Consider the following 139662-nt stretch of genomic DNA (forward strand, 5'->3'; position numbering starts at 1 on the left):
TTATTTATTCATTTATTCATTCATTTACTCATTCATTTATTTATTTTTTCATTCATTTGTTCATTTGTTCATTCATTTATACATTAATTCATTCAATCATTTGTTCATTTATTCATTTATTCATTTATTCATTTATTCATTTGTTCATTCATTCATTCGTTCATTTGTTCATTCATTTAATCATGAGTTTATTCATTCATTTATTTATCATTTGTTTATTTATTCATTCATTTATTCATTCATTCATTTTTTCATTTATGCATTCATTCATTTATGTTTTCATTCATTTGTTCATTCATTTATTCAACAATTCATTCATTCATTCCTTTATTCAGTCATTCATTCATTTATTCATTTGTTCATTTGTTCATTTATTCATTTGTTCTTAAATTCATTTATTCATTCATTCATTCAATCATTTATTCACTCGTTCATTTATTAATGTTCATATATTCATTTATCCATTCATTCATTCATGTATTCATTTATTCAATCATTGATCATTCATTCATTTATACATTAATTCATTCAATCATTTGTTCATTTATTCATTCATTCATTCGTTCAATTTGTTCATTCATTTAATCATTAATTTATTCATTTATTTATTCATTTATTTGTTTATTCGTTCATTCATTTATTTATTCATTTGTTTATTTATTCTCTCATTTATTCATTCATTCATTTATTCATTCATTCATTTATTTTTTCATTCATTTGTTTATTTGTTCATTAATTTATTCATATATTCATTTATCCATTCAATCATTCATTTATTCAATCATTTATCCATATATTCATTGATACATTAATTCATTCAATCATTTGTTCATTTATTCATTTATTAATTTGTTCATTCATTCATTCGTTTATTTGTTTATTCATTTAATCATTAGTTTATTCATTCATTTATTTATTCATTCATTTATTCATTTGTTTATTCATTCTCTCATTTATTCATTTATTTATTCATTCATTCATTCATTCATTCATTTATTCATTCATTCATTTATTCATTCATTTATTCTTTCATTCATTCATTCATTCATTCATTTATTCATTCGTTCATTTATTCATTCATTTATTCATTCGTTCATTCATTCATTTATTCATTCATTAATTGATTCAATCATTCGTTTATTAATTTTATTTATTCATTCATTCATTTATTCCTTCATTCATTTATTCATTCATTTATTCATTCTTTCATTTATTCATTCATTCATTCATTCGTTCGTTCATTTATTCATTCATTCATTTATTCATTCATTTATTCATTCATTCATTCATTCATTTATTCATTCATTTATTCATTCATTCATTCATTCATTCATTCATTTTTTCATTCATTCATTCATTTATTCATTCGTTCATTTTATTCATTCATTCATTGATTCCTTTGTTTATTCATTAATTCATTGATTCATTCATTCATTCATTCATTTTTTCATTCATTCATTTATTCATTCGTTCATTTATTCATTCATTTGTTTATTCAGTCATTCATTTATTCATTCATTCATTTATTCATTCATTCGTTTGCTCATTAGTATTCTTACTAATTTTTTTGTTCATTAGACTCTATGTGTTTGTAAACTTTAAATAAACTGATAATGGACTCAAACATGTAAACTGACAGATGTTTTTGTTGATCAGAATTCTAAAGTTCATGAAACACGTCCAAAGTCGGACCTTTGATAATCATGTTAGATTGCTGTCTAATTTTTAGGATCCCATGCACTTCTAACAAAAAACTATGTTAGACTTTTTTATTTTTACTCCCCAATTATTTTTCTGAAGAATACTTTGCCTGCCCACACTAATACATCTGCTGTATGTGGTCTAAAATGGCAAATGCACAATATCAAGTTTATATTCAACGCCTGTAAAAGGTTCCTTTACTTTTTCTTTTTTTGCTTATTCTTATTGAACTAAGTTTTACTGTCCTTTAAACTTTATTCAATATCAGGTTTAGCAGACAATTACTAAGGAAAGCATTTAATTTACCAAACATGGTCCTGAAAGCATTTTCTTTGTGTCATGACAGAATGTAGGCAGTGATATCTATGCCAACACGTTGACACAAAACTTTCTAAGTTGCAAATGAAAATATTTAATATCTGCTTTCACATTTTGTTTGCTTTCAAATTTATTTTTTGTTTGCTTTAAAAAACTTTTTTACACTTTTTTTTTAGCTTTCAAATTTAATTTTCTTTTTTGAAAAATTTCCTTGCGTTTGATGGCAGCTTTGACACAGTAAAATGAACCAAATAAGCAAAATATAAGACAAAATGCATGCAAAAAAACTGTTTTGCAAACAGAAAAGTATTGTTTGAAAAAAAAAATTGAGAGCAAAAAAAAATTTGAAAGCAAAAAAAGGTTAAAAGATAGATTTCTTGAAATAAAAAAAAACCTGAAAGCCGACAAAAAATTGAAAGCAAAAAGTAAATTTTTTTGAAAGCAGATATTTAATACTTTCATTTGCAACTGAGAACGTTTTGTGTGCAACATGGTGGCATAAATATCACTCCATAAGGAAGCAGCTCCAGAAAACGTTCAGCTGGAAAATTGATGGGCTCCCTCTTGTGGCGTTTTAAGGGATTACATAAACATTCGACCATTTGAATGAGCTTCATCCGCCTTTAGGGAACAGAGTGGTGTCTGTCATTCATCTATTATCTATATTTAAATTTAAAAAAAAGAGTTGAATGAAAATGAAGACATGTGCAGACGTGTGAGCTTTCTGTCACAATTGTCTGATCATCTGGTTTTCAATTTTGTTTGGTAGGTCATGAATCAACGGACACTATTTTATTCCCAGAATTGAACAGAACTGACTTGGTTCCTGAGTTCAGTTTGCTCTTTGCCGTTGTGTTGCTCTGCCTGCATGAGTGAAGGGCCTCTGACGCTTCTCCCTGCCAAACTGACAGGCGGGCCCCTGAGAGGTTAGGGGTTAAAGAGACAACGTGTGAAGAAGCTGATCCGGATGAATCCAGCAAATGAAACAGGCAGCTTGCAGCCCCACTTTGGGTTTGTGATGCTCTTTGCTCCCTCATGTCAGAGTTGGATGTTTTTAGGTGGGTCTGAGGAAGCTAACCAGAGGATTTCTGTTTTTGGATTATTTTTCCTGTCATCCTTTTTGAATTTTAGTCAAGTAGAGAAAATGTGAGAAAGTAACATTTATAAACTTATAGATTTACTGTAAAGGAATATTACTCGTAACACAAAACATTATTGAAGATGTCTACTCTTACTTTATAAGAATATTGAGTAATATTTCATTTTTCCCTTTTAACATTACCATTTGACAATTGGTTGTATTTTTTTTTTTATCTACACTCATCTGAAAGGCCTCCAGTGATTTTATTGATCCATAGCATCAAAATCTGCTGTCTATACACTTATAAAGACTTATAAAGTTTTTCCCTTTTTTAAACAACTCATATTAAATTATAAACCAGAACTAAGAAGGTTTTTGTTGTGTGATACTTTAAATAAAAATGTCGTTCACGTTGGTAAATGCAGATATTGTCATGTGAGGGGGGAGGCTCGAGAGCCGCTTGGACCCAGAAGCAGAGGCGGGAGGCAAACAGTTCCAAGGCCAGGGGGTTTAATAAACAATCAAACAAAAGGCGCTGCAGAGCAGGATGACAAAACAAAAACCCAGTGGCGTGGCATGAAACATGGCATGAACGGACGAAGACACATGAAGACGTTAAACACACGACCAGAAGTTAATGGACCAGCACAAGAGGAAGGCAGAGACAAGACAGGTGAACACGATCAGGGCAGATGGGGACCAAAGGAAGTAAAGCACAAGTAACAAGACAGGAAACCTTTCAAAATAAAACAGGAAACAGAACCAAACAAGACAGAACAAGAACTAAAAGGAAAAAACACGACACAACAAACTCAAACCATGACAGATATTCCCTGATAAACCATCTTTGGACAGGGGAAAACATTTGGATGCATTTTCTGCTCAACACTTGCTTCAGAAAAGTGAGTAAAAAACAAAAATGGAGTGAAAGATATCAGAGATGGGAAGAACGGAGACATACATGACTTGAGAAAGTGCTAAGCTTGGACCGGGCTCAATTATTGTTGACAAAAAGCAAATGTTGGACATTGCAAATTTCCTGCCAATCTGGTTCTCTTTGACCCAAACGGGTTACAGCGGATGAGTTTGGTTCTGCTTTTTGGCAGAAGTTGGGGTACATCCTGGACAGGTAGCCTGTTTGTCACAACATTCACATCTAGGTTCTATTTAGAGTCATCCATTAACCCACGAAGCATGTTTTTGAACTGTGGGGGTGGAACTGGAGAAAACTCCCACATGCACAAGGAGATTCCACCCGGGATTTGAACGAGGGCCATTTGCTGTGAGGCAAGCGTGCTAACCACTACACCACCATGCAGCTCAGCTATGAAAAAAATCATAATTAAATTGTGGTCTTCACCGTTTTTTTCTCTCATTGAAATGTTTTGATATAAATATTGATGGGACAGTATTGTGTCGATACTTTATGTGTAAATTGCATTTCATTGCTGTATTTTAAGTGCAGCTTGTGTTAATTTGTTGTTATTTATTTATTTCCTTGCTAACAGTCAAATGAGTGTGTTAAAAAAAATAGGAATAAAAAAAGAAAAGACTGTAAATGACAGACATTACAGTAGAGTAGAATTCACTCAGACTGCTTTTCCAGTTCTTGTTCAATGGTGTGACACAAATTAGCCACGTGGTGGCGCCACTGCTCTAAATGGGATTACATTGTGTAATTTGACTTTAAAAGCACACGTGTGTGTGTGAGCGTTTGTGTGTCTGCGACGGCAATAGGAAATAAAAAAATAGTCTAACACAACAAAGATTCAAAAAGAGAATCTCGAGTTGCAAATTCGAAAAGTGAGGCCGCTTCTTTTCTTGGAATGACATATCCTTCCGCCAGCTGAGGAGGTCCCTGTGACGTAGCCGGTCGGGGGCGGAGCTTCGCCCTCAAGCAGGCTACCTGCTGATCGGGCGCTTCAGTCTGCGGCGCCGCAACAGCTGACACGTTTCGACGGAGCGGCCCGCTTTGGAACTTTATGTTCGGTTCCGTTGACCCGTCTCGCAGGTTTTAGAGGAGTTAGCGGAAGAGCTCGCGGAGGAATGCTCTTTGAGAGCACGTGCGTCCCGTCGTGAAGAGCGGAGAGCCTCAGCATGGACGAGCCGATCTCCGCCGCCGGCCGGTCTCCGGCGTCTGCCGGGACAGTCCCACCGTCCCCGGGGAAGAAACAAGCCGTGAAGAGACACCACCACAAACATAACCTGAAGCACCGGTACGAGTTTCTGGAGACGCTGGGCAAAGGAACCTACGGAAAAGTCAAGAAAGCCAAGGAGAGATCGGGACGCCTGGTAAGGACTCGATCACCGGTGTGCAGCACCGGGTCACCGTCCGGTAACGGCCACCTGTCGTTAAAGACACCGGGCTATTTTTAGAAGACACACAATCTGCCACATCACAGTTTGAACAAACGAATTAAAGGTTTGTCTGACAAATAGACCCAATAAAATGCGTGCTGAGTTCAATGAACGTCTTTTTGCCCGGATTTCTCGCTCTTTTTCTTGAACCTTTTCGCCTGTCTGCAGTCCAGAAAAAGCGGCGGTTTCAGATCTGACCGAGATTGGGCCGAATTTAGCATCACTTTACGGAAAACGTCATGAAGTTGCACAAACATTTGGAGATAAGCATCTCGTCTCGGGTCAAACAGGAAGTTTTGCATCAACAACTTTAATTTGGTGTGCACATGCGCAGAGGGAAAAGGGATTTATTTTTATTTGAACCCCTGATTTATACAATTTCACAGCAACAGTCTTAAACATCAAAATCAACCAAGAAAAGACAAAAAAAAATGACAACCTTAAATAAAACAAAAACTAGGAGTAGAAGGTATTCTTCTTGCATTTTTATCTTTCATAAATTTAAGTGCAGTAAAATGTATTCATAAATCTGCTTATGAAATAAATTAACAAGTAGTTTGATTAAAAAAATGTTTTTGTGATTTAAAATGTATTAAGTAGTAATACCCATTATTCCATTATTATGAGATTATTCCAAGAAGTATTTGCTTCTTTCCTAATTTTGTATAACAGGAAATTATGAGCAACACCAACATTAGCTGTCTTCCCCAAAACTATTGACGATGCATTTATAAAATAAAATGTTATGGAGAAAAGTTGTCTGTATATTAAAGATACACTCCAATAAAAAAAGTGTTTTTTAACATGTTCTTTTATCACGTTGGAGGACGTATGTAAAGGAAATGAAGGTCAAAATTGCATCTCCGAGTATTTCTTTATTCAAATCGTTGTGAATCAGGAGCAGATGAAAAAATGCAGTTGGAAAAAGCATGCAATGAATCAGGGAAGTTGGGTAGTTTTTGCTCTCGGCGTCCCGGAAACGAACCTGTCGGGTAAAATCCTGTTCCACGTGACCCAAGAGAAAATGGAAAGTATATAAAACAGACCGGAGAGAGATGGCCTTGATAGAAACTAAATAGCCTTTAGAAAAAACCCCTGAAATCTTTCACTTTTAAACCTGAAATCTTCAGGAAGAGACTTCATAGAAGTTGATTATAGTCAAACCGGGACAAACTTTGAATGTGTTGCAGAACAACACTTTTAACACTTCCAAGTAAAGTTACTTTATTTTTTCCCGACAATATCAACAATTTACATCAAAATCTAAGACCCAACAGTCGCCATTTAAAGGAAGTTCGTTGATTGAAAGTGTTGTCTGGAACAGAAAGGAGGGAAAGTGGCTGTTGGAGCTGGGAATTCCCCCCGCGGAGCTGCATGAGGCATGCAGGCCTACAGGTTGGGTCATGCTCTGCCTTTTCTCCGTCACCCATGAGCACTGCTTTAACAAGACATGACTTAGAGTCTGAGACTGCCTCTGTGAACGCCCTGTTGTCCCAGCGGCTCTCAACGACACACAGAAACGCCGCAGACGTCCATGCACAGGTGCAGAGAAGGACGCAGGTGTGTGCTCCTTTGTCTGCATCAGCGTGGTGGGAGGGGCTCAGCGCCATGGCTGTGATTCTGCGTCAGTTTTGTGTTGTGTAGTGTGTTATTTTGTGTTGTGACCCTTCTGGGCCACGTACTCTTCGGTGATCTGACACCCCTCCTACACAGCCGTGTTGGTGGGGAACTTCTTAACTTGTGCTAAGTTTGGGAAAAATCCTGCGGCGATGACCATTTAGGGGAGAGAAATCAATCACAAAAACCTGCATCTTAACAAATCCAATGTTGTTGTTTTTTTCACCTATTCAGCATAGATGTCTAAAGAAAGTGATGAACAGCCTTGACTAATGTGTTACACGTTGCACACAGAGCTTCACTGTCACAGGTTTGGTTTCTGTTTTGGTCTAAAGTGTGTCAGTGTTTATGGACTCCTTAGAATCGGAAACTCTTATCTGTAAACAGCGTCTGGACTTGAGGAAAAAATAGTGACTTACGAAAGCTCATTGGCGGTGAAAGCTGGTGTGAATGGGCTCTTATCGTCAGGACATTTTTGGATAAGAAAAACCTCGTATGAGTCATGGATTTGTATTCTTTTTAAAATGTTTTTAACTAAATCTGCTCTTCTCATACAGGCCAGTGTTAGTATATTTACTATTTTGGGAAAAGCTAAAAGTAAATGTATAGTTTTTTAATCCTAAATACAGAAAACATCTTTTGTCACGGACATTTCTTGTGGGTATCTTCATGTTCTGCTGTCTGCGTTCAACCACACAGAGGAAAAGTAGGCTCAGCAGGATTTAGCCGGTCTGTAGTGTTTGACCATAGGAACAGGGTTATTTATCAAGAAAATCCATGAACCCCAAATATTTGCATAGAAAGTCAGTGTGAAATACTAACATTTTACCCTCTGGGTGGCGATTACGTCTGTCGACCGTAGGATACGAAGAGCACTTGCACTCAGGGAATCCCACACGGGTGTGAAATCCCCCTGACTGAGACCTGACCTGAACCTGTCTGGCAACAAACGCAGGAAACCTCGCCTCCCAGAACCAGGAAGTGGGTCTGTACGGTGTGACCACGGCACTGACCCCGGAGGAGGATACACGTCAGGCGTTGACTCACTGCAGAAGACAAAAATGATACGGCTTCACTCATGTCCCCGTCTGTGTCCAAAGCCGTGAGGGCCTCAGACACACCAGGAAAGGAGGACGGCTCACAGGCCGGGCCATCTGCCGCCTCATGACTCCCTCCGTCTCGGGGGAGACTGATGACGCACTCGGCGCACAGAGGAATCCCAGGCATCCAAGGTCCAGATAGACACCCACGGCTTAAAAACACAAGCCTTGGTGAATGTAGAGCAAGCGGCCGTTATCTAGGTTGACGTGTTCCTCTGTGGGCCTTGAAGAGTCTGTGGCAGACAATAGAGGGTTTTTTTTGTATTTTGAAGCTGGCATAGCTCGACCTGGAGTCCCCGCTGCCATGTTGGAAACAGAAAAGCAGTTTTCGCTCCAGCGCCCTTCACAGTTGGTCAGCGTTTAGAAAGACGGGCCTTTTTGTTCCATGGGGGCTTATTTGTAGATGTTTACAGCCTGTTGAGCTGAACACACAGGCTTAAATTAGCATGTGTTTGTTTTTCTTCACCAAAATAAATGTCCAGTTTTCTGACTTTTGTTGAAACGCACCTCATCTGCAGCATAAACATGGCTGATATCAGACTTCAGTGGTTTAGAGATTTGGTTTACCGGTAGGAAGCCCATTGAGACAGCAGTTGCTGTGATTTTGGGCTAAATAAATCAAATTGAATTGAATTAAAGACCCAGTCCAAAGAAAATTGTGTTTTTAAAATGATTTTGGGGCATTTTTCTCATGGTGGAGGAAATGTATAAAGAAAATTAAGATCAAAGTTGCATTTCTGAGTATTTCTTCATTCAATTCGTTGTGAATTGAGGAGCAGACAAAAAAAAGGCTGTTTGAAAACGATTGGATTTGTGACAGAAAATACGATGGGCAGGCCTGGAGCTCCATTCTGATGCCTTCACTGTCAGACAAACAGATCCATGAACGTCTTTGTTTTCCTCGTCTGAGCTGGAATCTGGACGGCTGGATGGCTCTGCTATGGCTGCCATTTTTGTTGCACTGCTAATGCTAGGTTTGGGGGGGGGGGGGGGGGGGGGCTGTAAGCTAGCAGGAGAGAGTGTAAGCAAAGGGATGATGGGAAAGAAGGTCAGACTTACTCCCCACCAAATGTCCCACCCACAATTCAGAGGCGAATTTCGAATGAACTCCTGCCGCTCTGCAGAAACTATGTCCCAGGAGGCTAAAACCAGCATAATCATAAATAAAAGAGCACTGGGAACACTTTGACAATAAATCAAAAGATGATCATATTTGGTTTTTAAGAATTCTTTCTGTTGTGCATTTTCCATAATGAATCCCAAAGAAGTCAATTATGTTTATAAATTGAATTTCCTTTGTGTCTCTCTCGTCTTTTGAAGGTTGCTGTGAAATCCATCAGGAAGGAAAAGATCAAAGATGAGCAGGATCTGGTCCACATCCGCAGAGAAATTGAGATCATGTCCTCCATGTGTCACCCGCACATCATCAGCATATATGAAGGTGCGTGTTCAGGAACGCTCGGGTCTCATGGTTTCATGGCTGGGCGTCACATCCTGCGTTGCGCGCCGGAACCTGATGCCCGCTAAAGGAAAACCATCTTCCTGTCACGGCCTGAGTGTGGTCACGCAGCTCTTTGTGCTGAAGATGGTGCTTGGTTACGTAAGCGCAGACACGCCGCTGAGCGCTGGGAGATAATGCGTGGCTTCATGTCCGCCAGCAGCGGCTCTCACGCTTGATGAGAAGGCCATTATCGGTGCTTCTGCATCACAGCTACACGATTATCAGCCAGCCGTGTTGTGAGATTTGCTTAGAAGGTTTGTGGAACAAACACTCAAATGGACGTTTTCTCTGCTTTTTTTTCCTTTCAGTGTTTGAAAACAAAGACAAAATAGTGATTGTGATGGAGTACGCCAGCCGAGGAGATCTGTACGACTACATTTGTGAAAAGAGGAGACTCTCTGAACGAGAGGCCCGGCATTTCTTCAGGCAGATCGTTTCCGCTGTTCACTACTGCCATCAGGTGAGGAGGGGGTTCCTGGTTGGCATCTGGACGCACCGCCCCCACATGCACATACATACACGCACACAGGCACCTCACATGCACATACATACACGCACACGGGCGTGCATACAGGGCCCGCCATGCTGCTGCCATGAGGGGCGGAGCTTGTAACCAACCGTCTATGGGGGGCTGCAGGAGGAGCGAAAGGCCAACCGGACTCGGCGCACGCATGGTCTCACAGTTTAATGAGGGTGTGAAGGAACAGACCCCCCCTCCCCACAGGACACACAAACACACAACAGCCAGTTGTTCTTCAGACCTAAGCTGCAGCATGGCTGTTCAGCACTTTTTGCAGCATTCCAACTGTTTGCTCGAGCATATTTGCTGAGTGAATGGCCCTGTGCATCTACCATCTGTGGTGTTTCACTTTTATGGATGGCTAAAGTCTTTTCTGGTGTTTTGTTCATTTGTTCACCTCATTTTATCGCTTTTCTACTCTGCTTTCTTTTCGATTCCAACTCCTGACCAAAAGAGCAAAACCAACAAGAATTTTTTTTTTAAGACACGGCCGACTTTAATTCTTGAGAAAAGTCATTGCAAACTCGTTTGAGGCCAAGAAATGCCCCCCTGCAGCGCAGAGGACAATGAAGCATAACTGACGTTGACATTTGCAAAGAATGTGCCCTCGCTCTGTTAAAAACTAATCCTGTCTGGTAGCTTCCTGAAACCAACGTTTAGAGCTCCAGGAGAGGGAAATGTATGCAACTTAAGGCCAATCTCCTTATTTTTTCTTTCTAGAATGGAATAGTGCACAGAGATCTGAAACTGGAGAATATTTTGCTAGACGACAGGGGAAATGTAAAGGTAAGCACAATGATTTTCTGTTTTTATAGAGCATCCTCTGTGGGAAACAAAACAAAAACTACGTTTTAATGATTGAAAAAGTGAAATAGTCTTTTCTGTCTGAGAGTGACATGTTGGAAACGTTTGCTCCCTTGTCTTGAGCAGATTGCAGACTTCGGCCTGTCAAACCTCTTCTACGGCGACGAGTTTCTACAGACGTTTTGCGGGAGCCCTCTGTATGCCTCCCCAGAGATCGTCAACGGACGGCCATACCGCGGCCCAGAGGTGGACACCTGGTCGCTCGGCGTGCTTCTGTACACATTGGTTCATGGAAATATGCCTTTTGATGGAAACAACCACAAAACTCTGGTCCAGCAGATCAGCACTGGAAACTATCGCAAACCTAACAACCCCTCTGGTGAGTTTTAGGGTTGGAAACGTACAACTTGCACGCACGGCCAAAGTTAAACACAACATTAACCCGGTTTTCTGCTGTCTGTTCCGTCAGATGCCTGCGGACTCATCCGTTGGATGTTAATGGTGAACCCTGAGCGCAGAGCCACAATAGAAGAAATTGCTGGGCATTGGTGGCTCAACTGGGGCTACCAGCAGCCATTACTGTGTGAAACAAAGAACGGTGTGGTTGATCAGAGCGTCACGCCGCCACCTCCACCAACAACACATTCCACAGGCCTGACTAGTGTTGCTACGTGGCTGCGACGCACTTCTCGACCTTTACTGGAGAATGGTTCCAAAATGCGCTGTCTGCTCCGCTCGCAGGCTGGCGGCGGGGATGTGGTCCGACAGAGATCCCTGCGAAGGTCTCGTAAGGAGAATAACGTCTCCCAGACGGTGCACGATGGAAACACAGACTCCAGGCCCTACAAGGGCATCCTAAAGAGACGAAACAGCATCAAACAGAAGGCAGGGAGTGAAAGCACCGCTGCTTCAGTGGAACCTCAGAGCACTTCGGGTGCCTCTGCTCAGGGTCACGGCCCTTCAACAGCATTGTTGCCCCGTAAAGGCATCCTAAAGAAGTCCGCAGAGCAGGAGTCGGGGTACTACTCCTCTTCTCCTGAAAGCAGTGATTCTGGCGTGTTACTACAAACTAAACAGTGTCCTTCCGCACCAACTCACAGAAAGGGCATCCTGAAGCGTAATGGGAAGTTCTCTTCTGGTGGCTTCCAAGAGTTTGGCTCTCTAGATCAATTGGCGGCCTCTTTACCCCGACGAGGCCCAAGGTCCCGACCAAGCATGGCCATTAGTGACGACAGTATTCTGTCTTCTGAGTCCTTCGACCAGCTCGATCTACCCGACCCGGTGGGGCCCTCCATGGAAATGAACAGATCAGCCAAGGCGGGCATGAGGGGCTGCGTCTCTGCAGACAACCTGCTGGACATAGCTGACAGTGGGATTGTTGCCGACGGCTTGATGAGGCCGTGGAACTGCTACGAATCTGGAGTGGCTGACAGTGCCTTTTCTATCACTGACTGTGATAATGTCACAGAGGCTTACAAACAGGCCATGGTCATACGGGGACCTGCAGCCAGCTGAAGGACAGCCGACGTCAAAGCCGGACTTTTATTAAGACCAAAAACGGGTCATAGCGAATCCGGAAATGCTCGTTCTTTGTGTCACTTTGGAAAACCTAAGGAAGTGCATAACACCAAAACAAAGGGAGTTCCAGTTAAACATCTGAATGTGTTTTAATGACTGTTTAGGGAGAAAACCCTTTAATTTCATTTTCAGTTTGAGAGTTTCTTCCCTGGTGTGTACTTACTTAATCATTTCCTCTAAGCACAGGCCATCAGGAAAACCATTGGAAAGTGGCTCTTCCTGTATTTTCTCTCAGCCGTTTTTACTTAGATTTGGGGAGTTTGGGGAATTTTATAAACCAAAGGGGGAACTTTGTGAAAGTGCCATGTTGATGTATGTTTGTAACTGGAACCTCAGCTCTTGAAGAGCTTTCACTTAATTTATTTCCTGAAATGACTTGCTTTCATTATGGATAATGACTTGAATTATAATAAATCGTGACTCATGACAGACTGGACAAGTCCAACCGGCTTTTGCTTCCAGGCCTACGCCGATTACAAAAGCGCACCACCTCAGGCCATCTGCTCTGTTTTCAGGTAGCAGGTTTAGAAAGAAAAAGGGTGGTGCTTAGGAGTGTCATTCTTGGGGAAACTGAAACAGGTCTGTTTATTTACAGTAGTTTGTTTTTGAAATTACTGAGTTTTGAGCCTGAATCATGAGGTCCAGATGATTGATTGATTATATGACCCAAGTGATTCAACCTTCCGTGTAACTGTCAATGTCGGAAAGCAAGGGAAGTGCAGACGATCAGTATAATTGACCAGATCCTGACATAACGCTGAATTCATGTTTGACAAACTACAGTGAGTCAGTGTGTTGAACTGACCTTTCAAAGCTGTTGAAATTAAACTGCTGAAAATTCTGTTTAGAAAAGATACATCAGGAACAGTTTTTGTACATTTAATCAGGAAATCACTTGCAATCATTTATCTTTTTTCCAAAAGAAACAATGAAATGCAGATTTAGGCTCATTCTTTGTAGTCAAAGAAGGAAAAACGTACAACTGCGACAAACGTACATATCGTTGAAGTCATTTAATGTTTCATGTATTTGGCATGGCACCAATCCTTTACAATCTTAAACTCCTGACAGAAGTTGGTTCAGTTCGGCGCCTGTTTGTCACTGTTACTGGCTTGTCTTTAACAGTTGGGACTAAGATGAGCAAACCAATAAAGACAAAAACGAAAAATCAATGGCTTCCTAATGTGTGTGTCATACATAAACTTGTTGTTTACCAGGATTGGTTTGTCATCAGTACCAATAGTAATGGAGTAAACTACCAGAAGATATAGTTGAACTGAAAATGGAGCAAATTGCAAACAGGTCAGTGTAGTTTACAGAAGTTAATGATTACAACCAAACTTGGTACGAGAAAAAAAAATCAATCTTGCAGCAACACTACAGATTTAAAAAAATAAATAAAAAGAAAGTTCATCATCATCACATTTAATAAAGATCATTTTTTGGGTTTCCCGCCTTCAGACATTTCATTTCCTTCAACCCTCTGGGTTAGGTTCTCTAATGAGGGGCAGTTGGTGTCCTTGGCATCAGCAGAGATGCACCTGAACCCTGAACTGTTTGTGTTTGACCTGCCAACACCACCCTGGAAACACGGAGGCAGGCTGACGTCCAACACGCTGGCCAGCAGTTTATGGCAGCCCATAACCGAGCTCTGTTCAGAGCAAACAACAGAATCCATCAGCAGAGACATGGACAACTGCTTCAACGTGAGAGAAAAAAAAGCATGCATTTTTAAAGTTACTGTTAATTCTGAGACCGATCAAATAAATGAAAGACATAAGAGAAGGCCCTAAAAACTGACGTGTCAATGTTGAGAGGCCAAAGTCACAGCGATAACTGAAAATGTTAGTCAAACATTAAACTCACCAAATCTGCCGCCAACAGGTCGGACAAAAGCTTCATCACAGAATCTGGAGAGTTGCCGGCTGCCAATGTTTGCACAGCGGCGGTGACACAAGCGCACGCAAGAGTGGAGGGCAAGAAGGCCGAGAACCTGCAGTCTAAGGAAACAAAACCCTTCTTCACAATAAACATCTAGTGAAGGAAAAGGAAAGAGGAGAAGCAGCATTTCCCAAAAACGGAAAATCTGATATCCTCATTGTTTCTAGCAGGAAAAGGGACACTTGATCCTCATTTCAAGGCTTTGTTCAAACTCTTTGGGCAAAGATCTGTCTTGAGTTTTTGGCTGCAATGTGATAAGAGCACTGACGTTGTGGTGGTGACCTGTTGCTGCTGGCATCATCACAGAGATTCGTGTGAAATGAGCCCGATGAATCGCCTAACAGGGGTTTTTTCACAGAAAACAATGGAGGATTACACAAACTAAGCTCTCTGTCTCCAAAATGAACTGCTGACACATCACAGTGACGGCCGCTGTGAGCCAACACCTCATTTGCTTAGAAAGTCATCTAATTTCACTGTTAAATTCAATGATCATCCATAGATACAGACATCATTCAACACTTTTTCCTGCAATAAATGGAGATTTGTCTTCAACTTACCCATGGCTGCCAGGGCAATGTAGGAGTGAACATGTCTGCGCATGTTCTGAATGTTGAGGGGGTGAACAAAGGGGAGAGCTTGAAGAATTGGCTCCAAAAAGTCCGAAGGAACCACGGAGGCCAGACACCACCCTAACCTGGACACCACCATCACCTCCCACTGCTGCAACACACACATTCCTCTTCAGATAATCCAGCCACAGAAGCAGGAATTCAACCCCCACGCTGCAGTATCTGTGAAGGAGCTGAACCTTATTAGGAAGGTCTGTGTGGGAACACAAATAATAATACAGATAAGTGGAATTCCAAAACTCTCACAATAAGATGATCCAGCAGTCAACAAAAACCATTTGGGGCAGTTTATGTTCACACTGCCATTTTGAGAGGGGACCAAACTGCCTGCTAACTGTCCACAGCTGCTTGTTTTAGGGTCTAGACTCCAAATTCATCTGGGTGCTATTAGTCCTGGTGGGAAGTGAACATGTCCAGCTGCGTCTCTACTTGTTTACATATGCAAATATACTGAAACTTCCAAAGGTTGAGGTTAGGATTATGAGGACAGCTCGCTTCCCTTTTTCCAAAAACAATATTGGTCTAACAGGTTACTGCAGACTTTTGCAATAGTTTCAGCCACCAACCACCCTCTAATCAAATATGAAAAGCAACCACAATGAAGAAGCCAAGACGGATCCACATGTTTCACAAGCATGGACCAGACCAGCCCCCTACTGGCGGAAAGGCACAATTACCTTTATCAACATAGCTATCAAATTAGGATGTTTTATGTTTTAGTAAATGCAAAAGAAAAATCTTCCAAGTTTAGAAAAGCATGCTAGTTGATTGAGTTTTATTAATTATGATTGTTATAAACCAATTCAATCCAGATAATTCCAATAAAGCCAAAAAACTCTGATTGGCCTAATTGTTTTGATTCCCTGTATCGTCAAGAAAAAGTGACAGAGAAGAGGAAACATCCCCATTTTAGGAAGAAATCTTCAGCAGAAAAAAAACTCTCCGGTGTCAGGACAACAAATAGACGAAAACAAAAAATGCCAGGACATCTGCAGGACATTTAGGTTAGTACCTGCAACAATGAGAGGAGTAGACTAACAAACAAAAACTAACTGGAACATCTCCTTTAGGATCAGTAAAGTAGTGTTATGGACAGTACAAGGTCAGAAAGGACACTAAAACAAAGTCACAGAACATCTGCCATCGATAAATGTCTACTTCGTGGCACTTCAGGGAGCACTTTGTTTTTTTATTCAAACACTTTTTAACCACAAAATACCTAAACTTCTTCAAAATAAAGATTATTTTTTTTTGGTCAAGCCGGTCTTTTTCGTCCTAAATCCCAAATAAAAACTTTGGACATTTTATGGGGGCAGTTGTCAAATACCAACATTCTGACAACCTGAACATTGGAATCATGATTAGTTGATTGAAATCATGATTAGTTGATCTTTATGACACTGTGGTGGCCTCAGTGGTCCTTTATGGAGTTGTATACTGGGTGGGGGGCAGTACAGACAGAGACATGAGGAGGCTTTACAAGCTGGTTAAGAAGGTCAGGTCTGTCCTGGGCTGGACATTACAGGTGGCGGAGTGCTACCGCAGGTCATTCCTCCCCACAACCATCAGACTGTACAACACCGTGCTGAAGAAACACACTATGGACCAACGGGTGTTTTTCATACAATCATCTATTGACTTATTGTTGCAGTTTTTATTTTCAGTAATTTTTTTGTTCTTACAACGGTTGTTTTTGTGTGTACTTTTACTTATCTATTTACTTTGTCTAATTTTAATTTTACCTTGTCGTGCAGGTTGCAGATGTCATTCTGTTCATTTATAACGTTTGAACTCTTAATCCTGAAAAATACTGGTCACTTTACTAATCACTTTACTTTACTAGTCACTTTACTTTACTAGTCACTTTACTTTACTGGTCACTTTACTTTACTGGTCACTTTACTTCTTTGAATGTCACCTTTGCTGTTTTTGGATGCCGCAGACAAAAAGAATTTCCCTCTTGTGGGATTAATAAAGTCTATCTAATCTACTCTAATCTAATCTAAACAAAATGCAGTTTAATACAGGTCAGATTGGTCATGTAGAAAACACACTAGGTAAGCCATGAGCTCTGTAGGATTTACAATTGGTGGGCCTCAAGCTCCCTGCTCCATTCAAAACTGTACAGCTGGATGGTTCCAATGCCTGTCACCGTTTTCTTATTTGTGCTACTGTTAGCTTGAAGTTGTGAGGTGCTAATAGTAGTACATATAGATGGGGGGGGGGGTTCCTCGCACCAACAGACATTTCTAAGGAACTAATGCTGCAGTGCAGAAGCCTAGAAAACAACACAAGTTTTAAGATTTCAGCTAAAACGGAACAGTCATTGTTAGAAGACCACTGGGAACGCGTTTTAAAACGGATCCAAAGAGGATCGGAGTGGGACTTTAAGAAGTTCATTAGATTTACGTGACGTTTCAGTCAGACAACTCATGCAGTAAAGAAGATTTATATCCATATTTCTTTTGGTTTGGCATAAGACTCCGTTCAGATACATAAAACTTTGGGTATTAAACTACCCCTAACAGACCTCACAGGTGGAAGCCGGGGAGGAGGGTGGGGTGATGATCGCAGAGCTCGCGGAAATGGAGAAGAGGGATTGGACCGCACACCTGGAAATAAGTAGGACGCTGAACAGGTGAGTTAATTAGACGGAACCACCATCAGGGAGGAGTAACCAGGTAAACGCACTGCTCGAGTTGCCTGCCCGAAATACTCTCAAGGTCGTTCATTTTTGGTGCAGTGCCTTAAGTGATTTTATGCCTTTCCCCTTTTTTCAAAGTCTTGTTTGTTGTATTGTTTGCATGCTTCAAATGTGTCTCAGTCTGTGAACTATAGACCAGTGGTCCCAAACCCCCGGGCCGCGGGCCGGTACCGGTCCGTGGGTCATTTGGTACCAGGCCGCACAGAAAAAATAAAAGAACTTACATGACTTCAGTTTTATTTATTTCGAAATCTGAAAGATGTTTGATTTTGAAAAAATGCCAGATTCTCTGTTACATCCGTCTATGTTACCTTTTGATGCAGGCCAATTCGCTCGTCTCGGTCATGTGAGAGGATACCGCTAAAATAAAACCCAGGAACTAGCAAAATGACTAAAAAACAAATGCCTTGGAAAGTTTCTTTGCCAAGTGGAAAAGGCCCAGCCAGAAGACAGAAGAGGAGCCTTTCACTTGCAAAAAAATAAAGCTACATTTAATAGACAGTATCAGAAGTCCTACTTAAAATACGGATTTATCCCAACGGGAGATTCCCTAGAACCATTCAGCATCGTGGTGAGTTGGATTTTCCATGCACTTATTTTGAAAGTATGTTTAAATGTTTCTAATAATAGCGACCAGGGAGTGTTGCGGGCAGAGAGGACGTTGCTTATGTCATAATTCGTGTTTATTGTTATGTTTAGAAAATACCACATGCAAGTCATATTATTTTGTTGTACTGTAGTATCGGTCACGTGCATGTTTGGTCTGCGGTCGGAGTTCCGCAGGCTGCAGGGGTTACTGTCGGAGCTGGCATCACAGGGAATGAAATCAATCCCCTTTGCCTGCTTTGGTCAAAATAGGGTTGAGCACGGGTGTTTGTTTTTGCCTACGGGTCCTTTCATCTGGGAGTTGTGTTGTTTCACCCTTAGTTATTTCTTCCTGTTGTGTTTACTTCTTTTTAGCACCATGAGTGTGGGAAGGCGAGAGGATGAAGACACCTGTGCGATGTTCAATGTTTTAGTGTGTCAAAATAAAAGTGCAGGGTACATCTTATCACGTGTCTCTGCCTTTATTAGAGCGTTGCTGCAGCGTGTGTCCGCCACATATAACAAACTGGTCTGTGAGAATTTTGCCAGACATCAAACCGGTCTGTGGCGCAATGAAGGTTGGGGACCTCTGCTATAGACTATAGTAATAAAGCTGACATATGCTAATCAAAATGTATTTGACATTATTGGAGAAGATGCTGAAGAACTGTTGGAAACATCACTCTGTTGTAGTTTTTGCTGAAGGTCTAAGGTCATGACCTCTGCCGCAGGTGGAGCTTTACCAGGATGTCTGCAGTGGAGATGGAGTTATCAGTGTAGATGGCGAGCTTGCTGGCTGTGAGGGGGACCGTCTCTCTCATTTTGGAGGCCACAAACATGCAGACTGTTCCCAGGAGCTGCAGGCTGGACTTCTCTATGCAGAAACGTTTGAGGTAGGAGTCCAGATAATGTACCGCCAGGGGGAACACCTCCTGCTCACAGAGCTGCTCCTCACACACCTGCCAGACAGCGCGTGCGGGGACGTGAGGAGCAGTGACTTTCTCCTGAACAATTCTCTAAGTTTCCAACCTTAAACATCCACACGGTGAGGATCCTCCTCATGTAGGGCTGGATATCTCTTTGCTCGGAAGCGCAGCGGGAGTCCGGGCTCGCCCCTTCCAGGGCTCGAAGGTTGAGGAGGACTCGGAGGTCTCCGGTGACGGTTGGGTCGGTCCCCGCCCGAATTACCACCACAGTCCGCATTTTTGGAGTATTTTCTGCATCTAAACCCGGAACGAAACCCTCCATCATCGCCGAAAACCCCCCAACTGCGCAACAGCTAGCTTAGTGAGCTAGCAGCATTAGCTAGTCTGGGTCCAAAAATGGCGCAAAAGTACAAAAAAATTTAAAAAAAACGCTTAAACACCTGGATATAAAAAAACTACTTTTTAAAAGTAATTTCTGATGAATAAAAAGGCGAAAAAGAAAAAAGAATACTCTTTAGCTTTAAATTGTAAAATGTTTTGAATTATTTAAATTTCACCCTTTGTGCAATTTTTCGGTGCCCTTCATAAAAATCGCAAGCTTGAATTTTTTTAAATTAAGTTTCCTTGAGCTGGCTATAAATATAGCAAGTAGGGGTGTAATGATTCATTTTAACAAGTTTGATTCATATCCTATTTTGTAGTTGGCAATTCGATTTCGGTTCATTTTGAACTGATTTTATCCAATTTACTGACATAAAATGGATCCAGGACGTCCTTAACCAAAACTTCCATGTAGTTGAAGTTTTCCAGATTTCTTTGAGAGAATCAAGTGTAAATTAAATATGTGTACAAAAAAGTAAACAAGAATGAATGTCAAATCCGTGCACATTTTAGTTTCCTAAAGTTCAGCCCACTGTTGTTTTTCCACATCCAAGTAATCCAAAGGGAACAATATTGGAACTTTCTAGCATACTGGATGGTCACTTGTCTTTGCTAAATTCAAAGTGTTTCCTCTCATTGGACAGGAATGATGGCTTGATGATTTTTGTCATCTGTCATCACACCTGTGGTCTGCTGTGATGGCACTTGGTCGATACGGTAAAGTAAATTAACCTACCATATCTCAATCCAAAATTGATTAATGGTAGGCTGTATATCAACTCGATTAACAACTTGCCTCAACAAGACAGATCGGTTGGATCATAGGAATAGAAATCGATTCATCACTACACCGCTAGTAGCAAGTATACTACACCATGTATGCATAGTTCAGGAAGTATAATAACTGAATATGTGAACATTTTAAGTTGACAATATATAGATAGTGTATAAAAAGTTAACTTTTAGACTAAGGATACTTGTAGACTAGTATTTGCTAAAGGTACTCACAAATTCAGCCTGTGGATCCAGTTATTTCACCAAACTGTAATAACATTTTACATGTTTCTACATGAACTTGGTTTCCAGGAACAGCTTTTTTGGGGTTTTCTTGTTTCATTTGGGATTTTTATGATTCCAGACATGGATTTTGGACTTGCAGGGCTACCTACAGTCACCTTTCAGGCCAAAACTGGTTGTTGGTTTTGCGCTCAGGACCAAAAATCCTCTTATCATGCCTTTGTGAAAAACAGGGTTGAACAAAAATACTTTAAATCAAATCAAGGTTTATTTATATAGCACTTTTAAAACTCAGGTCACTCAAAGTGCTTTGCATAAAAATATAATCAAATTTAAAAAAAAAAAAGGACATTGTATTGATCTAATCAATTCATCAAATTGATGGCTCTCTATTCCTTTCAGGCTATTTCTTGTATTATGGGGAGCAAAAAAAACACACTTTTCTGTTAGTTTTTTTTTTAACATTAATAGGAGTTACATATCTGTTTTGAAACATTTAGCAGGGGGAAAATTATTTTTCATGAAATAACTAACATTTTTCTCCATCTGCTCTTCTCACAGTTCGGGCCACAAGTATTCAAAATTAGTTTTGGTAAAGTTTAAAAAAAAAACAGTTTAATCTCATGAAATTTAATCATATCGTCAGCATGTGAGTCAGAATCAAATTGAGTATTTTGGCAGTGACAGTGCTGGTGAAAGATCTTCCTCAAACAGTTTCAGCAAACTTAGTATTTGGACATTTATTTCGACGTAAATCTTTAATCGGCCTTGAGAACCTGATGGGTTCCCATCAGGTGTTACCATTAAAATCAGAGAAACTGTTGGGACATTTGTTTGGCAGATGGTTGCTAAATTCTGGGCCAGAGCGGTCATCGAATCTCCTCTGGTTTTGTACAATACTACCTGATGAGAGTTGCTGTTTAAAAACATGTTCATTTTACTGCAACATGCAAACAACTAAATTTCATGATCTGTCGTCATGAGGTTAGAATCCTGTTACAGCAACGTGCAATCAATTCAACACTTTGGCTCTATTACCCAAGTAATTTAGGTCCTTGTTAGATCCTTTACATGTTCTATCATTGTGTGTCCGAATTCCTTCTCTACCCAATACATAGTGCACTAAATAATGCATTCGCCATTTTGTAGTGCTGCCCGAATCTACATTTCCAAAATCCAGTGCCCTAGAAATTTCCAAGAGGTCTCTGCAAAATTCCAGTGTGCATCGATGCTCACTAGATCAACGAATATAGACCACAATGCATTGCGTCGGAACAATTTTTGCCAAAAAAATGTATTAAATTGTATGTTTTTTAATAAACAATCAACGTTTTCGTTATCTTCTGAAGACAGTGGACTCATAAATGATCATCGCAAAACACTAATTTTAAGAAGATTTTAACTTTGTGAAATCGATGATTTCATATTCGCTATTTAAAAATAAAAAAGTAGTCAGCATGGTGTCGAATTACTTTAAAATTCAGGGCACTACATAGTGCCGCACTATATAATTTTTTAGTAGTTGGGGGTTAGGGTGGGAATTCAGACACAGCCTTAGTATTAATGTAGATTCGTTTCCAGCTAATCAGCAGTTTTCTCCTCAATTAGTGTCCCTGAATGATGTAAGATGTAAAGAAATAAATCAACTTTTACAAATTAGGTTTTTATTTTTATTCCAAATAGTTTCCTTAAAGAAACAAAAATTTTACCAAACTCTTAAACTGATGTAAGGACAGTTATGGGCACAAACCGGTTCATATTGTTCCTGGCGTTCTCTAGGGAGGCACAGAGTTTTGAAACCCTCTCCGTGTTACAACAAGAAGTTTGATTTACTGGAAGATCTATAATCATAAAGAAATGTGAGAAGAATGATCAACTTTCCTAGCATGAATCAGTGCATTTCTACAGTAACAGGAAGCCCAATTTCAATGTCCCTGGACTCTGAGTTTTGTAACTCCCTACGAATTTCTGCAGAAATGGGAGGGTGTGTTTGAAGCTTGAGTAGCTCCAGCAGAGCCGTTTTCTGTTCAGAGGCCAGGTCAGCCTTGTAGCGCTGTGCCAGGGTGAGCAGACTCTGATGCCACAGCACAGGAAGAACACGTTTTTCACTACGGAAAGACAGGAAGTGGGCCACCAAGGCATCCAGGACACGGAAAGGCAGGGCGTACTTCTTGTCGAGCAGCAGACGCAGGAAAATGCTGTTGGCGCCGTTATACTCCATCTCTGCCAACTTCAGCATTGCAGCGCTGAAAGGCAAAATCAAACCTCTTATGTAATGTTGGGCTTGCCACAGTAGAAAGTATTACAAAGCTGGTTTTATCAAACAATAACATCTGGACATCAGGGTGCAGAGGCCTCACCTGGAATGCAGCACAGGGATCGAACACTTTGTGAGAATGCTGCCAATGATGATGGCTTCTCTGAGAGTGCATGTCCCAGATTCACACAGAGGAATCAGTATACCTGTTTAACAATAAAAAATAAACCAGGTGAAGACCATAGGGAGTAAATGCTCCACAGGGTAAATTTCCATAAAAATAAAAAATAAACGGGTTCTATATGAATTATTGAATTCGTCTAACATGTTACATTTTGGACAACTGTTAGCTTGTGGGCAGCTTTATAGACATTTGCATGATAGGTTTTATTGTTCATTTCATTCAGACTCTTGTAAAATGCTTAAATGCAGTTTTGTTTAGGACAAACGTTCAGCTTGTATGCAGACGATGCAGTCTTTTACATACATTAGGGCCGGCCAGCTCATTCCTGGTCCTGGAGATCTACCACCCTGCCTGTTTTCCAGCTCTTCCTGCAATCCTTCCTGCTGATCACCTGGATGGAACAGGTGTGTTCATTCAATCATTATGTGGAGATATCTGACTGAGCTAATCAGGACCCAGGAGAGCTTGGAGATCTGGGAAACAGTCAGGGTGGTAGATCCCGAGGACCAGGAACGAGCTGGCCTACATTATGGAAACACTTTAAACGGTTTCTAAAACGGTGACAAATCTTTCTGCTTACCCATCTAAAAACAGCTTGAATGTTGTTTACTAAAGCTAACAACTTGAAAGGTGTTCTTAATATATATACATCACGCAATGTAGAGAAGATTGAAAGTTTTAGGTGTTCACTTAGACCAGGGGGGTCAAACTCATTTACATTGAGGGCCACATCAGCATAGTGGTTGTCCTCAAAGGGCCAGATATAACTTATACATGTAACTTAATGTAAAGAAAAATAAATGTAACTACTCCTTAATGTTAGATTACTCATTTGTTTATTTATTATAACTTTTTAAAGTGACAATTACAGTTGCATAGAAACATATGTTTTCTTCTTACTTTAGCATAAATCCTTTTACATTTGATTCTGTCAGGTTAGGTTATATGGACAGTGTTTAAGTCCTAATGTATAGTTGCCCAATCTGATATTTCAAGTCCGATTCCCCCTAGATATGAATAAATACACACCAATTTTTATTTTAAGAAATTAAAAACCTTTATGCTCTCGCAGGCCACATAGAATTTTGCCCCGCGGGCCTTGAGTTTGACACGTGTGACTTAGACCAAACATTTCGTCAATTACACAAGTAGCATTAATGATGTGGCTAAAAGCCTCCAAAAAGAACCATTTCTAATTCTAAATAATAAACATTTAGCCCATGTGCTATCTTGTGGGGTCCAGATGACCCCCACCCTTACATTGACGTGTTCTCCCTACCATGACAAAGGTGGATAAAGGTGAAAGATTTCATGTAATCCATGGACACCAGTGAAGATCACAAATCATTGAAGAAAAAAGGTTCAGAGCACTGCCTCCAAGAGACAAACTACGTGCCTCCAAGGCACGTTAATGTTGGGAGTGGGGTCATCTGGACCCCACCAGACAGCACAAAGGATAAAAAAAAAAAACTTTTTAGCATAAAATATTATTAGTTTTGTTACCCTTATCAGGTATGAATGTATGATAAAAAAAAATTGCTCCACAACCCTAAAAAATTGTTCAACATAGTCTACAGCAGAAAACTAATAAGTGGAAGCAAATGGATAGAATACCAGTTTAATCTCCATAAGATCCTCTCCCTTTTTGCACCAAGACATTAGAAAAAAGACGTCCAGATACGTCACAAATACGGGCCTTCAATAGTCGCTTATTAAACTTATCTGTGTTTCGTTTGCACTCATTTAATTTCATTTTTCTCTATTGTAAATGTAACTTTATAATGTTTTAGTAGTTTGCCCCCCCACACACGCACCTGTCCAGGTAATGTGTGACTCTGAGGTCAGAGATAGTTTAGCTCAGTAGGAAGTATCTGCTACTGCTAATAAATATAAATACAGTTCTGTTTTATATTATGATTAAAGCTTTAATTATCATTACTCATCTTGAGAGGATAATACTTGTATCAATGGTTATGGAAGCTTAGGTATTAAAGACAAAAGATGATGTTGCTGCACTGGAGAGAAGCACTGCCACCTAGTGGTGACACTTGGAGGGGATGTTATGTTTTAAAGTAGGTCATAGTTTGGTTTGGAACAATGGTCTTCTTAAACTGAAACCCTTTTTAAACATGAACAGCAACAGCATTAAGGGATAGAATATCTTTATATAATAAAGTTGTAGGTATTGAAACTATTTGACTCAGTTTAGTACATATGAATTATTATCCTCCCAGAACCAACAAAGTCATCTGGCCTGCAGACATTTAGTAATCTTTGATCATATTTTTTTTTTTACAATCAAGTATACATACTACAGTCATTTAATCTGTGACACATTCCAATGAAAATAGATTCCATGATTTGCAAAAAGCTGCTAAATCCTTGCATTTATTTCCAAATTTGTTTTTGCTTTGACATGTTTTCTTGGTGCTAGTTTTGTTGATGATGAGGTGTGCTCCTGACCATTTGGCCAGGTTGCCCTTGCAAAAGAGATCTTAATCTCAGTGGGTTATCAGGTTAAATCAATTAAAAGGGAATTAAATCACTGACTTCTTTCATCAATGGCTAAAGCCGCAGGGATTGGAAAACCTGACTGTTCCTCTCAACTCTGCAGATTACTGACTTCTCTTTAAAGAAAAGAAGAGCAAAGATCTTTTTATACTCCAACTCAGGTGAGTCAAAAAGACACTAAAAAAACTGCCAATATAGAACTTTGACAGCTGCTTAACGGTATGTTTTTTAAAATCTTGGGTCTCTGAAGTGATATCAGCTTGTATTTTTTAATATTCCATTTGTCACCAAACTCAAAGATCAAAATTGTTTGCAGACATTAAAAAACCAACGTTCTCCCTCCACATCTGAAGCAGCGGTACCTTTAAACCATGCTCCCGGTTTGAAGAGGGCCTTCTTCAGAGCGCTGTAGAGATGGAAGTTCAGCCGCTTGTACTCTGCAATGTCATCCCTGACCCGCGGCAGCAGCACCAGGTTGTAAAATCGCTGAGCCATTCGTTCCTTGAGATTTGAAGAGAAAATTCTGCGACAGAAACATTTAAAATGCTGTTTATGAATGTTGAACATCTGACGGGTCCATCTGCGGTCCTTGTTTATAAAATCACCTGGTTGCTTGGTACATGGCAGCTGCACTCCAGCTCTCAGGCTCAGTCAAATACAGGACCTGCTCCCAGTTTGCCAGCGCAGGAATGATCTTAAAAGCCTTTGGCAGTTTACCGCTGCGATATTTGGACAGAACCTGAACCAAGAAACAAACAAAGAAATCAGAACTCCTCAAACAATGCAGAAAATAAGATATTGAATATTTATGTGTTCAAGTTTTTCAACGAGATCCCCCCTTGATCAGTTTAAATGACTAAAATGTATGGACATATATGAAACGTCATCAAAAAATACATTTAAGGGGGATCACCTATACTCTAAATCAGTGTTTTTCAACCAGTGTCCGCGGCACACTAGTGTGCCGTGGGAGATGGTCAAGTGTGCCGTGGGAAATTGCCCTCATTAATCATTCACTGATCTAAAAACATTTCCCATCTCCAGGATTTCAGCTCTGTGTTCATCCAAACAGGCCCTGATAAAACACTGAGGAGTTAGGAATATGAACGATCTTAAAATTACTATTTCTTTGTGTTTATTTAATTCTATTAAAGACATTTTGATAAGAATGACGTTACCGCGATTTACCTGCAGCTATGACAGTTTGTGGAAAAGTCCCGTCCCTTTAACTGTCTCCACCAATCATTCTTGAAGGCTTAATCACATGTCATCAGTCTGACCAATCAGAAGTGCTTAAAGTCTTCACTTCCTTGTTCTTAATTCTGCTGATAAAGTCGCTCAGTTCTAACAAAAATACCAGCTAGAGCTCGTCTTTAGCGGTGTAGCTTTCCACAGAGTCCGGTGTCAGACCGTGAAACAAGTGGACAATACAATGAAGCTCAGAGACGCGAGTCTTTCTGCAAGTTTTCGGCACTTTTCACACCACACCTCCCATGATGCATTGGCTTAAAGGGCCAGTGTCCCAGCGCACAATGAGTTGTCCTTGCGAAATTTTTGGGTTGTACAAAAACAATCGATATAATTTAAAAAAGCGCTGTTTTAGGTGAGACCGATGTGACGAAAGAAAAAAATTCATTGGCGGATTTTTAAAGAATTTTCTTGGTGCACAAAAAAGGCGTTTAGCTCCAAAAAACAAGCAAGAATTCAGTCCAGACTGTTACTTCTACTGTAACCCTTGTGCTATCCTAGGCACTCTAACGTAGGGAGTTGGGTCATCTAGACCAGTGTTTTTCAACCAGTGTGCCGCGGCACACTAGTGTGCCGTGGGAGATGGTCAAGTGTGCCGTGGGAAATCACCCTCATTAACTGATATAAAAACATTTCCCATCTCCGGGATTTCAGCTCTCTGTTCATCAAAATAGGCCCTGATAAAACACTGAGTAGTTAGGAATATAAAAGATCGTAAAATACTTTTTCTTTGCGTTTATTTTATTTTATTAAAGACATTTTGATAAGAATGATGGTACCGCGATTCAGCTGCAGCTCCGGCTGTATTTAGGAAAAGTCCCGCCCCTTTACCTGTCTCCACCAATCATTCTTGAAGGCTTAATCACATGTCATCAGTCTGACCAATCAGAAGTGGTTAAAGTCTTCACTTCCTTGTCCCGATTTAGCTCGTAAAATCGCTCAGTTCTAACAAAAATACCAGCTAAATCTCGTCTTTATCGGTGCAGCTTTCCACAGAATCCGGTATCAGACCGTGGAACAAGTGAACAAAACAATGAAGCTCAGAGACGCGATCTCCGCCGGCCGTTTTTTGCACTACATCTCCCATGATGCATTGGGTTGTGAGAGTGAAAGCGCACAAGGAGATCTGTTGTTAAACGTCTTGAAACCAACGAACACACATCAAACTGTTTTTAAATCTTCTAACTTAACTTTTATTGCAACTTTTAGAAAAAAAACAGCTGCAGTTTCCAGCTTTTTCTGCAACAATTATCTCAAAAATGCATGCGAGATTGTGGAGGGGCTGTAGATCAATACATACTGAGTTTCTCCGTTTTTTTTTTTTAATTTTTGGATCCTGGTGTGCCGCGGGATTTTTTTTAAGGTTAAAGTGTGCCGTGGCTCAGAAAAGGTTGAAAAACACTGATATAGACCCACTAGACAGTGCTCTGAACCTTTTTTCTTCAATGATTTGTGATCTTCACTGGTGTCCATGGATTACATGAAATCTTTCCACCTTTATCCACCTTTGTCATGGTAGGGAGAACACGTCAATGGAAGGGGGGGGGGTCATCTAAGATAGCACAAGGGTTAAGTAGTTCTTCTATTCTCCACTCGTCACCTGTATTAAATGCCACCTGGTTTTTTTTTTGTTTTTTCTATTGGTTATCAGTATTAAAAACCACCTGTCAGTATGGAGTTAATTCAGTCTCAATAATCAGAAATTGCACACAACCTGTAACACAAATACACACGCTCTGATTCACAACTGTACTTTTACGCAAACGTGCAATATTAATTTGGAAATCCACACGTTGTGTTTGACAAATGCACACCCTGTGTTTCACAAACACACACGTTGTGTTTCACACATGCACAAAAAGTTTTCTCACAAATGTACATGCTGTGTTTCACAAAAACACAATTTTCAGAAATGCACAATAGATCCTTCACAAACATCATTTTAGGTACACTTGTGATATGAATTCACAGATCATGAAAATGTTAGAATGTGATTCACAAACCCGCTCTCATTTGTGAATCTCCCCACATTTGTGAGAGATTATTCTACGGTGAATATTGAGACTCCCTTCATGCAGCAGGTCAACTAATGTCACCGATGAATCTGTCAATCAAACTCATCAGCAAAGCAGGCGTGCTGGCTTTCAGCCAATCCAATGGCCCCATTGACTTTCTCCAGCTTTTACACTGATGTCGGAACTGAAGGTGCACGGCACACAAGCATGGCGGAAAAGTTTTAAAGTCCGAAGGTGCAAAGTCCTCTAGTTAGTAACAAAATCAAATCATCCATTATCATTATAGTCAGTCTAGTAACTCTGTTCTAACTTTAGAGGTAACGCAACAGGACAGTTGGAGGCTGACTCCACTCTCAGCCCTGATTTGAAGAATGAAAAAAAAAACAAAGGTGTGTGTGGGGGTATTGACCTGTGGGGTTTACTTTGAGGTAATGTAGTCACGCTGCATCTTTAATATGGAGAGTGGTACAAAGTGATGCCAGTTTCTCCACAGAACTTTTTTTGGAAGCTGAGAATTTTTCTCCTCCACCTTCTCATGATCCAGACTGAAGAGTCCAAGGTGTCTGAGTGCTAAAAGGTCGCTAGTATCATAGCTAATAAGGATAAAGTATTAGCAAACTATGCTGAGTGAAACATTCATTGAAATCTCATCACCAGGGGACAGTTCTCTGGATTCAATTCCAACTGCATTCAACAACTGTTGCCTTGCTTCCAAATCCACTGGAAATGTTGAATGTTTGCGTAAAAATACAGTTGTGAATCAGAGCGTGTGTATTTGTGATACAGGTTGTGTGCAATTTCTGATTATTGAGACTGAAATAACTCCATATGTCTGCACCCTTAAAGAGTTAAACTGCAACCTCTCCAATATGAACAAAGAGCTGTCAAAGGACACCAGGGACAACATGAACAGAGCGATGTATGGTGAGATCAGTGAGAGCATTGAGGATGAAACACATCTGTACCATCCACCAAGAACACATCGTCCAGGAAAACAAAGGACCGGCTCTGATGAAAACACTTTGTGGTTCTGGAGTGTTCTAGTCTGTCTCTGGACTTCAAACCAATACAGAATCTTGGATGGAGTTGCTGTGTCCGGATTCCCTCACTACTCCGTAACCCCTGAAATACTGAACTATCATGTGTTCTTAATTTAATGCAATTCAGACACGTACTCACTACATTTCACATCATCAATTTTCCAAAATAATAACCTAAAAATGTTGAGCAGTTGAGCAGAAGACTATTTATTTATCCGGTACTAGGTTAGTACTGGATCAAAGATCGACCAGAGACCTTTGCTTTTTGGCTCAGCTCTCTCTCCGATCTTCCCTCACTCGTGAACACCTGGGGCAGGAGTACTCTACCCACCCAGAGATGGCAAACTACCTTTCTCCGGTCAAGAATCATGACCTCAGATTGCTTACCCTCATCCCAGTCGCTTCACACTCGGCTCCAAACCGCCCCAATGCACGCCAGAGGTCCCGGCTGGATGAAGCCAACAGGACAAAATCATCTTCAAAGAGCAGAGAGGAAACGCTGTGGTCCCCAAACCAGACCCCCTCCGGCCTCTGGCTGCGCCTAGAAATTCTATCCATAAAAACTATGAACAGAACCGGTGATAAAGGGCAGCCCTGCTGGGGTCCAACATGCACCAACAGGTCTGACTTACTGCCGGCTGTGCAAACCAAGCTCTTGCTCTTGCCATACAGAGTACAGACCGCCCTCGGTAAGGCTCCCCGGACCCCATACTCCCAGAGCACCCTCCACAGGATACCATGAGGGACAAATCCACGAAACCTACTGCAGATTTTGACACCCCTTTCCTTATGGGGGGGTACAGGGGGGGCTTTTAGCTGCGCTAACGAAAAGAAACAACTCATTTGGGATAGAAAATAAAACACCTAATAGACAGAGTGAAAATGCCAAAAGGAGAGAGCAAAGACTGATTAGAAATCTGAGTCACTTTAAACATTTGTTTTTGATCTGCCATTATCTCTCTTTGCATTCAACATAACATTTGGTTTAAATAGAAACTGTAGTTTTTCTTTGTAAAATAATGGAATAATTTGTCCGGTAAAAATGTGCCCAACCGGTAGATTTTTCCATCTATCTGCCAACTTGGCTAGTAAAAAATTAAATGTGACCACTGGAGTTGTGACTTCAAACTTGAAGCAGCAAAATCTGTCTGAAGGTTGTAACTGCCAAAAGTGGGAGTATGACAAATTTGTTTCAACGCCTGAAACAGACACTCTGTAGAGAGCGAGAAGCGTTTCTCTTTATGAGATGCTCAAGCCAACAGTAGCTCACAAAACATCTGCTGCGTTGATCTACAAATGTTTTTACAGCTCCCATTTAGTAGAACTTTGAGTTGGAGCGTATTTCCAAAGGAGATGTTAAAATCAAGGTTTTGGAAAAATATTCTGTCATTTGTCATTTTTGTTAAAGAAAGTTAAAGGGGGGAGAAGAAATAGATTAGAATCAAAATCGAATTTGGTGTGAAAAAATCTGAGATTTTATTTTTTTGGCTCAGTTCTACAGCATCCCTTACCACCGGATTTGGGGGTTGCCGCCACAACAGGCACCTTGCGACCACAGCGTCAAAGAGCAGCAGACACACTGTGCCACATTGCAGCCAGTAACATATAAAGAAGCGGATTGCTGTGCTTTTTACCAGGCGGCCTCAGATACGAACGAGTGAAGCACTGCAGTTGCGCCGCGGCTAATGCACGAAGCATTAGCCAAAATGCTATTGACAAAGAGGGTCAAAGTTCTGCAGAACCTCCACGCAATAGATTCGAGTTCAGCAACCTGATGGATCCGAGTCATGTGTACAACGTCGAGGCAATGAGCGGTGAAATCCGTGTTTACCGCGTGTGAGAAAATGGCGCTGCAGAGCAGACTGTCATGGAAACAAAGCATCTTCGCTACATTAAAGCAACTTTCCTTCATCCTGTCACGCTGCCTCATCATCACACTTTGCTGTTTCTGGAAAGAAATGTTGTTTTGTTTTGTTTTTTCCCCTTTTTTTTGAAGCACAATTCAGGCTCCTGAACCGTTTAAAAGTTCTAGAGAAGCTATGTTAAGTTATATTGAAAATAAGCAGCACTTTATTTCCCTAATCATACTTTTAGAACATTATTGGTTAAGGCACATTCATTCCATTTTTTTCTTATACTGAAAACTATTTTGATGTGGAAATCAGAAAATGTTGTTCATATTTAATATGAGCCTCAGACTGGAGAAGGTACCAGTCCTCTGGAGGACTTCCTGCCTGGTTCCGGCTCCAAAAGTACCTCGTCCTACGGAACCGAACCACTTCAGACCTGTTGCCTTAACCTCCCACCTGATGAAGACTATGGAGAGGATCATCCTCAGCCATCTCTGCACTCAGGTGAGCTCAGCACTGGACCCGCTGCAGTTTGCATATCGACCAGGCATTGGGGTGGATGACGCCATCATCTACCTGCAGCACCTAACCCTCTCACCTGGAGTCCCCTGGGAGCCCTGTGAGAGTCATGTTTTTTTGATTTCTCCAGTGCTTTCAACACCATCCAGCCATCACTGCTGAGGAGGAAGCTGGAGGTTGCAGGTGTGGACCAACATCTGGTTGCTTGGACCATCAACTACCTCACAAACAGACCACAGTTTGTGAGGCTGTGTGTCTGATGTGGTGGTCTGCAGCACGGGGGCACCTCAAGGGACTGTGCTCTCCCCACACCTGTTCACCCTGTACACATCGGACTTCACCTACAACTCCCACCACTGTCACCTGCAGAAGTTCTCAGAGGACAGTGCCATTGTGGGCTGTGTTTGTTAAGCTAAGCTAACATCCATCATGGATAACCCCTCCCACCCCCTGCACCAAACTGTAGAAGCGCTGACCAGCTCCTTCAGCATCAGACTGTTGCACCCTCAGTGTAAGAAGGAGCGCTACCGCAGGTCATTCCTCCCCACAGCCATCAGACTGTACAACACCGTGTTATAGTAGCTGTGTTTACATGGGCAAAAGTAATTGGAAAGAACACCTGAATCGGAAGGAAAATGTGTCATGTAAACACACCGTTCAGAATACTCTGCCCTGATCAGACTCGTTTGGATCAAAATGTCTTTCCGATCGAGATAGGTGGGTTATGCCGATTGTTGATCCAATCGTGTTACATGTAAACAGTTCATTCCGATCGTGTCACTACTGCTCTGGTTTAACGTCACGCATAGACGGTGTATCGCTCCAGAGAAAGCTTTGGAGCGCAAACAGGACCAACCGGCTGCTCTGCGGAGGACCGGTGAGAACCGCCGCTCTGCTCTCGCCCTGCTGGCTCTTCACCTCTCCCCTCTCTTACACCCCTCACGAGGGGGCTGCGAGGGGGAGCGCTTCGTGCCCCGTGACGTCTGGACCCTGCGTGGTCCGGGCTCGGGTGCCGGTGGACGGAGCGAACTGTGTCTCTGAGCAGAGCAGCCGGATTCATAACTTTGTGTTTGAGGGGAGTGTTTGTGTTCATCAAAAAAGGCTAATGTTGTTAGCGCGTGTGTTAGCCTCTCCAGGGTTCTTCCACAAAAAAAAGCACTGACCACACGGATTAAAATTAAAATGATGAGCGAACAGGCGCTTCATAATATTCATAACATTGATAAAAGCACGTTTAGAAGATCGTCTTGTATATTACCGAGCTGCTGCATGAATGTATGTGGCAGCTCGGTTTGTTTACTGTGGGACCCATTTCCTCTTTCGGTATTTTCAACACTACTGCTCATGCTCAAATGATTTATTCCAACCGAAAGTGTGACCCATGTGAACGTTTGTTCTAATCGGAAAAAGGTTTTCTGATCCCATGTACACGGTTGGATTTTAATCCGATCCAGATATTTTGCGCATGTAACCGCGGCTTATGTCTTCAATAATATAAGAAAGCTCACCTTTCCCACACCTCTATAAACCTCTGTAATTCTGGGGTCCAGCTGAGGCATGGGGCGCCCTGACACCTCCGACATCACCGTCCCCACTTCGGTCTGCTTCTCAGTGATTTTCTCCATGATTATGTCTGCCAGGGTCCTCCTACGAGAAAGAGAAACATGTTAGTAGGGACAGAAGAAACTGGCCTGGTGGTTTCTGTTTGTTGTTGTTGGTTAGTCAGAACTGCCATGTTTCTTGCCTCATTGGTGGGTTTTTATTCATGAACATCTCAATGGCCTTTTCGTCTTCTGGGTCTACAATAATTTCAGCATCACATTCGGTTTCTGCCGCCCCAGAAACTGCTTCTCCCAGTGCGGGCCACTCTTCATCCGAGTCTGCATCCCCAGATTCAGGACCTACAGTTACAGGAGTGTTTAGAACTCACATAATGAAAAGATGCAGATCTAGATGTATGGAATCACCCAACTAACTACAGAAACGAGTAAATGAAAACATTATTACTTCTATTTTTAAGTATTTATTTACTGAAAGTATTTTAATTTGGAGTGTTTACTAAAACCATCATTAGTGAACAGTTAACTTTATTTTTAAGTCATAGCATTAGTGCATCCCTTAGCAAAAAGTAGTCTATTTAAGTAAACTACAAGTATACTGTCTATACTAAAAGTAAAGCAGTAAACTAGAATTTTCTTTTTATATACATTTAAAATTTTCCAATAAAAGTCTGAAAAAGTATTCAGTTACTATATGTCCTACACTACACGTACATGGTCTATACTTGTACACTACTACACACTTATTACTCAAGTATCCTTAAGTAAACTTCAAGTGTACTTGTCTTTGTTAAGGGTAGATGGGTCTGAATTGTGATGAATCTGTGATGCAACTTTACTAAAGTTGGTCATCGTTTTCTTCGGTAAGAAAAACTAGAACAAGAGAGAACCTTTAGAAACCTTAATCAACGGCTTCTGTTTGATCATTTTCTAAACTGAAGCGGATGTCCTGGTTCTGATCCAACATTACCAAGAACAGTGACCGGTGTCGCCTTCTTCTTCTCCGGTACCAGCCCATATTCGGTCTGAAGCTCCTCTTGCTGAATTCGGGCTTGCTGTAGGATTTTCCGCGACAGCCGCTCGTCTACGTAGGTGTCGTCGCTTTCTGGCCGCTGGTCTCTGCTCTTAACCCGGTTGCGGGCTCGGACCGTGTCCGTCTGCAGGATCTGGTCAGCCAGCGCCACGGATCCAGAGCTCTTTTCTCCTCCACCTTTAGATTTCTTCACTTTCGGCATCGCTACAGCTCCAAAAAAATTTACAAGCTAAAGCCTGTCTATGCCTTTTTAGTGTGTAAACACCCAGCTGTTTAGCACGTGCGGACAAACGGCATGCGCGACAGAGGCAGCGGAAATACATTACGTCACATCCGGTTTCATTAAAAATGTTTCGAAACATTATATATGAAAGAACCTATGTTTATTAACTGAGTTAATCAGTTTAACTCAATTCGTCTATGTTCACTTGTATTTTTATTTTATTTTTTCCTTTACCGGAAGTCAATTTGTTTAACCGGAAGTAGTTGCGAAGGAGGCAAAACAAAAATGGGAGTAACTTGGTAAGGAATATTTTGGCTCATTAAAGTGTAATTATTATTTCAACATAGTTTGGTTTCGCTATGTTTATAGGACCTGTCTATTTCAAATGTTTGTTCTTTTGGGGAAAGCGTGCTCCTCCCCTTCATGGATGCGTTGGGTTGTCGCTGCTCAGTCGGGTGTTTTGTCTTTCAGTGTTTGTCAGGTGCCCATAGCGGAGGGCAAGAGTGTGCAGCAGACCGTGGACGTCCTGCAAAAAAAGCTGGAGCAGCTCGGTTCTGTGAAACAAGGCAGCTTCTGCGTGGATTGTGAGACATACCACGCCACGGGAAACGTTGTCGGTAAGCTCGCTACTTTTTCAAGCATCACGCGGGAAACATATTAGTAGTTATTTATTCATGTGGTAATTAGTTGTGGTTGCTTAGACCTTTAAAAAGCAATTAAAAAAAGGTGATTGGCATATGAGCTCCGTTTGTGCCCTTGCATTTAATTGGTAGCATTTTTAACAAGAACATTCAGGGCTTTTGCTAATTCTTCCTTCAGACACATCTGCAGTAAATATGGGACACAATTAAGCATACATAGCCACTTTATCTTATGTGTGTTTGTCAAATTATCTTGAGAATATTTTACAAATTAGATAAGGGTCCTATTAGTTCTACTGGAGTGTGACGACAGATCACCCCTTCAGCTGCACTTTAATGGCTCTGGCCTTTTATGGTAGAAACCATCTCAAAGCCTTACTATAAAACCAAATATTGTTTAAGGTTTTAGACTTTAAAAACCTTTTTTACATCAATAACAGATGTGCCTTTATTTGAATCATGGATGTGGAGTTTATGTATTATTGAGTTGAATGCATCATCCAGTGTTTCCCGTCTGTCACAGGTCAGCCCTCCAAGCTCTTATACGTGATGCATAACTCTGAAACCCCTCTGAGCTGCATGGCCCTATTCGAAGGAGGACCCTACTTAGTAGCTGATGCTAACTTTGACGTCCTCATGTCCAAGTTAAAAAGTCATTTCCAGAACGCCAAGGGACACAAGGTGGAGAGTCGAGGCTCCCGCTACCGATACTGTGACTTTTTGATAAAGGTGGGCACTGTGACGATGAGCTCCAGCGCCAGAGGCATTTCAGTGGAGGTATGGAAATGCAGTTTGTCCCTTTCAGCGGGACGGGTGGACATGATGTGCCCTGTGTGTTTTACTGCAGGTGGAGTACTGCCCCTGTGTGGTTCCTGGGGACTGCTGGAACCTCATGAAGGAGTTCATGCAGTCTTTTCTTGGCACCAGCGTTCCCGAACTTCCATCTGTGTTTGCTGCTAAACCCGAAGGGCTTTTTGCAGCAGCGGACTGTGTTGACACCATGACGCAGTACTTGGAGTTGTTCAACAAACTTCGTAAACTGCAGATCCCAGGGAGTAATGTACGTTAGGTCAGGAAAGCAAACTGGCCTTTTTGTATTTTATTTTCTTTTGGGGGGGGGGGGGGGGGGGGGTTGTATCAAATGCTTGATTATGTTTTTCTGAAACTTTTGAAAACCAACTTCTGGAACATTTATTTTAGGAACTTAGTTGAATGTCTTTGCAATAAAGAAATCAGGTGGAGGTAAGAAACCAGAGCCTTTTTTTAATGTAGCTGATGCATTTTTTAGTTCAGAAAATGTTAGGTGAACTAGAAGGAGCCGCATTTCCAGAAGAAAATTCAGGGTTGAATGCTATATTGTTGAATGAAAATGAACCTTTAAAGGGTAAGAATTGGCACAAAAAAGGAAAGAAATGATCAAAGTTGAACAACAATAAAGTGAAAACAGCACAATAACAAATAGATACGTGTGTGAAAAATGCCAGAGGGATCAAACCAGCGAGCTTCTGCACCAAGGATTCCCCATGGATTTCTATGGAGGCAAAAATCCTGGAATATCTGGAAAAGTTCAAGGATTTGAAGGACTATAAAGCACAAGCCAGTCTCATACTTGATAAATGTCAATGATGCATGATAACTGACCACATTTATTGTTTTAAAACCAAAAAGCTACTATTCCCTTTGCAACACTCCCAACACCAAACAAAGTCATGCAGATGAGCCTCAGTTTAGCGCAGTGACAGTTATGTTAGAGGTTAAAATAAAAAAATTAGAAACAATAAAAAGTTATGTGAGAGGTTCAGCGATGTGGCATCGCTCACAGGGAGAGTCGTTCATCCCAAGAAATAGATTCAGATGGATGGCGTTCATGTTCCGCCTTAATACCTGTGAGGTGAAACGATATGAGGAAGACGGGATTCAAACCTTTGTGATCCTTAGCCTGGAATGGACAGAAAAAACACCACATGGAACAAAACGCCATGAAGACAAACAAAGGAGAGTCTGAAATATAACTAAATAGTAAGTATTAGTTTTAAAAATGGCTTAAATAACAGGAGAAATTTGATTTAAATCTTGATCGATGTTAAGAAATGCTTTTACTTTTTAGTTACTTTTTCTAAATTTGATAACAAAATGTAATCATTTTAATGTATTAAGCCATGTATTCCTATTGAACATGAACAGACTGATGAAAACTTATAAAAATGCAAAATATATTGTTTTTTTTTCTTTAACTATCAAATTTCTCCACATATACACATAGATATTTATTGAAAACTGTGGTTTGCACTGTTTTATTGAGATTAAATAAAAAGCCCAGCACTAAACCATGCAAGTTTACCACTGATGCTGTGCTAAATATTTCATTTGTTGGAGGTTTCTCTTGAATTTTCTAGACTACTAAAACATCGCATTTCAATCATGATTTTTCTTTATGGAAAACAGGTGTCAATAAAACGAGTGTAAGTATTTTTATTTTTGTTCAAATGTACATATCCATCATCTAGAACCCCACTGACCCGCAACAAGGTCCGTTCACCCTCCTCCCCTCGAGGCGGAGGTACAGGAGTGTGAAGAGCTGGACCTCCAGACTGTCTATGGGTTGAACTCCATCATAGCTCATGAAAGTCTCTTTTGAACAGTTGTACTCAGCTGAATTTGCACCACAGCTGGTAAGCACAGAGCTTTAGTCATTCACTTATGCACAGTTTTATGTTTGGTGTGAATATTTCAACTTTAACCTCTGACAATAAGAGTCAGAGTAAACAGCAAAGTAAACATCTCATGGGAAACCTGTTTCCTTAGTCCCTCCTGGAAATGCTGACTGGAATTAAATTATGCAACACTTATGGAAAGAATGGATGTGAAAATGAAAATGCAATCCCATCTTTGCATTTTCGCCTTAATTATGTCAGAATGAACTGTGTTGAGGAAGAAAATGAAAAAGCATTTCTGTTCATCCATTTTAATTGTCAAATTAGACATTTCTAAATGAATTTTGCTACACATTTACCAGAGAACTTTTGGAAAATAAAATGTCAAAAACCATTTTCTTTATCATTTTAATTAAGTGACAGAATAAGCGGTGTTGAAGAAGAAAATGAAAAAGCATTTCTGGTTTTGACTTTTATCTTTAATTACGCTACAGAAATGCTTCCATACTAAATCCCTTTGAATATAGAAATCTAAATTCTCATTTAAAGTTCCCGGTGTACTGAACACAGTTGAATGTATGCATCATTTAGGGAAAATGTGCTTTAAATGTGACAAAAAGGATTTGTGTGGATGCAGAAGTCATCCGCGCGTGGCCCCCGCGCGTTCATCGGGTCTTTTGGTGATTCTGTTTTTTCTAAAGCAAAGGTTAAAGTGGGGGGGTCAGAGGCTGGGTCACGGCGGGGCTGTCCGGCCTCGGGTATTGTTCCATGTGGGCTCGGTGGGTGGACGCTCCGTCCTGCTGCCTGTTGTTCGGCCGCTCGGCCAATGGGAGCCCGGCTGGCGCTCAGCCCCGGTCCAATGAGAGCGGCGGGGTTCGGGCTCGCACCGAGGGTTGGGTTGTTCAATCTGCGAGGAGGACAACAAGCCGCAGCGCCGAGCGCACCGGATAGATGGATGCTGGCGACGGGAGCCGCTCCCCCGCGACCGGATCACCCCGATGAAGTGATCGATTCCGCGAAGGCCCGCCGCAGAAGCGCTCCGGTCGGCCGTTCCCCGCGGTGAGTGTCATCGGGGAGTTTGTAGCCGATTGGCGGCTGTTCGCTGGCGAGCTAAGCGCGTAGTTAACGTTAGCGACCGACAACAAGCGTTCCGTTAACTTGGATTGTCCTCGGTGAGCCGTTAGCACTTCGGCTAGTGCTAGTACTAGTTCCAGCTAAGAAGACCGAGGCGGACCGATCCGCGCCAGCAGCCGCGCGCCCCGAAGTCCTTTTCGGAGGGGATGCTAGCGCTGCTAGCCTGAAGCGCACGCGCCGGAGCTAACGCATCGCGCCGCCGGCTAAACCTGCGGCTCGCCGGGCTGCTTCAGCCCAACAAAGTTGTCGGAGGTTCCCGGAGAACGGCGCCGGCTCCGCTCTTTGTTCTGACCGGACGCGGGGACGGCGCAGGAGGTCCGCGCGTGCCGCGGAACAAACCTCCGCGTGGACAGCCCACGCGGTTCCGGCACATCAAAGCTCAGCAGCTGGAACCGATTCACAGCGCGGCACCGCCGTTTGGGCTGAGCAGCCTGATAGGAACCAGTTGCACCGACCCGGGACTTCCCGGGCCGTGCCGTGCCGTGCCGGGAGACCCAGCTCTGCCCTGCGCGGATCAGAACAGTTTAATAGTCCGGACGTCTTTGTGCGAACATGAAGACACTTCTGCTGCGAGCTGAGTTGGTTTTGTAAAAGTGTCCCCCGAGGCTCTAGAACAAACAAACACGTGGCAGAAGAAGCAGAAAACTTTATTTAAACCAGAGGAAACAACAGAAGTCCCATCACCCAACTTCAACATGTAACAAAGCAGAAAGTGTTAGAGAGGCCTGCAAAGTAACAAAGGAAATCAATGCTGTCAGGAGGTTTGGTGAAGTTTCATTCAACAATTTTATGAGAACAGGAAGGAAAGAGCTTCTGTGGCGCTCACTACAATGGGGCTTTGGGTGTTTTTAGCATGTTCTCATGACGGAGGACATGCATGTTAAGACATTAGCTGAAAATTGCATTTCTGAGTTGTTGTTTTTTTCTAAAATCAACACGTTGCACACACAAACCGCCTGTAGGCGGAAACCGATCGTAGGTTCCACAGTGAGCCACGAGCTTCCTCTCTGCTCCATTCTGATGCAGACAAACGGATCCATGAGCGGCTTGGTTTTCCTCGTCTGAGCTGGAATCTGGATCTAAACTGGACGGATGAAGAGCTCCAAAACTGCTCGCCATTTTCATTGTTGTGAGGGGCTGTAAACAAATGAGGACAGGCCTCCTCACCGCCTAAAGTACCGGCCACAACTCAGAGGTGAATTTTTTAATGAACTCCTGTCGCTCTGCAGAAACTATGTCCTAGGAAGCGACACAGGTTTTTTTTTTTAAAAATTATAGCTAAAAACAGCATCATCATAATGAAGAGAACCACTGGGAACGTTTTTAGAATAGATGAAAAGCTGATCAAGACGGACTCTAACGGGAGTCTTAGTGTGTATTCAGACTAGACACCTGTGGTTCACTCGGATAGAACCAGAGTTTTGTTCATCCAGAACAAATTTCCAGTATGAAAACACCCAAGTGGACCCTGGTGCGGGACCTATAACCACATTCTGACCCGTGTGCAGTTAGACTGAGCCCTGCTTCGCTCTGAGTGGGATGCAGGACGGAAGCAACCATGACAGTGAGACCCGGCGACTCACCAACATTCAGTCGGATGAATGCAGCGTCATACAACTTTTAAAGTGATCCACTTGCTCCTCAAGCTGTGTCATGAACACTTATCAGCCTACCTTCTTCGTCCTTGCTGCTGCAGTAACCGCCTTGCAGCCCGCCTCCACCGCACCAAACCTTCAAATTTCATTCATCTTCTTCCGTTTCTTCCCTCTTCTGGGTGACGGGGCTGCTGGAGCCTATCCCGGCCACTTGCGGGCGAAGGCAGGGGACGCCCTGGACAGGTCGGCAGTCTGTAACAGGGTCACAATCACACCCATGGACACTCACACCTAGGGGCAATTTAGAGTCACCCATGAACCTATGAAGCATGTTCTTTGAAGCCAGAGTCCCCGGAGAAAACCCACGGATACACGGGGAGAACATGCTAACTCCACATGGAAATGATGTTCTGGTCCAGGTCCTCCAGCCGGGACTTGAACCTTCTTGCTGTGAGGCAAGAGCGCTAACCACTGCACCACCATGCAGCCACATTCACAATTGGTCAGAAAATGGGACTATCCTGACAAGGATTGCTTTTACCCGCCCTCGTAATTCCCGACCAATGACTGAATAGATCTTTAGTCACATGTAGGCCTGCACGATATTAGAAAAATCTGCGATATGCGATATCAGTGTTTGAAACTGCGATGACGGTATGACTTGCGATAAATGGAAAAATAGAAAAGCAAAAATACCAATACATTTTGGTTTCAGTGTGAGTTTTATTCAAATAATTCAACACAACTTAAATTAACGCGCAAGTTTTATTCAAAAAGAAGAAAATATATTTACCATAGAACTTGCCAAAACTATGATGAATGATTACAAAAAAATTATATAGATGCCCAGGAATAAAATAGGTTGGTGTCTCCTACATTTCCATTTTACTGCAAGTGTTATTAAATAAATCAACATAACTTAAAATCCAAGTCTTTTTCAAAAAGGAGAAAAATTAAAGACCTATAGCTGTGGCCAAAACATAAATGAACAATGAAGAAAAAAGATAGAGGCCCACAACTTAAACGTGACCTAGTATGAACTAGGGCTGCACGATATGAGAAACACTTGCAATATTAGTGATCAATATTGCGATAACGATATAATTTGCAGTAAATAAACAAATAGAAAAATAAACAAAAACATCATTCCAGTTTCATTGCAACAGTTTAAAAATTATACTCCAAATGACTCTAACATAATAGGCCTCCATCTGATTGGTCAACAATGGGAAAGCGTCCATCCTATTGGTCAAAGCATAAAGGGATTTATTTTATTCGTTAAATGCTTCAAGCTGCTAGAAGATTGTTTTAGCACATTTTGGGTTTGCGATTAATTGCGATATTCGCCGTCTTTTGCGATATGCATATTGCAGAGCTGGATATTGCGATAACGATAAATTTGCGGTATATTGTGCAGGCCTAGTCACATGGTTTATTTACAAGCTTTAGTTCAAAACAGGAGTGTCTGTTTCAGGACCAGAGATGTTTTTCAGTCTTAGTCTAGCTGTTCTTCTGTGTTGGTCCAGGAGGGGATGGGTGGAGTTATCTAAGATGCTCTGCCGTTTTTGAAGCCTTCTCCTCGCCATCTCTTTCTCTAGGGCAGGGGTCTCAAACTCAATTGACCTGGGGGCCACAGAAGGCGCGGTCTAGCTGAAGGGGGGTCGCAACTTCAGTGCACACGCAACTTCTGAGTGTCTGAGAGCCAATAAATCTGTATGGAACATATACCATATTATTACTTTATTATTAACTGTTCTCTGTACAAAATGTACTGATAAAACTCTCATTCAAAGAAAATAAAATACCCAAATAAAAAAAATCAATAAGTAAGTAAATCAGTAATACATTAATGTTTAATTAGTCTTCTATATCTGCTGTTTTCTAATTTAAATGTCCGTATTAACACAGTTCAGTTAACACTGTTGAATTCTAACTATTAAACACTAAATAAGACTCCAATTCTACAGCTCTGTAAATCCATCAATGGTTCTTCTGAACACGGCTTCTCTTGTCTTCTTATTGCTTCTGGACACTTGGCAGCACTTCCTCCCAAACAGCTGAGACCCTCAGTCTGGATGAAGATGATTGTCAGTAATCTGGACTGGATTTATTGAAATTTAAGGTGGAGAAGTCAGAGAGGATGTGCTCCCAATTTTGAGTCTGAGTTGAATGTTGTTTTTTTTTTAAGTTTACTCTTTAAAACACAAATCAGTAAAGGAGAAACAAAATTCGGTAACAATTTTTGGATTTTCTTTCTTATGACTTTTTCCACATTTAAACTCTGGTTTATTTTAGAGCAGCCGGTCATCCACTCCTATATTTTCATGGTTGATTTCAAACTGTGGTTTGTAAAAGAACGGCTGCTGTTCACTGGAGATCAGAACAGATAAAAAAAAAAACTGATTGAAATTCATGTTGGTGACACCAAATAAGTGCAGACAAGACTCACAATAAGGGTGTTTCAGATCACCCAGGTGGACGCAACACTGCACAGATCACCTGGTGTGTGACGTATGTTTTTGTTTTTGCTCCAACATCACCTGTCAATCATCACAAAAATATAACCAGAAAGGGGCGGGAGCAGGGCCCCAAAAGTCATATGCCCCACTGTGATTGGTTGGTTTGTCAGCTCCGCACACAACACTGAAAAAGTGTCATTTATTAAAAGCTGGGGGGGGGGGATGCACTAACATTGAACTTCCATTTTAAGGCGGGGGCCGCAAAAAGCCAGCGGGCGGCCAGTTTGAGGCCCCTGCTCTAGGCTGTCCAGCTTTGGTCCCACCACGTCCCGGTTCTGCAGATCTGTTGGGGTGTGTGACCCTCAGTCTGCCTCTGCACGTCACAGCAGACGAGGTGGAGATAGAGAAACCAGAGCTAAAGCTAAAAGTTTTGGCCAAAATGCAGGAAGTTCTGAATATTGAGTGCTTTAAACCAGACTGTATCTTCTGTTTTTTTGCCTTCAGTTATTATTTCACTATGATCCGTTTGATTAATCACACGTCTGTTTCGGTGCTGCAGAGTTTCCCGGCTGAAGGTGGCCATGGCTGGTGGAGCGAGCCGTCCCTGCTGATCTCAGAGCTGCAGGTGGCGCTCCATCCCAAACCTCGTCGAGGCCGCCACTTTTCCAGTTGGTATCTTCCGGCCCCGTCCCTCTCTCCGTTCCCTGCGCCTCTGTTTCCTCTCACGTCCCGTCTCCCTTCAGAATGAGTTGCTGCTCGGCTGCAGGACGCGGGTCCCGCCGCTGAGGCCACATGTGCATCTGGAGAGATGGATCGCTGTAAGCACGTGGGACGCCTGCGTCTGGGTCAGGACCATTCCATCCTCAATCCGCAGAAATGGCGCTGTGTGGAATGCAGCACGACAGACTCGGTGTGGGCCTGCCTGAAGTGCTCCCACGTGGCCTGCGGCCGCTTCATGGAGGAGCACTCGCTCAAACATTTCCAGGAGTCGCAGCACCCGCTGGCCATGGAGGTGCGGGAGCTGGACGTCTTCTGCTTTGCCTGTGGAGACTATGTTCTCAATGACAATGCAGAGGGGGACCTCAAACTCCTCCGGGGGGCGCTCTCCACGGTTCGGGTCCCGGGCCGGCGCTCGCTGCGCTCCTCAACCGGCGGGGACTGCACCCCCTGGGTCGGGGAAGGCGGGCCGCAGCCGGCCATGCAGCTGGCCGTGCGCCACAGGAGGAAGGCGCTTCTGGGGAAAATGCTTCAGACGTGGATCGGCAAACACCAGGAGGTGCAGAGTCGGCGCAGAGAGAAACTGGAGGAGGCCAGGAGACAAAAGAAGGAGGTGAAACGAAGGCTGATGGAAGAACTCGGTAGTGCTCCTCCCAGAAAGAGTGCCAGGCTTCTAACTCAGGGGCCGCGGTCCACCGTCACACTCATTCCTCGCAAGTTTCGCGACCCCCCAGAACGTCTACCTCCTCCTCCTCCTCCTCCTAAGAAGCCTTCGCTCCTCGCCGTGTCCCGCAAGGCTCCTCGGAACGGCAGAGCAGCTAAACTGAGGAGGTATTACTCCACGCACGCGGCGAGCCGGCGGAGAATCGCTCCAGGCGTCACCGGCCTGCGGAACCTGGGCAACACGTGCTACATGAACTCGATATTGCAGGTGCTGAGCCACCTGCAGAAATTCAGGGAGTGCTTTCTCACTTTGGACCTGTGTGAGACCGAGGAGCTGCTGGCCAAGACCAACCACTCCCCGCCGGTGACGGGGGCTGTTGTCGGCGGCGGGAACGCACTGCTGTCGGAACGCCCTCTAGGAGCCACGGATAAGACGGGTTGCTGGAATGTTCCAATAGGGCAAAAGGAGAGCGCCCCGCCTCCCTCCAAGTCGGCGGAGTTGGTCCAACCCAAGGAGCCGCGCTGCTCCGCCCGCCAGAAGATGTCTCTGTGCCACGAGTTGCATACACTTTTCAGGGTCATGTGGTCCGGGCGGTGGTCCCTGGTGTCTCCCTTCGCCATGCTGCACTCGGTGTGGAACCTCATCCCGGCGTTCCGGGGCTACGACCAGCAGGACGCCCAGGAGTTCCTGTGCGAGCTGCTGGACAAGGTGCAGCAGGAGCTGGACACGGAGGGGTCCAAGCGCCGCATCGTCATCCCCATCACCAAGAGAAAGCTGTCAAAGCAGGTGCTCAAAGTCCTCAACACCATCTTTCACGGGCAGCTACTGAGCCAGGTGAGCGCTGAGGGTCCATTTGGGTCGTCCCACACCACATTCCCACTCCCAGCAGCTTTTGATCTGCTGTAAAGTCCTTCCCAGCTGTATTTTAATGAGGATTGTTGTTGTTTTGGGCCAAAAACCTGTGACGTTTTCTAGGACATAGTTTCTGCAGAGCGGCAGGAGTTCATCAGACATTTATCAGGACTGTAGGCACAAAGCAATTCCGCAGCTCATAACTGAGAGCTCTCTGTTTACACACTCTGCTGCTAGTTTACAGCTCCTCTCAACTCCTAGATAACGAAATAAATATAAATAAAGAAATCCTCAGTAATGCAACGTTGAGATTAATCTTTTAAATATTTGTCCTCAATCCCCTGAAAAATGCCACAAGAAGGTGTCAGAAACCTCAGAGTGAGAAGCCTTCTCACCCTCTTTGGAGAACTCACCCGTTTGCGTTCTTCCTCCAGGTGACTTGTCTGTCCTGTAAGCACAAGTCCAACACGGTGGAGCCGTTCTGGGATCTGTCCTTGGAGTTCCCGGAGCGCTACCACAGCGCAGACAAAGGCTCCGCCTCCACGGCCTTCCACCGCAGCTGCACCCTCACAGAGATGCTGTCCAAGTTCACGGAGATGGAGGCTCTGGAGGGACGCATCTACGCCTGCAACCACTGCAACAGTCAGTGCACAAAATGACCTTTGACCGGGAAAGTGTTGAGAGTTTGACATGTAACAGACAGACGGTAGCCGCGGCTCCACGTGCAAAGTGTTTAGAATTCAGCCGTGTGCATGGGGCCAGAAAAACGTTTTCCGATTATAACAAACGTGTCAGGAGAGGGCTAACACACGCTAACAACATTTAGCCTTTGATGAACATAAAATCCATGCGGGAAATGCTGCAATCTGCATCCTGGGCCCAAAGCCGCCGTGAGCTGGCGGTCCGAGCTCTGCTCAAAGACACAGTTCTACCGGGAGACCCGGTTCTCCTGAGTCCGGCAGCTCGTTCACCTAAAGCTGCGGGACGGTTCGCAGTCCGAAGACAAAGCATCCTCCCCTCCCCCCAAACACAGAGCTGTAAGTCCGGCTGCTCTGCACGGTTATGTCGGCCCACCGGCAGCCGCGCCCGCACCGCGCAGGTTCCAGACGTCAGGAGGCACGGAGCGCTCCTACCCGGTCCCCCTCCCGTGCCTCCTTCTCCAAGGAGGCACGGGAGGGGCGGGGAGCCCGCGTGGCGAGGGCGGACCGCAGAGGGCGGTCCCGTTTGCGCTCCACAGCTTTCTCTGGAGCGAAGCACCTTCTATGCATGACGTAAAACCCACGATCGGAATGAACCGTTTCCATGCACAACGAAGTGCATGGAAACGACAGCTTTAATTTTTCACAGTAATTCTATTTGTTTTAAGGGCGTAAAGCTCCTCTCTACACACTTTATCCCCTTTTTGCAGACAGACATGAAGTATCGTAGAAAAACAAGCCCAGTACTGTAAGGGGATGAAGCAGAGGGAATCATTTAAGAATTTATGTTTGTCTGCAAACATCCGTTTGTTTCCAGCATGTTCTGGGTTTTTCAGGTGAGAGCAGTTTAATGTTTGGAAGACAGAAATCTTGTAATATTGCAGCAGATATGTCAAGTTAATTCTAGCACTTCCGGGTTTTTAATGTTCCGTCCATCACTAGAATGTGTTTAGGAATGAAAGCAGGTGAAACTATCCACACACGATTTACGGAGCCGCTGCTCTCCTGAAGTGAAGGATGATGTCATCTGATGGATCATCTATGGAAAGTCTTGACCTGTCTGTGCGCGTGTGTGTGTGTGTGTGTGTGTGTGTGTGTGTTGCAGGAAGAAGAAGGAAATCCTCCCACAAACCCTTAGTTCTGTCAGAAGCCTGTAAGCAGCTTCTGATCTACCGTTTACCTCAGGTTCTACGGCTGCACCTTAAACGCTTTCGGTGAGTTTCTTGACACGTCGACCACCGGTGACGCCCACAGCGTTATCCTCACGCTAACTGGCCTTTGTTGCACGGCAGATGGTCTGGGCGGAACCACAGGGAGAAAATCGGCGTCCATGTGGCCTTTGACCAGGTTCTGAAGATCCAACCGTACTGCTGCACAGACTCGGGTCACTCTGTCCACAGGGGGGGCTACGTCTACGACCTGTCTGCTGTGGTCATGCATCACGGCAAAGGCTTCGGCTCAGGGCACTACACCGCATACTGCTTCAACACCGAGGGGGGTGAGGAAGAGTCCGGCTCCGTGTGGGAACGCCGCGGGCCCCCGCTGTGCGCTCACGTCTGTGCTCTGCCGTCCTCAGGGTTCTGGGTCCACTGCAACGACTCGGAGATGAGGGTCTGCAGCGTGGAGGAAGTGTGCAACACTCAGGCCTACATCCTCTTCTACACACAGAGGTCTGCCTAGGTGCCTCTGGCTGCCACGGCAACCTGAGGGCTGCGTTTTCCGCTGCAAAACGTTCGGTTCTCAGAAGCCACCAGTCAGGAACTTTCCAGCAGCAGAAGCCACAACGGTTCCAGCTGTTTCTCATCTTTATTTGTGAAGCAGATGCTGAAAGGCTTTTCAGAAACGAGGCCTCTGGTCTCAGGTGTTCGGCCTGAAGACGGCGGGGGCGGGTTCTGCCCCGCACGGCCGAACCCGGCGCTCCCCGTCAAGAAGCTGTTCCTGACACGGCTCCAAACGTCAGAGAGGTACTGGACTCTAATCTCTAAACTCAGATCTGAATGATGATGCCACCTGATTGGCTCTTTCCACTCTGGAGAAGCGTCACGAGTGGAGGCGGTTCCTCCTCTTCCTCGTGTCGTTGACTGTATCTGAGAACTGGACCGGGTGAGCGCGACCCTTAGAAAACAACTCCGACCACATGAAGTCGCTTCAGTCGCGGATGGCGCCATGTTGGAGCCAGATGTCATCGGTAAGCCCCGACGGGTCTAAGCTGGTCTCATTGGCTCATTGTTTCTACGGCAACCCCTCTGGCCAATCAGGAGGGAGCTTGTTGGAATTCCACACCCCTACCACTTGAAAGACCACCTACTTTTACTGCTGAGGCGTCTGATTATAACTTGCTCTGCGGCAAAATATCAGGAAAAAAGAATTAGCAAAAGAAAATCAAGAATGGTTATTCCAACCAATAGAATGTGGATTTCTCCATAGAAGTCTATGGGATCCTGTTTGGTGGGAGGGGTCCCTCAGTCCAGTTCTCACGTACAGTCGACGGTTCTTTGCTCAGATGTTCTGCTGTGACTGGATACTGTGTCTTCTGCTCCAGACTCCTGGAACCGAAGAGCTTCTGGGTCTTTTTGTGGTTTTTCTTCTCTTGGTTTCCTGTGAAAAGGTTGGAGGTTCAGACACACTGGTGTTGAAAAAAAGCTGCACTTTGGTGGAGGAGCTGCCGCTCCGGTCCTGCTGTTACGTTCAGCTCACGCGTTTCATTCAAATGGCAGCTCCTCCTGTGGTTAAGCGTCCAGACCGCTCTGAGCAGGGATCAGACGCCTGCAGAAGATGAAGAGTGAAAGAGCAGAAGCCGATCCTGAAGAATGTTGTTTTCTTCTTCTTCTACTTTTTTTTTTTTACCTTTAGTCGAGCACCCAAAAGCAATATATTGTGGATTTTTCATTTGACAGGAAATGGAGATAAAATCAGGAATTCTTCTGCTTATTCTGATGTTTTTTCTACTCTGCTGTTTCTATCGAGGTCTTTAGAATTTGCTAGCTGATCAAAAAACCGTCGTGTTTGATACGAGTCAAATGCAAACGGCATTTGTGAACTCTGTGAAAGTTGGAACAATCTAATGACGATGAATGTCTCACTTTATGGAGGTCATTTGTGGCCTTGCCACTGGCTCTGTTCCCTTTGATTTGTGTCTTGTACTGTAAGAATACATGTCATAAATGTATTGTTCGTACGGGTTTTGCCTGGCGATTAATAATAAAAACAACAAATATCCACACAGGAATCTCTTCTCTTTTTTTTTTTAGTTCATTTGTTTAAGGAGCATGTTTGTGTTGATGGATGAAATAATCCACTGGATTACCAGATGCTGGTTTGAAACCTGCTCTCCCTGTAGCTCCTCTAATGTAAATTTAATCTGGAGCAGAGCGATGCTGCTGATAAAAGAGCATTAAAAGTGAGTAATCTCTCCTGACCGTTTTCATGACCCAGCACTTTTTACTCTGCTGTCACGATTCTATGGGTCAGATCCATTTGACAAATGTGTTTCTATTTGTCCCAGAAAAAACTCAAGCTTTAGTGACAAAAACCCCCACAGCTTTCAAGTTGTGGAGCTGCTCATCTTAGAAAAGCAGCAGATTTATGTAAAAAAAAACTGTTGTAACATTTTAATGAATACATTTACTAATCAGAGATAATCTGTTGATTTTCATAGATTTTGGATCCTCCAAACCATTTCTTAAGCCTTGTGTTATCTTGTGGGGTCTTGATGACCCCACTCCCAGCGTTAGCGTGTCTCTAACGTTGGGAGGACTGACATGCAGGAAACCAGGGTTCAATTCCCGGGGGGGATGAGCAAGCAATTTAATTGGTGAGCAGTTAACACCACCCAGTGAGGGCCCTTGGGCAAGACCCTCAACGCTACTGCCTACCAGCATGAATGTGCATGAATGATCACGGTGATGGTCAGAGGGACCATGGGCGCCAACTGGCAGCCACGCCTCTACCATCACCAAGTATACATGGGGAGTGAATGAGTAATGGACACATTGTATGTATTATTTAACGTTGGGAGTTGGGTCATCTAGACCCACTAGACAGTGCTCTGAACCTTTTCTCTTCAATGATTTGTGATCTTCACTGGTGTCCATGGATTACATGAAATCTTTCCACCTTTATCCACCTTTGTCATGGTAGGGAGAACACCTCAATGGAAGGGGGGGGTCATCTAAGATAGCACAAGGGTTAAAATAGTGTTTCTGTAGGACACTTATTCAAATTCTTGTGAATCAGGAGCAGACGAAAAATGACATATGAAAAAGATTGTTTTGTGACGTAGGAAATAGATCCGGGCGGGGCCACAGTCTCCCTGCTCCACCCCATTCTGATGCATCCGCCTGCAGACGTCTTTGTTTTCCTCGTCTGAGCTGGAATCTGGATCCACGCCACAAGTCCCGCCCACAACTCAAAGGTGAATTTCTAATGAACTGCTGCTCTGCAGAAACTATGTCCTAGAAAACAACCAAATATTTTGGAATAGCGTCATAATCCTAACTGAAAGACCTCTGGGAACACTTTGACCACAGATCCAAAGATGATCACTTTAATGTCAAATGTTTCCTTTCAGTTTTAAACAAAACTCCACACATTCATTTGGTCGTATTAAAGCCAAGAAGAATCAAGTCAATTTTTTAATATATATTTCACCTCCAACTTAAAATGAACAACTTATTAAAATGTATTAATGAACACTGAAAGCTTTCTTAGTAAGATTTGGTTCATAATCTATCATAATCATAATCTATTGTTTCATTTCACTTTTCTATTGAATCAGTTATTAATGCTGGATTTATCTATCATTAAAGACCCATTAATTGGAAATGTACATGTAATTTATTCTCTCTCTTAACCCTTGTGCTATCTTGTGGGGTCCAGATGACCCCACTCCCACTGTTAATGTGCCTCCAGGCACGTTAAGGGATATTGATGACTTTTGAAACACCTGCCTGTATTTTTGGTTCATTTCAAATTATCCTAACCTTAATCAGCAGAATGTAAATGTATCCTATATTTCAACTTAAAAGCTCATTTACCTAAATTGTGTTTATTTACGACGTGAAGAGCAGCTTAATATAGGAAATAATTTATTTTACATTGTTTACTAAAACAGCAATATTCCTTTTTGCAAACTGGATATAAACTTTGACATGCCAGTCAGCAGAGAGCTCCTACAATAGTGGTTGTGACCTTGCATTGGTCGGTTCTGCATGTTTGGATGGTAGCCGTGAGTCTCTTTCTTCAGAACTGTCAGAGAAAAACCGGAAGGAGAGAGCCAGAGCGCCGAGCTCGGACCCCAACAGGACGTGAGACTACTCGGGAAAAGTGCAGCTGGAAGGTTTCTGCATGGTTTTTGACCACATGACGGCAGATACACAACACTAACGCTTGTCGTTGATGACATGTTAATAACCCATGCAAGCTGGATGCATCTTAGTGCACGTATGAGCACATGCATGAGCACGTGACATTCACGGAAAACATTGACCGGTAGTCCCCTTGGATGTGCCATGGCTTCAACATGAAGATTACAGCAGACGTGATCAGCATTTCAGAGCCATCCATAGTTGCTTTTACATTTAGAAATGGTTAAAAAAAACGTCTGTTTTTGGTGATAGCAATGCAATGAGTGGCCATCCACACCACCTATGTGGATGAGATGAGAGCCTTTCATCCTGATGGCGTTTCCCATAGAAATCCTAAAGTCTTCCTTCTTCTCCAGCTTAACTGGGCAGCAGCCACACCTCCACAAAGTCCCACTGCTTCCACAGCACGAACAGCAGCAGGGTCAGCAGCACCGTGGACGCCACGCGGGCTCTGGTCTTCATGAGCGGCGTGATGAAGTTGGCCAGCGTGGAGACGAAGACCAGCAGCACGGCCATGAGGGCCAGGATGACGTTGATGAGCTTCCCCAGCAGGGCTCGGGCGTTGGCGTTCTCCACCCCTTCCAGCTGCACCACCTGCTGCTGCTGCTGCTGCAGCTCCAGCTTGGTGATGCGGGTCAGACACGACTCCACGGCCTCCTGCGGGGACAGAGCAAGGCGCCGCCGGCACCACGGTTCAGCTCATCGCAACATTCCAACAAACCTGCTGTTTCTTAAATGTTTATTTGTTTTGAAATGTTATTAAAATACGCCGCTAACGTGAGTTTGTGTCATTTAAACGTCATCTTTCAAAGAACTGACTTTTAAATGACATAAATCAACAGCTTTAGCAGCTTTAATGCCTTTGTTTCCCTCAAAAGGTCATTTTTAATCAACCAAAGTTTATTTTTGTATCCTGATTAGCATTGCTATTAGATTCAATACACACTGTTCTCAGGAGAATAATGTCAAGAATAACTTTTATATGCATAAACCTTCATTTAATCTAGTAAAACGACAGTGATAAGTGATTAAACCCCCTGTTCCATGAGCGGTTTTCACTAAACCTCCATGAAATCATGAACGCAGCGAAGAATGCATTTATTTCATGACTGTTTCTGGGTATTAACTCCAAATGTTTGATTTCATTCGGACATTTTCAACGCCTGATGGATTGACAATGGCTGTCTAATCCAATCGAAGCTAATCTTTTTGAGAATGGGGCGTGGCCTACATATTTCAAATGATCTGTATGAGAAAAACAGATATTAGTTCATCCTGGAGGTAATTATTTGTTGGGTCCTTTTTTTCAGTTTTTAAGCAATTTCTTTACATGCTTGGTGTCATTTAAATGTAGATTAACTCATTCACTGTTAACATTATAACAAAGACGGCCATTTTTGTTTGATCTCCAATACGTTGATATCATGAATGTTCTTTCAGGCACAGCAGACTAGGCTGTGTCCAAATTCCTTCCCTATTCCCCACATAGTGCACTATATAGTGCGTTCACCATTTTGTAGTGCCGTCCGAATCTACATTTACAAAATCAAGTGCCCTAGAAATTTCCCAGAAGTCTCTGCAAAAAACCAGCGTGCATCGATCTTCGAATATAGACCACAATGCATTACGTCGGAACAATTTTTGCCCAAAAGATTTATTTAAATGTGTTTTTTTTAACAAACCATGAACGTTTATTATCTTCAGAAGACACTGGTCTTCAGTGGTCAGCTCTGAATCGGGTCGCTACAAAGCTGCAGTTTCCTCCAGGCAGGACGGGTCTGTACCTGAATGTCTCTGGCTCGCTCGTAGGACTGGTAGGCCACCTTCTCCTCCATGCTGGCCAGCTCCTGCTTCAGGTTGGACATCTCATTCTGGTGCAGCTCGGTGAGGTCGTTCAGCTGCTCCTCCAGACGCTCATACCTGAACGTGCATCGCAGCATTTTAAAGTCACCAAACATCCAAGACGTCCACATGTCCGATCATGCACAAAATGTGTCTTTTCTTCACGAGACAAACCAGCGACGGCACTTTGTGATGAATCTACTCTCACAGAAAGAAAGACATGCATTTTCATCCGCAGGTTTAGGTTTAGATTTGAATTGATTCCAGAAGCACGGAGAATGATTTTGGAAGGTTTGTCTTCCTGTTTTTGATCTTTGAGGGTTCGCTGTTGTGTTTGCGTGGACGCATCTTTGTTTACCACGGGGTTTTTGAAGCAAGCTCCCCGTGTGCCGCGGGGAATTATTCAATTTCCTCTTAGTGGAAAACATTTAGCCAGGATTGCCAGGAATATCAGCTCTATGTTCATCCAAACTGGACCAGGTTTCACACTGAGGAGTCAGGAAAATGGTAAAATGGTAAATGGGCAGCCGTGGTGCAGCGGTAGGGCGGTCGACCCATGATCGTAAGATTGCAGGTTCGATTCCCGCCTTGCATGCCCATGGGTCGAAGTGTCCTTGGGCAAGACACTGAACCCCACCTTTCCTCTGGTGGTAGGCGGGCGCCTGTGTTTGGCAGCGGAGCCGCCACCAGTGTGTGAATGTGTGTGTGACTGTAAAGCACTTTGTCCTTGTAGGAAGAAAGGTGCTATATAAGTATACACCATTTACCATTCATCCAAACTGGACCAGGTTTCACACTGAGGAGTCAGGAAAATGAAAGATCATAAAGGACTTTTTTGTGCTTGTTTGATTTGATGCTTTGAGTTGAAATTTTCTCACATGCTTTTGTGCTGTTGAGCCTTGTCATTATTATCAAGGAGTTTAAAAATCCTGCTTTGTGCAATAATACATGCATTCTACATGCATAAGGAGACTATATGAGTTTAGGACAGGGCTCTGGAACCTGAGGCTCGGCTCTTTAACCCCTTCATTGTGGCTCTTTGGCTTTAAAGGCATGAATACAGTAGTGGGTTTGCTAGTTTTGGTTCATTTGTTTTCATTGATAAAGTTTTGTGGTTGTTTTTATATTCTGATCTTCTGCTGTACAACAGTGTCTAGTTGCTGTTCAGAAGCAACATTCTTAAAATATACAGTTGCATTTACATGTGTTGATTTAAAAAAGACGGGTTCTGCACCAGTGTTGTCGTGTTTCTATTTGACAGTAGGAGGAGAAAATGGATAAAGGTGCACCACTGTCACAATGACAGAAAATGACATGTTTGATTGGATTTCTTAATAGGTTGAATGTTGTAAATCCTTCAACCCATTGTTTCTCTGTTTCTCTTTCTTTATTATAGTATCGTCCACCATTTTTTGGTGCTTAACACAATTTTTTCAGTTATTTTAACCATTCATTTATTCAAATGTTCTGCTATTTCAGCTTATTTCAGCTGTGACTTTTGATCCTTCAAATCCTTGAACTTTTCCAGATATTCCAGGATTTTTGCCTCCATTGAAATCCATGGGGAATCCTTGGTGCAGAAGCTCGCTGGTTCGAGACCCTGCGCTGGCATTTTTCACAAAAACATCTTTTTTGTTATTGTGCTGTTTTCATTTTCTGAATTTTCTTGTGGAAATGCAGCTTCAAGTTACTCTTTTGCAACGGGAGGATCTTATGTGACTCAGGGTGTATTTTATTTTGAAAGAATATTTTGAATGTAAGTGCTGCTGTCGAAAGTAGGAGAAGCTAAAATTGTTATAGGAAAAAATAACACTGCTACTATTGAAGTTATGTAAATATTTGAATGAATGGCTTAAAGACCCACTCCAATGGAAATGCTGCTTATGGTGTTTTAACATGTTCTTGTAGCATCACATTCAAATGGTTGTGAATCAGGAACCATTTGATAGTGTTTAGAGTGTTTTGTGGCGTAAAATCTACAAATTGCGGCCCGTGAGCTCCCTGTTCCACTCCATTCTGATGCATCACCTGCAGACAAACCGAACCATGAAGGTCTTCGTGTTCCTCGTTTGAGCTGGAATCTGGATCTAAACTGGACGGCTGGATAGCTCTGATATTGATCAACATTTTTTTTGCACTGCTCTTGTTAGGTTGGGGATTTGAGGGGCTGTAAACTAGCAGGTGAGCATGTGAACAAATGGATGATGGGAACTAGTGACAATCTTCTTCTGCCCAGTCCAGCTCAAAACTCAGAGGTGAATTTCTGATGAACTCCTGCCGCTCTCCACAAACTGTCTCCTAGAAAATGAAACAGGATTTTTGAATTTGGCCAATAACAGCATCATCAGAATTAAAGACCACTGCGAATGCTTTGACAGTGGATCAAAAGATGATTGGAGCGGAACTTTAATGTTCACAAAGACAGAAAAAAAGGTGTTTTTTTTCTAAAAAGTGAACTTTGTGGCTCTTTCTGGGTTTTGCTCAATAAAAAACTGGACCAAATGTCTCTTTTAGTGTTAAAGGCTACAGACCTCTGGTTTTAGGAAGATGAGAGAGCAAAGATCCTCACGAGGAATTCCAAATTAAAAAACAGCAAGCCAAGCAAAAATACAGTCCTTCAATTACCAGATGTTATATGTAATCCAGTAAACGGTCAAATCATATGAATTGCTTTTTGTTAAGCAAAAACAAAAAACATAGAACAGTTTGAATGGGATTTATATAAAGAAACCATAGACACCCCCCACCGCCGCACCTTAGGGTTCATTGAAAACTGAACGGGCCGTCACATTCTGGACCATCTTTACGGGTTTGCTGTGAATGCTGGGAGACTAGAGAGAAATGTTTTGAAGGTTGAGAAGATGAACTTTGTCCTGAAACTCCACATTCTGAACAGGAAGTAACTGGAGCCGGTTCAGTTCAGCACAGCTCCGTTTGACACCAAACACAAGTTGTTTCCTAAACCTTTTTACAGTCACCATGACAGCTGCACTGGGGAGATTTCAACCATCAGTGTGTACATAAAGTTCACAGAGCAAAGAGTAGAAGCCCATGAAGGCGGGGCTTTGGTATGATACAGTTGGCGAGCTGGCAACGACCATGGAACCAAAATAACTGACTTCCTGTTGACCCAAGACGTTTCTCAGCAAGTAGAAAAGTTTGCCAAAGAATTCCGGACAGAGGTTGTGTGTGACGGAGATGGTGTGTGTGTTCTGGTGAGGGGGGGGTCTGTACCTGTATCTCTCCTCTTGCAGACACTGCGTCATGTAGGAGTAGTCGCTCCGCAGCTGCCCCTTCATGTCCTCGATGGCGTCCTCCATGTGAGTCTGACTGGCTTTGATCTCCTGCAGCCCCTCCAGAAGAGAGTCCCAGGAACCGTGGATATGGTGGTGGTGGTGGTGTCCGTCCAGGCGGGGGCTCCCCATCACTGGTCCCAACATCCCCCCTCCTGTTCCGGCCCCCCCTGAATTGCTGCCCACAGCAGAGCCGGATGTGGCGCTGGAGCACTCGTCGTCGCTGCCGTACTTTGGGCTGGAGACCAAGGTGGCGCTGCCGCTGAGGGCGCGGGGGGTGGGCGTGTCCTCAGAGTGGCCCCCGACTCCGTCCTCGAGTGTGTCCTTCAAGTGAGTAATGTTATCAGCGCTGCCAAACTTGTTCCTGATCAGGCTGGCAAACTCTCTGGGCTTGGAGACCACAGCTGTGTGGGTGAGTGCAGAGACTCCACCCTTGACCCCTTCAACGACTCCGCCTCCAAAGCCACTGATACCAGCACGAACGTTGGCTCCCACATCCTTTAATCCCTGCTGCATGTCTCGCAGGACATCCTTGGGCTGCCGGGCAGGGCCGTTCTGCAAAGAGGAGAGAGGAAACGAAGAAGCAGAGAGGTGGTGTTTGGGTTTGAGGGTGAGGAGAACAAGTCTGCAGAGTTTTGGTGAGACACAGGTCTGTCTACCTGCATTGGTAGAAATACAGGTGGAGTCTGAAGCACATAGAACCAGACTCTCCCAGGAGACTATTTAAAAATGTCCCTTTCCAAGGTCCACTCACTGGCCACTTTCTTAAGCACACCTGTCCAACGACTCGTTCATGAACATTTCTAATCAGCCAATCTCATGGCAGCAACTCACTGCATGTAAGCGTGGTCCAGATGATCTGCTGCAGTTCAAACCCCGTATCAGAACGGAGAAGAAAAGGGATTGAAGTGACTTTGAACGTGGTTTATGGTGCCAGACAGGCTGGTCTGAGTATTTCAGAAACTGCTGATCTACTGGGACGTTCCCCCACAACCATGTATAGGGTTTACAGAGAATGGACAGAAAAAGAGAAAATATTCAGTGAGCTGCAGTTCTGTGAACAGAAATGCCTCGTTGATGCCAGAGGTCAGAGGAGAATGACCAGACTGGTTCCAGCTGATAGAAAGACAACAGAAACTCAAAGAACCACTGGTTCCAATTGAGGTCTGCAGAAGAGCATCTCTGAACGCACATGTCCAGCTTGGAGGCAGATGGACTACAGCAGCAGAAGACCACACCAGGTACCACTCCTGTCAGCTAAGAACAGGAAACTGAGGCTACAATTCACTCAGACTCACCAAAACTGGACAATAGAAGATTAGAAGAACGTCATCTGGTCTGATGAGTCTCCATGTGTAGCTGACAAATCTGCAGCAACTGTGTGATGCTGTCATGACATTATGGACCAAACTCTCTGAGGAATGTTTCCAGAACCTTGTTGAATCTATGCCACCAAGGATTAAGGCAGTTCTGAAGGTCAAAGGGGTCAAACCCAGAGCTAATAAAGTGGCCTGTGAGTGTAATCTGTGTAAAAATGGTCCATCTTACCTGCTCAATCTCCTTTAACTTCTTGTGATAGTGCTCAAGTTTCTTGTGCAAGTGTGCAATGGACTGTGCAGACTTCTGGTTCTTCTTTTCAAACACCTGCTTGATTCTGGAGGCCTGCTGTTTGTCCGCGTTATGGGCCAGCTTCAGGTACTCCGCCACGTTGTCATCGCGAGCCTCCTGCTCCACCCGGATCTGTTCTGTGACCTTCAGGATCTTCTGCTGCAGGTGCTCCAGAGCTGCACGTGTCCGCGGCGGCTCACCAGCCGCTGAGCCCTCAGCTCCACTCGCCACAACCGCAGCCGCTGTGGCCCCCGCTCCATCCGTGCTGATGTTGGTGTCAGAGCCACCATGGCTGCTGGTGGATGGTAGCCCCAGGGTCGAAACCTCACTCTTGTCCAGCTGAGGAGACATGAGCACAGGTCAGAGCCACAAAGGTCAGGCTGAAAACCAAACACTTAGGTTGTATTTTATCCAATCTTCCTTTAAACCAGAGGCCTGCATCCCTTAACCCTTGTGCTATCTTAGATGACCCCACCCTTACATTGACATGTTCTCTCTACCATGACAAAGGTGGATAAAGGTGGAAAGATTTCATGTAATCCATGGACACCAGTGAAGATCACAAATCATTGAAGAAAAAAGGTTCAGAGCACTGTCTAGTGGGTCTAGATGACCCAACTCCCAACGTTAAAGGGACTAGGATAGCACAAGGGTTAACGCTAAAAAATTCATTTGGTCCAGTTTCTTACAGAGTAAAGTCCAGCGAGAGCCAAAAACTCCTACCTCATCGTTTAAAATAAATATACATAATTTATGAATTGGTAACCATTCAGCCATTTACATTTATGAAATGTAGCTTTTAAATATTTACAATCATTAATATTATAGTGATAAAAATATTGTAATATTTTGTATACAACACTTAAAACAAGTTCCTTCTCAAAAATAAAATACACATGGTGTCAAATAAGACACAGATCTGCTGCAGCACATTTTACAGAATAAAAAATGCTAAATAATCGAGTCAAAGAGGATTTTTTCTATTATTCTGACCTCCTTTTTCTCCTTTTCCTATCATTTATAGACATGACAACATTGGTATAGAATCAAAATATCAAAAATATATGAATAAGTAACTGCAATTGTGTACTTCAGGAACTTGGTGTCTGAACAGCAACGACAGTGTTGTGCAGCAGAAGACAAGAGAACGTGGTTATCATTTTGCTCAGTTTTCTGACATGTAAAAAATCGAAACATAAATGACGTCCCTAGAGCCACAAGGGAGGAATAGAAAAGCCACCTGTGGACCACAGGTTGCTGACCCCTGCTTTTCAAATATGAGCAGACAGAAGTTATTTAATATTTAAGGCACAACATGGAAGGAAAATTTGAATTATTTTGAAGAGTAAAATGAAACTAACACGAAAGAAAATGATCACGAATTTGAAGTAATGACATAAGGCGTTTCAATAGTTTTGGATTCTTGTTCCACCAAGAGGAAATTCCAAGGCTTTCCAATCAATCCGAATGAGGTGGCAGAGAGGACAGGTAAAGGTGTGTTTGTCAGATTCTGTCTGTGTTGCCTGGATTGCTCCTTGGCTTCATTTAAAGGGTAATAAACAGGTTTTGCCAAGAAACAATCAAATTGTTGATTTAACATCTATTAAACACGCATTTCCTGCCTCTTGTGCTGTTAGCAACAACAATAAAGACTTGAAGGCTTTAAGGGGATTTTTTAGGGGTTTTCGGAGCATCTCAGTAGCAGCAAACACGTGAAAAACAAAGTGAAAGAGCTGAGCATGAACTGAAGCGGCCTGACTCATGGAGGAGCTCTAACAGCTCAGGCAGCAGAGAGCTGAGTGCAGCGGCCATCTTTATTAATTATGTGAAGCATAATTCTAGTTTCCTTCAGCAGAGCCTCAGAGCCTTACCCTAAAAACTGAAGATGACTTTTCTTATCAAATGCATGGATGGATGGAGATCTACCAGATCAGAGCTGTCCTTCTCTGAGGACAATCCTCCGGGACCTGCAGTGCCCCCCATGTGGGGGATTCCCTGCTCTGAATGCTGGGTGCAGCTGCATGGGGGGGGGGGGGGGGGTCTGGTTTGACTCCCCCGCCTGAAGCCAACACACCGCAATCTGACGCCTCAGAGCTGGAGCGCGCCAGCGGACGCATGACACCGACACGTCTATTTTTGCGCTGGAGCTGCGCGCCTGTGTGAGAGGAGCGAGCACGCGCGCGTTGGCTCTTCAAAGCGGGTTAGAATGGTGTCGGGGCAGATTCCAGATGAGCGCCGCGCGCGCAGATTAGTCCCGTCCTGATCTTGGGAGGGAAAGTGAGAAGCTAAGATGAGGCTTGCAGCATGGGACAGTAGGGGGGGGGGGGGGTGTCAGCATTGGCCCAGATACCAAACACAGAGCTGGGGGGTGGGGGGTGGGTGTCATAACATGCCTGAAGTTTGTAGTGTAAAAGCACACGGACGGCGCGGCGGAGGAGAGCCGAGCTGAGATGAAGATGGAGATGGCAGAAAACAACAGGACGTGGTCTGTCTGTGGCTTCCTGGAGACACACTGTGACACGAGAGATGGATGTCAACACGCGTGGATGTGGACGCACGAGGACGACACACACGCAGCACAGCGACGACAACAAAATATTCAATCAGAAACGTTACCATACTGCTTTAATCCAATTTTTGCAGCGACATTGCAAGTGTCTGTTCGAGGCCCATCCTCCTCCTCCTCCTCCTCTCTCCCTCCTCCCTCTTTGCACACCAAGGAGCAGCCCCCCTCCTCAAATGAGTCTGCTCCCAGCAGCTATCGCGCGCGCCATCACCGCTCCGGATTCTAACGCTCCATCGTTAACGACATCAGCATCCACAGCCTGCTCCCTCTGCGCTCGTCTGTTTTCCTCCCTCTCCTTTGTGTCGTACGACCACCCCCCCCTCCTCCTCCTCCTGCCGCCTCCCTCTGCTTCACCCTCCGCCCCGCTCTCCCTCCGCATCTCTCTGTCTGCGCAAATGGGAGCAGTTCTGCCCTGTAATGGATGAGGGAGCAGCAGGACAGATGATGGAGGGAATGGACAGAAGGAGGTGGGGGGAGGCTCAGCAGAGGGAGGGAGGGAGGGTGGCTCCAGGCCTGCACCTTGAGTGCAAACAGCCTGTGTGACTGATGCCAACACACACACACACACACACAGTGACCACCTCCCTTTTCTTGTGTGCTCATCACAGAAGATGAAGGAGGAGGCGCCACCACTGAGAACTTGTTGGAGTGTCCTCTGAAGATGTCAGTGTGTGTGTGTGTGTGTGTGTGTGTGTGTGTGTGTGGGTGTGTGTGTGTGTGTGTGTGCATGTGTGCAGGAGGATGGAGGCTGAGCGCACATGAAAGCAAGCTTTCATCAACACCTTCAAAAGCAGCTCCGGTCCAGAGAAGCTCAGGTTCCTCCTCTTTCAGGTGCAGCAGAGGAGCGTGGGAGAAGCGCTGAAGCTGTCAGGGAGGCTCCAGAAAAATCTGCTGCCCAGCAACAAACCAAAAACTGAAGACCTACAGTGGAGGAAAGAAGTGTTGCCGGTCTTGTTGTCTATTTTGAAAAATTGTGGACTTGGGCCCCTTTTGAACTAACCGATTCAAATGTCTTCTAAATCATTCCGATTTGGTGGCTGTTGCTTGGCAAAGCTGAGCTTCAGTTCTCTCCACAGGTTTTCTACAGGACTGAGGTCCAGAGACTGGCTGGACCGCTCCATGACCACGATCTGCTTCTTCAGCCTTGGTTGTCTTGGCTGTATGTTTTGGGTCAAGGTCCTGTTAAGAGCCACCCATCCACCACACATTTGGAGGTAAGCACATCCTCCCATCCACACGGGGAAGTTGCCCTGTGCAGAAAAAGCTCCCCACAGCATAATGCTTCCACCTCCATGCTTGACAGTGGGGATGGTGTTCTTGGGGTCAAAGGCAGCATTTCTCTTCCTCCAAACAAGACGGCTTGAGTCGGTAGATGCCAAAGAGCTCGTTGTTTGGTCTAATCTGACCACAGCACCTTCTTCCAATCACTGTCCAGTCATTAAGGTGTTCCCTGACACACTTCAGGTGGGCCGGCACATCTGCCTTCCTCAGCAGGGGGACTTAGCACTCTCTACTAGATGTCAAACCATTGCAGCATAAAGTATCACCAATGGTTTTCTTGGTGACTGTGGTCACAGCTGCTTTCAGATCATCAGCCCACTCCTGCCGTGTTGTTTTAGGCCAATTTCTCTCTGTTCTCATGATCATGGAAACCGTTTCCACCAGGACAGATCTGGTTTGGAGCCCCAGACCTAAAGGTCCACTGATGATTATGTTCTTGTGTTTTGGCAGAATTGCACCAACAATTGTCATGGTAACCCCCAGCTTCTTGCTGATGGTTTTGTTGTCCATCAGTTCTACAATCTTCTCCCTTAGATCCAATGAAAACTCTTTAGTCTTTTCCATGTCTGATGGACTCTGGACAGGTGTCTTTTCTACAGGCGTCTTCAATTCAGGTGACAGGTTGAAGAGGAGAGTCTAACTGGTCTGTGTGAACCAGAACTCTTAATGGTTGCTAGGGGATCAAACACTGGAGTCCCTTGATGAAATCTAAATAAATGTATATACGTTTGTTTGATGTGCTTTGTGATTTTCTATCTCTCACTGTTCAAATAAATCTACAGATGACAGATTGTCCTCTATTGTACCTGCAGAACATATTGGGAATTTCCTCCAGAACAGACATATAACACTAAAGCAGATTGCCATAAAATGCAAAGTAAAGCCAACAGAGAGAAGGCTGCAGTTGATCTGCTGGAGGGGGCGAGGACGGATCTCCATTCACTGTTTTTACGCCTCCTCTCTGCTCTTTGTCTCTTTCTTTTACTTGTTTAACTATAATCAGGATTGCAGCAAGAAGTATCACCAATGGTTTTCTTGGTGACTGTGGTCACAGCTGCTTTGAGATCATCAACCCACTCCTGCCGTGTTGTTTATTACCTCAACTCCCAGCACGAATAACCCAACAATTGTGTTGAAGAAAATAAAGGTGTGTGTAGAAAAACACAGATAAAACTCCTTCAGCGCTTCATCACCTCTTCCTCTCCTTGGATTGAGTTAGGATCCAGAAAAACCATCAGCCTTTTATTTCAGATTTATCACGGATCCACACAAACACGATGAATAACACAATAAATAAGAGTCGACTCCTGAGGAGCTGAAAAGTGATCGCATGACCAGAAGCATCAGCAGAAGTGCATTGGGGCAGGTTTGCTCTTTTCGAAGCCGTCAGTTCATACATGATTAAAGTGACCTTACATGACTCTCATCCAGATTAGGCGGAGCAGCAGGATTTGCTGGACAGATATGTCGTTTACAAGCGGAGAGCAGTAGTTCCATCCATGACACCTTTGCTCCTGATGGAAAAACCTTCCTCACGAATACATTTGGACCTGAAAATACTGTTCCTGATCGTCCTTTACGCACCTTAAAATACCTACAAGTACAACTTCTGTGCAATACTGCAATGTTTTTAGATTTATACTACTCAAATACATCTGATATATGCTGAATATATATCTATAACCCTTGTGCTATCTAGTAGGGTCCAGATGACCCCACTCCCAACGTTAACATGCCTTGGGAGCACGTTAACGTTGGGAGTGGGGTCATCTGGACCCTACTAGACATATTGGCTTGTACAGCTCACCGTCTTGTGGGGTCCAGGTGACCCCAGTTGGAAGTGGGGTCATCTGGACCCCACAAGACAGTGAGCTGAACCTTTTTTTTCAATGTTTACATGAAATCCTCTCCACCTTTATCTACATTTCTCATGGTAGGGATAACACGTCAATGTAAGGGTGGGGTCATTTTGACCCAACAACATAGCACAAGGGGTTAATGCTCCAAAGAGATAAATTGCTACACACTGAACATTCATAATCCAGAGCCATTCACACGTCAGGACAGAGCAGCAGATGAATTTGACGAATAAGAGACAGGACATGAAGGGAAATGCAGGTTTGTGGTTCGTGATGGAAGCAGAGCGTCTCTAGACTTGGAGACGTTGAATCTCTTTTTCCCAATAGTTCATATAAAACTCTTCACTTCAGCATAAAAAAAGGGGGGACATTGTGATTTTAACACATGCTGTACATCTTCCTCCTCTCCTGTGGGTGGGAGCCGAGATGTGGAATGTACAGCGGCGAAAATGTCTGTCATCACTTTGGCAACCGCTTGATCCAAATGAGGATAAATCCACTGATTCCGTGGATTACCGTTAATCTTCTCTGCTCAAATGTCCCCTTCTTAGCCCAGGGAAAGGCACCGATCCCCCCCCACATACAGTAGCCTAATTAACTGAGCAGTGAAATGTAGCTGAACCCCTCCCGAGTTCACAGGTACGGACTCCTGCGGAGGGCGTGGCTTCTGAGTGGGGCGTGGCGTGTGCGCTCCTCCGTCACTCGCCCGATTTCCGCGGCATCCAGACCATTCGTCGTTTAGCTTGGTAGAAATCTGCAGGGATGAAAGCGACACTGAGCTCAGGGGGAATCGGTGCAACGACACAGACGCAGCTGAACGTTCCACTCCCATCATATTTTGAGAAAAGCCTTCCCTGTCGTCTTTTGATTACGATTATGCCTTTTTTAGCCAAAATGAAATAATCTTGTCGTCACCTCTGAGATGTGGGCGGGGCATTAGCTCAGAGTAACCCCGCCCCTACCTCCCATTATCCATCTATTTGTACCCTCTCTAGCTGGCTTACAGCCCCTCACATTACTCTTCTAGCTCAGACGAGGGACTAAAAAAGTTTTTTGGACCTATTTGTCTGTAAATGAATGCAGATACTCTCTTTTTCTAACATTTTTTATCTGCTTTGAACAATTAAATACTAAGCTTTTCTTTATAAATGTCCTCCATCGTCAATAAAGCGTCATAAGAACACGATTCAAAACAAATGAAAGCACCTGTGATGTTTGTCTGTTTCCTCTTCATCCCGGCCTTCTCCTCCTTCTCTGGTGTTTTCTCCACGTTGAAGATGTTCTCTGTCAGTGGGATGTTCTCCTTCTCCCTCTGCGGCAGCTCAGATCTTCGTCTCTTGGGGGGGGTCCTGGTCTCCGCCGTCTTCTGGACCCGTCCAGCATCCTGACAGCGGTACAGCAGCGGCACTCCGGCCCCCGGGACGCTCTCCCACAGGAAGTGGCTGCCCTCCAGGGGCTTGTCGGAGCGGAAGTCGAAGCCCCAGCGAAGGGACGCTTCGTCCAGGTCTTTCCGCAGGGCGGCCTGGTACTCCAGCTGAAGCTGCTCCCGGTCCACCGGGCCAAACAGGTTTCGCCTCGCGGGCCTCCTGGGAGCGGCGGGAATCCGCTTTGGAGCAGCCATGGTTCTGCACTGTTTGAACACAGAACACTCCTGGTTAGATCTCAGATGTCATATGATGATGAGATGGATCATGTAAAGCAGTAAAAGAGTCAAAGAAAAACCCAAAGTGTAAAAAGTTCCGAGCTCACCATGACTGTTCACTCTACAGACCATCAGAGAAAAGCAGAGCTGTGCCTCTCCTCTCCTCCCTCCCTCTTAGGAGAGGCTGAATCATCGGTACATGCCTGGACATAATCTGACAGGCCGACAACACAGAGCCGCCACTAGGGGGCAGAGTGGCAATGACAGATCCACCACCAGAGGTGTCCTTCCACCTCAGTCTGCATGACAGACCGCATCACCCTGAACAGGACATTTTCCTTTTTAGGAAAAAAGGAAGTCCATCCCAGGCCAGGCTGGTTATCCAGGAGGACAAAATAGTCCACAGTAAAGCTTGTTGTTTTTTTTTTAAAGAGAGCAGAAAATGAGGATAGACAGCAAACAAACCCCCAGCAGCTTGTTAGATATGATTTTATTATAATACATAAATTAAAAATGGTTGTTCCTGTTTTTTTTTTGTTTTAAAAAACACTTTAGAAAACAATTTATACCAAAAATATGAATATTTTCCTTTATCTGGTTTAAAACTATTTCCAGTTCTTTAGTGATAATGTTTAAATTAATATTTAGGTTTCTCCACATTATAATCCCGCTGTTCTTAAAGCTCAGACTGATGGATATTGACATTAAATATCTTATTTTTGAATGTTTTGATTCTTCCATTGAGGCTGGAACGGTGATCTAGCAGAGTAACCCAGACTTTTCATGACGTCATAGACCGACATAAAGCTTCTGTTGTCTCTTCGGGGCGGGGTCACTGGGGGCGCGGCCGACTCCCATCGGGGCGGGCGTTCAGGCCATGGCGGGAGAGTATGAATCCGGGTTTGGACCAGCCCCGTTCGGTTACTACGAGGCTCCACGTGAACCTGGAGCACGTGTCCCCCATTCAAACGGGGCTGTCACCGCCGTACTCACGCGGAGGACGCGCGCGCGCATCAAAACACCCTAGATAGGACTTCTGGAAAACTTTTTTTTGATTTAATAAGTTACCAGGAAACTTTTTTAATTCATATAACCAGAATGTTGGATCAACGACGCTGAAGTTAGCATCCGATTCACAGCTTCCGATTCGCGAGTGCACTAAAGGAGCATTCCACTGTTTTTTTTGCACTAAGATCTCCTTAGATGGGGTCCGGTTCAAAAACTGCTGGACCTAGACTGCTCAAACCTGGATTAAATTATGATTTAGATACTGAAGAATACATTAAACACAGTTTCTGATTTGTGAAACCTTCCTCTGATTTGTGAAAATGTGAAATAGGTTGATTTTTATCGTATTTTACGCACTGAGTCCACCTTAGACCGGGTCCTGTTCAAAAACCACTGGACCTGGACTGCTCAAACCTGGATTAAATTATAATTTTGACACTAAAGAACACATTAAACACAGTTTCTGATTTGTGAAACCTTCCTCTGATTTGTGAAAATGTGAAATAGGTTGATTTTTAGCGCATTTTACGTACTGAGTCCACCTTAGACCAGGTCCTGTTCAAAAACCACTGGACCTGGACTGCTCAAACCTGGATTATATTATGCATTAGATAATAAAAGAACACAATAAACACAGTTTCTGATTTGTGAAACCTTCCTCTGATTTGTGAAAATGTGAAATAGGTTGATTTTTAGCGCATTTTACGCACTGAGTCCATTTCAGACCAGGTCCTGTGCAAAAACTGCTGGAACTGGACTGCTCAAACCTGGATTATATTATGCATTAGATAATAAAGAACACAATAAACACAGTTTCTGATTTGTGAAACCTTCCTCTGATTTGTGAAAATGTGAAATAGGTTGATTTTTAGCGCATTTTACGCACCGAGTCCATTTCAGACCAGGTCCTGTGCAAAAACTGCTGGAACTGGACTGCTCAAACCTGGATTAAATTATGCATTAGATAGTAAAGAACACATTATACACAGTTTCTGATTTGTGAAACCTTCCTCTGATTTGTGAAAATGTAAAATAGGATGATTTTGACCGCAATTTGCGCATTGAGTCCACATTAGACCAGGTCCTGTTCAAAAACCGCCGGACCTAGACTGCTCAAACCTGCATTAAATAAGGATTTAGATACTGAAGAATATATTATACACCGTATTTGATTTTATGCAATTCAAAGGTAATGGGGACAAGGGAAGGACAACCTGAAGCAAAACACCAAAACAGGAATTTTAAAGTAAATTAGGAAACAAACCAAGAAATGTTGAACAAAAAAAACTAAAATTTAAGTCAGGGGCTCATGCTAACCCTGACCATAACTATGTGTCCAATCTGACATCTGTTTCCCAGTTTCTTTTGTATGTTGATGTCTGAGATTTTTATATCGCCTCTTCCAGCCTTCTTGGATTCCTGTAGTCCATCATAAAAGTGCCAGCTTTTGTCTGTTCCCAGTCGGTGGAATGCAACAAAATGACTTTGCGCACTCAGGTGATATGTTATGGCCACCGGCTCGTACCTGTGTAAACAAATACAATAGTACAATCCAGTATAAAAAAATAAAAATAGAAAAAATGTCAGTGATTTAATGATTTATTTTTTCCCTCAAAAATTCAATCGTAGCAAAAAAAACACATGATGCTAATTAAATTTAACCCAATGCTATAAATTTCTACATTAGTTCTGCAATTTACGCCTTACTTTTCACCAAGAAGTTCGATCTGATGTGGCAACGCTGTTGGATGCTGGTTCTTAGTCAAAGCGTTTTTGTGAAAGATTGATACCAGTACAAGACATGGCAACCCGTGCACAAAGGTACCTCTTGATGTTCTGTTTTTGTTCTGTGCATGGCCCTGCACCTCTGAAAATTTTAAAAAGTTAGAAAGTCCACAATTTGTTTCAAATATTTTGAAACATATATATATGCTACTTCATACATACCTTTTGCATGGAAGTAGTACGATAATGTCATTGGACCACTTGTCAACGTCAGCCTGCAACTTAGTGAGGTCTTCACACCTTGCAACAAAATTTAAAATAAATAAATAACTTGTATGGGTACATGTTACATAAACTATTGTTTCTCTTACAATAACAGTAAAAACAAGCAAACAGTTTGTTAAATAAGTGTATGTAAAAGTTGTATCAATAATTACAATGTACTTACACAATATCTATTGAGTTGTATCTTCTTTTTGCAGTTGGACAGGCTGGATTAAGACATGTTTGTACAACTTCTGTACTGTTAAGGAATTCAAGTCTACATGTGACCATGTCCTCCTCTGCCCCAAAAGCATCCCAGGTTGATCCTGTGAATCTTCCTAACTCATTGAGCCACAATGCTTTTCCCTGTGCCCACTCCTCATTCTCAAAAAGGTTGAAGATATGGAGTAAAGTTGATATCCATCTATCACACTCTGATAGTTTTTGTAGCTCATTTTGTATCCCTGGCTTGTTTTTAATTGCCAGATAAATTGTGTAAAGGAGGTTGTCAGCTGAAAAAGTGTTTGTCAATAAGCGGTTACATGGGCAGAATATCTTGATCGGATCAATGGTCGGGTTAAAATTCACCCGTGCACATGGGCACAGAAAACCTTTTTCCGATTAGAACAAACGTTCCCATGGCTCACGCTTTCGTTCGGAATGAATAATCTGGGCATGCGCACTGTGCAGTAGTGTAAAATCACCCGGATGCGGAACTAGATCCCGTTGTAAACAAACCGCTGCCACAGAGAGACAGCATGTGCTGCAGCTCCGTAATACGAGACGACCTTTCAAACGTGCTTTTATTAATGTCATGAATATTATGAAGCGCCTGTTCGCTCATCGTTATATTTAATCTGTGTGGTCAGTGCTGTTTTGTGAATGAAACAGCTGGAAGAAGGCTGAGGACAGGCTAACACGGGCTAACAACGTTAGCCTTGATGGACACGAGAATCCAGGACCGTGCGACAAACGCAGCAATCTGCATATTAGCGCACATAAATGTCTGGAAATAACAGCAGCCTTTATTTTGTCGGGACACAACTGGAAACACAAATCCACGTGAAACCCCGCGACATTTATTTCTGCTCTGATTTCTGCTCTGAAAAGTTCACACAGACCGCCCCAACCAAAGCCACTCTGAGCTAGCGGCCGGAGCTCAGTCTGTTCGAACACCGTTCCTCCTGAGTCCTGCAGCCGCTAACCCAGAGCGGCGGCGCGGCTCGCAGTCTGGATTCTCCCACACATAAAAAAACGCACACGTAACAAAGCATCCTCCCCCCTCGGACACAAAATTATTAATCCAGCTCCTCTGTTCACTCGGGTGCCAGTGGACCGAGTGAGCGTCGGGGGGTACGAAGCGCCCCTTCCCCGCATTCCCTTCGTAAGGGGTGTAAGAGAGGGGAGAGCCAGCGGGGCGAGAGCGGAGCGGCGCTTTTCACGGGGCGTCCGCAGAGCTGGACGGTCCTGTATGAGCTTTCTCACAGCCAAACACCGTCTATGCGTGACGTAAACCAGAGCAGTAGTGACACACGATCGGAATGACCGTTTACATGCTCCACGATCGGATAAACGATCGGTATAACCCACCTATCTCAATCGGAAAGAAATTCTGATCCGAATGAGTCTGATCGGGGCAGAGTATTCCGAACGGGGCGTTTACATGACACATTTTCTTTCCGATCAGACGTTCATTCCGATTACTTTTGCCCATGTAAACGCGGCTATTGTAATGGTTTTTTGTTCAATAACTGCCTTTCCTCCCCACTGGGGACACGATCGCTTTTTTTTTTTTTTAATTCAGGGTCGGGCAATGTGTTCTTTAGTATCTAAATCCTAATTTAATCCAGGTTTGAGCAGTCCAGGTCCAGCGGTTTTTGAACAGGACCTGGCCTAAGGTGGACTCAGTGCGTAAAATGCGCTAAAAATCAACCTATTTCACATTTTCACAAATCAGAGGAAGGTTTCACAAATCAGAAACTGTGTTTAATGTGTTCTTCAGTATCTAAATTCTAATTTAATGCAGGTTTGAGCAGTCTAGGTCCGGCGGTTTTTGAACAGGACCCGGTTTAAGGTGGACTCAGTGCGTAAAATGCGCTAAAAATCAACCTATTTCACATTTTCACAAATCAGAGGAAGGTTTCACAAATCAGAAACTGTGTATAATGTGTTCTTTAGTGTCAAAATTATAATTTAATCCAGGTTTGAGCAGTCCAGGTCCAGTGGTTTTTGAACAGGACCTGGTCTAAGGTGGACTCAGTGCGTAAAATGCGCTAAAAATCAACCTATTTCACATTTTCACAAATCAGAGGAAGGTTTCACAAATCAGAAACTGTGTTTATTGTGTTCTTTATTATCTAATGCATAATTTAATCCAGGTTTGAGCAGTCCAGGTCCAGTGGTTTTTGAACAGGACCTGGTCTAAGGTGGACTCAGTGCGTAAAATGCGCTAAAAATCAACCTATTTCACATTTTCACAAATCAGAGGAAGGTTTCACATATCAGAAACTGTGTTTATTGTGTTCTTTAGTATCTAAATCCTAATTTAATGCAGGTTTGAGCAGTCCAGGTCCAGTGGTTTTTGAACAGGACCTGGTCTGAAATGGACTCAGTGCGTAAAATGCGCTAAAAATCAACCTATTTCACATTTTCACAAATCAGAGGAAGGTTTCACAAATCAGAAACTGTGTTTATTGTGTTCTTTATTATCTAATGCATAATATAATCCAGGTTTGAGCAGTCCAGGTCCAGTGGTTTTTGAACAGGACCTGGTCTGAAATGGACTCAGTGCGTAAAATGCGCTAAAAATCAACCTATTTCACATTTTCACAAATCAGAGGAAGGTTTCACAAATCAGAAACAGTGTTTAATGTATTCTTCAGTATCTAAATCATAATTTAATCCAGGTTTGAGCAGTCTAGGTCCAGCAGTTTTTGAACCGGACCCCATCTAAGGAGATCTTAGTGCAAAAAAAACAGTGGAATGCTCCTTTAGTGCACTCGCGAATCCGAAGCTGTGAATCGGAAGCTAACTTCAGCGTCGTGTTGGATCATAGATCTAAAAGTGATTCGGACGTCATTTAAAAAAAACTATGTTTGGACAAAGCCCCTTCACAGAAAAACATCTGAACTTTTAAAGCGTATTGTTTGTCACCTTTTCTTTCAGTCATGTTACTCACATTCAAGAAAGTCCAAGGAAAGTCCTGGAATGCGTTTTTCCCCGTGAATCTCTCCGCCTCCCAGTCCTCCTCCTGCAGTTTTACACCAGCTGTGATGGAGCCAGGAGCTGCTGCGCCTCCGGGAGCAGAAACACACTAAAGCGGAGCCTCCGTGATGACTTCTCCCACTGTTTTGCAGACATCCACTCGGGCCAAACTTTATGAACTCCGGTGGGCGGAGACCCTGCGCTCCCGTGCGGGGGCGGAGTCAGCGGGCTCACGCACGTGGACCTGTTCCCGTAAAACCCACGAGGACACGTGAAGCTCTGGCTCTGGATGGGAGGAAATTCCAGCTCAGGCGCCTCCATCCCGCTTCTCACCCACTCCCACTGCGCATGCGCGAGGCCAGCAGCCGACGAGGAAGCGGTATCCCGGATACAGGAAACAAACAAACAAACGACGCAAAAGGCTGCAGGAAACCTCCACGCGCGGAGACAAAAAAAAAAGTAAATTATAGAAATGATCAAATAAGATCAAACCAAACCCACTGAGCCTCATACGTGTCAAACGTCCATTTGTTCTCATTCATGTTTATTCTGTTCAAGCCTGCATCTAAGGGGGCAAATGGCATCCATCATCCCTTATGTTTAACTGAAAAACTGTGGAGGGAGTGGCATGGTGTGGTGTTTTCTCAGTGGAGCCCAGGTTGGCAAAACTAGTCTAAATAAATCAGGCATTTTCACGTTAAACCTCTGTAACTTTAACATGAGATTGTTGCTGTTTATGGCAGAATTTATGATTGTTTTATTGAAAATTCTTTTTTAAAAATTTTGCTATGATAATTAAAACTCAAATAAAAGTTGTGATAGGTTGGTGAAAATTTTCTTTATACTAGGCCATAAGTTTTCCTAGTTAGTTTTGACATTTGATTGATGTAGTTTTTTATCGTTTACATTTTTTTTACAACTACATTTTTATTTAGTCACAGATTGTTTCACCTAAAGAACAATGGAAGCTTTTTTTTTTAAATGTTACATTGCTGCTCATAATAACACACCCTGATATTCTGACCTTTATGAGATGCTAAACACAGTCAATGTAATTTTTCAGATTCCTGCCTTACCTGCTGCTGATTCACCTGGAATAGGTATGCTGGTCTAACAGAACGCTGCAAGGGCGGGGCTACGTGTAAAACAACTAGTCGTTTGACACCATTACACAATGAGCAATAGAATTACAAAATCCTAACGGGGTCAAAACACAGTGAAAGTGGAAAGTAGCTTATTAAATCCAACCAATGAATAAAGTGCAAAACAATTAAACTAGACACAGCAGAGTCATGCTAAACTGTGTAGATGCTGTGATGATATTTTTAGTAACCTAATGTCAATCATGTGAGCCATAAACAGTTTAAATGGTTGCAACCTAATGGATTTGTTTAATGAAAGGTCACAAAACAGTGCCAAAAATATGACTTGATTTTGATTATATTTTATATTTCGACTCTTTTATAAATGTTTTTAAAAAAGATGAATAAAAAAACAAACCTATTGAGACAAGAAAGCCTCACGGAAGTAAGAATGTGAAACTCGTTTGTGTTCTGATTGATTGAATGGAGACATTTATGGCATCCATGATCCGTTCTGTCTGACAGAAAAACCTCAGGGGGGAGTGTCATGATGTGGTGTGGCCTCAGCTCAGGGGGCTGGAGGCTAAAGATGTGAGCTTTCAGGATTTTTTAGGCTAAACTTATGTAACCTCAAATGGAGATTGTGTCTGTTTATGTGTGTTTGTGTCTGATTTCAAAATTACTCTTCCAACGAGATATAATTATGCCAAACTGTGTGAATGTGATAATAATGTCTGTGATCCATGTGAACAGTTTCATTAGATGGTGATGTATCGTTACATTTCTATTAAAATGAATGGTTGCATCTTCTGTAAAAAATAAAATTAAGATTTATATTTCCATTCTGTAGCTCTGGACTCAACAGTTATGTCACAACACAGATGTCTGAAACGGAGGAACTTCAAAACACAAAGTACTGAAGTTTTTTCCACACCCACTCTTGTTCTTAAAGCATGTTCTCCCTTTTTCAGTCATGAGTCACAGTCAAACTTGTCAACCTGTCAAATGTTTTAGACCGGTTCCTAAAGGTTTAGAGGGATATGGTTCACAAAGGCCAAACTGGTTTGAGGCTCCAGTTCTGCATGTACTATGGAACCTTCTAGTAATAGCAGATTGGTTAATTATTTACCTCTTTACCGTGCTTTTGTCCCCTTTTGTAACTTCTGTGGTTGCATAACATCAGCATCATCATAAAGAACCACGAGCAAGACTCAACGTGTTTATCTATACATAGAGGCTAGAATAACTAGAACTAATAAGACTAGAGAATAGGAAAAAAATGTGAACGTTTTATGATAAAATTGAGATTTTTACTCATCCTTACAAAATCTTTCCTTAAAGATTTGATATGACTATAGGGAGGCCAGAATTCCTGCTTTAACCCTTGTGCTATCTTGTGGGGTCCAGATGACCCCACTAGACAGTGCTCTGAAGCTTTTTCTTCAATGATTTGTGATCTTCACTGGTGTCTATGGATTACATGAAATCTTTCCACCTTTATCCACCTTTGTCATGGTAGGGAGAACACGTCAATGCAAGGGAGGGGGGGGTCATCTAGACCCCACAACATAGCCCAAGGGCTAAAATGGGACCAAAACGTGGAGAAAGTGAATGCCTACAGCATTCCAGCATGTTTACGTTAAACATGTTGAACATGTATTGTTCTACATTTACAAAGGATTTATCACTTCTAGTTTTATTGAATGACACAAGGCTTAGCAATGAGTCAACTGAAAGACTTTGTTGTCATTTTATCTGTTTATAATTGAAAAAAAGATTTTTTTGTTGCTGTTTTATAATACACAAATCATATGTTGTTTCCCTTTCGGCTTTTCCCATCAGGGGTCGCCACAGCGACCGAGTCGCATGGTAAACTTGGCAATGTTTTACGCCGGATGCCCTTCCTGACGCAACCCTCTCAAAGCAACCAGGCTTGGGACCGGCACAGAAGTAGAGAAGGGAACAGGGAGCAGCCCGGAGTCGAACCCTGGTTTCCCAGACGGAAGGCGCCGCAAACCAGCACGAGCTAAACCGGCTCCTATAATACACAAATCATATATCAAACGGAAACAAAACCACGACCCAAAAACCGAGGCTGAAGCCGAATCGTAGGGACAGCTCATCGTTGTGATCCTATTAGGTCTGATTAAATAACACAGACGAGAAACGCCATACTAACGTGTGTTTTATTTAAAATCTTAAAACAATCGATTTACCCTCCTTACCAGGTCTTTATTCAATGTTTTATTTAAAAGATTTCAAATTTTCAAATAAACAGTGAATAGATAAATGAATGAAACTGGATTGATTGACTTCTAGACAAATATGAAGCAGGTTGAAACAGGTTCTTCCACATTTCCTCTGGATTATGAAGTAAAGCAGGTTATGTTTGTCACAAAGAGCCCAAATCTCTAAATCTGATATAACTCAACCAATTTCCCTCTCAACCGAAACATACAGATTCTTTACATGAAGGTCCACGCGGGATGAAGTGCCATTAAAGGTGGAATTGTTGATGGCATCAGAGCAGGGCAGCTCCTTAAGGTGGAGCTGCTGTGCTGACATTAGCCATCATGTCGTCTGCGGCTGCGCGGGGGCCGAGACTGTAGCCACGGGGATCAGGTTACATAACAGACTGTGGAAATTGATCACGTCTGGGTGGGACTCCCGCGAGCTGCTTCACTGATGAGACTCTGGTTTCCACTGCCACCGTGAGTCACGGCTGCCCTGCTGTCACGTGACCAGCAGGAGTGAAGGCACTGAAAGGCGCGGGAAACTTTGAGAACTCTGCGTCCCGCGCGCTGCCAGCTCACGTGGACCGTAGCGCGAACCGGTTCCTGCGTGTAATTTTAAGGTGGGAAAGCTTCTGCCTGAGAAAACGACCCCAAACTAATGCAAGTGAAACTAAAACCGTATCTGAAACAGCTCATCACTGTGGCTCATTTGTCATTTTTTAGTTACATAACAGCTTCACACAGGTAGACCAGCATGGAAGCAGGTTTTACTCAGGAAAAAAATACATTTTAAAACGTTTACATGCCCTTCTAGGTAGTCAGGCAATAAAATGTATTACAAATGTTTTTATGTTAAAGTTTTGGACTTTTACAAGACCAAACAGTGAGTTTTCTTTTACTCAATCTGGTATTTTATCAATACACCCCACCTAAATGGTTAATACTTGCAAATAAATGTAAAATAATAGTCTAATTGAATAAAAATGTATGCAATGTATAGCTGGCCACATTTTTGAGTCAGTGGAATTCAGCCGTATGGGAGCCCTGTTGTGGGGAAAAAAAGAGAGTGATCACAAAAACAGGTCATTTTTTAAATCAGTTTTTAATTGAGACCAGTTTACACAGTATTAAACAAAAGAATAACAATGTAAAACTTGAAAAGCAAAAATCAGACTTCCGTTTCAGTTTCTTTAAATCGGTTCCACAGTTTTTCCTTGCTGAACTGAGGGGCAACAAGACCACCGCTAAACATGTGAATGAAAGGACTACATTGAAAATAGATCGGCGTTGTGAGCGGAGCACTTCACATCTCTGGAGGTGCGTGTCAATCAAAAACAGAAGTTGGCGTTCGTACAGTGGAAACAAAGAAGAATGTGGGAGGGAGGGCGTCGTACATTCATGGACAGGAGAACAAAGACGGCAGGGATGGGTCAGAACAAACAAGCACCGTTGAGACGCTCAATGCACTCAAAACAACCCCATCTGTAAAAAGAAACATAATCTAAAATACTCGATTGCTATAAAAAAAAAAGAAAAACAAAAAGACTAAATGTCAAAGCTGAAGTCCATTGAACGAAAAGCTGGAGCCGGTCCAAACAGCTCCCTTAAAACCGGCGGTTTCTTCTATTTCCTGTCGTTTGACCTGGAGCGGCTGTGAACAGGAAGAACCACCAATGAGTTAAATCAAAGCATGTTTATCCTCAACACTTCAGGCTGAGATCAATCGAGGATGGCAGCAGTACCTCCTGGATCGAGAGAAGGACCGAGAGGGTTTGTGGTTCCTGTCCCTGGAGAGGGATCTTTCTCTCCTCCTGTCTTTGGAGAAAGACCTGAAAAAGGAGAAACCATCATGACGGTTTGCTTTTCTGTGACACAATCAAGAGCAAAGTGCACACGAGTTCGCCTGAAATTATTGTAGAATCACTGATGTCAGAGATAGAGAAATTCATGAGTGAGATAAAAGAATCGAGAGAATGCAGACATACCTGCTCCGGCTGCGGCTGAAGCTTCGCCTACGGGGAGATCTGCACAAGGAAAAGACAGCTGGTGAGCACAAAGACATTTGGTTCTTCAACGAAGCTCCACATCATATGACTTCTACCATAGACTACCTCAAACAGCCCTTTGTTGTCGCCAACAAAAACCAGAGATGAAAGCCTTTATTTCCAGGAGGGAAAAAAAAAATCCCCAAAGAAAATAGAGTCACTGACCATAAAGCCAAGCCCTCAGAGAAAGCAGAAGATCAGGAATCTCTGCTAACCTAGCCCACCACACTACTCAGGTCACATGACTACTCTAGTCAGAAAAAATGAATAGGGGTTAGTGTGTCCTAAGATGAAGCCCAACCCTGCATTCACACCAAACGCGATTCACGCCTCAAATTCGCAGCTGGATGCCCGTCCAGAATTGTGTTGATAAATTTGACGCCTCCGCCACGTATGGGGGAGGAGCTACTGTCCAAATTCTTTAGCCCGACGGCTACTGGGAAGCATTGACATTTCTTTTCCAATGCACAGAAGACACGGTTGACGTCAAAATTTACATGGAAAAGCTCCACAAAAGCATCGGTAATCACGTCTCATGACATCACTCAACCTCACTTGATACGGCGAGCTCGGCCGTCCACCGCAGGAGCTTCGTCTGAATGACTTGTCGTCCGAGGGGGAAAAATGAAAATAAAATTAGAGGAACTTATTATTGTGTGGGAACAAATAAAGACACAGCTCAGACGGAAAACTATCAGATTCTCCATTTCGGTTTTGGACACAGCCCTCAGATCACGTCATCACAGGCCTGAGGCAAGTCCCTGGGTGGTTAACGAATTCAACGCCAACGTTTAGACATTTGAAGTCTGGATGCACCGCCCGAGGCGCCGCTGCCGAACCTCAGATCGTGTCAGCACAAAACTGGACGCCTTCGACGTGTGAATCCCATTCGGTGTGAAGATAGCTTAAAAAATTACTGAAACAGGCTGCAAATTTTTCTTGTGCTAAAAAAAAAAGAAACAAATGTTGTAAACTGCTCTGTGTTTGACTAATCAACCCCCCCACTGACCCGTTTACCTGAAGCTAGCCTTTTTCCAGCTAACAGAGTTGTGACTGCTGTGACCTACGATGTGCCCAGATCCCCTAACATCAGCACCATCAAGCTCCTCTGACAGCAGGCTCCATCTATCTGATCACTCCCATTGAAACAAAGACTCACATGGTGGATGACAAAGCTAGAGTTTAAACAATAAAAGTCTCTTCAAACCAGCTGTCTCTTCACTTTCAAAACTGAAATCAGCAGTGTACTGAATGAAGCAGGGAAACTTACTAGTTTTTTTGGATTTCAACAAGCTAGATATGACGAAAGGAAGGCAGACTGCCGGCCGCGTAGGTAGAATTGGCGGAATAGGAGTGGACAGATGCTGCAAGGTGATTAGATGGCAGGCAGATGGGGGCTGGTTGTGGCTTTTTTCCTGCTTTAATTGGTAAGCTGACGGCTGCTGCTGGTGGGTTGTAGACATTTGGGAACATTTTACGCTGATTGGTCGGGAATGTGAAGTGGGTGGCTGCCCTTTGGTTTAAGGCTGAAGGAGCAGGAGGTTGAGAACGGCATGCTGAGGAACCAATGGGCTGGTGCAACCTGACGACTGGCCAAGCCTGGGTCATGTGACAGCACCAGCCAAGCTGATTGGGACACGACGGTCAGCAGTCGCGTGATGCTGAAAGAGGACTAGTTGACTGAGGGTGGTGAGAAGAGGCATGGTGGTGGTTCTGCAATGGGTTTCATTCTTATTAATATAGATGAAAAGTAAAAAAAAAATATAAAGACATTTGGCAGTTTTACCCCTCACACCGCCCGCCCCAAACTTTATACAAATTTACTTCTTTTTCCAAACTAAAAACTTTATTTATGACCTCTTGTCACTGTCAAACTCCTAAACAAAGATTTGGGTGTGCACACGAAACACACACAAAAGGACTCTGGCTGTTAAAAGCCAAAGTCCCATTCTACACAATGTACTTTTGACAAATATTTGAATATTTTGTGTGTTTTCCTTGTTGCACAAAGTAAGCGCAGACAGGTCAACAGTCACCAAAAAAGAAAGAAAGAAAAGATAAATTAACAACACAACAACCCAGACTGGAAACCCAAAAGCAGTTCTCAGGAAATGTACTGTAAAGTAAATCACATAAGAGGATATAAAGCTAAGAAATCCCTTCCATCAAAGAACCCCTGGGTTACCTTCTCCTGGGTGGCGGGCTGCTACGCCGCCTGTAGTCGTCCCGTTCCCGCGGCCGCCTGCTCCACGATGGAGGAGCGCCGCGACTGCGGCTGCGCTTCTCCCCGTTAGACAGCTCCACGCGCACCCGGCAGCCGCACAGTGTCCTGCGACAACATTCACGCCTGTCATTCATTTCATACCAAACGCTGATTTCTGTGGAATTGCTGGTGGCCAGACAAACCCGTTTGGGAGGATTTTGCGGGCCGTACCTACAAAAATCACACAGGGAGGGACGTACCTTCCATCCAGTTCTCGCACCGCATCCGTTGCATCTCTGGGATCTTCAAACTCTACGAAGGCGAAACCTGGGGGGTTCCTGGCCACCCAGACGCTACGAAGAGGTCCGTAGTAGCCAAAGGCGCGCTCCAACTCGGTTTTGTTCCCATTGTTGCCCAAATTTCCAACGTAGACCTTACAGTCCAGGGGACAGTCACGGTGCATGATGGAATCTGGAATAATCAAAACCACGGGGTTATAAACACAAGGATCAGCTAAAAATATAAGAAGATGATAGATTACATTTCTGGTTTCAAATCAAGCAATTCTACTGTAGTCGACTGATCGGTTTCGTGGATGAACCAGGACAGACCAAACTAACAGTACGGCCGGAGATCCGCCTCTGCTCTGCCACCGATGATAATGATGCTCCAAATACCTGTTTTTCAATGAGCCACAATAAACAAACGAAGATTTCGATAAATATAGTTACAAATGTTCTTACTTTGGTGGGCTGGGTCTAAATACGCATCGAGTTTCCACTACACGCGATCATCATTTAGAAAACTGATCCACATTTCTACCAAAGTTAGCATAAAATGCTAACTTTAGCCACACGATCGTGTAAAGTTAGCCATAACCGGTAGCTTTAAGCTCACACTTAGCAACTCTATTTCAGTTTTGTAGTTTGACTTTTTTTTTAAACACACAGACTTCACTAACGGAGAAAACGGGTGAATAAAAGCAGCTAAAATGGCTGTCGATACTCCGCGGCCTTCTCCTCCTGCGGCGGCGGCGGGTTCAACACACGACGTGATCAGACAATGGCGCACGCGGCTGCTTCCTTTAGCGCTAAAGCACGTGTCTACGGCGCTGAAGGTCCGTGAATGTCTGCACTACCTGTACCGGAGCCGAAGGAATTCACCGCTGAGAAGAACTCTTTTTCACGTGCACCCGTCTCGCCGATGCACTGCCTCCAGCCGACGGTGGAAAATGGCGTGACGGAGAATACGTTCGACTGTAAAAAGTGACCAGGATGCTGCACCGCGAGGGGCGGGGCTTCTCTGTGCGCGCTCGCGAGCGTCGACATCAAAAGCCAGTTCGGTGTTCCCCGGGACAACGCCGAGAAGATCACTTCAGCACATTTTAAACCGGTTTAGCCACAGCAGAGGCCTGTTTCACAGCAGCCAATTTACGCTGACTGTTCATTTCCGGGTTTGTTGGTTGTATCAAATTCTCCAAAAGATACATGGAGAAAAAATATTTGCAGCTGTTTTCATTTATACAAATAATTACAAATTGTTGATTTTTTTTAAAAATTTCCTTTTATACTTAAATAGTGGTTATACACAAGTCAAGTTTATTTGTAGAGAACATTTAAAAAAAAGACAATACAAAGGGCTTTACATAAAACATTAAAGGAAACATAAAAAGGTATTAAAGGAGTGATCAATAAGTAAAAAAAGATTAATAGAGCTGAATGTAAAGTAATGTGGATGTAAACTTTTGCATAAAACTAATCAAATGCAGCTGAGAACAGGTGGCAGTTAAAGACCAACAGCGATGAGAATTGTGTTGTTAGTGTTTTTAAATGTTCTTGTGGCATTTTTCTCATGTTGGAGGACATTTATGAAGAAAATTAGGCCTAAAACTGCATTTCTAAGTATTTCTTCATTCAAATCGTTGTGAACCAGGAGCAGATGAAAAAATGTCGCAATTCAGTACTTTAGTCTATAAATGGATCTTAAAGAAGTAAAAAAGAAAAAAAACAGTTTTTGAAGTTTTAGTCATAAACAACAACAAAAGCATGAATGTCAACAATAAGGAAAGAAAAAAAGAAAGGAATGCACAATGTACGGAACATCACAAAAGCAAAACAAAAAAATAACAATGAGCTGCAGAGTTTATTAAAAAAATTACCTTTTGAAATATTACATTTGTTGAAATTTCTTTTTTCTTTTTTATTTGTTTGATACTTTCACTATATTTAATTATTTCATTCAAAAAGTGTTCAAAATCAAGTTTAGAGTTTGACCATTTCCTTTTATATATATGAAATTTCTCAAAAACAAAATAAATTGTGTTATAAAAATAAAGTTCTGCTTCATGTTGTCATAACAGCCCAAAATGGTTTGTTTTTCTGAAAATGTGATTGTTTTTCCAGTTTTATGACTAATGTCATTTCCAACGTGACTCCAAATCTGTCCAATGTTCTTTTAAAGACTATAAATAATGTGGTATTCTGCTGGTTCCTGGTGTCGTCCTGCTGTGGCTCAACATCTGTGGCTCCAACCAGTCCCCTTCACCGATGCACAGATGGTCCAGGATGGTGCTGCAGGCAATGATTTTCCCGCGAAGGTTGGTTTTACTTCCAACGCCCCCAGAAATACTGCTCTCCACCTCGTCTTCATCTCCACCACAGAGCGTGCCTTGGAGTGGTGCTGGTTGTAACGGGCCTCAACCGCATTTCTCAGGGGTTCCCTGTAGGGTGTCTGCAGCGTGATGGGATGAGCAATGCAGGGACACCCACCATCACCTAAAAGGATGTATCCTTCAGGTGACTATGTTTGATTTGTGTAAACTGGGCTGCTACGCTGAAACCCCTTAATCATGGCCTGATACTGGATATCCAACAAAAATATGTAAAAATTTGGCATTAGAATAAAATGTTAATATTTATTGGGTTTTTACTTTGGAAAATTGGTTTCGTCCTAGTCGGTGTTAAAGTAGAAGTAGTTCGCCTCCAGACCAGGTGGTGGCGGTAATGCGCTATTCTGTTTTCTTGTCAAGCGCCATATGAACAACACCCGAAAGAGAAAAGTAGTGAGCACGGGTGTCCGAATTGCTTTTAAAATCATGGGAACTATAGAGTGCCGCAGTATATAGGGTTTTAGTAGTTAGAGATTAGGGTGGGAATTCGGACACAGCACTAGTCTCTCCAGCGTGTCCTGGGTTTTCCCCTGGGCCTCTGCTCAGAAATTGCCAAATTTTGAAATTAATTCACATGAAGAATTAGTATCTCAGAGAATTGAAAAACTGTCAAAATGATTTTTTCTTACAGCATCTGGGTATGAAATGAATTACTTTCTTGAATTGAGCATCTTGGTAATTCTAAATAAAATACGTAGTTGGAGATTTTTTTTCTTTAGTTGGAGTTTTCGATTCCATCTGGCCTTGAACGCAGCAGTGACGTAGCCGCCAAGCAGACAGCTGGTTCCCGCCCACAAAGTTTCTCAGCCTAATGACAGCTACGACAGCGGGGGAACAACACGACTGGAGCCTCAGCGGAAAAACGGAGCACAGAACTGCTTTCCTCAGCCACAAACCACGGTCTGGCGAGCCAAATGCCCATCTGACAGCTGCTTTTTGCTGCATTTTGTCCGCGCATGATGATCTAAACAGGCTGCCGTCAGTTGCTGCGTTCGAGCGGGCGGCTAGCAGCAGTGAGTCGCGCGTGAACTTGTGACGTTTCCTGACTTACAGGTTTATTTCGGTGTCCAGGTGAGGTCACGCAGCCGCGAACATGTCCGAGCCGGCCGTGGAGGCGAAGGTGGAGGTCAAGCAGGCGAGCAAAGAGGTGAAGGAGAGTGAAAACGCCGCGGAGAAGTACTCTGCCATGACGGTGAGCAAAAACAGCGAGATGAACATGGGAGAGCTGGCTTCGTCAGTCTTCAGCGCGGTGCCCACTCACAAACCGGTCAAAAAGGTAGGACGCTGAACCAAAGTCCCCCTGAAAACCAACCTGCAGCGACTTCCCACTGACTCTCTGCCCAGCTGGCATCTATACATGTTGTGTATGCACGCTTTATGTGGTTGTTTTTGTGCTTTAATGCATCTTAGTAAAAAGCAAACAAAAAACTTTTTTATATTAGTCAGAAACATGTTTATTACAGATGAAATGTTTGTCATTACTTGGGTGAAATAAAAGCGTGTAGTTCTGCTGAAGCTTCAGATTTCTGCATTATATTCTGTGTTTGCAAAATACAATATATTGACAGGGATGGGCGTGTGTGTGTGTGTGTGTGTGTGTGTGTGTGTGTGTGTGTGTGTGTGTGGGGGGGGTCCACTCCATGACTGTACGTCAGCTGTTTTGACTGAATGTGCAACAGAAAACCTCTCTGGACATTCAACCATTACTGAGTTCAAAGGTTTGTTTTGGTTTGAAATCGCCGGACCTGAAGAGCTAAAGGCAAAGAAACAAAGTTCCAAATCTTCAGGATTATATTTGCGTATCTATATTTTCAGTCAATCCAATAAAACGGACATATTCAAAGTCTTTTTTTTAAGGTATAATAAAGCGTCTATCAAATATAAAGTTGATCATTTCAGTTTCACATCCTCATTCTTGCTTTAAGGAAGACTTTTGTTCTACATCACTTTTTGTCTGGTCTTTGGTTCTGTGGGTCAAGACATGGACTCACATTTCACTCAATTCACAAGAAATGTAAACCTTCTCTGTTATTGAATCCCTCTCTTATTGCCCATTTTTGGCACAGAAATGATTCCGTTTCATCAGTGATCAGATAAACTCGATCCACCAGAAAGAATGACTTAAATGTGTTGGTCCCTCTACCTGCAATCACCTTTTAAGGCCGGGATTCCTCAAACACCACTGTGTTCTAGCAGAAATTCTGGTCGTTCTTTGTTGCTGTGAAACCCAACGGGTCTGGTGTTCTGGTCCACATCAAAGCTCCAACAGAAGCACGGCCAGAGTCTTAATACCAGATGAAAACAGTCAGATGTTAACCCCTTCACGCCTGGATTTATGTCCAATTTTATGTAAAATATTCTTCGGTGTAGTTTATACGGAGCCCCTAAAGGGACATTGAAGAAAGGAAAAAAACAACTGGAGTAAAAAGGATTATTAATTATAATAAACATTATTTATTATTATTATTTTTTTTTTGGTTCAATTGTTTTTTTTCTTTTCTTCAATGTCCCTTTAGGGGCTCCGTAAGTTTACAATCAAAGTGAGGCGAAATGTAGTGGATTTAGTGGTTCGTCCTAAATCAACGACTTGGCTTGTTGTGCAACAAAATCCGACTAAAACATAATCAATCTCATCCAGAAACTCCACTCCCCTTCAGTTTTAAAGAAGGCTCCAGGCCTAAATGTAAACATTAATGAATGTCTTTTATTTGTTCCTGGACCGTTTGGGACTCAAGTTTAGGGGGGAGACAAAAGAAATGTGAGCCTTCTCCTGTTTCCTGAACACACACAAAATCCTAAACATCTCTGTTTGACTGTTTACTAATGTGATTAAAAAAAAAAAAAGTGCATACATGAAGAAACGCACAGAAAACCGGTCGGACCTCTTTCAGAAGATGAGAGATTTTAAATACAGTAGCAGCTGATGCTTCGGTGGAGCAAAAGAGCTAAGATAATCGGAGGGATTTTATTGTTGGATTGGCGTTATCGTGATGTCTACACAACCTTTGGCTTGGACAGCTTTAAACATCAGAATAATCTTGTCAACTGGAATACAGCGAATAAAGCTCATTTATCCAAATGAGTTTTTGTTTTTATTGCAGTCCTTCTAAATAGACCCAAACCATAATTAAGGTTTAAAATGAGGTAAGAGGGAATAACCTTTGATGGGGTTAAGGTCATGCAATAGTTTTATTCTTGTTTTATTGTTTTGGGTGAACACCAGCTTTAATCAGAACTGCAGGGTTCACGTTTTTCTTTAGTCTTAAAGTCTGATTATCGTGTGATTTATTGTGAAAGTGTTCCCAGTGGTCTGTTAATTATGATTAATGATGTTTTTAGCAGAAGCCGGCGTCGTTTTCTTAGGACATAGTTTCTGCAGAGCAGCATGAGTTCATTTCTGGACCATTGGCATGGAGTAATCCGCCCCCCTTCCCCTCCCTGTTGCTGGGAGATCTCTGTTTACATGCTTTTCTGCTGTCTGACAGCCCCCCACAACCCCAACCTGACATTACCACTGCAACGAAAATGGGTCACAATATCAGAGCTATCCAGTTTAGATCCAGATTCCAGCTGAGACCAGGGAAACAAAGCCGTTCAGGGATCCATTTGTCTGACAGTGGAGGCATCAGAATGGAGCAGAGCAGGGAGACTGTTGGCGTATTTTCTGTTACAAATACGGTCTTTTTCAAACATCCTTTTTTGTCTACGCTTGGTTCACAACGATTGGAGTGAAGAAAAACTCAGAAATGCAGTTTTAATGTATAAATGTCCTCCAGCATCAGAAAAATACCACAAGAACATGTTAAAAACAACACCAAAAGCGCATTTTTTAGTGGTGTTTATGCAACGCGAGTGAACCTGATGGATGTTTTTTTGTGCGTTTTAGCAAATCCAGTTTGTGGAGGAGAAGCAGGAGTTCAGCAGGTTCCCTACGAAGACCGGCCGCCGCTCGCTGTCCCGCTCCATCTCCCAGTCCTCCACGGACAGCTACAGCTCAGGTGAGACCAAACGTCTTGGACCGGAGCACAGCTCAAACCATTGAACGGGATTTAATAATAGCCTGGTTTAAATTCCAGCTGCGTCCTACACAGACAGTTCTGATGACGAGACGTCACCCCGGGACAAAACCCAGATCAACTCCAAGGGCAGCAGTGACTTCTGCGTCAAAAACATCAAACAGAATGAGTTTGGCCGACGTGAAATTGAGATAGCAGAACAAGGTAACGATGCATTTTACCCACAATTCCTTGCCATCTCTACTCATTTAGCTGTTTTACTACTTAAAGTCTCACTCCGATCATCTGTTGATCTAGTCTCAAAGCCTTCTCAGTGGTCCAATAGTTATGATTATGCAATTTTAGACACAAAAACAGTTGTTTTCTAGGACATAGTTTCTGCAGAGCGGCAGGAGTTCATTAGAATTTTACCACTGAGCTGTGGGCGGGGATTTTTGGCGTAGAGCAATCCCCACCTATCGTATTTTCTACGTCACAAATGTGCTCTTTTTCAATCTGTATTTTTTTTTGCCTGTCCCCGATTCACGACAATGATTAAAGACGTGTGCAGTAATTGTCGGGTCTATGTTCCATAAATGATAGGTTAAATTCACAAAATGGGATTCCAGATGTTTTAAGGCTGTAGTACACACTCACCACACATTTTATACACTCTTTTCTCTTGTTTAATCTCTCAAATGCCAAGCCTTCACAGAAAAACAAGTCCAGTATTATAGAATGACAGCAAAGATGGAAGATTTATTCAACTCTGGCAAGCTGCATGTGCTGTGCTTTTGTTCAGGAAACGCTGCACAGAAGAGATTGATTGACAAGATCAACAGCCAATCAGGATGCAGAACACAGTGTGCCGTTACGAAAAAGGGAAGAAAGAAAAAAAGCAGTGAAACAGCGAGGCTGCGTTAGGTGAACTGTGGTATAGCGAGGGAGTGCTGTACTCAGAGAAGCAAAGCATGAATGTCTAATGCACTGCCACAAGAATACATTAAAAACACCAAAAACTCAATTTTTGTTGGACCTTATTGTTATCCCTTGTGCCATCTTGTGGGGTCCAGATGACCCCACTCCCAACGTTGGGAGTGGGGTCATCTGGACACCACAAGATAGCACAAGGGTTAATCTGTTTTCTCCGTCCTGCTGACTTGTTCTGTTCTTTTTCTCAGATATGTCGGCTCTGATTTCACTCAGGAAGAGAGCACAGAGTGAGAAACCCTTGGCAGGTGCCAAGATTGTGGGCTGCACTCACATCACCGCTCAGACTGCAGTAAGAATTTCTTCCCGTTCATTTGTCCACGGTCTGCTGCTCGCTAGCCAACGCAGTCCGAAACCTCGATAACGTTTCTGACACTCTGTGTGCTCAGGTGCTCATCGAGACTCTGGTGGCTCTCGGAGCTCAGTGTCGGTGGACGGCCTGCAACATTTACTCAACCCAGAATGAAGTGGCTGCTGCTCTGTCAGAGACAGGTAGGCAGCAGAGATGGTCGGGAACAAACATTCATGTCCTCAAAAGAAGACTGACTTCAATCCTTTTTTATTTTATTTCTGGAACTGTTTATTCGTACCCTGGTGTTCATCAGATGTGTTGGCAGCAGGCCACTGTGCTCATTTCTGTGTGGAAATGTCAAAGCCATGGTTACTGTTTGGATGTGTTAAACATTCAGCCTGCAGAAATAATAGAAACCCATAAGTATTAGCGGGCAGTGTGGGAGAACTGCTTCTCCAGCTCCTCATGCCTGGTTGCTACGTGACGAGCACTAAATCTGCAGAGTAGACCTTTGTCATGAGGACAGGAACCCACTACTCTGAGAGTGACAGCAGCTTGTAGGAGCTTGGATTAGTGACATATTGTTATCCAAGCTGGGCTGTTCATTAAACCGTCAGCAGATTCGGAAAGAACAAACATCTCCTGATGTCCAACACGTGATTAGGAAACACGGGACAGGACTGGTGGTTTCCATGATGGCAGACTAATGAAGTCTGTGCAGGTTAGAAATGGATGTGTTCATTAGCGTGGAAGTGTATTGATTCTGTCCGTAATGCTTCAGGGGTCGCCGTGTTTGCCTGGAAAGGAGAATCTGAGGATGACTTCTGGTGGTGCATTGATCGTTGTGTCAACACGGAGGGCTGGCAGCCCAACATGGTTGGACATAAATATTTGTTTTTAAACCTTTGTGGGGACGGTTTTGTTTCAGTAAAAGGACAAATACTTGGCTCATTTATATATATACTTTTTATTTTAGATTCTTGATGATGGAGGAGACTTGACACACTGGGTGTACAAGAAATACCCAAATGTCTTCAAGAAGATCCGAGGCATAGTGGAGGAGAGCGTTACTGGCGTTCACAGGTAATGTGTTCTTGTGTGTGTTTGAGCTTCCAGTGGATGTTCAGATGAACATTTGTTTCTTCCCGTTTTCTTCCAGGCTGTATCAGCTCTCTAAGGCTGGAAAACTGTGCGTCCCAGCGATGAATGTGAACGACTCTGTGACCAAGCAAAAGTTTGATAACCTGTACTGCTGCAGGGAGTCCATCCTGGATGGGTACGTGACGGGCGGTTTCTGGTATTTTATGTTTTAGAAGCTTCCCCTACAAACATGGAGCAACTCACACATTCTTGTAGGATTATTTCTGCTTTGGTTACGTCATTATCCCTTGTAGGGGTCCAGATGACCCCACCCTTACATTGACGTGTTCTCCCTACCATGACAAAGGTGGATAAAGGTGGAAAGATTTCATGTAATCCATGGACACCAGTGAAGATCACAAATCATTGAAGAAAAAAGGTTCAGAGCACTGTCTGGTGCCTTGGAGGCACGTTAACGTTGGGAGTGGGGTCATCTGGACCCCACAAGACAGCGGTCTTGTTCAGCGGTGTTGTGGGGTCCAGGAATAAACGTCAACGTGACTTGCATCTTGGTAATCAGCCCAGATGCAGATTGCTGCATTGACGGCACAAATTCATCTAAAGCTAAATGTTGCTGTTAGCACGGATTAGCATAACCCTGACTCTTCTTCTGGCTCCGTGCGGCTAGTGCTTTATTTTTGGCCAAATTAAAAAAAAAAAAACATTATGACGAACAGGCACTTAATAATAATCATAACAATAATAATAAAAGCCAGTTTAGAAGATTATCTCACTCTGTTAACAACAAAACTTGCTATTTTTTCTTATACGGCCATTCCTGGTCTTTTAGTTAGTTCTGCACATGTCAAAAGGATTTATTCCAATCAAAAGTGTGGCGTATGTAAACGTTTGTTATAATCGGAGGCCTTTTTCTGGGCCCATGTACACGGTTCTATTCTGATCCGATATTGATCAAATCAAAGACCTTTTGCACGTCTGACCGCAGCTACTGACTTACTTGAAGTTCCAACGAAGTGAAGTAAATTCGGCCGCCTTTTTTTGTGGGGTGCCGCCATGTTGGAGCTTGATGAAGTCGGTAAGCAGTGATTGGTCAGGAGTGAGCTTGTTGGACGTCCACACACCTACCACTTGAATGAGGGTTTCAGGAGAATCTGTCAATCAGATGTTGCGACGCTTTGATGTAAAACCACATGCTTCTGTTGAGGCATCTGATTGGTCAGTTTGAATAACTGGCTCTACATAAAAATTATCACCACTATCGGTATGCTAAAAAGAGGTATCAGAACAAAAATAGTTGTTCTGAGTAACAGCTGTTTGTTTCTCTAGACAAGTCTGTGGCGTTTAGGCTTCTTGGAACTTCCTGTTTGAAACGCGTGGGGGGAGGAGGGGTCGCTCAGCCCGGTTCTCTCAATATACCATCAATGGAACAGAGCAAAGAGGACGAACACATCCCATAATAACATCAGCTTTTTGTTTGCAGGCATTGTTACAAATTGTAAAGAACTTGTTTATATTTGTAAGAACAAAATACGGAAGCAAACGGTGAACACGCATGGAGCAACAGACAGGTGTGGGGTATGTGAAACCTTAAAGGGCAGTGGGCTCTGGGTTGTTTTTAGAAACATGTCACTGTAAATTGTGTTCTGGTTAAGAAAAACTAATGTTACGGTTATTCTGAAGCGCCTGTTCGCTCATCATTTTAATTTTAATCCGTGTGGTCAGCGCTTTTTCTGTTGAAGAACGGAGCGGAAGAAGGCAGGGTTAGGAGAGGCTAACACGCGCTAACAAAATTTAGCCTTTGATGAGCATAAAATCCATGCGGGAAAAGCTGCAATCTGCATCTTGGCTGCACGTAAATATGTGGGAATAACATCAGCCTTTATTTGTCGGGACACGACTGGAAACACAAATCCACGTGATTGTTTGAACGGTTTCTAAGGACCGAGCAGCATTTCTGCTTTAAGCTCAAACACCGCCCCAAAGCCGCTGTGTGAGCTGGCGGTCCGGGCTCTGCCCGGACACACACTTTTACCGGAAGACCCGGTTCTCCTGAGTTCAGTAGCTCGTTCACCTAGAGCTGCGGGACGGATCGTAGTCCAAAGTCTCCATAACATAGCGCACACGTTCCCCTCAAACACAAAGTCCGTCTGCTCTGCTCAGAGACACGGTCCACCGGTCCACTGAACTAATCAGGTGCAGGAGCGGACTACTTCTTTTCTATTTTGTTTGTTATTTATTTATTTATTTTTGTCAAAGTCACTTCCCGCAGTTTATACTGGATCATTGCAGATGAGTCATTAGTTGGGAAATAAAATAAATGAAGTAATACAGGGCTCCAGACTAACTTTTTTCACTAGGAGCACTGTGGCCCCTAACTGAAAATTTTAGGGGGACAACCAGAAAATTTAGGGGCGCATACCGTAAATCAACATTCTAACCAAATCTACTAATTTCCACTGTATTACTAATAAATACTTTAATAATAGATGCAGAAATTACAATGTGCTGTTTCAAATTCAGTGTCACATTTTATTCTGCACTTTTGAAGATGCAACAAGAAGGTAAACTGACAGCAGCATCGCTGTCATGACAGTACAAATAAGTAAAGAAAACGGATGGAAATTTATCTTTGTGACACCAAATAGGTGCAGCCAAGATGTACAATAAGCGTGTTTGAGATCACCCAGGTGGACGCAACGCTGTGCAGATCACCTGGTGTGTGACATATATTTTTGTTTTTGCTCCAACATCCACCGTCAATCATCACAAAAATATCGCGAGAAAGGGGTGGGAGCAAGGGGCAAACCTACCCAGACACAGCTGGAAATTTAGTACTGAACTGACTGAAAGCTGCCCTACAGACTACAAAACAATGCATTATGGGACATGTGTCCTGATGGTTTTTGTAGTGGAGTGATTAATTAAAATAATTTAAAATACCAATTCATTAAAAAAGGCTACATCACAAAACATTAAAATAATCATAAAATATATAATAACACAGATCATACTAAGGGGGAGAAGAATATTAAAACTAAATTGAATGTTAAGGACAACTCCAAATTCCTGTTCTCCTTCAGTCTTGCTGCAGATTCGCCTTCATCTCACAGCCCCCCCCCCCGCCTGGTGTCCCCAATGATCCAGGCGAGGTGCCGGTTCATCTCAAACACGTCTATCGTTGCATTTTCCCCACGTATTTTCAGTGTGTCTAAAACTAATGTTGTTTTTGCTCGAGCGTGTTTAAAGTTCAAGCCCCGTTAGCTGTCACGCATGTAGGTGTGGGACATTTATTCTCCTCAGCTGACCCGACTCCCGCGGGAGCGGTGTGCTGCCGTAACAGCCGTGCATAAACCGTTTGATGTGCCGTCGTAACCAAAACCTGAACCTTCCTCCGGTTCTGTGCGGCCCAGAGAAAAGTTCAGCACGGACTGCATGTATTTAGAAAATTACGAGCGAATAAATACGTTCTAAAGGAAAGTAAGGAATTCTTTCATGTGGTCCGGGGAGGGGGCGGTCAGGTTTCCTGGTTTCATACCCTGTCATTGTCCCGCCCCCAAGAGTCATTTACCCCACTGTGATTGGTTGGTCAGCTTTGCGCACGACAATGAAAAAGTGTCATTCATACAAACGGGGGGGCTGCAGTAACATTAAACCTTCATATTAAGGCGGGGGCTGCAAAATATCATCTTGGGGGCCGCAAATAGCCCGCGGGCCGCGAGTTTGAGACCCCTGCTGTACACTCTGGCACTGGTACACTAGCCGCAGGTCGGAAGAACGAATCAATAGTTTGCTTGCTCATAGCTCAGACGCACATATCAGGTTGTGATATTTGTCTCCGTTTCCTTCCCACAGATGTTTACGCTCGCTCGATTATCTCTAGGCCCCTCCCCCTCCACGCATTTTAGCCACTCACAGTGGCTTTCCCTATTCTTCTCACACGCAGTGGCCGCCTCACACACAGGCATCACGCGAGAGTGTACGTCCCCCTGTTTTCATGAGTATGTGCGCGAGTGTGCGTGTCTGCCTGCGTGCGTGTGCGCTCGCGTCTCATTGATTATTTCATTGATCATTGACGTGCCCCTTCCACGTTTAATGTATAAAAAGTACGAAGGGTGGGGGAGGCAAATTTACTGGTCGCACATGTGCGACTGGATGTAAAATTCAGTCACACACTCTCAAATTTTGGTCGCAAAATGCGACCAATTGGTCGCAGTCTGGAGCCCTGTAATACAGTAAAATAACGAATAATAATTATAGAATAACGAAAAATTAAAAATACCTCCCCTCCCCCCCACCTGACGATATCTTTGTCCATCCCGATTGTTTACTGCAAACATCGTCGACTGCCAATTTAAGGGACATGGCCCAACCCTACTCTGTAGATCTGAGAGTTTCTCTGTGAACATTGAAACCAACATGACTCATCCTCATTTCTGTTGTAGCAATCAATCAAGAAATGTTTCAGAGTTTCCTCTTCATTATGGGATGTCATGTTGTTTTTTTTTTTTACAAAGCATTTCCTCTTGACTCGGACTCTGACAGGGAGTCTGTTGAGTGACATAAGCCAAGCGGGAATGTTTTTGTTTTCTCCTTTAATTGGCCTCCATGTGAATGTTCCTGTTCATCTTTTATGCATTATTTTTGCTGAAGAGCCAATCCGGTTTACGTTGAGACTCTGACATGTATGCACGGGCTCCTGAAAGTTCAATACAATCCAGTGTTCCCTTGTGTGTGGTGGGGGTTACGGTCTAAAAAATCCCCAGCAGTTGGTGAAATCCGTGACGTTGGATTCCGGATGTTCTAAGGCGGTAGACCTCCTCACTACACCCTTTTCTCACACAGACATGAACCTTTTCACACTTTTCTCTGTTGTTTCGACTCTCAAAGTTCAACCCCTCATAGAGAAATAAGTCCAGTGTTGAAGACAAAGATCTGATCCACTTACGTAAACGTGGAAAACTGGACGCATTCTGTAAAGGAGACATGGCATGGACCGGATTGAAGGAATAAAGAGCCAATCAAGACGCAGAACACAGTGTACTGTTTCAAAAAGAAAAATGGCACTGAAAAAAATGTGTGAAACAGCGAGAGCGAACCATTTCATAGCGGGGGGGAGCAGGAATGCGACTCCTGTTCATGTAATCTGTCCCCCAAGGACATCCTGTCTGTTTTTACCCATACTGCATCTCTTCTCTTCAAACAGGAAGAGCCGAGAGCACAAAGAAGAAAACTGCGTCTTTCTCACTCTGCATTCGTTTTCTTTCCGAGGCATTTTCCTGGTGGTTTTTCAGATTCGCACTTTGGAGGGGGGCGTGACTCTGTAGATGACTTCAGGTGTTTGGTCTGTAGTCTGTCTTGTATTCAAGCTGTTGCTGTGCAACGACACCAGCTCAGTGAAGCATACAAATGGGACCAGACCAACCAGCTGAGTGTGAAAGTGCCCTCAGGGAAGCGATCTAGTAGCCCTTGTGCTATCCTAGGCACTTTAACATTGGGAGTGGGGTCATCTAGACCCACTAGACAGTGCTCTGAACCTTTTTTCTTCAATGATTTGTGATCTTCACTGGTGTCCATGGATAACATGAAATCTTTCCACCTTTATCCACCTTTGTCATGGTAGGGAGAACACGTCAATGGAAGGGGGGGGTCGTCTAAAATAGCACAAGGGGTAAAACGGTGATGATGTTTCTACGACAAACTGATGTGATGGAAGTTGTTGTTTTCTGAGCTTTGATTATGGGTGATATACCACCTATGCATGATTCGGTTAACTTGGGGCTAACTTTTAATGATCATAAGCCGGTTTTCTCTGTTGCTATTTATTCTTTGATCATCTCTGAACACGCTTTCACTTTCCACAAATGGTGAACCTTCTGTGTCAAACCTCCACAGCCTGAAGAGAACCACAGACGTCATGTTTGGAGGCAAACAGGTGGTGATCTGTGGGTACGGAGAGGTGAGATCCTTTTTGGAACATCACCACATTTCTCACAAGCATGATCATTTCTTCCATATTAAAGTCCCATTCCTAGCTTCTTTTGATCTATTTTCAAAGTGGTGTTTTAATTAAGATGATGCCGTTTTTAGGCAAAATCAAAAACCCTCGGTCGTTTTCTAGGACATGGTTTCTGCAGAGCGGCAGGAGTTCATTACACAACTATAGAAAAGGGAAATAGGTAAAAATGCTATTCCAGTGGGCTGTGACATGTTGGGACTAGTTACAGCAGGGGTGCTCATTACATCCATCAAAGGATGAGACGGTAGCTGGCGGGACATCAAAGATTGATAAATATATTTTTAAAAATCCGTCAGCGACTCATCCTCCTCGGCGAAATATGTCACTTGATTGACATGCAGAACGGCCAATCGAACGTCCTCTGAGAAGTGCGTCGCTGTGTTTAACTACACGCATTTTCTTTCTTTTTTCTCCCGGCACGCAGCAGGGCTTCTGCCCCCCCCAGCCTGCTGTTTGATCGCCGGGGGTTAAGTCGGCCTAACCTCGCTTTAGAAATGTCACCCCCCCCATCACATGGTTTACAGCACAGCATGAAACGCCATCATTCCTGCTTTCTGTAATGATATATTACTACAAGAATAATATTAATACACATGACAAAGCCATGTTTTTACAAAGATTGCTGAACTCTTACTGTGTAGTTTTTGTGTTGTTCGTAAATAAACAGCGTTTTTGACTGGAGATGCATTGATTGGAAGTTGTTGAAGTCGAATAAAGTGACTTTGGTGCATAATCACTATTATTGTTCTACACAGACTGCACTGTCATCTCACAGAGATTAGAGTGCTTTTACTGTATTTTTTTAATGATTATTACACAAACATGCATTTTAGAATAAAAGTACTGTATACGTTGTCCACTTTGAAGGCCTCAAAGTTGACGGTTAGAACCAGATTACAAAAACTATAACATGAATAAACTCAGTAGGGGGGGGATTATATAAACTCGCTTCTTCTCACTTCTTTTCAGGCCATAAATCGAGCTCTACTTGACTTTAGTTAATGATCCCTGTTTTTAATTAAGCAAATGTGATTTAACTGTTTTTTGTTTGTTTTATTTTCTGTTTTTCTTTATCTATGCATTTCATCATTTGATATTTGAGTTTGATAAATCTGTTAAAATTCTTTATTGCTTTGACTATAATGCTTGAAATAAATCCATCAATCAATTAATCAATCAATCAAGTAAAATTTAAGGTGACCTTAGTGCACATGCATAAGAACAAATGTATGTCTAGATCTACACCTTTTGGAGGTTGTCGTATCAAAAGTAGCTCGCATGCCAAAAAAGTGTGAGCACCACTGAGTGACGGACTTACATGGAGATTTGGCAGCAACGGGTGTCTCTTTTTTTGTGGTGTTGCAGGTTGGAAAAGGCTGCTGTGCTGCTCTGAAAGCTTTGGGAGCCATAGTCTACGTGACAGAAATCGATCCCATCTGCGCCCTGCAGGCTTGGTAGGAGAAAGAACCACTTCTGCCAGCGTGGCGTGAGCAGACAGAATATCTAACAGTCTGCTGGATTACTGATGCCAAAACCTTTAGCTGAATCCATTTTCATGTCAGACAGGCCTGACTGTTGGCTGACCTCTGCCTTGTTTTGTGTTCCACAGCATGGATGGATTCAGGGTGGTCAAACTGAACGAGGTCATTCGGCAGGTCGACATCATCATAACGTGCACTGGTATTGGAACTTCACTGAAATCGACATGAGTGATGGATTACACTGACATGGAATTAGTGTAGTGAACCCATTAATCTGTCGTGGGTCTCTGTCTGCTCTCCGGTGGCGATTAGCATGACTGACGTGATGGCGTGTTTCTGCAGGGAACAAAAACGTGGTAACCAGGGATCAGCTGGACCGCATGAAGAACGGGTCTATCGTCTGCAACATGGGACACTCCAACACGGAGATCGACGTGGTAAACCAGCACGCCTAGATTTGAGATTGTCATGGCCAAAGTCACTGTCTGTGGTTTAGTGAGTGACAGCCGTCCTGGACTCTTTCAGGCAAGTCTTCGGACACCCGAGCTGACCTGGGAGAGAGTCCGCTCCCAGGTGGATCATGTCATCTGGCCTGACGGCAAAAGAGTGATTCTCCTGGCCGAGGTGAGGGGCTTCTGGTGTATTATTCTACAGAGACACAAAAAAAAAGAAAACATTTTGAAACATTTCCTCTATAAAAAGGTAGATCTAGCGAGTGAACAGAAGTACTATTCTCAAACACGCCAACAGTTCCTGAAGCATGTTTAAATAAAGCCTTCGTCACGGAGGCTGCGGGTTTTTGGGTTGTTCGGGGCGTAGAGAGGAGCGGCCGCATCTTAAGGGGAGTTTAGGCGTTTCTTGCAGTTCCCTTGAGGCTTGAACGGCCACCTCAAGGAATGTCATGAAGATGGAGCGTACCATTGTCAGACGTGTGGTAAGTGTGTTGTGAAGTATTTGTAAGGATAATTTAGGTGAAACGTACTTAGGATGTAGAGGCGATGCTGTCGTACGGTGACCTTACGCCACACCTTGTAAGGTGCGCATACCGGCCCCTTATTGGCAAATGCTGCTCTCACGTCTCAAACTACACTCTGATGGTCTAATTCCCTCATTTCTAACAGTCAGGCTGCACGCCAAGGCGGGCACTTGAAAAGCGCTAATGGCCTCCCTGCGCAGTCCGCCAGATTTTAGCGGGTTTAAAAAATGAAAAAAACACGCCTGTCTCACCTACTTCATCCATACTTACCCTTAATTATTATTATTATTTAATGTTTTTTACTCATTTTGTAAAGTGTCTGTGTGCTATTTAAAGCGATATACAAATAACATTTATTATTATTATTAGGTGACGTTTAGGAAAAGATAAGTTCCTTAAGATAAGGTTCCTGAATGGCTAAAACCAAAGTTTGTGCCCCTGCATGGAGAAATGGCATCAGCTGACTCAGAAACAGACGGAAAAAAAACATCCTGAAACGCTGAGGAAGATAATCGTGGAGAATAATTATCATCCGGAGAAGGTTTTTAATATGAATGAAGGGAGCACCTTCTAAACAAAGGAGGAAGCACGATCTCCTGGTTTTTAGGCACAGAGAGACACTCCTATTGTGTGTTAAAGAGTACACTACAGTACAGTCTATTGGTCTGACTTAAAAAATAAAACTCTTCATGTTGAGCAATATTCCAATGTTCTTTAATAGATCTTTTACAAAGCATCACAAATTTTTCTAAAGGGTTTTAGATCAGTAAGAATTGGTAAAGGACATTCGTCCGTCGCAGAGTTGGGGGGTGGTTCTGGAATTCAGGGGTGTCTCTGGTCCCTCACCCAGCGAACATGGGGGTTAATACTGTATCACATATTTCCACAATCTGACAGAGATAACAGGTGCAGATAGCACGACGGGTGCTTGGCTACCATCCTCCTTTCTCTCACCTCCTGCACTGTTGTGATGTGTTAAAGTTTTCACTATGACTTCACAGCATCTCCGTAGACTAAATAAAAAAACATTTTCACTCTACGAGTTCACTGAGCGCTCTATGACCTTGAGATTTTATGAAGGTCGTCTGCATGTCTTGTCCAGGTTTGTCTATTTTCCACCCGGGGCTGTTGTGACTGAAGCTCGACAGCCTCATGGTGTCTCTGATGATGTTCCTATTGGGTCTCCATTCAAAATGAAGAGTCAGAGCATCCCATAATGACTAAACATCATCATGTCCTTCTTGCTTTCATAGGGCCGCCTCCTGAACCTCAGCTGCTCCACTGTTCCTACTTTTGTTTTGTCCATTACAGCCACCACTCAGGTAAAATAAAAACTGTATTTATTCCCCTTCCCTACACAAGATGAAGGAATACGATGTTATTTTACATTTTTTTTATTTGCTGCAGTCATGTAGTGATCAGAGCAGATTAGCTCCTTTCCAAAAGTCTGGATGTTGTGGATTCCCACGACTGAATTCATCTTTTATCACGTGCTCTGTTCACAGGCTCTGGCTCTGATAGAGCTGTACAACGCTCCCGAGGGACGATACAAACAGGATGTTTACTTGCTTCCCAAGAAGATGGGTGAGGATATAAATACTGCAGTACTTATATGTGCAAAGGTTAGAATAAACAGCCATTTATTTACACTCAGGGCATTTGCGTTCCCACTGTTCAAAAGTTCTCTTTATGACAGAGTGTCAACAAATTAAAGTCAAAAGTCAAATCTACTGTAACACGCTCTATTTGTCTTTAAATGACAGTTGTTTACCGTAATCTGTTACACAGTGGTGTCAATGAAAAACAGCTCACTAGTAAACAAACCAGATGGGTCGTCTTTACAGCTGGTATCATTCATCAGGAGCTCGTTTTGTGATAGAAACCCGAGTTCATCTGCTCGTATTGATTTATTACTCTGCTGTCTCTCAGAACTCTGCTTTGAAACTCAAGAAGTTTGAGTTTGCTCACAAATATACATTCACAAGTGGCATTTTTCACTCACAAACACTCCTGTTCATGCTAATGACCAGTCTGTAGTTTGAATCATTTTAGTGTTGAGGCTTCTTCATCACTTAAACTTGTGAATTTTTGCTTAAAAGAAGATGATAAGGTTTCCTTTTAGAGCAGATCCTCACGCAGGAAAAAACCCTAACACCATGGTTAAAATGTTTGAAAAGTTGGTATTTAAGAACTTTTACCCTTTTTTCAAGAGGAATTATGCAAGGATCTTTGGGTAATTGGATAACAAGAATAGAGACAATCTTTGATGTCTACAATTTCACACAATCTTCTAAAAACAGGTTAGTCTGACTTGTGCAGATGATGAAAACTTTCTTATCCTCCTGAGGACCAGCACATTAATCGATGTCCTTTTTAGTGCAATTTTATGCTGAATTTTCTTTATATATAATAATTATGGATAAGATTTATCTGCACTTTTCCAGACGCTCAAAGCGTTTCCAATGTGTCCATTATTCATTCATACTTGGTGATGGTAGCTACTGATGCAGTAGCAGTCTGCCCCAGGGCAGCTGTGGCTACATCAGTAGCTACCATCACCATACCATCACTGACAGAGGTGTGGCTGCCAGTTCGCTCTGACCATCACCTGGACACTCATATACATGGGTGAGGGTGAAGGGTCTTGCCCAAGGACACAACGACAGTTGGCTGGGAGGATTGGGGATCGAACCGCCAACCCTTTGATCATTGTACGACCTGCTCAACCGCCTGAGCCACTGCCGCCCATAATCCTTCATCATCAGGAAAATGCCACAGGAACATGTTGAAAAAACACCCAAAACTCCATTTTCATTGAAGGGGGTCTTTAAATATTTAGCTGTTTTCATAATGTGACAGAAAAGCTCAAATTTTACGTTTATTTTTATTTTTAGTGAACTTGGTCTGGACATGTCCTACATTGAGCCAAATGAAAGGCTGGTCAGAAGCTTTGGATGAAGTTAAATAATCAAGTAACTGGTACAAATTGATAGAGTAGATATAGAGCCAGTTAGTTAGTTTGGGACACTTTCATTTAACCAAACCGTGGTTAAACATGAAAATTAAGGCTGTGTGGTTTAAGAGTTGGAGTTTTATGGGAAATTTGAGATAAATTAATCAAACTAGAGTAAAAGGTTTCAATCAGTTGAGTGTTTCTTGGAATGTCCCCCTATTGCCCCACATTGGAGGGGATGTGTCTAGGGATTGGCCTTTGACCCACCCCCTGGGGAAGCAGTGAGCTGTAGTTAACGCCACACTCAGGAACCGTTGGGTGGTTGACCCGCCAAACCAAACCCTTTTCTCCTGAGGGAGGCACAGCGTCTCATTTAATGAGCTTTTGGTAGGACCCGAAACCCACTCAGGGCAAGCTCTTCATCACCATCTGAATATAGAAGAGGGATGGAGTGTAGTGGATGGAGTGTGACACAGTTAGAGACACAAGAACACGTTAAACACCAAAGTTCTTGAGTCCTTGGACAACTTTGGCTAGTGCAGTTTTAGGGTGTATTCAGACTGGAAACGTTTGCTTCCCTTAAAGAGAAACAGAGTTTGTTTCCCTCGATAATCCACAACACATTTTCAGTCTGAAAACACCCAAGCAGACCCTGGTCCGAAAGTACCGTTCTCTGACCCATCCTTGGAGGTGGTCTCAGTCCGTTTCCCAATCAGACTGAGCTTCGGTTCCCTCTGAGATTCCTCAGTCAGCGGAACAACTGAACCAAAACGTGATGTAAACACAGTAGGAATGTAGCAACCGATGACCCGCGGACAAATGTCGCCAACCAGCTGGAGGTGTACTGAACAATCTGGGGCCTCATTTATAAACGTTGCGTACGCACAAAAGAAGGCGTACGCCACTCTCTACGCAATAATTGAGATTTATAAAAAGCAAACTTGACGGGAAAATGTGCGGTCCTTCACGCAAGCTCTGACCCAGGCGTACGCACAAAAACGGGTGAAATGAGAAACGGCGACACCGTCGGCAGATGGAAGAAACACGTGAAAGTGAAAATGACAATCCTGCCTCTCAGAAATAACATGAAGACTTCACAAGGCAAGTCTTACAATTAACAGCTACACCAACACCTGTTTGATCGATCAGCAGTGAAACAAACAAAGAAATCAAACGAAAATTACAACAGAAATTCAAATGAACACTTATTTGCAAAATGAAAAGTGAAATATGTTCTGCAATATTGGCATGTTGTGCAATTCATCCTCATAAAAAATATAGTTAACAGAACGAAATAATTTACAAAACTGATATTCTCGTTAATGTGTCCGTCTGGCGGAGCAGATATAGGTGCAATTAGACAGACAGATAGACGTATTAATTGTCCACTGGGGAAAGTTGTTTTCATAGTAAAACATTTCTTCATAAGCTATGGAATTATGGTATTCATGCATATGCCTTTAGTTTTTATTTTTGATAAAACAATGTATGGCGTATGTCTGAACCATTCAGAAAGCAACAAGAAATTACATTTGCGCTGATCAATTTCCCATTTCCACGTCGATTATTACCGACATCTGTAGCTTGTCAGATGTAATTAAATGGAGGGAAATAAAATGCCCCATCACAATGCGTAATGACGCACAATGGCTGATCTTGCGCTCTTAGAAGATGTGGCAAATGGAAGAATTCGGAGTGAACGCATCTTTAGACAGCAAGAAGACTTGCTGGCAAACGAGGACGAGTGGCTTATGAGCCGGTTCAGACTTCCTCGAGCCGTCCGACCCGGTGCATCTGGTGCGTCGGCGTCCCCCTGCGCCTCAGTCACCACTCCACTTAAAAGGGATTCCCCAATTATTGCCGCCAGTTTCTCATCAAGAGGGGTCAGCTCCGGTGTCCCCCCCCCCACCCCCCACCTCCCCCCCCACCCGTGGCAGCGCCAGACGTTTTTTTGCCTCGACTTTGATGTCCGACCATTTCTTTTTCATTTAACCACGGTCCGAGGTTGTGAGGCTACAGCATTTACGGCGTCTGCCACCGTTTGCCACTCACGTGCCTTTTTGGCATTAGTAATGCCCACACTGTGCCCTCCAAACAACACTTTTCTCCTCTTTTCCACCTCACCAATGATAAATTCTACTTCACATTGAGTGAAGTTACTTTTTTTTGATTTCCTCTCGGTGTGTGCCATGGTTTCCCAATCAATGAATATTCATTTGTGGGCGTTTCACGGACTATTTATGGGCAACTATGGGCGTGTCATGAAGCCGCAAAAGCTGCGCTGCATTTAGAATCAGTTGTGATTTATTAAGGAAAAGATGCGTAGGATGTGCGTGCGCACGGTTTTATAAATCCGAATATTTCTGTGCGTACGTACGTCCTATGTTTCATCCGTACGCCACTTCTGACGCAAATCCTACGCAAAGTTTTATAAATGAGGCCCCAGGTCCTCTAGAGTTGGCCCTACAATGTTTATCAAAGAGGAAGAAATGGTCCAACTCCTTACTTGTTAGAACTTTTATTTTGACACAGCTGAAAACACTTTCCTTGCTGTCTCTCACGACGCGCCTGGCGCTGCTGTGACAATCACAACCATGAGACACAGCAACTCACGGAAATGTGGTTTGATGAATGCAAGCTCATCAAAACTACTTTTAATGTGACACACTACTTCTCACACTGTTTTCTCGACAGTCTATATGTCATAAACTCTTATCAGTGTACCTCCATGCCCGACGTCTTCTTTCACTGCTGTTGCTAGCATCCTCTGAGTTGAAACACACAACACGTCTCCTTGCCAGTAACCGCCTTGCAGATCACCTCCGCTGTACCAAAGTAACTAGTAAAAAGTGTTGTACCCGGCGTTCAAAACTAGTAATTGAAATATTAACTGTCCAGATATGAATTGTAAAGTGCAGCACGTCTGTCGTTCTTCTGTTGATTTGAGCCGCCCTAGTAGTTCCTGGCCAATGGCTGTAGAGATCTCTAGTCACGTGGTTTTGTTTACAAGCTTTGGTCCATAACAGAACGATCCGCTTGATGACAGTCTGAATACAGACCAAACGCGAGGTTCGGGACTCTATTCAGAACAAATTAGGTGGACTCAATCCAGAACAAAGGAGTTTTCCAGTCTGAATACACACAGGTTACTTCTCAGGACGTGTAAGCCCTTTATTTCTAAATCGGCTTTCTTTTTCAGATGAGTATGTCGCCAGCTTGCATCTGACTACCTTCGACGCCCACCTGACAGAACTCACGGATGATCAGGCCAAGTACCTGGGACTGAATAAGAACGGCCCATTCAAACCCAACTATTACAGGTACTGATCAGCTGACATTTGGACTCATATTCAATGAACCACAATGGCCATGTTTTCTGGGCTGTGAGGAAAACTGGATCTTTTATGTAAGAAAACAACAGAATTTTCTGATTTCTTTTTGCTCTTTACAGGTATTAGGCTGCGAAAGCACCCAGAACCCCTGAATGTGGAGCCCTGTCTTCCAGTGAGGAGCAATGTGTATAGATGCTGTGTTTCATGCTCCTCACTGGGTGCATACATACGTTGCTTTAAGTGTATTGCAGTGATTGCGGCAGGCTTGTGTCAGTACGACTTCCCTTTGATGAAACGTGCCACACAGAGAAAGGCGTTGCGGTCGCAGAACTCGTGTGTTTCTGTAATATTTTGTGCCAAAGGAGGAGGCGGGCTGGAGTCTGGAGCTGTAAAACAGTGAGAATTATTAAAACAAGTCGATTTGGTGCACAAATGTGGAGTGAAAGTATACCAGAACTCATCTGTGAACGGCATCACCCGCTGTACTGTGCTGTGGGTGTTTTAAGCTGCTCATCCCTTTTGTTCTTGAAACCAGTTCTAGATATGATCTATGAGAAACTCTCGACTGAAGATTTAATGTTTTAATAATAATAATAATACATTTTATTTAGAATACGCTTTACATTTTGGGTAAAATCTCAAAGCGCGTTTTGCTTCAGGACAGATGGACCAAAGTTGAGCTTAAGCAAAAAAAAAAAGAGATTTTATGGCACTTAACTTAGAGACAGATGTTTGCTTATATTGACATAATTTCTGGAAGTCTGCTAGATATATTAAAGTATGCATTGGTCAAGTACATATAAGCCATATTAACTTGTAAAGGTTTTGTGGTCGTTAGTTGTTTGAGTACATTCCAGTAAAGAAATCTCTCCGTGCTGCTTTCAACATCTCTTTCTAATTTTGTATTAATACACTTAAAATGCATTCCAATGTTTAGAGAGAGAAAAATTTGTTATTTTTGTGATCATCACCATTAAAGAAGAAGAGTTCTTCAGTTGACCTGAGACACAGAGATAGACGTCAGAAAACACTGTCTGTCTGCACCTCAGGACTGTCAGGTAACCACAATCTAGGTGTGTTAATACGTTTTCTTCTCATTATTTCTGCTTTAATTCATGATTTAAAATCCCATGTAAATGCATGCATGTAAATAAAACTTTTAAAACCAATGCCAAGCTTAGTTGCCCAGCAAAAAAAGACTTGATCAGGGTTTCAAATCTGTTTTTAACAGGAATGACTTTAGTGTGTTGACACGGTTTACACAGCAGTCTGTAAAGGGCTCAGTCATGTCTTCTTGGGTTTTCTAGCAGACTCTGGTCATTTCTTACTCGGGTGATGTCTGGCTTTGTTGTTGGTGAATCGTAACCACAAAAAAGATTCTTTTTATACAACTGCAAGCAGTCCGGACTCTACTTTAGTCTAGCTTTGCTGCGTTGAACTAAACAGCTGTGTTAGCTGCGGTTATATGTCAAATTTGAACTTTTAACACAACAGTTTAGTTTTGTAGAAGGGTCTATTTTTTTTCTTCAAAGACTTGAGCACTGTTTTGTGAGCCTTTCAAAATGCATAGATTAGCAGTTACCTCTATAATCACAAGCCATGCATTTTGAGATTAGGTTCAGCTGATTGATCAGTTTTGCTTCAAGTGGCACAGATTGAAAAATGTCATTTCTTGCTAAATCTAAAAGTCTATGATGTATTTTTTGCACATGCTGGTGGTCGATGGTTTCACGTTATTCTTTACAGCAGTTTCTACTCAAACTAAGGTTTCTTAACTCACAGATGTTTCTTTTTTAAGTGATTCTCTAAATCACACGTGCATCTCCTCTGAAGCTTCAGAGTCTGCCATATTTGCTTTATTTTGTGTGTGCAGTTATTTTTATTCACATTAAAGCTATTTTAGACTAGATTAATCAAAATGCGTCTTTCTTTTCCTTTTTTGTACCTCTGTTGCACTTTTAACATTTTCTTAACATGATGATGGTACTTTTTGTAAATGATTGTGTTTCTTCAATAGTCAACATTCAAAGAATGTGTTGTTGATAAGGCCGCTAAAACAGATTTTTAGACGGCATAAATCAATGTTTTACTTTGTTTTTCTTTATTTTGAAATGGTATCCCTGTGAAGTTCTCTTTGAATATGTTCTAAACTTGATGATGGTACATTTTGTCCTTTTCTATGCTTGTCACATGATCATACTGAAAGGCTTTTCTGTATGGACAGAGAATGTTATTTTAATGCAGCAAATAGATTTATTCCTGTTAGGCTTTAGTAAACCACTGTGATTATAAAGCTGGACACTGTTTCATTTGAAAACAGGAGTATTTATGATGCAAATGTTTGTTACATTTTAGGCTTTTATTCCTATCGTTTAAATTTAAATGGTTGTTTCATTTGATCCCTTATCATACTTTTGCACCTTTTCCTTCAATAAACTGCTGAAACAAACAAACTGCTCAGTCATGGCATTTGTTAGAAACGGCCTTGTGTTCTTCTGCTTTAATCAGAGGCAATCAGACCACAGAGTTTCTCCTTTTTAGTTATGTTTTCATCTAACCGTTATAAGGGACCAAACAAAATTGCTTCAATTTAAATAAACACACATTTGAAATGAATGTTTATTGATATGAGGATTTATTTTGTTGTTAAATTCACTAAAGACACGAATGACATTGAAGTAAGATGAAAAAAAGAAACTGTTCCTTTCAAATGTTTTTTTTTTAACGTTTAAAAATCGTATTTGAATGTATTCTTCTGTTAACCCCTTCACACCATAGCTCATTCATTTGCAACGTACCATAAAATCTGGGATTTAATCTGATTTCACCTTGGACAGAAAAACATTGAAGATTTTTTTGTAAAATAGGCACAAAGGGTTAAAATATAAATATTCCTTATAGTTTTTTTATAATAATGTATTTTATTTGTCACACAATGTTAAAAATAGATATTGTTTTACCAAACTAAAAGTCCTATTTTTAAACATCACATACAAAATTATATAGGCAGAGTGAATGTCACGAGGTAGAAAGTAAAATACTATCTTAAATATGGCTACAATATAGAAGCATCAAAAGTAAATGAACAACAATGAGCTACAGAGTCTGTTTTTTAAAGTGTTGTTTTTAAGCAAATACTGTATGTTCCAATTGCCTTATATTGTTTTAATTTGTTTATTGAGATTTGACCATATTGATTTAATTGTGCAAAAGTTTCCAAAGTTAGGTTTGGAATTTTATCATTTTCTTAGATGAATATGAAATTTTCCTAACATCTTAAATTAATTGTTTCATAAACACTAAATACTCGTCTATACGGTCAATATAACTGGTTGCAACCATGCTTTTTTGTTGTTGTTTTTTAATTTGATATTGTGCGTACCTACGATGGAGTTTTAGGGCCAACAAAAAAAAGTATTACAAGATTTAAAGTGGTAAATATACAACATTATTGTCATGATTTACCAGTTGTGACTATTTTCTTGTAAATTCGGGACTGAGATGATGTAATTAAAAAAAAAAAAAAAGACTTTAAACTGGCCCTAAAACTTCATCGTACCCTGGTACTACTAATTACAGTTCAAGTAATATTCATATACAAAAAATAAAAATAAAACAATTGACAAATGGTCTCCCCCAGAACAATTTTACCACAAATTTAATTTAACAGGATATATGTGAAAAACTATGTAGTATTTTAAATGACACAACAAATCATAAAAACCATCATAAAATCCTCGGGGTGCAATAATTGACTTTAGTTTATGGACCGTGTACTCCCCATTGACAGCGTGTCACAGGGATATTCTCGTAGTCTAAACTCTCGTCTCGCGAGAAAACACCTCGGCGGAATGGACCTCGGTGGCAATGGCGGAGGGCTGCCGGTAAACAATAAACAGAGAGCAATGACGCCGAATAAAAGCAGGGGGGAATTCCCTCGAAATTCAAGAAAAGATTCAGACGTACGTACAAGCAGTTTGTGTCAGCTTTTTTTAAACATTGTGTTTAAAATAGCAGTTAAAGGAACAAGGCCCGTATTTTTAGCTAATTAGCTAGTTTTGTGTCTGTACCCTAAATTGTTCTTCTTGTGACACAATTAGCTAAATAATGATTCTTTAAAAACACTTGGACCTGTTCCTAGGAGGGTTCTATTTAGTTGTGAATCCCTGTGTTGACTTCTTAAACGATGCTAATGTAGCTGGTCGATGGGATGACAGCCAGTCTCAGGCTGGGTTTGGCTGTCAGGAGCGATTCTCTGCCCGTCGAAAAAGCAACTTTCAGGTTTGATGTCTTCAGCTTAAAAAATGTGCAATAAAGTTTATTGAAAAAAAAAACCTTCAAAATTTGCGACAGTGTGCGTGTGCTGCACATATGTGTCTAATTCCCAGTATTGCTCTTCCTTCCAGCTTTTAAAAACTCCAATGGAACATTAAAGACAAACAAGAGTAACCGACAGCAAACACGAAGGAGCCACAAAGTCTCCACCCTGTAGAAAAATAGGACACTGATTTTTTTGTACTTATGCTATTGTTGCTGTTAAGATAAACGAGACATTGCAAAATAAATAAATAAAATAAAAAGAAATAAAGAAAACGAAGAGGAAAAATACCCTTTTAAAAAAATAGGAAATATTCAAAATTTTTGATGGTACAAGGAGCTCAAAAAATCTGTCAAAGTGTTTAGAACGACTTTGATTAACTAGGATTCTAAGGATAGGATTCTTGGAGAATTATGGTTACTATAGTCAAGAACCTCATTGAGTGATGTGTACTTTTCTTCAACCTTTTGTCAATTAGTTCAATAAACTTTGAGTTAGTTTACTTCATTTTTTTAAACTTTACCACTTGGTTACTTTTTACTTTAGGCCTGCACAGTAAACTGCAATTTTATCGTTTTCACGATACCAAGCTGTGCTAGACAGACATCGCAAAGGACGGTGAAAACTGCGATAAATGGTTACCTTAAATGTGCTAAAACAATCTTTTGGCAGCGTGAAGTATTTAACGAATCATAAAATTCCCTTTATGCATTTGACCAAATGGATGGACCCCTTTGATGTTGGATGCTCTCCTCCTATGTAGACTACTCTTAATTAAATTGAACTGTTGCAGTGAAATGGAATTGATGTTTATGGTTGTTTTACGTAAGGGCTAATGGCCGACGAAATACACATTATCCTTTTTTAACGCACGGCGTGGAAGCCTGTACCGTCCTCCGCTTCGCGTGCGACGGTTGCTTCCGCGAAGTGCGTTAAAAAGTAATAATGCACTCTTCAAAGACCATTAACCTGCTTATACCATGGTCACTTACAAAATAAATGAATAGAAACCCGTTTTAGGTCCTCAATTCTTGTTTTTTTCAAATTTGGATCGCTTTTCTCACAAAAAGCAGACTATTTGTTACGTAGTGCGGCGCAATGTAACAAAATAGTCCGCTTTTTGTGAGAAAAGCGATCCAAACCGGGGAAAAAAACAAGAATTAAGGACTAAAAACTGGTTAATATTTTTTCTAGGAGAGCCTAGATCCCAGGTGTCAAACTCCAGGTCTCAGGGGCTGCAGGCATGTAACTAACCTGCTATTTTGTAGGATTTTGTTGGTGTAACACACCTGGATGCATTCAAGAAATGGAGTCCTGGCTTAGATCTTTCTTTTTTTGTCCTCTTGGTGCGATTCGTGAGCAGTTTCTGTGTTGTGGCGTAGACTGTTGTCTCGCTAGAAGAGCCTCATACATAGAGAGTTGGATATATGAATTTGTCAACATAATAGTTACAAAAATCAGCACTTTTCTAATGCTTTTACAGTAGTTCAACCGACTGGCAGACTCATCTGGAATATTGTTGTGAGAGCACAACGGGTGAAATATTTTTCTGGTCTACAGAATAGGCCTGCACAATATACCGCAAATTTATCGTTATCGCAATATCCAGCTCTGCAATATGCATATCGCAAAAGACGGTGAATATCGCAATAAATCGTAAACCTTAAATGTGTTAATACAACCTCAAGGCAGCTTGAAGCATTTAACGAATCAAATAAATCCCTTTATGCATTTGACCAATCGGATGGACGCCTTCACCTTGTTGACCAATCGGATGGAGGCCTGTTATGTTAGATGTTTGTCTCCTATGTCGACAAGGGTCATTTGGAGTATAATTTTTAAACTGTTGCAATGAAATGGGAATGATGTTTTTGTTTATTTTGTTAATTGTTTGTATACCGCAAATTATACCGTTATCGCAATATTATTCTTAAATATCGCATATCGCGAGTTTTCCTCATATCGTGCAGCCCTAGTACAGAAAAAATGTTGCTATTCAGAAAACTTTAAAAAAACAAAACAAAAACATTCATCGATAAAAGACTACAGTTAAAATACAAAGTTGTATTCTAAGTCTGGATACTGGTAATGTTGTCAGAGGGTTTCTGTTTATAAGTGTTTATGGATGCATTGTTTATACAGGAGACATCGGACCTCTTGGCTTCAGTTTCAGGTCTAACTTCCTGTTTGCCTGTGTTGTGCTCAGGGCCTGTCTGAGTCTCCGGATCTGGAGTTTGATTATTCTGATACAGACAAATGGGCTTCAGAGCTGTCAGGTCTGTAAAGCTGTGATTTTCTAAAGAAAAAAAGTCTATTTGTCCCAAAGCTAATCTGTGCTAATAAATATGTTTTTGTTCTTTTTTTAACCCTCTTTCTGTTTCAGAGCTTTACAGCTACACCGAAGGACCTGAGTTTGCTCTGAATCGGAAGTGCTTTGAAGATGAGTTCAGCACTCATGGTAGATTGTGGATAAGAGTGCATGCGTTGTAGAGACTGTACATATACGAATGTATTCTTACTTCCTCTGTGGTGCCTCAGTGTCGGACAAAAAGTGGACGGAGCTGGACGCAGCTCAGCACAGAGCTCACGCCATGCGGCTCCTGGACAGTCTGGAAGTCATTGTTCGCGAGAAGAGGCTGAAGGTTGCCAGAGCCATCCTCTACATGACTCAGGGTCTGTGCTCCTCACTTTTAGGGCACTTTTGGGGGACTGGAGTTACCATGATAAATGTGTTTTTCTGTGTTTTTCTTCAGGGACCTTTGCAGAGTGCAGCTCAGAGGCTGAGGTCCAATACTGGACGAGATATAACATTTTCCTGCTGCTCGATGTTGGGACCTTCTCCGCTCTGGTAGAACTTCTCAACATGGAGATGGAGTATGTTCTTCAGCAGCAAACAGTGGCATTGTCTCACTTGATGAGGTGTAGTAATCCACTCTTCTCTCTCTCTCTCTCTCTCCCCCCCCACACACACACAGTAACAGTGCTGCCTGCAGCAGTGCGGTCAGAAAACCGGCCATCTCCCTCGCTGACAGCACCGACCTCCGGGTTCTGCTTAATATAATGTATCTGATGGTGGAAACGATCCAACAGGAAGATCCGGCCGACAAGCCCGAGTGGAAGGCCATGAGGGAAACCTTCAGAGCAGAACTGGGTAAATGAGGTCAGAAGGGCTTCAGTCAGAGAGCGAATAACTGTGAGACTAAGTGGATGCTCTCCTTCAGGTTCTCCTCTGTTTAACAACGAACCCATTTCTGTCACGCTCTTTGGGATGGTCACCAAGTTCTGCAGCGGCCACGCCCCCCACTTCCCAATGAAAAAAGTGCTACTGTTGTTGTGGAAAAGCATTCTGGTAAGAGTCAGAAACATCTGCTTTTTTTTATCAGAGTGGAACTATTTTATGTTGTTGTTTTTTTTACCTCTTCTCTGCTTTAGTTCACCCTTGGAGGCTTTGAGCAGCTCCAGAGCTTGAAGGTCCGTAGACGTCAGGAACTGGGTCTTCCTCCTCTGCCGGAGGACAGCATTCGGGTGGTCCGCAGTATGAGGGCGGCCTCTCCTCCCGCTTCAGCGTCCGACCTCATCGAGCAGCAGCAGAAACGGGCTCGTCGTGAACACAAGGTCCGTGCCACTCTGACACTTGTCACTCGGTTATATATATGTTCTCCACGTTGCCGTGCCGTCGTTTAGCCAGAATGAGGGTGTGCTGATGACGTCTTCACGTTTGCAGGCACTGATCAAACAAGACAACCTGGACGCTTTCAATGAGAAGGACCCTTACAAGGCCGACGATGCTCGTGACGATGAGGACGACAACGATGACAACGACAACTCTTTGGAGACGGAAACGTTTCCACTGGAAAGAGATGAAGTGATGCCTCCACCCATTCCCCACCCTCCATCTGAGAGGGTGTCCTTCCCTAAGGGCCTGCCATGGGCCCCTAAAGTCAGGTACTGTTCACCCTCACCTGGCAGTTTGGGGAAATAATCCTAACTTTTGACTTTACTTGTTTTTTTGACGCCACAGAGAAAAGGATATTGAAAGTTTTCTGGAATCAAGCCGAAGTAAATTCATCGGTTACACTCTGGGAAGGTGAGTTTTGTTGGGTTCACTGACCGCTAGCTGCCTTTGTGGGATGATACATGCATGTGCTTTCCCTCCAGTGACACGGACACAGTGGTTGGCTTACCCCGGCCCATTCACGAGAGCATCAGGACGCTGAAGCAGGTACAGCAAAGGCTTTTTCATGCTTTCTGGTCTCTCCAAAATATGTTTGAGGTGAAATGATGGTATTTTAAGTGGCATTTAAGGGTATTTTGATTTTTTTTGCAGCACAAATATGTCTCCATAGCAGAAATCCAGATGGCAAAGGAGGAGGAATACCAGAAAACTCCTCTGTCGGGTGTAAGTACTGCAGAAAGTCTTTCAGACAATACTGCACTGCACTGTGGAGGATTGATTGAAAGCATATGAGAACTGGACTGAGCGAGTGTGAAAATGGTTTACTTCCAGCTCCAACCAAATTAAGTCAATTCAGTCACCTTTGCTTGCAATATGAATGTTGCCATGTTGAAACCAGAAAAAGGGGGTGTCCAAATTCCTCTGATGGCCGCGGCCTTCCCGGGCGACGTCTGCCGGGCCCTTCGTCAAGCGGGTAGGCCAGATGTTTACGGCTGTGAATTCGGGCGAGTCTAGCCTTTACATTGGCGAATGTCCTGTCGCCTAGCAACCGTCAGTCCCGAACAGGAAGGAGTAGTGAACCAGGCATGGAGCTTAACATTTTCCTGCCTTGTTTGATGCGACTTCTAATCTTGGAGGTGTAGATATAAAAAGGTGTAATTATCTCCAACTCCGGGTCCCGCTTCACAGTCCGCCATTGTTGCCAGAAAATCTCCAGCGTTTTGGGATACGGACGGCATACGAGGATACACCAGACCAATCCTTGAAAAGAAGGACGTATTGATTGGCCGCATTTGAAGGAGTCGTTGAATTTGGACAGCACTTGTCGCGGTGCTGTGACTTAAGCAGCCTTCAAACGCAGCCCAGGAAGAACGCAGCCCTCAAATGTGGACACAGCAACATTAAGTAAGCAGGGTCATCGTTTCTATGGCAACCACTCAAGAGCGAGCTTGTTGGACGTCCACCCCTGTACCACTTGAAAGCATCTGTCAATCAGATGTGTCAAACGTTTGACGTTAAACCACGTACTTTTATTGAGGCACCCGATTGGTCAGTTTATAAATTGAACTACAGAGAAAATATGAAAAATCAAAAAGTAGGATTAGCAAGAACATGTTGCAAAAAAATGCATCAGAGCAAAAATGTTTGTTCTGACTAATAGGATGACGGAGTAACAGCTGTTCATGTCTCCATTGAAGTCTATGGGATTTTGGCTTCTTGGAGCCAGCTGGTACTTCCTGTTTGGAAGGGGGGAGGGGTCACTCATTCCAGTTTTCATGTACTGTCAATGGTATCTTGAAATGAAACCACTGTAAAAATACACAACATATGAGGCCTTATGCTTTTTTTGATTTCTTTTTAATCAGGGAGATGAAGAAATGGAGATGTCTGCTACGGAGCTGCTCTATCAGGGAATTCTGCCCAGCTTGCCTCAGTACATGGTAAGCGCTCTTAAAGACATTTAAGTCCAGCGTTTCCTTCAAGCTATGTTCCCCCCGCCCTCTGCAACGTGCGTTCAAGCAACCACTTCCTGTGAAAAGTCTTATGGAAATGCTTCTGCGGTCCGCCACGTACAAAAGTCTCGCGTTCACGCAAGTTTCTACGATGCTGAGGTAAAGATTTCTTACTAGAATGAGTTATCTGCTAAATATAGATGTCTTCTAACTGCTAGCACAAAGGTTTGGGGTTTGGACCTGAGCAGGCGTAACAGCTGACCTTTGTTGGGTCATCTCTGAGAGAAACAGCCAGTAAGTCAGTGTGCAGCTGAACTGCTAGAAGGGGAACAACAGCAACTTGAAATGAGTGTGGAAACTCTCAGCCTTCAGCGCATTTTTGTGTCTCCGATATTTTCATCATCTTTGGATTGGACTCTGTTGCGGTCTTTATACGGGGTTTTAAGCCGGCAGCACAGACATTCTTTGTTTTCTTCCAGCTTTTCTGGAAAGAGAATTTCATTCGGCCTGGTTTCTTCAACAAATCTGCCTCATCACACAAAAGGCATTCATTAATGAAATGGCTGTTTCATTTTTCTTTTTCCTGACCATCAGATTGCTCTGCTGAAGATCCTTTTGGCTGCTGCGCCCACATCCAAAGCCAAAACCGACTCCATCAACATCCTGGCAGATGTGCTGCCTGAGGAAATGCCGTAAGTGGAAGGACGAGTCTTAGTTAAATCAGACGCAGGAAGAAAACCAAAGCGTCTTTTTCAGACAGTTGTTTGTGGCTCTTCTGTTTTGTGATCACACTTTCAGGAGATTCAACACAACCATAGAAGCAGGTTTATGTGTCACTGAAATCCATTCATTTCTGATAATGGACTCCCTCAAAGGACATTATCCCACTTAACCAAAGACATAAATATTAAATTGGTTAATACTACTTTCATCCTGTTATCTTTATGGTTTAATCATTTTTCGAAGGTAGTGGACCACTTGATCCTCGAGTTTCCAGCTCGCTCTGCTGCAGCTGGTGAGGACTAACCAGCGGAGGAAAGGGGGCTTCATGCAGATCGTCATGTTCAGTGATAGAGAGCATCATTTTAACATTTTAAAAGAGAAAGTTCACCTCTTATTGTTCGTTTTTTTTGTCCAGAGGACGAAGCAAAAGTTTGTTTTGATGAAAAAGAGTCCACAAGTAGTTTCTTAGATTTCTAGAAACATCCACATTTAACTTTGATCATTAAATGTCAACAAACCATTGATTTAATCAAGGAATGATCAAATTATCTGTAAACGTGTTTTGTCAAATCCATCAAATAGTTTTAAGGAAACTATAAAATTCCTCGTGTCTTTTTTTTGCTGTTGTGAAATTTTTGTGTGCATTATCAGAAATGAACGCATTAATTTCTGATAATGCACACTTTGAAGGTCATTAACCCGCTTATACCATGATCACTTACACACAAAAAAAAAATATTCCACCAGTTTTTAGCACTTTATTCTCGTTATATTTTTGGTTTGGCTCGCTTTTCCCACAATTGTTATGTGGTTACGGTAACGTGACAACGCGCCATATCTATGCTATTGGTCACGATGGGTTAAATAAAGCATCAGTCCAGAGAAAGTTCACCTCTTACCGCTTGTTTTTGTCCTGATGATGAAGATAAAGTTTGTTTTAAAGAAGTCAGTGCAGTGATACAAAACATTTAAGCTAGGTGACCTTTTTTTTTGGCGTGCGTTATCACGGTGGAAAATCCCTTTCTAATCCACACCCAGCAGAATCGAGAATTCACCCGGACCGTGGCATAACACTTTTTAATGGACACCCTGCAGCCAATCAGAATCGAGTATTTATGTAGATCAGGGGATCAGCAACCTTTTTGAGGATGAGTAGAACAAAGGGCCACACAGGAACTGTTTACTGCAAATTTCCCCCGAAACAGAACTACAGACCAGTATAGTAATAGTGATGATAATGATAACTAGCAGTAGTTATTTTAACACTATGAATTGATTACTCACATATTGGGACATCTGCTCAAACATTTGAAAGTCAGGGGGGGACACTAGTTTTATTGGTGGTACAATAGATCACTTTTTTTAAGCCAAGGAAATCATCAATCTTCTTGTCAGACCAAGTTTTTGAGTTTTTTTTTAACACTTTAATGAAAATTTAACATTTTGTGCAACATTTTCAGCTTAATCTTGTTAGTTTTATCAATGATCTGTGTGATTTGTCTGCTCGTTTACCATGTATGTGGGAGGCCTACACAGAGGGCTAACTGGATTTTTTTGTTCTTTATCAAAAACCTGCTGCCCTAAGCGAAGCTTTCTGGGAGTTTTTTCATGCAATGCAGTGAGACATTGCATCTTGAACAAGAAACCAAAATTATACCTAAAAAAAGGAGGAGAATCACAGGTTGTCAGAATGTACTACTTTACATTCTTGCACTGTGTCTGCTGCTGCTATAAAGCCCCTCCCACTGCAGACAGAGCAGTCGCAGTCTGGACCACCTGCTGCTCCGTCTGCGGTGTGTTCATGAACCCACACATAGAGACGTGCACTGGTGCTGTAGCAGAGCTCTTCAACGTAAAGAAACCTGATCTCTCGTCATCCACGTCCTCTGTGAAGAGGTCGAGAAAAGCTTTTAACAGAAGCTCCTCCCACCCGCGGCGGGAGCTTCAAGTAAGACAGACATCAAGAAGCAGCAACTTTGACGCATGTTAAAACCAACACGGTGAACGTGAACGGGTTTGACGTGGGATTTGCGTTCGATGTGGACGGACAGGCCACCTGTTTTCCAGCTCTGCCTGCACTGCTCGCTGCTGATCACCTGGACCAGGTGTGTTCATGCAGGCAGGATGTGGAGACATCTGATTAAGCTGGTCAGCAGCTAGGAGAGCTTGGAGTTTTGGGAAACAGTCAGGGTGGAAGATCCCGAGGACCAGGAATGAGCAGCCCTGATTTAAATAATACGTGCATGAGGAATGGGGAAGGGGGCGGAGCCGTGGCTAGTGATCTGTTGAACCCCTAATTTGTTCCAAACATGAATGAAACTTTTAAAAATCATATCGAATTTCGTCCTGATCTGGGATGTTTTTAGAGCACGCCTTGCGGGCGTTTTAGGTGGTCCTTGCGGGCGACCCTGCGCCCGCAGCCACTGCGTCAGTGACCCCCACCTAGACCGTGGTATGTAAAATGTGCATTCTGTACATCTGTTCTGCCTACATCAAACCTGTTTTTGTGAGGCCTCACAGAAGAGCTTATTGACTCACTGATGAAAATGTGGGTTTTTGGTGTTGTAAGCTAGCCAGAGATCTTGTAAACAAAGAGCTCTCAGTAACAGGGAGTGGAACGGTGGTTGCCTCGCCAATGGTCCCGCCCACAACTCGTAGGTGAATTTATAATGAACTCCTGCCGCTTTGCAGAAACTGTGTCCTAGAAAACGACAGTCCTCATTATAAGACCACGGGGAAGGCTCCTACAATAGATCAAAAGATGATGGGAGTGGGACTTTAACCCTGCTGTCTGTCGCTGCAGGACCACAGTCCTGCAGAGCATGAAGCTGGGAGTCGACGTCAACCGGCACAAAGAGATCATCGTGAAAGCCATCTCTGCCATCCTGCTGCTGCTCCTGAAACACTTCAAACTGAATCACGTCTACCAGGTGGGTCCTCTGCTCTCGCCTCGTGTGTTTTCAAACGGGTCACATGAAGAAAACCCATCCCAGTGTCTATTTGTTGTATAGTTTGAGTACATGGCCCAACACCTGGTGTTTGCTAACTGCATCCCGCTCATCCTGAAGTTCTTCAACCAGAACATCATGTCCTACATCACAGCTAAAAACAGGTACTGCTCTTTCTGATGCTGTGTCAGTCAGGTGGACTGCATTCATATTTAGTTCCTGCCTCGGGTTTCTGCTCTTCTGCAGCATTTCAGTGCTTGACTTCCCACATTGCGTCATCCACGAGCTCCCGGAGTTAACCGCTGAGAGTCTGGTGAGTTTCTTCTCACTGCCTGCTGACTGGAGCTGGAGCGGATACCTGTCCTTACCTGCTCCTTTTGTCCACCATTTCTGCATTCCAGGAGGCTGGAGACAACAATCAGTTCTGCTGGAGGAATCTGTTCTCCTGCATCAACCTGCTGAGGATCCTGAACAAGCTGACCAAATGGAAGCACTCCAGGACCATGGTGGGCAAACGTCACGCCGCTTCCGGACGCCGACAGAATTCCACTTGACCGGCCTTTGCGTTTCTCCTCCGCTCTCCAGATGCTGGTGGTGTTCAAGTCAGCTCCCATCCTGAAGAGGGCGCTGAAGGTCAAGCAGGCCATGATGCAGCTTTATGTTCTCAAACTGCTCAAAGTGCAGACCAAATACCTGGGGAGGCAGTGGAGGAAAAGCAACATGAAGACCATGTCGGCCATCTACCAGAAAGTTCGACATCGCCTGAATGACGACTGGGCGTATGGAAACGGTGAGTAGTTGTTCATTGAATCCCATGAGGATATTACAAAGTGGAGGCACGTCCATCTTCAAGGCAACTCTTGTGTGATGTTGAAACAACAGCAGAACACAAAACAAAAAACTATCTTAAGCTACATTCAAGCCACGCCTTCCAGCACTTTGTGCTGTCAAAAATATTCATGTTTCAAAAAATGAACGGAAAATATACAACTTTTCAGTTCTTTTCAATATTTCTTTTTGCTTTTTCTTTTTTTTGAGAAAGCACATGATAAATTGTACATTGCCTTGTTAGATGACAATGTTGTTGCTTTCTCAGTTTTAAATGAAAATAGAACAAACATGTGGGGGAGCAGGGATTTTCAAAACATCAACTGTATGACACAATTTCAGTGACACTTCACATAAAGCCTGACCTCATGGGCTTTACATGTTCTGTCCATTTAGACCAAGTCGTGTAAAAAACATCCACTGGCATTTGTAGTGAGTGGTAGTGACTTCTTTCCATTGTTTCAATTCTTTGTATAACATCCAGTCAGTCCTCTGTCGTTGGTTGTTCAGGTTTAAGCCATTTTCTGGTTTTTGTTTTCTTACTATCTGTAGAATGTGTTGTCCAGGCCACACAGCTCTATTTGACCCTAAAATAGTCTTTCAAAGGACCAGGGAAGACGATAGAAAATACATTTTGCAGAAAGCCTACCTCTTGCACATCTGACATGTCTGCACCGAATTTTGTACACAATTTGCACACAAATTCTTTATTACAGTTTATATTTGTATATATACTGATTATTTAATGTTAAATATCCTTATTCCTTGCTATCCTTGCACTGAAATAGTGCTTCAATGTCATTGTACAACGGGAAATGACAATAAATCTAATCTAATCTAATCTTCATGAATGTCAGACCAGTATTTCTAAAAAACCTCATTATGCTCCTCCAACATGTTTTGATCCTGTTGTGACCCATTGTTTCCCACATGTATGTTCCCAAACCTCTCTGTAACAGTGACCTCCCCTTCTCGCTCCCATTTTTCCTTTACATAATCTGTGTTCCCCCCCTTTGCGTCAAGATACTATTGTTTAATTCTGAAATTATTTTCGTGGAGCATATTGTTTTTATTAATGTTATAAATGTCTGAAAAACCTCTGGTTTTTTAATGTAGTTCTTTCATTTTTAAAACATAAATAATATATAGAAGTAGCACAGAACCTTTTGCCTAAAAGCATGAAAAACACAATAAATAAAACCTAAAAAACCTGGCAAAACACCTGCAGTCAGCAGTTTTCCCTCCTACCTGTTTGTCAGCATCTTTGCAGCTTTTTATTCATTCTGTCTTGCGTTTGGTGAGGTGATGCTGTGGGAGTCGAGGCCTTAGCGGCTCGCCTTTCTTCTGGTTTCTGTGCTTAAATCCCTGAGTTCTGTCACTCAGATCGGTGCTGAACTCTTTCTGTTTTGCGAGGACAGATCTGGACGCTCGGCCCTGGGACTTCCAGGCCGAGGAGTGCGCCCTGCGGGCCAACATCGAGCGCTTCAACAGCCGCCGCTATGACAAGAGCAACAACAACCCCGACTTCCTTCCGGTGGACAACTGTCTGCAGAGCGTTCTGGGGCAGCGAGTGGACCTGCCCGAGGACTTCCAGATGAACTACGACCTCTGGCTTGAGCGGGAAGTCTTCTCTAATCCCATATCTTGGGAGGAACTGCTGCAGTGAGAGTCGGACGGTCCTTTTTCTTTCTTTTTTTTTAACACATTTTTAATTCTGAGAGCCCATCAGAGCTCTCAGGGATCCGGGGAGCAGACCAAACACCGAAGGCATTTAGCATCAGTGGAATGTGAGGCCCTAAAAAATGTTGTCTTGTTGAAATGGTTCCCTCTGCCTCACCTTTTGGAATCAGTAGGAATCATGGAGTTGCCGTGTGTGCCTCTCACCTGCTGCAGGAGCTCGGACAGTAAGCAGAGCAAGTCCACTTAAAGAAAGTTTTCCTTGACATGTTTCTGTGTGACGTGAAACGAAGGGGGCAAGCATTCCACGGCATCACAGCCCAGCAGGGACCCTGTGTGTTTTTCCCTCTGATGGGATGAGCTGCGTCTGCTCTGACCCGTTAGAGGTTTAGACTCTGAACAAACCAAAACGGAGCGTTGAGGATCTGTTCTGGTGCTGCAACATTAGAAACCCCCACAGAAGGGGACCATCATTGTTTTTAGGACGGTTCAAAGAATTGGAGGATAAAGTGTTAATGATGAATTCTGTTTGTTATAGGAACATATATATACTGTAACAATCGCAGGGACTGCAGGCAAAGCTGGTGGTTTTAGAGATTCCTCTGGATGTTTGCTGCAGCTCTTATTCCTGTTTTCATAATGTAGTAAAGACAGTTTTTCTCCTTTAGAGTTTGGATCATTTCTGTTAACCTGGTGCATTAAAGTGAGATAATAACCCCACAGTTCATGTTTTCTTTAAGACATTAAATGAGTAAATCACTGTTGTCTCAATGCCATTAAGACTTTTTTTTAAAACGAATAAACATGAGACTGAAAATCCAGCAGATGCTGAGACTGTACATTCATAAGTTTATCAATAAAATTTCTTTCTAACGTTCTTTTTTTTTTTGAAAGCAGTTCATTTGATTTGATTTATTTCAAGCTTTGTAGTCAAAGCAATAAAGAATTTACACATATTTATCAAACTCATTACAGAAATGATGAAATGCATAGATTAAAAAGACAGAAAGCTAAACAAAAACGTCACTTAAATCACATTTGCTTAATTAAATACAGTCATCATTAACTAAAGTAAAAAGATAGTTTGATTTATTGCTTGAAAAGGAGTGGGAAGAAGCAAGTTTATAGAATCCCACCCATACTGTACTGAAAGCAGTTCAAACACCTCAGTCCCTCCCCATATATATGCCATATGTATGTATATATATGGCATATATATACATACATATATATATGTATATATATATATATGTATGTATATATATGTATATATATATATATATATATATGTGTGTATACAGTGTATACACATATATACACAAAATGAAGCTGCATCAAATGACTCAAAATTAAAATGAAAAATCAATACTTCAAAATGCTTTTTTTCATTTTATACTTAAAAACCGAAGCCCCGCGATCCGAAGCTTCCGATCGCTGAAGGCGGAAATTTTGCTATGATCTGAGAAACTAAACCATCACATGAATTTGTGTTTCCAGTGGTGTCCAGAACAAAATAAAGGATGATTTAATTCCCACATATTTACATCCAAGATGCTCATTGCCCGTTCAGAGTTTTAAGTACATATTAGCCTAATGCTAACCCGTCTTTCGGGTCATTGTGGCAAAGGAAAAAGCCCTAAGCGCACAGATTTAAAAAATGTGAGCAAGCAGGCCCTTAATAATAATTATAACAGTAATAAAGCACATTTAGAAGATAGTCTCCTGCAGCTTTGCTCTGATTGCTGTTCGATGACAGCTGGAGCCCCTTCAACAGCTATAGCAGATTTCGCCATGCTAAACGTTTGCTAGTTGGACCAACACACACTCAGCAGGAAGCTGCAGGATCATTTTGATTAGGTGACAGAATAAGCAGTGTTGAAGAAGAAAATGGAAAAGCTGTTTGGTGAATTTCTTTTTCATTTTAATTTTGATTCAAAAAATGCAGCTTCGTTCTGAAAATGAAAAAGCATTTCTGGATTTGTACTTTTATTTTTAATTAAGCTACAGAATTGCTTCCATAGATTTCTTAGATGGATTGAATCTGTTTGGCTCAATGTGACCCCCGTGCACCGTCACACCCACAGAGGTCGTGAGCTATTTTACAGCATGGACCAGAATAGCTTGTTGGGATGTAAATTGCTGTGGTTTACAGTAAAGGGGTGCAAATGTTTGACAGCCGGATGTCTTTCTGTGAGGTCTTCATTTCAGTCTGATGGCTGTCCTTTATATGTTTCATTTGTTACTTTATTGCTGGCACACCTGCATAAAACTCAGGTCAAGCTGGAAGAGTCCTTACTGTTTGAAAGTTTTCTACCTTTATCATTTGACATTCATTTGTTTTACTGGTAGAAAACGGTCCTGTTGAAATGCTTCTTCCATCGGATTCAGTTTCTGCCCGACAGCCCTGTGGTGTCTGATTGTGTTTCCGGTTGAGGAACAGATGTGATCTGATTTGCTGCTCTGTTCCCTGATACAGAGTCAAGGTTTGGTCAGCAGACTGAACAGGAAAAAATAAAAATAAACTGCATCCACTGTTGGGCGGGAACAATAAACAACTCCGCCCGCTGTGGTGGGAAGGCTGCTGCACTGCCCCCTGTGGGTTGACGGGCTTATTACAAGGAGAGACTTCAGTGGTTCACATGCAGGGAGAGAAAATCCTGCAGAAACAAAGTCTATTTGTTTTTTAAGACAACATTTTTATAAATCTATAACAATGCAGAAATATTTAGCTTTAAAAAATATAAGGATCTTCGTACCCCACCTAAATATATCAAAGTCATTATCTGTTATCTATTGCTTGGATGTAGCCAGGATGCCAGGATGTTGCTCCAGGTGTGAGAGAGCAGGAAGGCCCCTCCTCCCAGTTCATGGAAGTGTGGGCTCACTTTCTTATATCCACCGCCTCCATGATCCATCTGCGATGTCTGTTGCCTTCAGTGCAGAGGAATTTGGCCTCATCCTCCAGGAGAAAATGGACATCAAGGGGCGGAGTCACGTGTCAAAGTCTGACAGGTGATTTCGCCTCAGTCACAACCATCTGTTCTTAAAGACATCACACACTACCACCTGGTGACGACTGTGACAAAGGCGGAAGTGTTTCCGCCAAAACATCTAAGGTATGTTGACCAACACGATCCGTGTCTGATAAAAAATAACTTAAGAACTCATTTAACTTTGGAGACACAATGAATTTTATGGAATTATGTGGATGTTTTCAGTTTTTTCCCCCCAAGTTCAGATGAGACTGAGGCGGTCATCACTTTGGAGGCTGGTGGTTGGAAAACCATTTTTAAAATGTATGACCTCCATGCATCCAGAGAAAAGACAGAGCTTTGTATTTTACACTGAAAATCACACAAAAACTAGTCATTCTGAGTCACAGCTTTTATTTTGGTATCAACTGGCTACATTAAGAGCTGCATCCACTCTGCAGAGCTGCATCGATCATCCCATCTACTGGCTTTCCATCCTTAAACCAAGAGTTTCCAAAGATACAGCAGCAGCGCGTCCGCTCTTCATTTAGATGGGTCTGGAGCATCACAGGGCTGAGGAAGGACGGAGGCTTTAAAGGGACATTTCCACATCTGTCAGCTGTACTGATGGTCTCTAACCGCTAGGCTAAAGGTCCTGCACACACTTACATATATATGCACACACTATTGCACTAAAAAAGAAGAACATATCCCTTATATTAGTAGAGGATGGTTCCTATAATTCCTATAGTCTATGAGCCGAGGCGGAGCAACCGTCCTGCAGTCCGCGGATGGGGATGCCGCTTCTGCCCTCACCGTAGTTATGTGGTCGTTTCAGGACAACAAATGCCAACGGTCTTGTTGTCATAGGAAAAGTGCATAAATCACATTCATAGTTATGTTTTGATACATAGAACACTACAGTTATTCTTTGAGACATGAATATACTTCACATAAATAAATAAAAAAAACCTCTTTATGGCGGACTGGTTATTGACATCAGCAGTGCCAGACTGACAACACACCAAACTCTAGACATTTGATTTTATGATTCACTACTCCTTTGGAATCCCGATATCACAGAAAAATATGATTTTGTTTTCTTAATGCTTCTGAACGCAGTATTTTATGAGATGTGTTTGTTAGTCAGTGTTAAGCACATGTCACTTGAACAAAAACCCTGAGTTTCAGTAACTAAATCCAAAACCAAACCTGAAAGTCTACCCCATTGGTTGTAAACCATTGAGAAGTGGATTGAGAGACCCCACCCACCTGGCGTTCCAAACAGGAAGTACCCGCTGGCTCCAAATGCCGTGGACTTCTATGGAGAAACCATTCTATTGGGCAGAATAACTGCTCTCGCTCAATCAGAGGCCTCAGTAAAAGTATGCGGTCTCGTGTCAAACATTGGAAACCTTTGACCTTTGAGCCTCCATTCAGTGGAAGGGGGTGTGGACTTCCAACAAGCTCACTCCTAACTGGCCAGAGTGGTTGCCATAGAAGTCAATGGGATTCTGGTTTCTTGGAGCCAGCGGGTACTTCCTAGTTGGAACGCCAGGGGGGAGGGGTCACTCAGTCCAGCTCTCATGTACAGTCAATGGTCTAACTGTGCCTCAGAGGCTCACCCGTCCCCAGACATTTAAACAATCATTTTCAAGTTGTGTTTTGTTTCTGCTCTCCCTAAAGAGGCTTGGAGAAAAGCTTTCAAAGAAACGGAGAAAACAGAAAAACTCCGACGTGCCTCTTTCTTAGTTTGGACGTCTCTGATGAAACATAAGTGAGTGCAGATGCAAGTACTTTTTGACATATTGCTTGTAACTGGAAATCCAGAGAGGACAGGTGAGTGAATGTCACCTGAGATGTGACAAACATCCCACAACAAGAAGAACGCAACACAAACCTCACAACATACAGTTTGTCCACAAGCGTCACCATGGGGGAAATATGAACTCCATACTTGGTAAAGATAAAGCTTTTATATACATAGCCTGTACATTCCTGCATATATAAAGTTATGCGTTAAAATAGTTTGTCCCTCTGTGTCATGGCTTTAAATGTGTGCTTCGATTAAACAAGAGGTTGTGTTGTTTTTATGTGAGATGGTGTGTTTACATTAGCTCAACAGGCTCAACATTCACAAACTGGAGCAGATCATTTTTCTGAGGATTTCAATTCCTGCTTTTTCATCTCAGCATTTTTTGGTCCATTTTTACAAATGTTATTCCTTTTAAATAAAAGTATTTTTGTGCATTTTTTTTTAAATTGTGAATGTCAGAAACAAAACGTCCACATTTTGTGCTTAAACACAAAACATTGTGTCATTTGTTTGTGCACAGTAATCTCTGTTATGCTGTTGAAGAAACAAAGTGAATTTCTGCGTTTCCGCCTGATAAAAACAAAGTGTTCTGGGTTTTTGATCGCCTTGTGCTTTCGTCTTATTGTGAGCGTGTGGTGGAATGGAAACTGTTGCATCAGAGTTCCTCTGTGTTTCACGTTTTGCTCTTTGGTGAAAGAACTGAAATGAGGAACATGTTCAGAACAAACAAAGAGAAACACACAGACATCTCCTTCAAAGATTGTTCAAAAGAAAATGTAAAAAGAGGATTTAGCTACAACTGCAAGACGCTATAGCTACCTGACTTGGAGTCCGAAAGAACAGAAATCGAAGCATATAACCCCTGTGCTATCTTGTGGGGTCCAGATGACCCCACCCTTACATTGACGTGTTCTCCCTACCAGGACAAAGGTGGATAAAGGTGGAGAGGATTTCATGAAATCCATGGACACCAGTGAAGAAAAAAGGTTCAGCGCACTGTCTTATGGGGTCCAGATGACCCACTCCCAACGTTAAAGTGCCTTGGAGGCACAAGACAGTGTGCTGAACAAGCCGATACCTGTCTTATGGGGTTCAGATGACCCACTCCTAACGTTAACGTGCCTTAGAGGCACAGATAGCACAGGGGTTAAAGCAGTCTTCAGTTTCTTCCGGCCACAAAGGAATCCTATCACAGAGATGGTTTGGTCAGATCAGAAAGTGGATCTTCTGACACGGTAAATGAGAATGGTTCTGCTGCCACAGAAGGGCAGCGGTGAAAGTCCGAGGGAATTTACTGCTTAGAGAATAATAACCAGATGCAGTTGTCTGTGCTTTTCTGCTCTCCTACATTCATCCTTTGCCGACACGAGTGCAGAGCAGAGTACGCCAGTCTTCTGGGGTTCAGAAGACGGGGGGCAAAAGGGCAGGAGGTCGTCTTCTCAGACACAGTGTTTGGAGATGTTTCAACAGAAGCTTAATCAACTGCAAAATCCATAAACTGCTTGCGCTCTGCTTGAATGGAGTTCTCATCCAGACGCGTGAAGCAAAGAAACCTGCAGGACATCTGGTCAGGTTGTCATTTTGGGGAGTTTGTTCATCTTCATCTTAGTGGAGACTTTATGGCTGAAAAGTAAAGTGTGCTGCAGGACGGGGAGTCAGGGGAGGGGCTGCAACATTCAAGAGTCTGACTCTGGCGTAGCGGGCGTGGGTGGAGTCGATGGCGTGGTGGGGCTTATGGCTGCATTCTGGTAGCCTGTACCGTAGCAAATGTTGGGAGACAGAGAGTTGGGATCCAGGGGTTTGTTGCTCCCCGGGGTGAGGAAGGGTCTGCGCGCTGCGGCGGACGATGGCGCCTCGCCAGGTTTGGCCCCGAGGATGGATCTTGCCTCATCCTGGTCCTCCAGGCTTGATATGTCCTTCATCATGGTCTTACGGTAGGAGACGGCCAGCTTGTTGGAGCCGTCTGACATCAGGTTGAACTGGCGTGCGATGAAGACGAGGGGGAGGGGAAGCATTGCCACCGCAATGAGAGCGAAGCACATGACCAGAGCCCAGGGAGGGTAGCTCTGGAACTGCTCCTGCGCCTGCAGCACAACAACAGGTTGGGATTAGGATGACAACAAACAGCTACAACACAACCCTGGGATCATTTACGCATTTATAACACTACTGCCATCACACATTTAACTCTGATTAACAACAAAAAAGATGACAGGCTCCTCTGACATGGCCACTCTATGGTACCAGATTACCCCAAATCTCTTAACATTTGCTGTTAATAATGCAATGTTGTATATAAGACGATTGATACAGAGGAGGACAAGAGCCTACGTGAGAAAATATATAAATTTAGATTGTTTTATTCCTTGAAGTCAGAATAAAGCCTAAGTTTTACCCATCTTCTCCAAATTTGGAGTTCTATCATGAAATGCAACTACTGTATCTTCTGGACCCAGGGAATCCCTTTTGGGGTCACGAGCTTGCTAAAGCTACCGTTGGGTGCAGGTGGGGATCCCCCTGAACAGGTCAGCAGCCTGTTGCAGGCCCAACCACCTTGGGGCAATTTAGAGAAACCAATTGTCCTATGAAGCATGTTTTTGGACTGTGGGTGGAACCCCAGGAAACCCACGCATGCACCAGGAGAAGAGGCAAACTCCACACAGAAAGGACCCGGCAGGGATTTGAATGCACTTAATGTTAGTGACATCATTAAAATCTTTTGATAGAATTCTGACACAACTTTCAGAATCCTGACAGAAGGTTGACTCAGATGTTGTAAATCCTTGAGTTGGCCAAACTTCATAAGGGTCTGAAGCCTCTGAATGAGCGGTTGTGGGCGTGTCCACGCTTTTATGAAACAGCAGACGGGAGTGATTGTAAACTGCATGTCAGGTCAGCAGCTGTATCTACAATAGGTCCTACCTTAATGAGATTTACGAGATCGGGGATAATTAAGAGCTTCAAAAAAGTGGAAGTATGTGAGCTCTGACTGTTGTGTAGGCTCCTACTGTCCCTCACAGCTAAAAACGTCCCTTCTGAGGATCTTTATTGTAGCTATATCCTCCCTGCAGCAGCAGGGAGAGTAGCTGAGTCATCTAGCGACAGACAACCAGAGCTGATGCTCCGCCTTCATGGTCATCAAAGTAATGGGGCAGTAACGAGAACCTGTGTGGGGATTGATCTCTGTGGTTGCTGCAGGTTTCTGGTTTGTCTGAGCCTGTGCGGTCAAAGGATGTCCACACAAACAACCCACTGATTGTCGAAGGTCCTCATTTCCAATAGTCAAGCTGTGCAGGAGGTTCACACAACGGGTGCACACTTATCACTTGAACAGCACTAACAGCCTCTTTGCACAGTGTGTAGGTATTTGGTGGGTTGAAAAATTGAAAACCCCGTACAACCTGCCTGCGGCTCACCTACTTTACCCTTACCCTTACGTGTTTAGTGTTTGCTGCGACCTGCTGCCTGCAGCGCGCCCGTAGGAAAACTGTGCATGAATGTTTTTGCTCTGCGATGAGTGATCACCTGCGTGCCCCGTACAGGTTTGACCAATTTTTAGGCCTAAAAGACATTCTGGGTTTCGGATGTCCTTCCAGAATAAAAGTCTTACTCAGATGGATGGATTTGGACACTCAAACCCTTGTTTATATGAAAATGAAAATCTAAAACATTTTCATACAACGTTAGTTCATGGCTGTCTGCATCCATGTGCTGCTGTGCTGCCGTATGAGTTTCCAGCACGATCCTTGAGTTATGTGTTACATGTTCTGATGTCTAACGCCATGAAACCACACACGCAGACACTGACCAGCTCTTCCACCCAAGCGTTGTATCCTGGTGGGCTGATGGCCATCTCTATGACGGTGGCTGAGATGAGAACAATGAGACACAGGGGGGAGACGTACTTCCACAGGTAGAAGTAGAGTATGGACGGACGGAAACCCAACATGTCCTCCAGGTCTTGCATGAATCTGCCAAGGAGGAAGAATACTTTTCTAGAACCAAAACAGCATCACACGAAGTCCTCCAGCTTAGACACACCAGCTAACCTCTTAGCGCCATAAACCCAGGAGACAGAGATGTTTTCCAGGATGACCACCACAGTCAGAGGCAGACCGGCAGAGTAGTCATCAAACATGGTGACAAAGTAGTTTCCTGAGCGCTGAACAAACAGCAGGCCACAAAAAAATGCCACAATGCAGCAACACACTGAAACAGACCAAACAAAAGCAGAACATTGAACGCTCCTGCAGCAAAGCATGCGATTACAGTCAGTTGACTCAAAGGAGCGTATAGATTGACGTAATTGAAGAAGTGTCGGGCTGCTGAGGGAGGTTGGACCTGTGAGTAGCTCCTTCTGGACTTTGTAGGCGTCGAGGACGGGTGTTGTGATTCCAGTCATGGTGCCGATCATGCTCCCCAGACCGAGGTTGATGAGCATGAAGAAGAACATGACGGACCAGAAAGGGGAAGCCGGGAAATGCGTCATAGCCTCCGTGAAGGCGATGAAGGCCAAGCCGGTGCCCTGGACAGCCTGTGGAGGAACACTCAGTGCTGTCACTGCAGACACACGAGGTGAACGTGAGAGAGAGCCGCAGACAGACCTTGTTCAGCTCATCCTCCAGGAGACAAGGATCTAGACCCAGCCTGGCAAAACCGTCCTCCTTGACCGTCTTGATGACCCCGTACAGCTCAGCGTAGTCTGATGTGGTCAGACGAGAGAAGTTGACATGTGGAGGAATTAGATCGTGACTCAGCACATTAGAGTTGAGGTATCCCAGAATCTTTTCTGCATTCCTTCAGAAATAAAAGAGCAGAATCCAAAATATCAAAAGATGATCCCAGTTCTGAGCATTTGCTCTGAATTCTGACCCGCGGTTTGCACAAAGGTAAAGCAACTTACTCTGAGACACATTTCTCGTTCATGATGTTCGCTTTGAAGCCCAGCACGGCAAACACCACCAGCGTGGCCAGAATGGAGGTGAAGAAGTTGATGAAGGAAACGAGCACGGCATCAAAGTGACAGTTGTTGTCTATCTTGTTGTAACTGGAGAAGGCGATCACTCCTCCGAAGCCCAGACCCAGGGCGAAGAAGACCTGCGTGGCGGCTTCCCTCCACACCTGCGGCTCCAACATCTTCTCCAGCTGAGCCATGCAGAAACGTGGTGTGGGTCAGAACAAAGCTGAGCATGGCGCTCAGATGCAACGCCGTCAGTCTAACCTTTGGAGTGAACATGTGAGCGATCCCATCGATTGATCCTTTCAGCATCAAACCTCTGACCAGGAAGCAGAACAGCACCACGTAGGGGAACAGGGAGCTGAAGTACATCACCTGAGGAAGCGGCATGAAAAGACGTGAACTCAGGAAAAGACTGGCTTTACGTTTTTCTCTTTTCAGAACTGCACCTTTCCAGAGGAGGCTATCCCTTTAATGACGGCGAGGCAGACGATAATCCAGGCCACCAGCAGGGACAGGGTCATTTTCACATTCAGCCCGCCGCTCTCCGCTATAGTGCTGGTCGTGTTCAGAGTCTGACGGTACCAGAAGTAGGTCGTAGCCGAGCTTTTCTCGCACTCCGGCTCTACGACTTAAACCAGAGGGAGAAATTGGAGCTTCACTTGTTTGATCAAAAAGACACTCAGAAAAACGAGGGCTGGAGCTGAAACGCTCAATTCTCTGCTGGTTCCATCTCTCCGGTGCTCGTGTGTGATCTCAACAAGGTCATCTGTGCATTTAGTATGCAGAGCATAAAGCTCCACATCCCAGAAACACATCTGTTTTGGTGGACGATCATCCTTGGAGAAATTATAATTACAGTTTCTTCTCTACTGCTCCTCGGGAAAGCTTCAAATGTTTCAGGAACAACATATTCAGGGGTTGAGTTTGGTTGTCATGGTGACTGGGTCTGTCATAAGTGATGCATAGAAAAATCTGACATTCTGCTGCTGTCCCTCATCGGCTCGCCATCCCCGTGCCAGCAAGCTTTGCTGAGTCATGCTTTGAAGGTCGAGGTGGTTGCTTTGTGAAAATGCAACCATAATTATGGTCACCACTGATCATAATGCTTCTGATTGAAAGAACTCCAGATGGTTTGAGTCTGGATTTTATCCAAGAAGTGGGAAAAAAAGTAAAAAAAAGTTTGTGCCTCTTAAGAACAATACATTGTTTTCATTTACATTTTATCTTTCATCTTGATAGTTCAAATGTTTTTATTCTATTTTATGTTGCAGGAAAACAGCAAGACATATTGTTGCACATTGACCTGTTTCACAAATGCACAAACCCAGATGAGGACACTTGAAATCTCCAGCAGAGCTGCACATCTACATTTTTACAGTCCTTTTACTTGTGCACAGTAAAAAATACCTTCTGTGTGATTCAAAGTACTACCTTCACATATACAGACACAAAAAATACTTTTCTTTTAAACTATTGTTCAGTTTCTACTCCTTTGGGAAACTTCATTTCTCTTTGCAGAAAGTAGTACACCTGAACTTTATATTATTACGTAATCTAGAGTATTTGTAAGTATAGACTATACATGCACATGTATTTTAGGGAATATACAAACTGAATACTTCTTCAGAGGAAGTTGCAATAAATAGATAGTATATAAAAAGTAAACTTCAAGGAAACTGCCTCGCTATTTGTATTGACTTAACATACTAGTAATACATTTAAGTAGACTACTTTTTGCTAAGGGTCCCCATAGTGTTTTTTTTACCTGCTTTGCTTCATCTCCATTTTTGGCACAATTTCAATAATAAAGACGTCTCTCACTTCCGGGTACACTGGATTGTTACGTCGCTCTAAATACTATTGTCAATTTGGCCTTCTCTTCTGAACTAGGATGCCACAATTCTCGGTGTAAAAATGAACCGAATGGTGGGGAAAAGTGCGTCCCTACAGCATATCGGTGTGTTTACATCGAAAGTGTCAAACGTGAGTGCTGTGGTAAATTTAAGAAGAATTTATTTATTGTTTTATTACATTACACCAGGCTTAGTATTAGCAAACTGAAAGGTTTTTACTTCATGTTACTTGATTAGAAGCTAATTAACCCTTGTGCTGTCTTAGATGATCAACCCTTACATTGACGTGTTCTCCCTACCATGACAAAGGTGGATAAAGGTGGAAAGATTTCATGTAATCCATGGACACCAGTGAGGATCGAAAAAAGAAAAAAGGTTTAGTGCACTGTCTAGTGGGTCCAGATGACCCAACTCCCAATGTTAAAGTGCCGAGGATATCACAAGGGTTACATAGAGTATTTTTCTGAATTCTTAAGGGTTTTCATTGTTGGTTTGTAATACACAAATCATATATTGAATCAAAACAAAACTGACTCAAAAATTGAGGTTTGAACCAAAGCGTGAACCAAATTGTTGTATCTCTACTTTTAACCAATCGCTAAATAGCCCACCTGTTTTCTCAGCCAACCAGAGTCATGTTTTTGTCTTTAAATTCATGAATGTAACCGTCATCAACGTCCATGTTCTGGAGTTCATCCCAAGCATGCAAACATTATTGGCCCAGCCTCAATCTGCCAAAAGATTATGGACTTATTTCACGCACATTTTTCTGTGATGCAAATAAAATCGTATTTGCATTTATTATCTCTCTCCTTACTGAAATGTGTTTTATAAAATATCTCACTAATTGCGGTAGTTTAAAAACATTTTAATGGCCACCATGATCAGATAAACGCTGTTTAATGGTATCTCTTAACTGAGCGATATTTTAAAAATTCTGTTTTCGTCTCTAATGTCACTTACTGGCCAGACTCCCGTTCTTCCTGATGGGACAGTCGCTCCATGGTAGAGGGTACTGGAAGGACTGGAAAAAGTAGAAGATGCTCCAACCGATGATCACGTTATAGTAGAGACCTACAAATCCACACACCTAGATGGAAAAGGTAAATGTAAAGGTCAAGGATGTAAACAGGCATGATGGGAAACACAGTTACTGTCAGCATTCAGAACATCCGATATCTGCAGAACCAGGAGGCAGCAGGGTTTGATCCTGTCACGTGATGCAGTCAGTCTGTAAGCAGCAGTGAGGACTTTCAGATGCTAAATAAGGTTGAAGAAAAGCATGAATTATTAAAGATCTCTCTTCTCAGCAGAGGCCTTTTAAGAGGTATTTATAGCTGCTTCTGGGCCTGCAACACTGAAGAAAAGGCTCAGTTGCTTGGGTCGTGATGACAGGCATGCTCCTGCATACCGATGAATGAAGGCATTTCCCTTTTACGAATCACACAGTTAAATGTGTCTAGTTGTGTCTCAGAGCCGGCCGGCCGGCCCGCATGCTTTGACCGCTCTTCCTCCAGGTTTAATCCCAAACACGCTGCTGGAGCTTCACGGTGAGGAAGGATCTTTTCAGTGAAACGTGCTGAAGATGTGGCGGCGAGAGGGAAACATGTCCTCACCATCAGACTTGACATTCCTATCCCTCCCAGACGAGGACAGACATAGTTCCACACTCCGATGCTCCCACGCCGGATCTTCTGACCCACCGCCAGCTCCAAGAAAAAGAGCGGGATGCCGATGATGAGGAGGAGGATGAAGTAAGGAACCAAATAAGCCCCTAAAAAACATTTGTTCAAGATAAACATCACTTATTTTTTTCTTTCACATAAGAACAATTTTTACTGTTGAGCGTTCAGTCATTTTCATTCTGTCCTGTTCTGGAAGGGCCAGATAGTTCTTACTGCGCCTTTCAGAGGAAATTTCTTCCCCGCCACTCAAAATGTGCACATACTCAGTGCCCCGTGGAGAGGCCCCCCCTTTCCAAAAATATTATGATATCACAGCGGGAGAAACCTTAAAAATCTCTTATGGTGCTCAAAAAACAGGGCGCATGTCCAAAGGAAGTGTTGGAACCACATGACCTTGGGCTTGGCGGCTGTTTTTTGGCAAATTTGGCATTTTTCACATTGTCGCACAATATGGGAAAATACAACTTTTGTTTAAGCAATCTTCACAATTTCACACACGTGCCACAAGCTCAAGTCTACAACCACAACCAAAGTTTTGTTGACCTTTGAGCCTAGGAAGAGGTCACCATCTTAATTTCTATCAAAACAAAAACAACCTTTGGTAGCGGCAACAAATTTAATGTCCTTCCCGTGATTTCGATCTATTATTTCCCAACTTTACGAATATCGTAAGGAAACTACTTGGTTTTAAAATTTTATAGATTTTCAACGGCATTACCGTGGCAAGCTCGGAAAAGCGCTGTTCTCCTCCATTTTGAAGATTGCAAAAATGTAACACATGAATCAACAATCTGACTAAATACATGAGTATTTTAGGAATGTGAGCGCGGTTGACAAAAAAACTTTGTTGCCAAGGAAATCCAAAATGATTCTTTGGTTGATTCTTCTAAAGATTACGTAGACCTTTTCGTCACCTCCAGGCGACCAAAAAATGAAATGGTTGCTATGGAGATAAAACCAACAGAAATGTCGTCATTTAAAAAAAGGTCTTTTTTCATGCATTTGTCACGTGCAGCTATGACCAGGCGGGAGTGGCGAGGGCGGGAAGCGTCTGTGGCTCATTTAACGCAGCTCGCTGCTTTAATTCCACATTGTGTGACATGAAAAATGTTTCCAGGAAAAGAACTAATGGAGATTTCGGAGCAAAGTGTTTAGCAGAATTCTTTCCCACATGCAATTTATCCAGCACATCTGCACACACTGCATTGTGCATCGTCTCACAACACTTTGACATCATGATTCATTGTTTTTTTTCCCCCACTCGCTGCAAATAATACTTTCCTGCTGTTTTCTCAGATGCAACGTTTAGACTTTAAGATCGCGAAAAGACTTTTTCCTGCAACTTCTTCCGTTCAGCAGACTTGTGCAGAATCCCACTGGAATAAAGCATCAGCTCCAGTTCATTGAATCCTGTCTACATATGATATGCTATGCTGCTGGTCACTCAAATTGTTTCCAAATTAGATTTTAATTATTTACTGTTTACATGAGGAGTATTGACCTTTTAATTTTACATGAGCACCTTTCCAAAATCCAGTTAATTTGGAGAAATGCTTAACTTTCCACATGAGAGAGTTCCATCCTCGAGGGACACATCAAGCTCACGGAGCTGCACCTGATGGACAGACTCATGGGGGGCCCCCCACTCCCGTCCACCACCGTTTCCCCCCTGAGCCTCATGTACTGTGTCTCTGTCTGAATATGTGCTATTTGTGTTTAAACGGTGTAGTTTTCTTCTTGTATCAACACATTGTACGCAGTGTAGGGATACGACTTTTTTTTGTCACCAAACCCAACCCCCGGCCCTCTTCGTGGTCCATCTGCATGCTATACAAAGGTGCGCCGGCGCAGGTCATCTAAGGCGCTCGGCTGCATTGACCTCAGTAACCTCTCGAGATGTGTGTGTGTATCCTGTGTTGCTGTTTGTCTGACCTTCTTCATCGAGATGTACTGGAACTGAGTTTCTCCTTGTTGGGATTGATAAAGTTTTCATTCATTCATTCAAGATGCCGTGTTCTGTGTGTCGATGGCGACTCATCGGAAGGAAAACAGGGACCGTTAACACATCAAAAAGAGGAGTCCCATCCACTTACAGACACTTTATGTCAGGGGAAAGTTAACGAGGCAGAGAGAGGATCGGCCAGACCAAGTAAGCTGCACCAGGGAGGCAGTTAAATGCTGCTAACTCCCTTAAATCATCTCTTACGGACCTTAATTCATAATAAAAAGGAGACGGCTTAAACAGCAGAGATGATAAATGACAATTGGAGCAAAGCGAGAGAGAAAAATGAAGAGCACAGTCCACAAATAAAAGCAAATGAATGAAAAATAAAGCAGGTGGGGGTGCAGACAGCACAGTCTTTAATGCGTGTAATTGGCTGTCAGACAGCAAATTGCACACTGGCAGATGGATTCATGCCAGGTCACTTAACCTACAAGACTGGGAATGGGATCAATCCTGCCAACAAGCAATAAATCCCACGTCTGCAAGGTAAATAATGTGCCGACAGAGAAGCTCAAACTGACAGATTGGAGGTGAAATACATCAGGATGAAGCCTCTATTTTCCCTGAGACTGAGATTCCACTCAGATGCATCCCAGACCATAAGCCTCCCCGCAGCCTCTCTCCGTTTAGAGTATCAATGGTGCTCGGCCGCCCCTGCTGCCTGTAGTAATCAATACAGCAGCTATATTTAGACTTTTCTGCACAGGGCGGCCGCTCCCTGGACAAACTCGGAACTCAATGATGGGGAGAGTAGTTTTGGATGGTTGATGGCCAGTAAAGTGAAGAGTTAAAACGGATTTTGGCTCCAGCAAACAAACAAGCAGAGAGCTGTGATTTGTGCGTGTGCACAGACATTTACAGCCTCTGATCAGAAATACACCAAATATTACAAAAAATAGAAGTTCTTCAGTGTATGTCGACTTTGATTCATGGTCACATTATTGATGTTTCATTTGTCTGAGGCATTAAATCAAAACATTTAAACATATTCTGTAATAAATAAAAGTTTTAAAGATGATGTGAAGTGAGGATTGTTTTCATGATTCAATGCAAAAGCAGGGTGGGAAAAATTGTTGGGGTATTTGTCAAACAAACATGCAGAGGAGCTCCACTTTGGTAAATCACAAGGATTGATCATAGTCCGGTTTGTTCAAGCAAAGTGAGCAGCAAACTCCCTTCAGTGCATCAAATCACCAAGTAGTTCAAGGAATTTGCAGGAATTTCTGGGGATACTGACCAAAACATCCCTCCCCCCTTAACCCTTGTGCTATCTTAGATGACCCCACCCTTACATTGACGTGTTCTCCCTACCATGACAAAGGTGGATAAAGGTGGAAAGATTTCATGTAATCCATGGACACCAGTGAAGATCACAAATCATTGAAGAAAAAAGGTTCAGAGCACTGTCTAGAGCGGGGGTCGGCAACCCGCGGCTCAGGAGCCGCATGCGGCTCTTTAGCGCTGCCCTAGTGGCTCCCTGGAGCATTTTCAAAAATGTTTGAAAATGTAAAAAGATGGATGGATATGGTTTCTGTAGGAGGACAAACAAGACACAAACATTTTTAACGCTTTCCAATACTGTAAGTATTGAATGTGTAGAAAAAATATTGTAACGCCCAGCAGGTACGTCACTTACAGCGGGAAATACGGGAGCCAAGCTGTCAAAAATAATGAGCTGTCAATCAACTGGCTGCGTTAGAGAACTGTCCGTGACCCAAATAGCACACGACTCCGAAAAGTGTCAGAGAAGTGGAGCCAAATAGAAAAGCTGAGAGCGCAGCCTCTTTCCAGGCTATCAAGCTCAGTTACGTCCATTTATTTTGAACACACACCACATTGAACATTACACAGGGGGTCATCAACCTCTCTCCCTCCCACACTCATGGTGCAACATAAAGAAACAACATAACAGGAAGAATGAACTAAGGTGGAACAACAAAACTGCCATATGAAAAGAAACGTGGGCAAACAGAAACGCTCCTGCTGAGCCCTAATAAGATCATCATCCCACATCCCACAATCCCCTGCTGCTAACAGACCTAAAATGCACATGACCGCCACTACAATTTCAACATTTCTGTCAACGAAAATTTGCGTCATAGCCTGCGACACACGTTTCTACCAGCAGGGCTTTTTTTATTTTTATTTATTATTTACTTTTACGGACCGCTAGGCAGGTGGCTGATGGAAATGGAACCACCGTCAGTTCCGTGCATTGCTTGATGAAGTTGAAAGGAAATATTTTGTTCTCCTGCTACACAACAAAGTCCGATGGCTGTCCAGAGGTGACATTTGCGTCACTTTGTCGTCTGTTTAGAACACGTGAAAACATTCCTGTAAAGCAAAGACCTGAACTACCCGCAACTGGAAGATACTGAGTGGCTCTAAAAGCTGCACTTTTTGGTGGATGTGACTGTGAGAAGCCACCTAAACGAGCTGAATGAAAGTCTGCAGGCGCCGCAAATGCTTGAAGCTGTTCTGTCATTCGAGCTCAAGCTGACTGTCATGGGGCGCGTTATGCACGTTCCATTTTATTGTTTTTTATTGTTTTTTTGTTCGAATCCTCAAAATAAAAATGACATAAAAAATCGGATTTCTTTATTACATTTCTTTAATTTTATCAAAGCAATGAAACATAATTCATTGATATTGTAATGAAGTTAAACTTCCACAACAGAGCAGTCACGTGACGCGTCGTTCTCCGCAGAATGCACTGCAGGGCAAATAAACATTTAATCGTTAATAATGCTCATTATGTATTTGTAGCAACTTAGTCATTTTGATAGTAGGCTAATATAGCTAATATAGATACATATTGCATGTGTTGCCTTCATTATCAGGCTTAAATAGGGCTTTTAATATTTTGCGGCTCCAGACATTTTTGTTTTTTGTTTTTTCCGTCCAATTTGGCTTTTTTCAACATTTTGGGTTGCCGACCCCTGGCTTAGTGGGTCTAGATGACCCAACTCCCAATGTTAAAGTGCCTAGGATAGCACAAGGGTTAAATAACAAATGTCGTCCTCATGCATGTGTGGGTTTCTCTGGGCCTTCTGGCTTCCTCCCACAGTCCCAGAACATGCTTAATGGGTTCATTGGTGTCTCTGAATGATCCCTATGTGAGTGTGTGGCCCTGCAACAGACTGGGGGACCCGTCCAGGGTGTCCCACACCCTTCATCCAACACGGCGGGGTTATCTTCAACAACCCTGTAATCCTGAAAAGGAGTCAACGGGTTCTGAAAATGGATGAATGGATCCCAGCAATGACTTTCCAAACATCCACACGGATGTCTGGAATTTCAAGGAGGCACTGAAACTAAAATAATTACAGAATTGAACAGAAATACTGAGAGAGAAAAAAGGGAAATTCTTGGAAACATTTGAGCAGAATTGCACAGTCTGAATGTTAAAAGAGAACAAAAATATTTGTTCCTCTGTCTTGTTTCTATACATAAAGATTTTTTAAATGTCATAGTTTCTCTTTAATCTGATTCTTTTGCTTCTTCCTCACATGTTTTTACTCTTGTCGCCCCCCCCAGCTCACCTCCGCCGTTCTTCTGGCACAGGTACGGGAAGCGCCACACGTTCCCCAGCCCAACAGAGAAGCCCACCTGGGCCAGAATGTACTGCAGCTTGCTGTTCCAGGCGGGCCGGCCATCGTTTTCGGGCACTTCTATCTGCGGGACCTTCTTCTCTGAGGCCGCCCCCACGGTCAGGGAGCTGCTCTTGTAATCCAGCAGCTCCTCATTTGCGAGCAGGTCAGCCACAGACTCTGTGACGTGCTCGTGGCTCTGCTCGCGCTGCGTCACCTTGCTGTTCTTCGGCATCAGGGAGGCTGAGGGCGGGGAGGGGGCAGGAGTGGAAAGAGGCGGAGGAGAATGGGGAGCGACAGAAAGAAAGAGTGGCCAGAAAACTGCAGCTGTTGGGGCGATGATGGGGGGTCACAGCTGGACCTCAGCTCCTGGATTCAGGTCCTGCATCAGGACAACAGAAAGGTCCAGTTTAAACCTGCAACAATCTGCTGATCTAAAACAGTTCTGCAAATGAAGTCCAGCTCTCCTTTTCCTGTCCTGAATTAACTCTCATCCAGATGCTGACTCCATCATTCCTCTATTCAATGCCTGTGATAACACTGGATCACGTGGTTTTGTGTCTCCAGATGCCATCTCAAAGACAGGATAACATTTTGGTACACTGATATGTAAACTTGCCCCATCTTCTCTCTGTTATGGAATCATTTTAGACAAAAAAAAGAGTCCTTTATCCTGTAAATTGCTCTACTTAATTTCCCCGCTCTCCAGGGCTTAACTTTAGCTATGTTTTTATATAAATCCCCTAATCCTCTGAAGCCTCGGCAGCATCTATCCTGACCCCTCTTTTAGTGGTTGGTTCATCCCAAACTCTAATGGAGGAAGTGGCGCTCTGAAGTGCCCCCACATGTTCTCGGGAGCTACATCAGGATATTGAAAAACAAAGTCGTCTTCCATCATGAGAAGCTGGTGGGGAAAGGAAACAAAAGGGATGCTGGAGCCGACATGCTGCGTCAGCAGTGGTGCTCAGCAGCCCTCGATGTTTACATGAGAGCACGAATGCTCCTGAGAAACGCAA

General features: G+C 43.0%; 11 protein-coding genes across 22 annotated transcripts in view; 5 read left to right on the forward strand and 6 right to left on the reverse strand.

Moving 5' to 3' along the window:
- Positions 1–3886: 3886 nt before the first annotated feature.
- nuak2 (NUAK family kinase 2) lies at positions 3887–13014 on the forward strand. Of its 2 annotated transcripts, none has more exons than XM_020702993.2 (6): positions 3887–4002; positions 9496–9616; positions 9985–10136; positions 10917–10982; positions 11127–11379; positions 11470–13014. In XM_020702993.2, exons 1-6 carry the CDS (start codon positions 3970–3972, stop codon positions 12513–12515), a joined length of 1671 nt encoding a protein of 556 aa, XP_020558652.1. In that variant the 5' UTR covers positions 3887–3969; the 3' UTR covers positions 12516–13014. The 2 variants fall into 2 exon arrangements, with proteins under 2 accessions (XP_020558652.1, XP_004068582.1); XM_004068534.4 differs by lacking the exon at positions 3887–4002 and adding an exon at positions 4998–5392.
- A 562-nt stretch (positions 13015–13576) lies between these two features.
- Positions 13577–19795, reverse strand: LOC101165722 (G1/S-specific cyclin-D1-like). Its single transcript, XM_011474619.3, has 5 exons — positions 19470–19795; positions 19184–19399; positions 15080–15242; positions 14445–14578; positions 13577–14229 (listed from the first exon to the last, which is right to left on the reverse strand). Exons 1-5 carry the CDS (start codon positions 19689–19691, stop codon positions 14014–14016), a joined length of 951 nt encoding a protein of 316 aa, XP_011472921.2. The 5' UTR covers positions 19692–19795; the 3' UTR covers positions 13577–14013.
- Positions 19796–22411: 2616 nt separating this feature from the next.
- On the reverse strand, positions 22412–35291 carry bysl (bystin like). Its single transcript, XM_004068458.4, has 7 exons — positions 34918–35291; positions 34133–34289; positions 33897–34035; positions 26322–26455; positions 26079–26239; positions 23125–23227; positions 22412–23010 (listed from the first exon to the last, which is right to left on the reverse strand). The coding sequence occupies exons 1-7, from the start codon at positions 35180–35182 to the stop codon at positions 22656–22658; spliced, it is 1314 nt and encodes a 437-aa protein (XP_004068506.1). The 5' UTR covers positions 35183–35291; the 3' UTR covers positions 22412–22655.
- An 87-nt stretch (positions 35292–35378) lies between these two features.
- On the forward strand, positions 35379–36968 carry med20 (mediator complex subunit 20). The gene is made up of 4 exons (XM_004068459.3): positions 35379–35502; positions 35675–35820; positions 36368–36621; positions 36692–36968. Exons 1-4 carry the CDS (start codon positions 35489–35491, stop codon positions 36911–36913), a joined length of 636 nt encoding a protein of 211 aa, XP_004068507.1. The 5' UTR covers positions 35379–35488; the 3' UTR covers positions 36914–36968.
- A 2027-nt stretch (positions 36969–38995) lies between these two features.
- usp49 (ubiquitin specific peptidase 49) lies at positions 38996–49840 on the forward strand. The gene is made up of 7 exons (XM_023954720.1): positions 38996–39557; positions 44246–44354; positions 44430–45901; positions 46354–46561; positions 47723–47831; positions 47910–48115; positions 48194–49840. Exons 3-7 carry the CDS (start codon positions 44495–44497, stop codon positions 48295–48297), a joined length of 2034 nt encoding a protein of 677 aa, XP_023810488.1. The 5' UTR covers positions 38996–39557; positions 44246–44354; positions 44430–44494; the 3' UTR covers positions 48298–49840.
- Positions 49841–51648: 1808 nt separating this feature from the next.
- Positions 51649–61646, reverse strand: tmcc2 (transmembrane and coiled-coil domain family 2). The gene is made up of 5 exons (XM_004068460.3): positions 61343–61646; positions 58667–59065; positions 57060–57673; positions 53768–53903; positions 51649–52640 (listed from the first exon to the last, which is right to left on the reverse strand). The coding sequence occupies exons 1-5, from the start codon at positions 61343–61345 to the stop codon at positions 52341–52343; spliced, it is 1452 nt and encodes a 483-aa protein (XP_004068508.1). The 5' UTR covers positions 61346–61646; the 3' UTR covers positions 51649–52340.
- Positions 61647–63802: 2156 nt separating this feature from the next.
- On the reverse strand, positions 63803–72795 carry LOC101166216 (cyclin-dependent kinase inhibitor 1-like). Of its 5 annotated transcripts, none has more exons than XM_023954656.1 (4): positions 72250–72795; positions 69030–69107; positions 65639–66062; positions 63803–65186 (listed from the first exon to the last, which is right to left on the reverse strand). In XM_023954656.1, exons 2-4 carry the CDS (start codon positions 69036–69038, stop codon positions 65131–65133), a joined length of 489 nt encoding a protein of 162 aa, XP_023810424.1. In that variant the 5' UTR covers positions 69039–69107; positions 72250–72795; the 3' UTR covers positions 63803–65130. The 5 variants fall into 5 exon arrangements, with proteins under 5 accessions (XP_023810424.1, XP_023810425.1, XP_023810427.1 ...); XM_023954657.1 differs by lacking the exon at positions 72250–72795 and adding an exon at positions 69256–70655; XM_023954659.1 differs by lacking the exon at positions 69030–69107 and having other exon boundaries at positions 72250–72793.
- Positions 72796–76674: 3879 nt separating this feature from the next.
- LOC101168533 (serine/arginine-rich splicing factor 3) lies at positions 76675–81209 on the reverse strand. 4 transcript variants are annotated; one of them, XR_908733.3, is made up of 7 exons: positions 80978–81209; positions 80100–80310; positions 79822–79965; positions 78907–79349; positions 77577–77615; positions 77334–77420; positions 76675–77242 (listed from the first exon to the last, which is right to left on the reverse strand). XR_908733.3 is itself a non-coding variant. In XM_004068461.4 (6 exons), exons 1-6 carry the CDS (start codon positions 81165–81167, stop codon positions 77215–77217), a joined length of 693 nt encoding a protein of 230 aa, XP_004068509.2. In that variant the 5' UTR covers positions 81168–81199; the 3' UTR covers positions 76675–77214. The 4 variants fall into 4 exon arrangements, 2 of the variants coding, with proteins under 2 accessions (XP_004068509.2, XP_011472923.1); XR_002290155.2 differs by having other exon boundaries at positions 77577–79349; XM_004068461.4 differs by lacking the exon at positions 78907–79349 and having other exon boundaries at positions 80984–81199.
- Positions 81210–82959: 1750 nt separating this feature from the next.
- LOC101168941 (S-adenosylhomocysteine hydrolase-like protein 1) lies at positions 82960–106096 on the forward strand. Of its 4 annotated transcripts, XM_011474622.2 has the most exons (19): positions 82960–83145; positions 83227–83407; positions 83579–83783; positions 86394–86505; positions 86584–86727; positions 87684–87784; positions 87882–87984; positions 88566–88660; positions 88761–88867; positions 88944–89060; positions 94778–94841; positions 96267–96355; positions 96511–96581; positions 96725–96819; positions 96908–97006; positions 98612–98680; positions 98864–98942; positions 103511–103631; positions 103763–106096. In XM_011474622.2, exons 3-19 carry the CDS (start codon positions 83601–83603, stop codon positions 103767–103769), a joined length of 1656 nt encoding a protein of 551 aa, XP_011472924.1. In that variant the 5' UTR covers positions 82960–83145; positions 83227–83407; positions 83579–83600; the 3' UTR covers positions 103770–106096. The 4 variants fall into 4 exon arrangements, with proteins under 4 accessions (XP_011472924.1, XP_011472926.1, XP_004068511.1 ...); XM_011474624.3 differs by lacking the exon at positions 82960–83145 and having other exon boundaries at positions 83242–83407; positions 83561–83783; positions 86599–86727; XM_011474623.3 differs by lacking the exon at positions 82960–83145 and having other exon boundaries at positions 83247–83407; positions 83561–83783.
- Positions 106097–107469: 1373 nt separating this feature from the next.
- Positions 107470–120642, forward strand: strip1 (striatin interacting protein 1). The gene is made up of 20 exons (XM_004068464.4): positions 107470–107605; positions 110168–110237; positions 110345–110419; positions 110500–110634; positions 110715–110835; positions 110937–111112; positions 111183–111310; positions 111394–111576; positions 111686–111906; positions 111983–112048; positions 112120–112183; positions 112289–112360; positions 113503–113577; positions 114184–114281; positions 117116–117242; positions 117324–117424; positions 117507–117573; positions 117662–117766; positions 117846–118050; positions 119507–120642. The coding sequence occupies exons 1-20, from the start codon at positions 107495–107497 to the stop codon at positions 119752–119754; spliced, it is 2448 nt and encodes an 815-aa protein (XP_004068512.1). The 5' UTR covers positions 107470–107494; the 3' UTR covers positions 119755–120642.
- Positions 120643–125523: 4881 nt separating this feature from the next.
- LOC101169439 (sodium-dependent neutral amino acid transporter SLC6A17) overlaps positions 125524–139662 on the reverse strand; it is a 16177-nt gene continuing 2038 nt past the window's right edge. Inside the window, exons 2-12 of the mRNA XM_011474625.3 lie at positions 138599–139028; positions 132983–133140; positions 132330–132456; positions 129960–130141; positions 129775–129885; positions 129457–129698; positions 129158–129350; positions 128895–129087; positions 128603–128762; positions 128362–128524; positions 125524–126637 (exon numbers count right to left, since the gene is read on the reverse strand). Of these exons, the coding sequence (XP_011472927.1) occupies positions 126230–126637; positions 128362–128524; positions 128603–128762; positions 128895–129087; positions 129158–129350; positions 129457–129698; positions 129775–129885; positions 129960–130141; positions 132330–132456; positions 132983–133140; positions 138599–138881 (2220 nt within the window). The 5' untranslated portion in view covers positions 138882–139028 and the 3' untranslated portion in view covers positions 125524–126229. The remainder of the gene's footprint in view (positions 126638–128361; positions 128525–128602; positions 128763–128894; positions 129088–129157; positions 129351–129456; positions 129699–129774; positions 129886–129959; positions 130142–132329; positions 132457–132982; positions 133141–138598; positions 139029–139662) is intronic.

The sequence above is a fragment of the Oryzias latipes genome, chromosome 5, assembly GCF_002234675.1.
Source record: "Oryzias latipes chromosome 5, ASM223467v1".
NCBI lineage: Eukaryota > Metazoa > Chordata > Actinopteri > Beloniformes > Adrianichthyidae > Oryzias > Oryzias latipes.

Excerpts from the sequence above, each read along its gene's own strand:
- nuak2 (XM_004068534.4), top strand. The coding sequence starts at position 5,198 with ATGGACGAGCCGATCTCCGCCGCCGGCCGGTCTCCGGCGTCTGCCGGG. Across the intron at positions 10,137-10,916 it reads CTGTTCACTACTGCCATCAG|AATGGAATAGTGCACAGAGA; the intron begins GTGAGGAGGGGG and ends TTTTCTTTCTAG. Across the intron at positions 11,380-11,469 it reads CAAACCTAACAACCCCTCTG|ATGCCTGCGGACTCATCCGT; the intron begins GTGAGTTTTAGG and ends CTGTTCCGTCAG.
- LOC101165722 (XM_011474619.3), bottom strand. The coding sequence starts at position 19,691 with ATGATGGAGGGTTTCGTTCCGGGTTTAGATGCAGAAAATACTCCAAAA. Across the intron at positions 14,579-15,079 it reads CATTGCCCTGGCAGCCATGG|ACTGCAGGTTCTCGGCCTTC; the intron begins GTAAGTTGAAGA and ends TTGTTTCCTTAG. Across the intron at positions 14,230-14,444 it reads ACCTGTTGGCGGCAGATTTG|AGCTCGGTTATGGGCTGCCA; the intron begins GTGAGTTTAATG and ends TGCTCTGAACAG.
- bysl (XM_004068458.4), bottom strand. The coding sequence starts at position 35,182 with ATGCCGAAAGTGAAGAAATCTAAAGGTGGAGGAGAAAAGAGCTCTGGA. Across the intron at positions 26,456-33,896 it reads TTTATAGAGGTGTGGGAAAG|GTTCTGTCCAAATATCGCAG; the intron begins GTGAGCTTTCTT and ends TTCTTGGTTCAG. Across the intron at positions 23,011-23,124 it reads ATCCCTGTGCTGCATTCCAG|CGCTGCAATGCTGAAGTTGG; the intron begins GTGAGGCCTCTG and ends TTTGCCTTTCAG.
- med20 (XM_004068459.3), top strand. Across the intron at positions 35,821-36,367 it reads CGCCACGGGAAACGTTGTCG|GTCAGCCCTCCAAGCTCTTA; the intron begins GTAAGCTCGCTA and ends CGTCTGTCACAG. Across the intron at positions 36,622-36,691 it reads CCAGAGGCATTTCAGTGGAG|GTGGAGTACTGCCCCTGTGT; the intron begins GTATGGAAATGC and ends GTTTTACTGCAG.
- usp49 (XM_023954720.1), top strand. The coding sequence starts at position 44,495 with ATGGATCGCTGTAAGCACGTGGGACGCCTGCGTCTGGGTCAGGACCAT. Across the intron at positions 45,902-46,353 it reads ACGGGCAGCTACTGAGCCAG|GTGACTTGTCTGTCCTGTAA; the intron begins GTGAGCGCTGAG and ends TTCTTCCTCCAG. Across the intron at positions 48,116-48,193 it reads CTGCTTCAACACCGAGGGGG|GGTTCTGGGTCCACTGCAAC; the intron begins GTGAGGAAGAGT and ends TGCCGTCCTCAG.
- tmcc2 (XM_004068460.3), bottom strand. Across the intron at positions 57,674-58,666 it reads AGTTAAAGGAGATTGAGCAG|AACGGCCCTGCCCGGCAGCC; the intron begins GTAAGATGGACC and ends TCCTCTTTGCAG. Across the intron at positions 52,641-53,767 it reads AGCGAGCCAGAGACATTCAG|GAGGCCGTGGAGTCGTGTCT; the intron begins GTACAGACCCGT and ends CTGTCCCCGCAG.
- LOC101166216 (XM_023954656.1), bottom strand. Across the intron at positions 65,187-65,638 it reads GAAACAGACAAACATCACAG|ATTTCTACCAAGCTAAACGA; the intron begins GTGCTTTCATTT and ends TCATCCCTGCAG.
- LOC101168533 (XM_011474621.3), bottom strand. The coding sequence starts at position 81,167 with ATGTCGACGCTCGCGAGCGCGCACAGAGAAGCCCCGCCCCTCGCGGTG. Across the intron at positions 77,421-77,576 it reads TTCAGCCGCAGCCGGAGCAG|GTCTTTCTCCAAAGACAGGA; the intron begins GTATGTCTGCAT and ends CTCCTTTTTCAG. Across the intron at positions 77,243-77,333 it reads TCCTTCTCTCGATCCAGGAG|CCGCTCCAGGTCAAACGACA; the intron begins GTACTGCTGCCA and ends TCCTGTTCACAG.
- LOC101168941 (XM_011474622.2), top strand. The coding sequence starts at position 83,601 with ATGTCCGAGCCGGCCGTGGAGGCGAAGGTGGAGGTCAAGCAGGCGAGC. Across the intron at positions 96,820-96,907 it reads CCAACACGGAGATCGACGTG|GCAAGTCTTCGGACACCCGA; the intron begins GTAAACCAGCAC and ends GGACTCTTTCAG. Across the intron at positions 97,007-98,611 it reads GAGTGATTCTCCTGGCCGAG|GGCCGCCTCCTGAACCTCAG; the intron begins GTGAGGGGCTTC and ends TTGCTTTCATAG.
- strip1 (XM_004068464.4), top strand. The coding sequence starts at position 107,495 with ATGGACCTCGGTGGCAATGGCGGAGGGCTGCCGGTAAACAATAAACAG. Across the intron at positions 111,577-111,685 it reads GGGCTCGTCGTGAACACAAG|GCACTGATCAAACAAGACAA; the intron begins GTCCGTGCCACT and ends TCACGTTTGCAG. Across the intron at positions 117,574-117,661 it reads AGTTAACCGCTGAGAGTCTG|GAGGCTGGAGACAACAATCA; the intron begins GTGAGTTTCTTC and ends TCTGCATTCCAG.